At 36.0% G+C, this 144,179-nt stretch overlaps 1 protein-coding gene and 1 pseudogene across 1 annotated transcript; both read left to right on the forward strand.

Annotated features, from left to right (window-relative positions):
• Positions 1-23,534: 23,534 nt before the first annotated feature.
• On the forward strand, positions 23,535-25,126 carry LOC149533076 (uncharacterized). The gene is made up of 3 exons (XM_089805797.1): positions 23,535-23,735; positions 23,823-24,035; positions 25,064-25,126. The coding sequence occupies exons 1-3, from the start codon at positions 23,535-23,537 to the stop codon at positions 25,124-25,126; spliced, it is 477 nt and encodes a 158-aa protein (XP_089661923.1).
• A 2,393-nt stretch (positions 25,127-27,519) lies between these two features.
• LOC149533077 (anthocyanidin 3-O-glucosyltransferase 2-like) lies at positions 27,520-76,428 on the forward strand (annotated as a pseudogene).
• Positions 76,429-144,179: the final 67,751 nt, after the last annotated feature.

A 144,179-nucleotide genomic window follows, 5' to 3' on the forward strand; every position in this document is an offset into this window, starting at 1 on the left:
ATTTAGGCCTATCATGAAGATTCTTTGGCTAAGAACGATGGATGATTCAAATAAAAAAAACATTGTAAAGAATCTAATGAATGCTTATGACAAAGTGGGTTCTAAATCATGCACCAAAGATAGTAATATGGCAAGATGAGTACTTGCATTGACAATAGTAAGTAGCCAAATGAAGAAAGCTCAACTCATGAGAAAGACAAGCAAAACATTAAAAATTGGTAGAGGTACTCTAAGGAGAGCCATGCTAAGGTGTGAGAGATTGGAAGATCCAACAAAAAATGAGTTATGGACATTTAGCGGTAGACTACCGCGAAAGGATAAAGAAATTAGTGAAGCTTTGAAATCATTGATCGAAGATTTTTGGAAAAATAACACACGTGTTTCCCCTAATCAAAGAGATGTTGTAAGGAGGATTGGTAGCCAAAATCGTGAGCCACATGCTAAACATTTTTGGACACAACTCAGACACAATTTTTTGCAAAATTTATTGGTATGTATCCTCAAATTCGAATAAGTCAAAGAATTTTTGAGATGGGTAAACCTTTTTATGTGAAGATAAATCACACACGCACAACTTGTTGTTGTAGGATACATATTGAATTTTCTAACCATTTTGATATTTTTAGGCATATATGCATAATTTTGCATTCTTAGTTTGTTTTGTAGGATTGTGACATAAATGAGCCACCAAGATCTTCAAGGGAATTCATATCCAACATTTTATGTGAAATAAGGGACGGCCAACAATTTTACAAGACATCATGCTTGGATGGTACGTGCTTATTTTGTGGTTCTTTGCAACTTTTATCAACTTGTCAACATATGGATAGTACACACGCAATTGGAAATGAAATAGTAGATTATGGAAAATTTAAGATAGTGACATATGCTCTAAAAGATGGGAAACATGGTAAAAGATGCGATTTAGTCATTGAAAAGATTTCAGTGTATGAGTTCATGAAGATTTTTTACGAAAACATTATTTACGAGTATGCAAGGCATACCCATAGAGCTCGATGGCTGGATTTGCAATTCAAGTTGTGCAAGGATACGTTTCCACTGGATACCATTGTTTCGATTGTAGATTTCATAGAGAACTACACACTACAACCACAAAATGAGGTGCAAGCAAAGTATTATACTTCTCAACAGGTTTCCATATTTGTTCACATAACATTCATGCATTCACCTACAAGTACAGAGGATGACAGGAAGATTTTGAGGGAGTACCATTTTTACATCAGCGATGATCGATCACATTCTACAGAGTTCGTACATGGTTGTTTTCAACTATTTTATGGAGATTTGGCTAATAGGGGCATCACATATCGTCAACACATTATTTGGTCAGACAATTGTGCATCTCAATTCAAGAATGCACGGATGTTCTATTAGTTGAGCAGGATGCACAAGTTGTGTAGAATTCAATATATGTGGAATTTCACAGAGGTTGGTCATGGAAAGGGAGAGCACGATGGTGCAGGCGCATGCATCAAAAGAGCCTTAGCTCGTGAAGAACTAAAGTACAAAGATGGAGCAATATTGACAGATGCAAAATCCATCGTCCAGTGGTGTAATGCTACAATGGGTCCAGGTAAGGAAGGTGAGTCTACGGTTCGTAGATTTTTTTGGTTGATAGATAATACTAACATTGCACCATATCAGGATTGTTGCACACTAACAGGATCCAGTGAGTTGCACTCTTTTAGAAGCTCTGATGTAGGTTCATGGAGTATCCACACACGAAAAATGGCATGCTATTTTCCATCATGTGCAAAGGAAAATTGGTATGACTGTGAGTCAACAGAATGGGTGGACAAATGGGATATACGGGTTTTGGACCCAATTGACACCTATCGTCCCCCACAAGCACTGGAAATGGTACAGATGGAATCGTCTATTGACTTTGACCGCTTGTCTGATCTAGTGCAACCTGGTAATATATATATTTATATATCTTTGTAATTTCAATATGTAACTTTATAACTTTTACGCAAGTATTTTCTGAATTAATGACCGCATTTTGTACATTTGTCACTGCAAGCCATGTTTTTGCTATTATTGCACCTGAAGACAATGAAGAAGGGGCAGATTATTATTTGTGTCGTTGTGTTCAAGCCAAACAAAAATTGGATCACTCAGTTATAGATGGTGAAGGTTTAGAGTACCATGTCGGTGCGGTGGTTGTAACCGGCACATGGCTTAGACGATATTCTATGAAGAACCCTAACTTGTGGTTATTCGAGGATTGGCAAACAGAGAGAAAGATTCTTCATTATTCAAATCTTGTTGTTGCATCAAATGTCCACTTGATAAAATATGGTGGAAAACCACATAATAAGAATCTTTGGAGAGTTCGCGAGTCAGACCATGAGGCAATACTTGAGACATTAAAATGTCGAGCAGATCCAGTTGGCTCATTAGATTGAATACAGAGGGAGGGAGAGAGAGAAAGAGTGATCAACTGGATCCAAATACATTGTTGCAACCTCTTTCCCAAGACTGTCCACATGACTAAGGTGGACCGTATTGTTATGATGTGTAAGTGATGAGATTTAGTTTAAATCATAGATTTTATGTTTTGATTTGTTTAGAATCTAGATTTTATGTTTTGATGTCTCCAATTTTTTTAAAGCTAGAACAATATTTTTCATATTTTCTTATTGTGACGATATTTTTCTTTCATTGCATGTTCTCTTGGATGACACGAGGGAGAGAAGAAAAATAAGTAGATTTCCAAACAGCCAGCCACCCTTCTTCATGTAATTTATTCATTTAAGGTAAAAGTCCCATTTCCTTTGTTTGGCTTTGGTATTTGGTTATTTAAAGTCATTATTCTAGTTGGACCTTCGTATGTTTGAATTTGGGATTGTTTAGTGTCTATTTGTTATGATTATACTAAATTATTAATTCTATGATGTTTCTATTATTTAATTATTTAAAATAAATTAAAACTTTTTGTATAAAATTATTATTTTTTATTTCTATCTATTTTTTATGATTATTTCTATTATTTAAAATAAATTAATTCTATAATATCTCTATGATGAACTATTTATATTTCTAAACTTTACATATTTTACACCATGACCAACAATCAAACTATTATAACAATACAAATACATTTAAATAGTAATGTAAGAATGGTTTAGTTCACATAAAAAATAAGTCTATCTTAGATATTCTAAATACATCACAAAACTTTATCGCTTCAAAAAAATTGGAATTTCTCCCATCTACTTGAGTTCCCATCAATTGTCCATAAAACTGGGAAAGGGAATAGGTGCTATGCTCCCAATCCCAACATCCTCCTATCCACTACTAGGAGATGTGTGTAATGTAGGATTCAGCTCCATCAACTTAGTCATTTTTTTCACTAGTTGATTGGGACTCTCACCATTTGTTGCCAACTATGCTGACAATGCTTAGGGTTACACTTATTAAGTAAGAATATTTCCTAATCTAGGGATTAGAGCATTGAACATATCAGAATGTGATTTATGCTATGGGAGAAGAGGTATGTTGGGCATACTAATTGATTCTAGGGCTAGTGCAATTACATCTCCTTCCACTAGTGTTGTAAATATAATTTCTATAGTTGTTGAAGGTGCACCTCCAATATTTGGTCTATATCTCTTTCAAACATTTATATTATCCTCTCTTTCTTTCCTCTTCTATTCCTTTAGTGCAACCTTCTCCGCAACTCATTTTCCCCTCTCTATAGCATATAAGATCTCATTTCTTGCAATCTTTTCCTCTCTCCCATCTTTCCTATCCCTGATCTTCTCCTTCATGTAAAGTGCATTAGCCTCAAATAACTTCTTAGTCTCTCTTGTTCCTTAGAATTTTGTATCCTTTTCTTTGGTAGCTATAGGAATCTACTGGGTAAACCACTATGTTGTTTTCTGTCTAGTGGCATGTAACGTATAAAATCAACATCTCCATCATAGTCATTTTGGGCCTGGGTATCAAAAAATTGTTAACTATTTATTTCATCATGGTTGCCACCATTTGCAAAGCATTAGATGACGTCCTTGGGGTCAACATGTGGTGGGGATGGAATTAAAAGGGAAACATTTTAATCCCCACAAGTATTTGGTTACCCAAGGTTTGTAACAACCTCCTACAACCAATCTAGTTGTGAATCTTGCATTAGCAAGCTTAATCTAATATCAATGTTTGTTGTATGCTCAAGGTTTTATCTCCTATAATAGTCCACTGGCTGGTTCAGGTTTTCTAGTTGGGTATTTTTAGGTGCAATTGTACCTAGTCCCTTCATATTTTGTCCATAACTCCTCAACAAAGTGTTAATTGGTTCATCTAATAAGCCATTTATTTTTAGGAAGGATTCAATAGTGATTTCCTCCCCCTCGCTTTACAGCTCATCAATATTTGCATAATCTACAGTAGTTGTTTCTTGCAACTCATCTCTTACACTTTCTCAATTTTGCCTCTTCTAGGCTTGTTTCAACTAGCCCTTGCCAATCACTAATTTGTTTTTTTCTCCAAAATTTTCCACAGAACTTCCTAAGCTATTGGGTGATTAAAATACCCTTTTCCTCACTCTAAAATATACTCCAAAACCAACTACACTTGTTTTTTAAAATATCACTCAAAACTGGCTATTTTAGTCTGCCAACTAGGCCTAGTTTGAGGCCATTTACAAAGCAACTCACAATCCCTTGACTTTTGGAACTCCCATGACCCAAAAAAGTCTTAAGACATGACTCAAATGCAAGGATTCTTTTTTTTTTTTTGGTCTCATGATCAACTTTACAATGGTTTTTACAAAACCCTCCTTTCTAGCCCCTTTACCCTAGGGCTTTCTAGAACTCTTACTTTGCAATGTCTCTAGAACCCCAAAATGGTTCAAACACCTTCACTTTGGTTATATTAGATGACTTCAAACATAAAATGCAACTCTTGTTTGGAGAAAACACTAAATCCACCTTGGGAGCAATCACATACCCCTTTTTATGCACTCAAATTTTAGGGAAAACTATGCAAATACTTCTTAAATGGTTTCAACGCTCAACTTTTCAGATGCAAATGGTTATTATAGACTCAAATCAATAAGAAAAATCCCAAACTTGAGGTTTCTCAACACTCAACAATCAAATTTCAAAACTATTACCAGCACTTACTACTAGGACAATTTCTAGTTTTAAGGGTCAAACTCCCAAACCATACAAAGGACCCCCTATTGTTTTTGCATTTTTAAACACTCTTTTTGGAGACCTACAATAACCTCTCTGAATTTTTGGAGATCACACTCCGTTTTCATTTTACGACGCCATCTCGGGTGATGCTGAAACTTGCAATGTCGGCTAGTACAAAGTTGCCAACTGCCAAATCTCTCTCACCTTTCCTCGTGGGATCGAACTGTCTGCTCCGTTAGCTCTGCATGGTCGAGTAATCCCTATCCCCAATCTCTTCCTATCCCCTTTAGTGCTCGAACGTTCTCAGGCACGCCAATCCAGAATGTCCCCAAGGGTCACTAAATGCCATAGGGCTGCGATCTTTGACGGGGCATATCTCAGAGCTCGTGTGAGGTATGGATGTGATTCTAGTTCCTACAAGATCGTGTTGTGAAGACCTACAATAACCTCTCTCACTTTTTGGAGATCACACTCCATTTTTGTTTTACAACGCCATCTCGGGTGATGCTGAAACTTGCAATGTGGGCCAGTACAAAGTTACCAACTGCCAAATCTCTCTCACCTTTTGTCGTGGGATCGAACTGTCTGCTCCGTTAGCTCTGGGTGGCTAGGTAAACCCTATCCCCAACCTCGTCCTATCCCCTTTAGTGCTCGAACATTCTCAGGCACGCCAATCCGGAATGTCCCCAAGGGTCACTAAATGCCATAGGGCTGCGATCTTTGACGGGGCATATCTCGGAGCTCATGCAAGGTATGGATGCAATTCTAGTTCCTACAGGACCGTGCTACGGAGACCTACAATAACCTCTCTCACTTTTTGGAGATCACATTCTGTTTTCATTTTACAACGCCATCTCGGGTGATGCTAAAACTTGTAGTGTTGGCCAGTACAAAGTTTCCAACTGCCAAATCTCTCTAATCTTTCATCGTGGGATCAAACTGTCTACTCCATTAGCTCCAAGTGGCCGGGTAAACCCTATCCCCAACCTTGTCTTGTCCCCTTCAATGCTTGACCATTCTCAGGCACGCCGAACCAGAATGTCCCTAAGGGTCACTAAATGCCACAGGGATGCGATCTTTGACGGGGCATATCTCAGAGCTTGTGCGAGATATGGATGAGATTTCAATTCCTATAGGACTGTGTTGCAGAGACCTACAATAACCTCTCTCTCTTTTTGGAGATTACATTTCATTTTCATTCTACAATGCCATCTCGGGTGATGCTGAAACTTGTAGTGTTGGCCAGTACAAAGTTGCCAACTGCCAAATCTCTCTCATCTTTCGTCGTGGGATCAAACTGTCTGCTCCATTAGCTCCGAGTGACCGGGTAAACCTTATCCCCAACCTCTTCCTATCCCCTTTAGTGCTCAAACATTCTCAGGCACGCTGAACTAGAATGTCCCTAAGGGTCACTAAATGCCACAGGGCTGCAATCTTTGATGGGGCATATCTCAGAGCTCGTGCGAGGTATGGATGCAATTCTAGTTCCTACAGGACCGTGTTATGGAGACCTACAATAACCTCTCTCACTTTTTGGAGATCACACTCCATTTTTGTTTTACAATGCCATCTTGGGTGATGTTGAAACTTGCAGTGTGGGCCAGTACAAAGTTGCCAACTGCCAAATCTCTCTCACCTTTCGTCGTGGGATCGAACTGTCTACTCCGTAAGCTCTGGGTGGCCGAGTAAACCCTATCCCCAACCTCGTCCTATCCCCTTTAGTGCTCGAACATTCTCAGGCACGCCAATCCGAAATGTCCCCAAGGGTCACTGAATGCCATATGGTTGCGATCTTTGACGGGGCATATCTCGGAGCTCGTGCGAGGTATGGATGTGATTCTAGTTCCTACAAGACCATGTTGTGGAGATCTACAATAACCTCTCTCTCTTTTTGGAGATCACATTCTATTTTCATTTTACAACGCCATCTCGGGTGATGCTGAAACTTGTAGTGTTGGCCAGTACAAAGTTGCCAACTGCCAAATCTCTCTCATCTTTCGTCGTGGGATCAAACTGTCTCCTCCATTAGCTCTAGGTGGCTGGGTAAACCCTATCCCCAACCTTTTCTTGTCCCCTTCAATGCTTGAATGTTCTCAAGTATGCCGAACCAGAATGTCCCTAAGGGTCACTAAATGCCACAGGGCTGCGATCTTTGATGGGGCATATCTCAGAGCTCGTGCGAGATATGGATGAGATTCCAATTCCTACAGGACTGTGTTGTAGAGACCTACAATAACCTCTCTCACTTTTTGGAGATCACATTCCATTTTCATTCTACAATGCCATCTCGGGTGATGCTGAAACTTGTAGTGTTGGCCAGTACAAAGTTGCCAACTGCCAAATCTCTCTCATCTTTCGTCGTGGGATCAAACTGTCTACTCCATTAGCTCCAGGTGGCTGAGTAAACCTTATCACCAACCTCTTCCTATCTCCTTCAGTGCTTGAACATTCTCAGGCACGCTGAACCAGAATGTCCCTAAGGGTCACTAAATGCCACAGGGTTGCGATCTTTGACGGGTCATATCTCGGAGCTCGTGCGAGGTATGGATGTGATTCTAGTTCCTACAGGACCGTGTTGTGGAGACCTACAATAACCTCTCTCACTTTTTGGAGATCACACTTCATTTTTGTTTTACAATGCCATCTCGGGTGATGTTGAAACTTGCAGTGTGGGCCAGTACAAAGTTGCCAACTGCCAAATCTCTCTCACCTTTCATCGTGGGATCGAACTGTCTGCTCTGTTAGCTCTGAGTGGCTGATTAAACCCTATCCCCAACCTCATCCTATCCCCTTTAGTGCTCAAACGTTCTCAGGCACGCCAATCCGGAATGTCCCCAAGGGTCACTAAATGCCATAGGGCTGCGATCTTTGATGGGGCATATCTCGGAGCTCGTGCAAGGTATGGATGTGATTCGAGTTCCTACAGGACTGTGTTGCGGAGACCTACAATAACCTCTCTCACTTTTTGGAGATCACATTCTATTTTCATTTTACAACACCATCTCGGGTGATGCTGAAACTTGTAGTGTTGGCCAGTACGAAGTTGCCAACTGCCAAATCTCTCTCATCTTTCGTTGTGGGATCAAACTGTCTGCTCCATTAGCTCCGGGTGGCCAGGTAAACCCTATCCCCAACCTTGTCTTGTCCCCTTCAATGCTTGAACATTCTCAGGCACGCTGAACCAGAATGTCCCTAAGGGTCACTAAATGCCACAGGGTTGCGATCTTTGACGAGGCATATCTCGGAGCTTGTGCGAGATATGGATGAGATTCCAATTCCTATAGGATTGTGTTGTAGAGACCTACAATAACCTCTCTTTCTTTTTGGAGATCACATTCCATTTTCATTCTACAATGCCATCTTGGGTGATGCTAAAACTTGTAGTGTTGGCCAGTACAAATTTGCCAACTGCCAAATCTCTCTCATCTTTCGTCATGGGATCAAACTGTCTGCTCCATTAGCTCCGGGTGGCCGGGTAAACTCTATCCCCAACCTCTTCCTGTCCCCTTCAGTGCTCAAACATTCTCAAGCACGCTGAACCAGAATGTCCCTAAGGGTCACTAAATGCCACAGGGCTGCGATCTTTGACGGGGCATATCTATGGGCTGTCAATATTTTGACTATACTTTAAGTCAACGATTATCAATATGTGAAAAAATGGAACTCGTGGTATTTTGAAGTACTGAGAAGATGGCCTTTCCCTTCCCCAGGAGTTTCAGAAATGGGAGACATTAGGTAAGAGAGTGAAAATGTTACTATCACTTCAACACACATGACGCAATTGGAAATGCAAATTTTGATGGTAATCATTTTGTGATAAATGAGAGACCAGGAATGATCATTGTTACTATCTCTTTAGTAGTGGAATTTTGTTTTCTCTTGAATTTGGTGGTGGGGGATCAGTGGTAAGACTCCTTGGATATTCCTTCTTATGATGTTAGTTACAAGTGTTGCTCTTTGAAAACACTTGTACAATCTTTTTTAAATTATTAGATAAAAACAGAGAATTGTAAGTATTAAACATGATTAGCCTTTAGTTCCTAGAAGATCTTTATTTCCCCATCAATGCATTTAGAAAGCTAAGTTTTAAGAAGATCATAAATAGAAAAAATTAGAGAAGCGATTTAAACATTTATATTGATTGGAAACATGTGAGTCTTGAGTTTCCTCTACCTTTTAAAGAACGTTCCTTAGCTAGCAGACCTAATTCCACATTCCATAAGACTGTCATTGCGCTAAAGATTTAGGAAACCAACTGCTCTAAGATAAAGCTTCCCGGTCAATAATAATCTAGCCTATTGAGGTACATAATACTTCTCAATTAAACTTGTGTTAATTCAGTATTAATTTTGTAATTAACTACAATTTTAGTATCTATGTACAGGAGGTGACCGAGAAAACCATTTGAGGTCCAATTTGAAAATATATTTGTAAGGATCTCGACCAAGGTTCACAACTTTGATGATTAATACATTCATTCAGGCCAGAACCTCACTACAAAAAAATAATATATAAAAAAGGTGGTGAATAACGTCATGTCTAGACCCAAATCAACCAATGAAAGTCAAATTAGCTTAATGTGGAACAACAATATATGCATTGAGTGGGTTGTCATAAAAAAGCTTCATAATAAAATTCATGTCTAGAATTAAAAGACCTTAAAGAACATATATGCTTGTAACACAAATGGCCATTCAAAACTGAATATGATTACAATATGTGAAATAGCATTACAAGAACTTGTAATGCTCTTGTGAACATCGTGTTAATTCTTGTAAGAATCCCTAAGATGCTTTTTATACTCAAAATTTTGTTGAAATTGAATTAATTTTTATCCTATCGGTTGATTGGCTTAGGGTGATATATGCTTCTTGGATGGAATAATGAGTTCGTGATTAACTTTGTATTAAGATTCATAGCATCTTCTAGTTATTTGCAAAGGAAATTTATAAATTACTTGCTAATGTCATATGGCTTGCTTGAGAAAGATGTATGTGTTCTTATTGATGGGTACTAATGACTATCCACATTTAGTTCTTCAATATCCTATTTGACAAGCTTTCCATAGACATTTGTTTTCCATACTCAGTATTTTTGAAAACATATTTGAGTAGGACTATAGTAGATACTACCAGAAACAGCTTCTTTGCAGTTTTGGAGAAATACTAATAAAGCAAAAAAGAACATCTACTAGTTGGTAGACATAATGGCAACTCTCTAGCAATTGAATTTAATTTCATACATGCACATATCTAATTTAATGTCATACACGAACATATCTAATTTAACGTCATACATGAACAAACATATAATATAAAATGATAACCAATAATGTCATATATGAACAAACATATCATATATTAACCAATAATGTCATACATCAAATATAGAATGTCATATGTACATCAAATGTGTATCGAATATGTCTCTCAGATGCCTATATATATACATGGGGAAGGAAACAAGTCTCTATATATATATGTATAAAATATCTCAACTACATCTTTTCCTTCCCACGAGGGGAAGGAAACAAGTCTCTCGACGTCCTCTGCCATCGTGTGGAGGGAGACAGTGGAGATGACAGGGCCCTCCTGACACGCTCACTTGACCTCTTGTTGAGGCTCTTCTCCAGGTCCAACTAATACAAAGAAAGTAGATATGAATCAATATTTATTATATGTTGAAATCAAATATATGTACTCACAAAATCAATTATTTTCTTACCGCCAACAAATAGTCATTCTGTAAGTCCACCTCAAATGCTCGTAAATGATCAGGCGTGACAAGACCCTACAACAATTCAATAAATATAATCACTTATAAATAACATTAGAAATTTTGAGATTAACTATTATAAACAACAACTAAAATGAAGAAAATTCTTTCATACCTCTGTCAGTGGCTGTGAGCTAGCCACAGCTGCGGCCACTCCACTATCAACAGATTGTCGCAGATGAGGAGGTGTGTCTGACATCATGAGCTGCACGTCATACAATACACGTTATATCTAACATGAAACATGGAATAAATATGATCAAATGAATTAAATTAACATGAAACAACTGTACCTGTGTGAAGCTCGTATGATGTCTCTGCTCTGCGTCTGTGGTAAAGGTTGAGGGTCCTGTGGAGAAATGATGCACATGCATATTTTTTTTGGTCAATCCTTAATATGATTACATGATAAATATATGTATTAATTAAAATGATTAAATTGATACATACCTCAGGACTCGTCGAAGGGACAAAAAATGGGCCTGGAGGATCACTACTAGGCCCAGGAACACTTTGACCCTAAATTTTGAACAATGTCAATAAATCCTAATTAATTAATCATTCACTATACGTATGAAATGTGATCAAATTAGTAATTTACCTGTGTATCAATGCCAAATGTCTCATTCAGAAACTGATCGATGACAAGCCCATCATCTGCACCATCTCTGACATGAGTGCCAAATGTGCATAGGGATCCGCATGAAGTGCACATGTGACCATGACATATAGAAGGCTCCCCCTCAACTAATGGGCTCATGGAATGGATGAGGGTCTGTGTCAAAGCATTAATGGTCCCTAGAGTGCTGGCCTCTACATGTTCCTTCACAACTGAAGGAATAATCACATGCTCACGCTGTGGATGGACCACAGGTGCCCTAACTAGATTAGGGTCATGATGTGCTCCGGGCCTCTCAAATGATGACCCCCCACCTCTACCCTGGGAGTCTAACATATCAAAATAATTGGGGATCTCCCCAAGGACAAACTCACAATATAATTTCTTCAAAAAATACATGGGGACCTCGTGATTGTTGCAAGGAGGGGCATCAAAAACCATCCACTATCTATCCCAAAAATTATTTCTAATAGCATCATGTATGCACCAATGGATGGGGAATCGTTTAGTACCCTCTCTAATAGTATTTTGCTCACCGGGTTTTCTAAATAATGCACATATACTACCTTTTGGTATCTCCTTTTTTTTAACATCTTCATATGACAATTTATTTGCATAAAATCTTTTTTGTTCATCCCTCTTAGCCTGCCAAATATCTAACTGACCACTAACTGAGGCTATCTGAGTGTTAATGGATTCGAGGGATGATGCCAATTGAGCCCTCATTGGATTGGTTTGTCCAGATTCTTTCAACCGAGCAATGATTCCTTCTAATTCAGTTTTGCCTCTCTCTATTTCATTTCTTAGATTTTCTTGTGTACCTGGTGGAGGTCTTGCCATTGGTTCAGGTTGTGTAATTTGTTCTTCTTCTTGAGGAGGGTTTTGGCTTTTGGGGTTCTTGAGGGTTTTGATGTTCTTGTGGATTTTCTAGTTGATTATGAACATTTCCTGATAAAAAATCAATTGAAATTCAAATAAATAAACAAATCTAAATGAAATTTGTAAAAACCCTACAAAAGAATATAAAAAACTTACAAAAAAATATGAAAAATATATCAAACAATGCAAAGTTAGGTTTATATCACTTACGGTGTCATCGTGGGTGTGCTTGTGGTCTTGGATTTCATCGACGAGGAGGCATTTTGGCAAATGGTGGTGCAAATGTTGAGTCTTCAACTCGCGTGCGCGTTGCTCGCTGTAGGAGTAGAAGAAAATGGTAATGAAAATTATGGGTTGCGGGTTTGCAGCCCATCATATATACTTTTTATTTTTTTTAAAGCGTGTACGCGCTGTTTAAAATAGGAAAAAAAAATTTCCTTGTCACCTTTTTGGCACCACAACTCGGTGCATATGCCCATCTTACATAAAGAAAGAACATTAAGAAGTCCATGTTTCTTCTAATAACTGATTTCAATTTATTGACCGTCCTTCGATCTTATGTGAATACTATGGGAAAGAGAATGACATTGTTTCTTCTCAAGATATTTGTATCATAATTATGGGATCTAGAAGTGAAACAATCTTCATTTATGTTGATTAGAACTTTTTCTAGGTCCTCTAAATACATACTCTTGAAGAGCCTTCTACAAAGGAGATCTACACAAAAAAAAATCAACTTCCACTAAGTGCACCATGGATACAAACATAAAGGATATATTGGAGGGAACTCTATAGTTTTTTGTGTTGTAGATAAATTATTTACCCAAAATGTGGTATACTACCCTTATAACCAAAAAAATGGGTAGATAGTAACATATCCTAGATAATGGCACCTTTATTGGACCTTCAAGAGTTGTTTGATTTGGTGGCCCTGGCAATTTGATAATAGTTTCTACTAGGTAACGAAGTGTCTATGGGAATATTTGATTCTTGGAACAATCATCCTATAAATAGGCTATAGCAATTGCAAAAGGAATTGAACTGATAAACAATAGAAATTATAGAAGATGAAGAGACATAGCCTGAATTCAAAAAAAGGATTAGAATTTATTACAAAATACATATGTGGATTTAACAACTATAGAAATATTTAAAAAATCTATCAGGTCGTAGATTAGATGCATATCAAATTAATTTAGAAATAAAAAAGTAGAAGGCCCAGCAACAAAGAATGAGAAGAGACTAACAGTAACAAAGAAGATCAATATAAAGGATAAAAGGGGGTAAGAAAGAAGACATACTAGATAGAGGAAAAAAGAACACTTGGAAGACATAAAAGAACATATCTAGTGATATCATTATGTTTGGGATAGCTTTCTCCATCATGCCATGTCACTTGATAAAAGTTATCTTGAACATGCTATGTCCCTGAATATAATCCATTCTAGAAAGGAAACAAGGAATTGAAGAAAGCCAAAATAAGACATCAAGAAACTCAAAAAAACTTAAGAACATTAGATGAGAAGGGAAAAGAGAAACAGAAATAGAGGGAGAAAAAGGATCTAAAATGGAACTAGCCTCAAACTAACTAAGACAAATGGAGAAACGGAATGAAGACTAATAGGAATAGAGAGAAAATAAAGAGGGAGGTTTACCAGTAAGGTTAGAGAAAACAATCCTAGAAAGAAAAAATCAAAATAAAGCTACATACTAGAACCAAGGAATAAAGCCTAAACTATAGAGAAACAACCTAGAGTATCATAAAAAAATCAAAAACAAGGAGCCAAAGCTAACCTAATAATGGAAACAAAAAAATGAATATACTTAATCAGATGACAAGGATTTGAAAAAAGGAGGACATTGAGTAAGTTAAGAAAGGAGCAAAAGAGGCTAAAAGCCAAGACTATTCAATCTTAAAATAGAGGAAACTAAGAGAGGGATAAAAATATCAAAAGAAATGAAAAATAAACCTAAAAAATTAGCCAAAGAAAATATGAAAACAAACTAAATAAATAAATTTGAAAAGAAGATCAGAACTTTTGTTGCACAGATAAATATTAGTGAGGAAACTGAGTCTAATAACTATTATTAGGATTGAGAGGAAAAATATTAAATTCTATCCATACAATAATATCAAACTAAAAGAACTAAAAGGATCTCTTACAAACTGCATTAACTATACAAATAATCCATAGTAAACCCTTGAAAGCTATGAAAACAACTTATTAAAATGGAAATGATTGAATTTTTTATAAGCTTCCCAAGCCTAAAGGACCGATTCCACCTCCAAATCCCCCAGATGTGAACACTGCCACTCCTCTGCTTCTTCCGTCTATAACAATCTCATCCTCACCTTCTCCAAATCTGCCATTAATTCCACTTCATACCATTGGCTGTCCTCCACTAGCCTTTGCAGCTTCACATTCTCAAATATGAGTGCCTCTATTTCTAACCTTTCAATCTCTACACTTTGATCATCAATGGCAATCTTCTTCTTGTATACTGGCAAAATAGAAGGCTATGAGAAGGAAAAGAAATTCGAAAATGCAAAAGCCATGGTTATCATGGTTCAAACATTTGCATGAATATAATCAAATGTCAGTTATGTCTCATTGTTTCCATCAATCTCTTTATTTCTACATGTGCTTGTAAAATCATGGCAACTACCTATCAAAAAAAAATTTAATGCTAGATTGTTTACAATGAAATATGCTCCTATTGTAGAAGCCTCTCGGCTTAATTATTAAATTTTCAATATTCTAGCACTATTAAAGCAATAATTACAAGACTTAGTTTTTTAAACATGAGACAACTCAAAATTGAATAATGATCTATAATTTAGTCATGATAAATCAATCATATCAATACTATTACATTATTTTTATATGCCAAAATTATTATTATGTTATTATGATCATTATTATTTTTCTTAGATTTATATGATTTAAGTCAAAAGACATATTTATTATTTAAATATTTCTTAAAATGACATAAAAATTTCTATTTTCCATCTACAATAAATTATCAAAGTTTTAATTTATTTAGTTTAATGTCAAAATTTACAAAATATAAATTTTACCATTAAATATACAAATTCACAAACTTCACTCACCTCCTACCCCACAATCCACCACACTAATAAAGGGAGGAACTTTGACACTTAGGGAATCCCATACAAATAGAAAAGGATGTGAAGTCTTTTAGAAGAAGGAAACCCCTGTCAAAAATAATTTATTTCAAGATCCAAAAAATATGATCTTGGAGGAGTCCCATTTAAAAGCACAATTGTTTAGTCAAAATTTGATATGGCATAGAGGTTTATAAGACACTGACACTTGGAACCACCTTTAGGGCCCATTTGGCTCATGGATTAGAGCTAGAATTAGAATACAAAATTCTCAAGATTCTCATATCCACTGTTTGGGTCTGTCGAATGGGAATGGGAATTAGAAAAAAGTGGGATCTGGTATCTTTATTTGCCCCCCAAAACAAGGATTCGGTCTTTCACCAAAATAGGTGGAATTGTCCAAATTCCCATTTTAATTCCATTTTTACAAAACTGAGCATTACAAATTATTGCAAAAATAATGTTTTGTTGCATCCGCTCAATCAACTAATATTTGGCTCTCATTTTGCAACACCACATTTTTGGCCTTGCTCATACCAACCTCTACTTGTTCTCTGTAGGTATGGACTTTTCAAAATTGTTTGTTTGTATGCTTCATTTTTTGAGTCATATGTCAAACCCTACTCTGGATGTTCCCATTTATTCTGTACCCACATGGGCCGACATTGCAAATTGAGTACCTTTATATGCAGTTGTTTGGATGGTAGTAATAATGGTGGTTGATTTATATGTAGGTGGATTCAACATTGCTCATGTTGCGGCCTGGTAAATGTTGCTAGGTTAAACTCTTTTTTTTACTACTGCTTTGTTTCTTACTATTTATTAGGGTTTTGTCATTTTCTTATTGTGTTGGCCACGTCATTTTGTTTGGTGGAAAAATTACAATGCCCAGATGAAATTTTCTTTTCAAAATAGCCATCAATTTTACTTTCTTCAAGAAAACTATGCCTTGCCTTTGATTCCTTGCATCGGGAAGAGGCTAACTAGCTGACAATTTGTTCAAAATGGATTGCGGGCAACATACATAATATTTGTAAATCTATGTCCCACCTATATGAATTAGTTAGCTCCCCACAATAGCTTTTTATTGGAAATAATACATTGGTTCTATTGAAATATTAAATTGATAGTATTTTTTATGGAGAGTTTTGGAGTTAGCTTTCCATGTTTGTTTTCTTCATTCTAGGTATGCCATGCTCATAGAAATGGGACTTTGTAACACATAATAATTCTGAACCTAGTAGGGTTAGTTTTGCCTAATGTCCCTCTCTAAATAATCTGACTTTGCACTTCTATTATACTTACACTTTTGAACTTCTATTATACTTACACACTTCTATTATACTTACAATTTTGCAATCCAATTTTTTGGTCAATGTTTCCCTAGATTTGCTTTCAAAAACACTGTTGAACAAGTTTGAAAAGGTATGTTATTTTTTTATGAGAGAAATTGATAGTCATGATGTTTGTTAATTATTTTGTGAAGTCGCGATGTCTGTTAATTAGTTTGTGAGAGAAATTTATAGTCATGGTCTCTGTTATGTTTTTTGGCAATAGAAATGCATACGGTCATGGTTCCACTGTAATATTTTTCAATGTTATGTAAATGCTTCACCTATTACATTGGGCATCCTTGCATTTGTTGGCAATTTTAAAATCTTGAGAACAATTGACTACCTCTAAACTCGTTTTTAGGACCTTTATAGTATCTTCTAACTTTATAGTTAATAGTTTTTAAGAAAGTTGTGTTTGGGTCGATTTTCAAATCTTCAAAGATATTTCTCTAATGAGCAAGTTTTACTATTATAAAACACTTTAGTTTGTGATCTTTGTTGTATTTCCACTTCCCGCCAAAATTCGCATTTTATATTGCCCTTCCCGCCTTCGATATGCCCATATTCAAATACCCGTGGAGATATTAGAATTACCAATGTTTTAAACCTTATAATATATTCTTACGCCCGCGAGTTTCTGGCCGTCAGATCAACTGAGATCAGCGAAGGGCGCTATCTCTCTATGGTGGAATTGCGCAAGGATTATATCAACGACATTGCGCCCTGGCGACACGTCGCGGGGTGGGGTCCAGAATTTCGCTATGTCGCTATCGCGTTTTAACCGGAGAATCTCCATAGCGACATTGCGCCTAGCGGAAATATTCACGGCGGACAGGTCACGTTGCCAAAAAAATGTTGCAGCGGTCGGGTAAAGTTTGGCGGGCCGGAGAAGATAAACAGTGGGAACTTCAAGCAGAATATTGGGCCCCATTATGTACCTCGTCTGCCCAGTTGGCGGAGCCCGGTGCCACGGCAGCGAATCAGAAGGGACCACGCGCGGATAGGGACATGTCATCGGTTGGGCGCTATGGCGCTATGGGAATTTAACCTTGATTTTCCCATAGCGACATGGCGCCTAGTCGACACGTGGTCACCCCTGTGAGGCCAAGTCGCAAGTTTTCTTGGTGGTGTTTTGCTGGGCTAGTAAGGAACCACCACGTGTAACCAGGAAAAAATCTCTGTCAGTACGGTTAGAACAGTCAAGGTTTATGATCTCCACCATCGGATTGGATTGCATCAATGGATGGCGCCATCTCGCTATGGTGAAGATGAGCGGATTTTATGATAGCGATATAGCGCCCATTCGCCACGTGGTCGTTCTGTGGATCAAGTCTCAGGTTCGCCAGTTGGTGTTCATCGAACCAATCAGATGATGCCATGTGTATGTGTCAAAACACAATGTACCACGGGCCCAGTAGTTTTCAGAAGTGATGGCGAGTGAAGTACGACGTCACTCCAATCGTCAGATCTGCAAAGATCTACGGCTGGCGCTATCTTGCCATCGGGAATTGCTCGAACTTTAGCATTAGCGACATAGCGCCCGCGCGCCACGTGTCTTGGCGGGTCTGCATTTCATGTCGCCAGAAGTAGTTAGGGTTGGATGACTAACAAACCAACGGACAGATGCCACGTGTCCACGGGCCCGACTAATCACGAGAAAAGGAAGGTCGTGAGAAGTCAGATCTGTGACCGTCAGATGAGAAAAGATCAATGGTAGGCACCATGTCACCTTAGTGAAGCTGCAAGATTTTTACCATGGCGACATCGCGTCCAATTGATGTGTGTCGGTGGGGTTAGGTCTCACCGGATGCATCACTGAGGAGGCATCGATTCGGATGGTCCCAGTCATAGGAAGGAGGGTCCACGGCGAATCAGGAATAGCCACGTGTGTTGGGTCAGAATGCAGGCATGAGGTGGCACTGGATCTTCAACACGGCTAGCGCAATCAATGCCAGCAGTGTTTCACGGGCCGAGAAAGGTAGCAAGGATGGTAGGCGCTATGGCGCTAACGAAAAACCCGTGGGTTTTCGTTAGCGACATGGCACCTAAACAAAAAGTGAAGGTCGCAGCAGGATCCTCAGGCAGGGCGAGTCCTAGATGGTTATGCTTCATCACGGTTAGTGCAGCTGGAAATTTTTCAGTACACCTTGGAGCCACATCCGCATCAGACAAGAGAAATTCACAGTGGGCGCTATGGCGCTATGAGAAGTTCCCCTCGATTCTCGCATAGCGACATAGCACCTAGGTGCCATGTCAAGTCAGGTTGCCAGGTGGATCATGAGTTCAAAGGTCCCAAGGAAGAATGTGCAGAGTATGGCAAGGTTTCTGATCCTCAAATGAGACTGAATCAATGGTGGGCGTTATGTCGCTATCAAGAAGTTGCACAAAAAATGCCATAATGACATAGTGCCCAAGGGACCCACCACGTTCTTAAGGATAGTGCATTAAACACAGGCCACACGATCAAAGGGAAATCCACGATAGGCGCCATCGCACTATGAGGAAGTTGTGAGCTGTTTACGATGGCGACATAGTGACTGGAGGACACGTGTCCTCGTGGGCCCAGAGAGGAGGCACATAAAGTATTAACGGTTCAGGGGATGGCTGGTAGTTTGTGTTGTGGTTAAGGTTGGAGACTTCACAGTTAAACATGACAGTTTGGGGTTGGCGCGGTTAGTAAATTAAAATCTAACCACTAGGCGCTATGGTGCTAATGGAATTTTAGGGTAAGTCCTCCATAGCGACATAGTGCCCAGTCAAGTAAATGATGGTCAAATGCATTAAGATGATCGTAGGTGGCAAAGTAATGGGGAGTGATTGGCCCGCGTGGCCCAGCTAGTTGTTGGAACTTGGTTGACCCATTTGACCTTGCTGTCTCACGACTCAGAATGATAAAAAATTCATGATTTTTTCCACAATCTGATTCTATGATCAATGCCACCCACTCCAGAATGAATGCTAAAGTAACGAAGGGACTTTCCACTCATTGTCGATCCATCTACCTGGTTAGAGAGATTTTCATGGTGCCATTTCTATCTTCTCGGGGTTCTCTTTCAGAGGAATATCAGATTGTCTTGTACCTGCACCATGCTCAAGTATGATCTTTGATCAGATTTTTAGTATGGGGATTAATGCCAGTGGTTGAGTAGTAAATGTAGAAGCAAAATCCCAGTTATGCAAAAACTATAAAGGAAATTTGGTAATTCTTTTTCTGGTGGTGGACTCTTCCTGATTTTCTCTGCTACTGCTTGCAGACTTGCAGTGTAAAATCCCTTTGCCTCTGAGCCATGTAATACCCTGTATCATCTCTTTCAGTCATCAGTGTGCATGAGCATCATTTTGCCTCCCATTGGTGTATTGTTGAGATTAGTGATCTGCATACTGTATCTATCTTTGGCCTATTGGATAATTTACAAGCGAAATCCCCTTTTCCTGGTGTCTTTCAGTTGGTCCTCTGATCTGTATGTGATTATTGATCGATATAAGTCTGGATGTGTATGACTTTTGTATGTTACCCTAGTTTTGTAGTGTGTATATGGGAAGGAATGAGTCTGAACACTCTGTTTTGGTGCATCATCGCCTTAGATTAGACTAGGTAGATTTGCTTTAATGCTCTCTTTCTCCCTTTCCCTTCTAAGAATAGATAGGTGTGCCCTGACAGTAAGAGGAAGTCGGCCTTCTCCAGAGACTCAACCTCGTAGTTCAAGTCCCACAGCTTGGAGGTTGTTTCCATGTTTCACTAGGTTGTCCTCGCGCATAGGCCTTGGACAAGGGTGCAAACCTAAGTGACAACAATCTTTGAACTTGTGTTGTCTAATAGATGAACCTACCATTCTACCTTACCACTTCTCATTGGAGGATGTTTATGGGCTTTTGGGGCATCCGCCTATTTTGGATTGGGTTTATGTCTTGCAGTTTGGCTCTAGATTTAGGCTTTAGGCTGCATTGTGCTATCTAGTCCTATGTTCTTAGTAAGAATAATAATAAAGAATACCAATTAAGATGACAAATTTCTCTCTAGTGGATTCATAGGTTTGAGCTTTGTCACTTCTTTTATGTATATCTCTATAGAAATGAGTTCAAGTTGTAGTAGGTCATCGCTCACAATAAATGTTACTAAAAATAAACCTAGAATATATTAGATAACCTTGGCAATCGATTTGTATTTAGGACTTGGAATTTTTAACCGATATGAAGGAGCGCATCATTTTTTGAAAGTTTGTGGTGAATTTATATGATCTTAAAGACTGCTAGGTGTTTCTCAAACCAGTAAAACATCATGGTAACATTAATCTCTAAACAAATTAGTTGCTAAACACATTAATGAGAGGACAATCCACAAATTTTATCTTTTTCTGATTTGGCTTCACCGAATGTATGCAACCCAAACAGACGTGTTGAACTCCACCCATTGGGCTTTGCCTGTCGACTCTGAGTAAAAACTTAAAAATTAATAACCATTGTGTCATCTGATTGCTTAGGGAGTGTAGCCTTACAAAAACTGTAATGATTGAATTATGATTTGAATGTATAATGCATCTATATCCACTCCATTACTCAAAATAGGGATAAAATTTTAGGTGGTTCAAAAGATTTGCATAGAATAAGAGAAAAGATAAGACGAGAGAAGGCCAATTCTAGCTAGCAGTAGAAGTGACAAAGGTGCAGTCTTTACCCTGCTAAGAGATGAAACTAAACTCGATCAAACATCTATTTATTTGTAGGCTCAACAGTAAATCTAAAGTTACATTGAGTGTTTCTTCGTGGGGTCTGATTGCCAATTGTTCTCCAGTTAGAAAAATAAGTAACCCTCCAACATTGAATCAGAATATATAAAAGAATGTCGTGTCAAGTTCTCTATTCTTGATTTGAGCAATTGGGGATTAAAATTTTAGGGATTTTGTAAGCAAAAGGAATTAAAAAATTGAAGAGGAATTCCTTGATTTGCTTAAATAGCAGCAGTTATCTGCGGTTAGCGAAGTGAGAGTTGAGGCTTAAGCAAAAAGCATTTTGGTGGTGTTGTACCTCTATTCATTTTGTCATCCGCCTTGTATTGGGATGGTGAATGTGGACATTTAAAGGAAATTTTACTAAAAAGTTGTTGCAGCTGAACTCTGAGTATTGTCTTCTCTGTTCCCCTATGGAAAGAAAGGAAACCCATTATTAGTTGCTTTGGAGATTGTGGTTATGCTCTCTTGTTTGTGTTAAGGTGGTCAGAAGGATCTCTTGCAAGTGGGTTTGTGTGTCATAGTGTAGAAGAGTTTAGAACTTTGTCTATCTACTAGTTCATGGGCAGATACTTCCACACAATTCACCGTAGCCTACAGTAGTAGCTACTTCCTTTCATTGAAAATTCTTCAGCAATAGTTAGAAAAGAAGCAAGACTATATATTGAAGCTGTTGGTAGTGAAGAGAATAGATTGGACGCTTCCTTTGTTATATCTTCCAGCATTCCTTCATTCCTTCAGCACTAGTTAGAAAAGAAGCAAGACTATATATTCAAGTTGTAGGTAGTGAAGAGAATAGATTGTTATCCTTTCCATCATTCCTTTAGCACTAGTTAGAAAAGAAGCAAGACTATATTTAAGCTGTTAGTAGTGAAAAGAATAGATTGCCAAACATGTGTAGTAATTGTTGTTCTTTTTGTTTGAGATGTTATAGATTTTTTTGAGCATTCTAAAAGGAAGATATATCAAGCCATATTGATAGGTATGTCAATTTTTCATTTGATAGATTTTGTTAAATCCTATCTGTGGTTATATTCCTAAATCTAATCCATAGTTGTGTGTGAAATTTTTAATACAAACAGATTTAGATATTAATTTTTCTCATTTATAATCATTATTTGCTGCAGTATATTTTATATGCTTGAAGAATAGTAGATTTATTTCTTGAAAATTTATTAGGTGGAATATATTTTAATCCTAGTTCTATTAAAATGAGGAATTGATATTTGGTTTATAGGAATACATTTTTCATGTGATCATGATTAAGTTTATGTAATGCATATGTTAAAAGATGGTCTCTTTTTGCTATAGAAATATCATAAATATAAGACTCCACTATCCTATAAATATGAATAGTCAGTCCTTACTCATGAGAACACTAGTCTAATAGGAAAGCTACACTTTTCATTATTATTAGTCTAATAGTCCTATAAATATGTTTAAATTTTGTCAACCAAAGATTGGGTGGTTAACTATTTCCACTTTGGTTATGGTACAATTTTCTCCTACCATTAATCATTTCTTAACATAGGATTAGTTGTGTTTTAGTAACTCCACGGATCTAATAAAAATTTTATCTACATTGGTTTTAGGGTGTTGATGGATGTACTCAAAGACAAATGTATTATAGGGCACATTGCTTGGAAGAGACGAGTTATTTGTGCTCTTGTAGTTAGTCTTGCAGCCTTTGCCGCATCAATAGAAGTAGTTGCACAAGAAGGTAGAAGATCAATATGCAATTGCAAAAGAAGTAAGATTCTCTTTTATAAACATATTGTCTATTCAAATGAGACTGATTGTCATGATCAAATTCAAATGAGTAGACGAGCCTTCTTTTGTCTACCAGATATTCTTAGGCAAAAAGGAAGCATCACAAATACCATGCACTTAATGTAGCTAGAAGAACAACTAGTGATGTTTCTCCATACTCTTGGCCATAATCTGAGGAATCGTAAGATTGCTCACAACTTTGGTCACTCAGAAGAGACAATTAGCCAATATTTTCACAAGGTTTTGATGGCAGTGTTGGCACTCCATGAGAATTATCTTTTGCCACCTGGTCCACACACTCCTCTAAAAATTAGCAGGAAAGACCATTTTGATCTGTACTTCAAGGTACATACACTATTGGTACACTTTTGTTTTCTCGACTCTAAATTCTATTATTGCATGTCCTTTTGATTATAAATTTTTCTAATGTAGGATTGTGTGGGAGCAATCGATGGAACTCATATACCAGTCACTATTGATGTCGACATGCAAGCTCCATATCACAACAGAAAAGGAAACTTGTCACAAAATGTTATGGGTGTATCTTCATTCGATTATAAGTTTCAGTACGTCCTTGCTAGATGGGAAGGGTCAGCTACAGATAGTCATGTTCTAGCTTCGACCTTGTCAAGATCCGATCCATTGGTAGTCCCCCCTAGTATGTCAAATATATTTATATATTGATGCATATGACATTTTTTAATAAAATATATTAATATACCTTATTTTATGTAGGAAAATATTATTTAGTGGATGTTGGATATCCCAATGTACCTGGATTTCTAGCACCTTATCGTTGCACACATTTACCACCTAAAAGAGTTCTCAAGGGAAAACCTAATAAACACTCCACAAGAGTTGTTTAACCACTAGCACTCATCGCTCAAGAATACAATAGAGTGCACATTTGGCATTTTGAAGTAGTGCTTTCCTATCCTAAGACATGCAACGTCATATCAAATCAGGACCCAAACCAAAATTGTTTTGGCGTGTTGCATACTACACAACTTCATCACCATAGAAGACGGCATTACTTTTGAAGTTGACATTGAAGAGGAAGATGATCATGAGGGGATAGATGTACAAATACTTGAGACATATGGGATGACTCAACGTGATAGAGATGATTGGGGGAGGTTTTGAGATGAAATAGCAAAACGGATGTGGGATGATTACAGAGCTCCATCTTAGTTGTGAAAGCATAATATTTAGTACTAGTTGTAAACTCCATTTTCTATTCGTACATCTTGTTACAACAATCAAGACAATCTTATTGTATCTCTAAATTTGAAAAATCATTTTGAATCATTCCTTCTTTTGTCACAAATTACATGTGCTAGTAATCAACAAATTGAAAGAGAGATTCTTGTGTTGAGGATTTTGATACTTTCTCATCGAATTAAAACATGATAAATTTGCACTACATTTATCTTTAGAAACTTCTATTTCACTCTCCAAATCAGGTGAGCTAACAGGTGTATGAGAAGTCAAATACATATGAGGTGGGGGAACCACACATATCAATGTTTTTCCATATCTCAGTTCAGTACTCAATACCCTGCTCCTCAAATTAAAAATGGTGTCCCTGTGCTTTCCTTCATCATCGGCCGAAAACCACCCAATCCCTTCACCTCTATTCTTGAACTTTATTAGCTTTCCCAATGAATGCACAGATGCTAGTTAAAGCTTCCTCCAATGAAATGCAGCTACAGAAACAGCAACAACAATCGAGATAATAGTTTTTCTACTCAACCTCCTTGAATGCTTGGAAACCATGAATAAATCCATGCTCCAAAGTTTTATAAATGCGAGTGAATCCTCATTTGAAATCTTTGAAAGAGTTCCCACATGAGACACAAGAGATCAAATAGTTCATATGCATTCTAAGCCTCCTGGTTCTGCTATTCCTCTAAAAAAATCATCAATTTTGGATGCCTTTCATTGCACTCCTCTTTTCTTCAGTTCTGTAACCTGTTGGTATGATTCAATGCTTTCACCTTCTTCATCAGCCTCTAGTTGTTTCTTATGAAACATCTTCTTCCTGGCAACTTCCTTCGTCGCCTATCGCTTCTTCTTTTCTGTCTCAACCGTTTCTTCATTAATTGCTGACCGGGCAGACTTTCTCTTTATCCTTTTGTAAGTGGAGGGGATGTTAGGAGAAGGATCCTCTATCACCACTCTTGCCGAATCTGATGTTCCTGCTCCTTCACTGGGTGTCTATTGGGCTTGATCAGCGTTCTTTAAATTCTTCAAAAGCTTCTGGTTATCTCTTAATCTCTTCTAATGGTTGTTTCTAGAATAGCTAAGATCAATAATCTGTTTCTAAATTTTAAATTGTATAATTATAAGATCTTGTAGGATTACCCTCTTGAGTCTTACAGATCTCAAAGTTAGGAAAGAGGGCATTTTCAATACCCCAACGTTTACCTGTAATTGAATTCTGTAATGATCTGAAAAATGGAGATCATTGGCTCCTAAATGTTGGTTTGAACCAATTTTTGAGGTTATCATTGGTTGACAATGCTTGCACAGGTTCAAAAGTGTTGGATGCCTATTTCAACATTTATGGAAACACCAATAGTTGTAACCAATGTCCACTTTTGTACCCACGGATAAGGAGACAAAGGGACAAAAATTGTAACCCATCCATTGAATGTGGAAGGCAGACTCAGAAAAGATTCAGTTTCATCCATATTCAACTCTTGTGTCACATTCTCAGAGCACTACACCGACCTCCATGATGATGATCCCATTAAAATTTTGGCACACACAAGAAGGTACAACTGTGGTCATGAATTACTTTCCCTCAACAGAGATCCCATCAACAAATATACAAGCAGCACAAAAAACAAAGTAGAACTGCGGTCAGAGGGCTATGAATTACTTTTCCTCAATAGAGATGCCTTTAACAAATGTGCAAACAGCAAAAACCAAAGTGGATCGGAACCCTGACATCTCCCATGTTCTTTATATATTCACCATTACCAATAGAATCGGCCTTTTATTAGAGACTCAAAGTTATTTCTCAATACTCTCAGTTTTCTCCAATCAGATGGAGAATATGTTCTATGCATTTGTTGTTCTTGTTTTCTTAGCTATCGAAATGGGTTTTAAATCAGTAACAGCGGGTAATATAAATTTCTTGTAGTTACATTACTCAAGCTTCAGAATTGCTGATTGAGAAGAAAGAGTTGTAAACATGTCTAGGTCTTATTCATGTTAATTTTCATTTTGAATTTGCTTGTTATTTGCCAGAAATGCATTCAAGGCAGATTTAGTTAAACATGTCATATGCATTCTCCATGTTTCATATTTTCATTCACGTTTATGCTTGCCATTTTCATTCATGTTTCACACGGGATATAGAAATTTGGTGAGCTGCTACTCAAGCATATTTCTCCATTGAGTTTTTTTCTGTTCCATCCACCATCATCCTCAATTTTTTTTATATACTTAAAATGTCCCATAGACAACTTGAAATAGAAAATACGTAGCTGGAAAAATAATTATTATTTTACAATAGTAGTTATACTTGTTGTATCTCCTAATGTTGCTTTGTTGTGCTTTGATGAATTATCAGTAGAGGAAACGATAAGAAATTTACCAGTACCAGAATATAGATTGTGATCTCCAGATGAAAAATTGGTGACAAGCACCATAAGCTAACTATTTTCTGATCTAACTTTATATGTTGCCTCCTTTCGAGTTGTCTATGCACAATTATGTTTTCTGTCTTCAAATGAGTTTTAAAAGATTGTGTTTCAGGTGTAATGACTTTCGAGAGACTATAATACACATGTTTTTAACTTACCTTCTGCAAATCTACTTTGTATGCATTACACAATAGTTGATGTCATATATAGCGCTTCTGATGAGCATGGATAATGATGACATTCAAGTCACTAAAACACCACCTTCTACAAAAAAGGTATTTTGGAAACCATGTCTGGAATGTAAGCTTTGGGACTTGCTACATGAACAAGTCATGCTTGGAAGGAAAGGAGAGGAAGGCTTCAAAAAAGAAGCTTGGACAGCTATTAAAAGAAAGTTCAATGCAGATATGAACATGAGCTTGTCTAAGGACAATTTCAAAAATAAACTAAAAACTTGGAAACAAGGTTACATAATAATGAAGGAGCTGAAAAATACTAGTGGTTTTGCATGGAATGAGTCTACACAATCTATGGATGCTGATGAAATTGTTTGGAATGAGTTGCTTAAGGTAACATGTCCATTTGAATATTTTAATGTTATTTAATGAGTGACTAAGTTATTATTGATAATCAAATGAATAATTCAATATCTTTGACAACATGCAGAGGAAGGAATTTAAAAGTGTGAAAGTGTTTAAAAGGCAATCTTTCCAATACTATAATGACCTTGCCTTGATTGTGAGCAATGATATCACTGAGGGTGCCATTGTCAGCACTACACAAGAAGTAGAAGAAGGACACAATATGGATGAGACAGTAGATCTTAATAATGATTACAACAAAATTCATACACCTATTGGGGTTGTTGCTGATCTGGATGCAGAAGATACAAGTATTCCAATGTCCAATAAGTTTAGTACAGCAACTGAGAAACATACTCATTCAGCATCATCCTTAAGGAGGCCGAAGAGGAAGAAGGCTGGTATGGCTAACTCTATGGACGAGATGTCGCATTCAATTGATAAGCTAAATGAGATCCTCCTCAAGTCCCAAGTTATTGAATTGAGTGAAGAGCGTAAGACAAAAGACTTGGAAAAGGTCTATGCTACACTAAAAGCCACTAGTGAACTTAGTATGGGTACTTTGATTATGGCATTTGACACCTTTGTGGCTGATTCTGATAGAGCCAAAGGGTTCTTTATTATGAATGATGATGAGAGAGTAGAATATGTTCGAATGAAGTTTTTAGGGCTTTAGTTACTATGTTTGACATAGTTATGACAATCATTTTATAGCAGTTGGATGTTACTTAATTTTGGTGGTTCACATCCCATTCGATGGATGTGACCAAGGATTTTCATATTTTTGGCAAAAGTTTATTAGGACCTTTGGATTTTCATATAGAACATATATTTATGTTGACATTGTTAATTAAGTTTTGATGATCTAAATATAATCGTATGGTTTTATTTCATATAGAACATATATTTATGTTGACATTATTAGTTAAGTTTTGATGATCTAAATATAATCATATGGTTTTATATATCCATATGTTGTTGGCGATCATTTTATTCATTTCTATCTGCTTTTAAAAGTCTTATTGTTGGATATCTTTTATTCAAGATCTATTTAGTTATTGTTTGAGATGTGCTGGTTGGAGAGCTGTTGTTGACATGCTGGTCAGATATAACTGTTGTTAACATGCTGGTTGGATATTAACTATTGTTAACATGTTGGTTGGATATTAACTGTTGTTAACATGCATGTTGGATTTTAACTATTGTTGGCATGCTATTTTTGTTGCATAGTAGTTTGTTGACAACACTATTCATTTGATGTTTTTGGTTCAGTATGAGATGTCATAAGTTGTAGGTTTTCTACTAGAATAAACTTTAGATTGATGCTACTCTGTTATGTCATTGTATTAGCTAATGACAACACTACTCATTTGATGTTTTTTGTTTGGTCTGAGATGTCATTATACTTGCAACTAAAATGAGATGTTAGCCTCTATTGAAGAGCATGAATGTTAGCAGCCTGTGTATGTATATAACTCAGTTTGTTCAATTTAAACTATGACATAGTCTACCGACCAAGAAAACATTGGGAAAAAGTTGTAGAAGTTGTATTAAATAAACTTTGTTATTTCTTCTAGCAATTGCCATTGTTTTGATGGATGTTCCATGAATTTGAAGCCACTTCTAGGTTGTTTGAACTTGAAAGAAACTTGCGTTTGCCCTTTTGCTGCATACATGTCACCATGGGAGTGATTTTGCATTTTTGGATTCAAACGTTGTATTTCTATTGCATATGCCTACTCCTTTGTCTTTATTGATGCATGAAAATTTTCTAATCTTACCGATTTATTGATAAAGGATACCTAGCTGTGTATGATGTGCCAATTTATTAATGCTCATGTGGTGCTAGGCCATGTCTAGTAAAAGTATCGCACACAATAAAAAATCCAAGGTGCCAATTTTTTAGTTGCCCTGACAAAAAGAAGGTTATTAATGACATGCTATATATTATATCTTTCAAATCAATGACATGTAATCTCATTGATATACTAATGTTGATTTTGTATTGTAGGGGATTGATGGTTGTGGATATTTTGACTGGGTTGATGTCATCTGTGCAATTGAACATGATGAAGAAACTGACTGCAAAATGCATAAGACATGAGAGGTGTGCAAGGTTGGCATTGCGTCAACCAAAGCTGAAAAACAAGATCGAGGAAATGAGTGCAAAACGTGTAAGGCCCATGAGGCTGAAATTGTCTTTTTATGCAAACTTCTATGTGTAGTTATTGGCTTTATATGTGTAGTTATTGTCTTTGTATGTTTGAACCTTATTATGTGACAATGACCCAATGACCTTGTCTACAGACATTTGGCATATTATTTGTAATGCAATGATAATTTGTAAAATGTGTTTTGTTTTGTATGGAGTTAGTATTTTCATTATGTAGCATGGTTTTAATGATGATAAAAATGAATCTAAAATTCAGTATCTTACATTTAATCACATTTTCAATCAATCGAAAAGATATGTTATAAATATAATTGGTAGATTATTTGTAACATAACGATAATTTATATAATGTATTTTTTTTGTGGAGTTCGTTGTGGGCACTGGCTAAATAGCCAAAAAAATTGCACCAGCCAGTGCCTATGTAAATGTCATGCCATGCCCATCATGACATGCCTATACTATGTTGTCCCATCAAATTTGATAGTATTCACGTGATTCATTATGATTTAATTAATAGTTTAAAAAATTGTTTTACAAAATAGTGTTGAGACAAGCCATATGTAAACAACAATAGGAAACTTAAACTTCTTAAATATCAACATTTAAACTTCTTTTAAAATTTCTCAAATTAATAATAAATTATTAATATATATTTTGTTAAAACTTTATTCATTTTAATAAATTATAGATTTTCTCTTAGAATTCTTAGATTTTAAATGTATTATATTTTGAAAATTAAATTTAGATAATAAAATTATATAAAAAATATTATATTATACTTTATGCATTATAGTAAAAATATTATAAGTATAATTTTTTTAACAAAATTTAGAAAATTATCCAACATTTATATTTAAAATTGTATTGAAATTTTATTATGTGTAATAAATTTATTTGTTTATACATATAAACATAAGTAATGTGAGTTCTTTTGCATTGAATGTGATATTGTTTCTAAAAATTATAAAAATTATGAATAGAATTAACTTAATGAGATTTAATTATAAGTAGTTGAAATTTTTCCCAATATAAAAATAGATAAATAAATTTTGAACAAAACTTAGATTGTTTAAATAGTGAAAATGATAAATAAAAGTTAATATATCTAAATTATTTTTAGAAATTATTTTTACATAGATAAATAATTATTATTATTATTAAATTTGATTGTTTTTTATATGTTTAATCATTTACATGAAAAAATATTTAGATAGTTGAGATTTAGGAAATTGTTCAACATTTATTTTTTAAATGTCTTGGAATTTTATTATATGTATGTCTTTAAAAAAAATTCTATACATATACATAAATCATGTGTTTATATGTACTAAATTTATAAAGTAATATGTGTTCTTTTGAATAGTTTTTTTAATCATGTAATATTGTTTATAAAAATAATGAGTAGAATTAATCTAATAGAATTTAAATGTAAGTTCTCCAATTTTAAAAAAAAAAATTTAAAAAGAAATTAGCTTAAATTATACTTAAATGATTTTTTAATAAAATTCAGATTTTGAAAATAATTTAAATAATTTAAAATGTTAACATATTTAAATTAGTTTTAAAAATTACTATTACATTAATCAATAATCACTATAAATTATTAAATTTGATTATTTATAAAAGCATACAATTATGCTAACTATTGTATGAAAAAATAAAATTATATGCATTAAATATGGATATAAATTTATACATAAAATCTAAAAAATTATAATTTCTACATTTAAATCATTAGAAGTTTGTAATAGTAAGTTAAAATGTTGATATTTAAAAGTAAATTAATTTATGCATGGGTAGGAAGTTCAATATTGTTTAAAAGATGATTAGCAATAAAAATAATCTTTAAACTATTAATTAAATAGCAGCTTGAATCGGTCACATCATAATGTCAAATTTGATGAGATAGCACAATACAAGCATGGCAAGGCATTTACATAGGCACTGGCTGGTGCAAATTTTTGGTTGTTTAGCTGGTGCCTTCATTGTATAGCATGGTTTAAAGAAGATGAATTAATCACATTTTCAATCAAGCTAAAATAATATATTTAAAATACATCTCATTCATGTTAAAAGCAAATTAGTTGTAATCTAATGATAATTTATGTAATGTATTTTTTTTAATGGAGTTAATATTTTGGTTGTGTCACATGGTTTTAATGACAATAAATGAATTAAATCACATTTTTTGAAAATGACATATTAAAAATATATTTCATATGTTAAAAAATTGAATAAAAAAGATAATGCTTATTTTGACTAGTATTCCAATTCCACAATGTGCAACCAAACGGAGGAAATGTGTATTCTGGCTAGTATTCCAATTCCACAATGTGCAACCAAACAAAGGAAATGTGTATTCTGGCTAGTATTCCAATTCCACAATGTGCAACCAAACGAAGGAAATGTGTATTCTCATAAAGAATTCTCGATCAACCAAACGGTCCCAAATTGAATTCTGAAATCATAATCTAGATTCCAAAATCCAAAATCCCAAAATCAGTATTCCAAATGCCAATACTTAATTTATATTCCAGCAACCAAACAGACCCTTAATGATTTTATCAAAGACTTGGTCTCCCTGTTGTGGATGCAGAAGTGGAGCTCAAGTTAAAATGTTGTGCAAATGCTTTGGCACGAATTTGAACTCACTATGACCCTAGCAAGATATTGTTCGGTGAAGAATATAAAACGCACTTCCATTCAGAGACGAGGCTTTTTGAAACATGGGGTTGAAAGGTGTCGAGATGGGAAAGTTTCAATGTCAAGCCCATTTCAATGAAATGCATCATTAATGTGAGACGACTCTTCTTGAGGCAATAGTCGGCTATGACTCAAAGGCAACTTGGAGATTTTCCAAACTCCACACTACACATGGCAATGTAGAAGACAAAAAGGTGTTCTACGAAATGCCTACAAAAGGCCACTGAAGACAAATGTGAGAATATTAGAATGCAAAGGTTTCATGAATTTCAGAGACCTTCAAATAAAGGAAAGAAATCAACTAATTCATTGTGGAACACGCAATGCCGTGGATCCCAATCATGATGCAGAGGCATAAACCCTAGTTTTCCATGTCACATTCCTCGAAATGTGATTACCCGCACCTTCAATCATTAAGACATTGAGTCGTGTGGCTCAGTGTAGCAAAACCAATATGGTCTCCAACCAAACCCGACACACAGAAGCATGGTCAATACATGTAATCAGTTTGATCGAACACTCTGACATAAATTGATATTGATGCCCGTGGCATGAACTTCCTGTGATGCTCGTCACGGAAAGAGGAAGAAAAACATCCGCGAACCCAACGGAGAGGCATCTCGAAAATTCGATGAAATTCACGGGTTTGGCCTTTCGATTTCATACACAGTGTCATAGGGGTGAAATTTGAAGAAAGAAAGCATCAAGTAGTTTCCAATTAGCCAAGAATTGTCACAGAGTGCCAAGTGTGAAGAAGAATAGACTGCGTGCAAATTGCTTGATTAAATGTCTCACGTTCAAATAAGGTGGAGAAAGCAACGAAGTGCATTTAAGTACTAACTCATATCATCAAGTTGCACTAAATATGGATGTACTCAATTTATGGTATGAAATTGAGGCTAATCAATCAAATTTGAAATTTGAAAAGGGAAGGATCAAGTTTATGACTATAGGATGAATCATGTAACTATGAATATCGTTATAGATGAACAAACAATTAGACCTAGTTATAGATGAACAAACAACTAGACCTAGACGTATGATAGCTATACAAAAATAGCTATATAAATGTAATAAATTTAAAGAAAAAAATTATATCTAATATATTTATAGATATGATTGTGTGAACATTTTTTTTACATCAATGTTATAGACCATATTACTTGATCTTTAAACACTCTCATCTTAATAATAAATCATGCATATGATCTAAAGTCTATATATATAGGGTAAGTGCACCAAGTTGTGGTGCCAAAAGGGGGGTATAAGTGGACACCTTTTTCCTGAAATCTGCAAATTTTGAACTTCCACAAGAATTTGAAGATAATTACGTTCGAAATTTTAAGATATGACAAAAACAAAAGTCATAGTCCTTTGAACCTAGTTTCTAAACTACTAATTTTTTTTCAAAATGGTTTAGTTTTAGGTCCTCAAAAAAGGGGGCCACAAAAAGTGGTGTTGTTTATTCCAAAAAAACATAACACAGTACAAAGTGTGGCCCCCTAAAATTTTAACTTTTTTTTAAAAATTCTTTAATCACTCTGGTCAAAAGTTACTTAACACTATGTAGTTTATCCCAGATTTTTCGGGTAATTTTATAATGTGTATTTTTTTTTAAATGAATTTTTTAACTAGACACATCCCAAAAACGTGAAATATCTGTGTGCTCCCCTAGAAATAATTAAAAATTAATCTAAAGTCAAAACTTTTTTTTTTCAAAGTGTGTAGAATAGAGTCTAGTTTCTAAAAAATTAAGTTGTTGCAAAATTCGATGAACGAGCTAAAATCTATAGCCCAATTAGTACATGGTGGTTTTTGACAAAGAATGAACATACATTCAAAAGAAATTATAGATGAAAGGGTTGAAATAGTTCAAATTAAAAATAAATCATATGGTTAGATAGCTAACACAGAGACCTATAATGCTATGTAACTTGATCTTATCGGTACCCAACTACAAGGAACCTTGAAGGGGAGCACACAAGAAAAAATAATTACTTTTGGTATGTTTGCTGGAAAACACGTCTCAGACCTATTTATAAATTCCAAACCCGTGAGTTGGATCTCCAAGGCAAAACCAAGCCTTAGGCTTGGGTTTAATGCAAAGCTTTCAATAGCGTGTGCACCCTATAGCGCACACGTGCTATTTAATTTTTTGTTAAGTATAGTGCGTACGCACTATAGGGCGCACGCACTATCAACACCTAAATTACAAAATAGAACTAGTTGGGGGGGGGGAATACCTATGTGTGTGTGTGTGAGAAAGATAGAAAGAAAGTAGGGGATGGGAGAGGGGAGAGAGTACAAGATGGGAGAGAGGGAGTGAGAAAGAGTAAAGGTGGCAAAGAGAGTATAGGATGGGAGAGAGAGGAAGTGTGAGAGAGTAGGGGTGGTAGAGAGAGTACAGGATGCAAGAGAGAGTAGGGGTGGAAAAGAGAGTACAGGATGTGAGAGAGAGTAGGGGTGGTAAAGAGAGAGTGCAAGATAGGGGAGAGAGATTGATAGTAGGGGATGGGAGAGAGAGAGGAAGTGTGAGAGTAGGGGTGGCAGAGAGAGTATAGGATGCGAGAGAGAGTAGGGGTGGTAGAGAGAGTACAGGATGCGAGAGAGTAGATGTGAGAGAGAGTCGGGGTGGCAAAGAGAGAGTACAGGTTGGGAGAGAGAGATTGAGAGTAAGGGATGGGGGAGAGAGAGAGTAGGCAGTGGGAGACGGAGTGGGAGAGGAAGAGCGAAAGAGAAGAGAATGGGAGTGCATGTGTGTGAAAGAGAGAGAGTATGGAATGGGAGAGGGGGAAGATAGAGTAGCTCGAGAGAGAGTAGGGGATGGAAGAGAGAGTAGGTGATGGGAGAGGGAGTGGGAGAGGGAGAGAGAGGGGGGATAGAAATGTGTGTAAGAGAGAAGGAGAGAGAGAGTAGGGGATAGGAGAGAGTGTGAAAATGTAAGAGAGAGTAGGGGGTAGCAAAGAGAGAGAGAGTAGAGAGGGGGAGAGAGAGAGAGAGTGAGAGTGAAAGTGAGAGTGATTAGGTGGTGGGAGAGGGAGAGCAAGTGAGAGAAAAAGTAGGGGATGGGAGAGGAGAGATGGGGGATGGGTGTGTGTGCCTGAAAGAGAGAGAGTAGGGAATGAGAGAGGGGAGAGAGAGATAGAGAGAGTAGGCAATGGCAAAGGGATGGGAGAGAGAGGGAGAGAGTGAGAGAGAGATAGTAGGCGATGGGAGAGGGAGTGGGACAGAGAGAGAGAGGTGGAATGGAAGTGTGTAAGAGAGATAGAGTAGGGGATGGGAGAGAGCAGGTAGTGGGAGAGGGACTGCGAGAGAGAGAAGGGGGGGAATGGGAATGTGTATTTATTTATAAGAGAGATAGAGTAGGGGATGGGAGAGAGTGTGAGAGTTTGAGAGAGAGTAGGAGGTGGTAGAGAGAGCTAATATGGGATGGGGGTGAGAGAGAGAGAGAGTAGGGAATGGGAGAGAGTGTGACAGAGAGTAGGTGGTGGAAGAAAGAGCTTGTATGGGATGGGAGAGGGAGAGAGAGAGAGAGAGAGAGAGAGAGAGAGAGATTACAAGATGGAAGAGCATGAGAGAGAGTAGGGGATGGGAGAGAGAGAGTGAGAGTAAGGGATGGGGGGGGGAGAGAGAGAGAGAGAGAGAGAGAGAGAGAGAGAGTAGAGAGGAAGAGAGAGAACTTGAGAGAGAGAGATAGTAGGTGGTAGGAGAGGGAGAGGGAGAGGGAGAGAGAGAGGGAGAGGGAGAGGGAGAGAGATAAGGGGGATGGGAGTGTGTGTGATAGATGTAGACAGTAAGGGATGGGAGAGAAGAAGAGTGGGGGGATAATTGTGTGTGTGTGTGTGTGTGTGTGTCTATGAAAGAGAGAGAGTAGGGGATGGGAGAGAGTGTGAGAGTGGGGGGTGGAAGAGAGAGAGAGTACGACGATGGGGGAGAGAAAGTAGGTGGGAGAGGGAAAGAGAGAGGGGGGATGGGAGTTTGTGTGAGAGAGAGATAGAGTAGGGGATGGGAGAGAGTGTGAGAGTGTGAGAGAGTAGGGGATGGGAGAGGAGAGAGAGAGTAGGGGATGGAGGAGAGAAAGTAGGCAGTGGGAGAGGGAGTGGGAGAGGGAGAGAGAGGGGTGGATAGGAGTGTGTGTGTAAGAGAGACAGAGTAGGGGATGGGAGAGAGTGTGAGAGAGTAGGGGATGGGAGAGGAGAGAGAGAGTAGGGGATGTGGGAGAGAAAGTAGGCGGTGGGAGAGGGAGTGGGAGAGGGAGAGAGAGGGGGGATGGGAGTGTGTGTGTAAAAGAGATAGAGTAGGGGATGGGAGAGAGTGTGAGAGTGAGTAGGTGTTGGCAGAGAGAGCTCATATAGGATGGGAGAGAGAGAGAGAGAGTAGAGAGGGAGAGAGAGAACTTGAGAGAGAGAGAGAGATAGTAGGTAGTAGGAGAGGGAGTGCGAGAGGGGGAGGGAGAGAGATAGGGGGATGGGAGTGTGTGTGACAGATGTAGAGAGTAGGGGATGGGAGAGAAGAGAGTGGGGGGATAAGAGTGTGTGTGTCTGTGAAAGAGAGAGAATAGGGGATGGGAGAGAGTGTGAGAGTGTGAGAGAGAGTAGGGGGTGGCAAAGAGAGTACGGCGATGGGGGAGAGAAAGTAGGCGGTGGGAGAGGGAGTAGAGAGGGAGAGAGAGAACTTGAGATAGAGAGAGAGAGAGATAGTAGGCAATAGGAGAGGGAGTGGGAGAGGGAGAGGGAGAGAGATAGGGGGGTGGGAGTGTGTGTGATAGATGTAGAGAGTAAGGGATGGGAGAGAAGAGAGTGGGAGGATAAGAGTGTGTGTGTCTGTGAAAGAGAGTGTGGGGGATGGGAGAGAGTGTGAGAGTGTGAGAGAGAGTATGATGATAGGGGAGAGAAAGTAGGCAGTGGGAGAGGGAGTGGGAGAGGGAGAGAGAGGGGGGGAATGGGAATGTGTGTAAGAGAGACAAAGTAGGGGATGGGAGAGAGTAGGGCATGGGAGAGGAGAGAGAGAGAGTAGGGGATGGGGGAGAGAAAGTAGGCGGTGGGAGAGAGAGTGGGAGAGGGAGAGAGAGAGGGGGAATGGGAGTGTGTGTGTAAGAGAGATAGAGTAGGGGATGGGAGAGAGTGTGAGAGTGAGTAGGTGGTGGCAGAGAGAGCTCGTATAGGGATGGGAGAGAGAGTGTGAGATTAGAGGATGGGAGAGTGTGAGAGAGAGTAGGGGATGGGAGAGAGAGAGAGTGAGAGTAAGGGATGGGAGGGAGAGAGAGTAGAGAGGGAGGGAGAGAGAGAGAGAGAGAGAGAGAGAGAGTAGGCAGTAGGAGAGAGTGTGAGAGTGTGAGAGTAGGGGGTGGCAGAGAGATTACAATGATGGGGAAGAGAAAGTAGGTGGTGGGAGAGGGTAAGAGAGATAGAGTCGGGGATGGGAGAGAGTGTGAGAGTGTGAGAGAGTAGGGGATAAGAGAGGAGAGAGAGAGAGTAGGGGATGGGGGAGAGAAAGTAGGTAGTGGGAGAGGGGGGGATGGGAGTGTGTGTGTGTGTGTAAGAGAGATAGAGTAGGGGATGGGAGAGAGTGTGAGAGTGAGTACTTGGTGGCAGAGAGAGCTCATACAGGGATGGGAGAGAGAGAGTGAGATTAGGGGATAGGAGAGTGTGAGAGAATAGGGGATGGGAGAGAGAGAGAGTAGAGAAGGAGAGAGAGAGAGAGAGAGAGAGAGAGAGTAGGATGTAGGAGAGAATGTGAGAGTGTGAGAGTAGAGGGTGGTAGAGAGAGAGTACGACGATGGGGGAGAGAAAGTAGGTGGTGGGAGAGGGAAAGAGAGAGGGGAGATGAGAGAGAGTGTGAGAGAGTAGGGGATGGGGGAGAGAAAGTAGGCAGTGGGAGAGGGAGAGAGAGAGGGGGGATGGGAGTGTTTGTGTAAGAGAGACAGAGTAGGGGATGGGAGAAAGTGTGAGAGTGAGTAGGTGGTGGCAGAGAGAGCTCGTACATGATGGTAGAGAGAGAGAGAGAGAGAGTAGAGAGGGAGAGAGAGAACTTGAGAGAGAGATAGTAGGTAGTAGGAGAGGGAGTGGGAGAGGGAGAGGGAGAGAGAGAGTAGCAAGAGAGAAAGGGTAGTGATGTGTTTTCACATAATGCGTATGCGCTTTATAGTGCATACGTGCTATAGTGCATATGCACTATGTGAAATCACCTAAAAAGGTCAAAAAGTAACCTTGGGGCCTATTTCATCCATTTTCTACTTTTGATCTGTTATGCACTCTGTTATTCCGACAGAAATCACAAGTTTCAACATAGCAAACACCAAATTCAATCATTGGATACGTGATTTGAAAACTTTTTGAATATTCCTTGTATAGAAAAGGCTAGTGCAATCTATTTTAAATATTGTTTGTTGATATATAGATACAAATTTGATTATAATTTGACATGTTGTTTAATATATAGAGAATTCATTGAAATTTCTATGTTTGAATGAAATGTTATTTCAAAATGGTTAGAAATTTGACAAGTCATTTGATATATGTTGTGTATTCATTCAAATAATTATAATTTTTATATGTATTTGAGTAATTTGTAATTTACACATTTTAAGTAATTCATATGTTTGAATAATTTGACATGTAGAAATCATCATCATGCCAAGGAAGAAACCAAAAACTCAAACGATTGAAGATAGGGAGAGAGACTTGACAATTAAAAGAGATAAAGTGAAATTACTACGTGAGCAAAGAAAATTGCAAAGCAATAATCAAGAATTGACTGTCAAAGAGAATCAAGAACCATCGGTACAAAGAAACAAAGAAGAAGAATTGGAAAGACAAAGAGAACGAATGAGACTATTACACTCAAGAAGACAATTGAATTGTGAAGCTACACCATCTTCCAATGTTGGAGTCATATAGTCCACTACACCATCTTCCAATGTTGAAGTCATATCATCCTCTCATATTTGATGGCCATTTCCCTCTATTTTGTAGTCCTTTTTCACAACACTATTTCTAACATGGTGTTGTTCAAGTTCATGAATGATCACAATATTTGTGACTATACAACAAGTGTGTGTGTTTGATGCAAAGCCCTCCTATATTCCCCTAGGAACCACAACTCAACTCTGGGATTCTCTTGTATTCTTGGAATCTACCCAAGGAATTAGACTCTACTAGGGTTCAAGAGGAGGTCTTTGACTTGGTAACATCTTCCTACAACCATGTCTAAGAGGTTATAACCCAAATCATCAGTTTGTCTTCTAAACACTCACATTGTTCACCATGCACCTAGTGTACCCTGGTGCCTCCAACATACCAAAACTCATCCTTGGCTTCATACCATGACCCCAACACCTTCGATCATCTCAAAACATCCCATCTAACATGTTCCAACTCCTTGCATACTCTCAACAACTCATCTCTTACACTTTCTCGATTTTGCCTCTTCTAGGCTTGTTCCAACTAGCCCTTGCCAGTCACTAATTTGTTGAGATTTGCTATCTAGATTTGATTGTGTGACTAAAATTGGTCACACAATCAAATCGAGATAGCAAATCTCAACATTGATGGATTGTGGAAATCTGATAGCTCTCACTAATTTGTTGTTTTCTCCAAACTTTCCCGCAGAACTTCCTAAACTATTGGGTGATTAAAATACCCTTTTCCTCACTCTAAAATATACTCCAAAACCAACTACACTTGTTTTGTAAAATATCACTCAAAACTGGCTATTTCAGTCTGCCAACAAGGCCTAATTTAAGGCCATTTACAAAGCAACTCACAATCCCTTGACTTTTGGAACTCCCATGACCCAAAACAATCTTAAGAGACAACTCAAATGCAAGGATTCTTCTATTTTTTTAGTCCCATGATCAACTTCACAAACCACTAATAGATGTTTGAACTACCCATAGCTAGGAATCCCTCCTAGAATTGTTGACAAAATTGAAGAGTAGTGAAGTTCTCAAGGAAAAATCCCGAAAATAGTTCCAAAGAGAAAAAAGAAGCTAAGCCCTATGTCTCATATTCTAAAGATAAAATCTCACCTCATGTTTCCCTTGAAGAATTTTCTCTTGATAAAAAAATGTGAAAAGAAAAGCTTCGACTACTAAAAGTAACCTTAACAAAACTAGAAAATTGAAACCCCAAAAGAAGAAAATATATTGGCATTGACCAAGGAGATTTTGACAAGGAAACCCAATAAGAGGAGGATAGAAAAATGATACATGGAAAAAATAAAAAAAAATTAGTCTATCTTAGGAGAAAGGAGGTTGTTGAGGTTTAGAAGTAAGAAAGACACTATGAAGAAAGTTAAAGAAGAGGAAGCAGCTTGTAAAGCAAAGAAAGAGTATACCTTTGTGGATCCTAAAGAAACCATTAGTTCTAAGGAAAAAGATTATGAGAAAGAGGAATAAATTGAGGATTCAAAGGATGAAAATTCTACTCATACTTTAGTAAATCAAAGGAATGTGCAAGAAATGAGGAATTTAGAGTGTAATTCCCTACCCATGTAGGAACTAGGAAGGAAAACCCTATTCAAGAAAGCGAAATGTAGAGTGCTACTATTGAAGGAAATGTCATGGGTTATATTGAGACCCTACACAATAGAACTCTTGCATCAAAATAGGTCATTCCTAATACTATCTCAATAGAATCATTTTATTCTTTTGTCACTTCTATATGTATGGTACAAGATGGTCTAATAATCTAAGAAAACTAAATAAGTACTTGAAAATAAGTAGGAAGGAAGAGGAGAACAAGGATATTTAGGAAGAAGAGGATGAAGAAAGATAGAAAAGATAGCTTAAAGGCATCACCAAACTCTGGGAGGATATCAATAGTTCTAAATGATTTTATGCTTTGTTAGTGTCAACAACACTACTATGGTTTTCTAGACTTGGTTGTTATCTTTCTATTTGTATAACATGCTTAAGAATTCAAAGGACTTCATTCCTACTATTAGGTAGATAGGGTCATGTTCTGGATAGTATGTTGAACCTTTCAATAGCTTTGTACCTTTCTCTACTCTTTGTACTCAAGTTTTTGGTAATTCTTATCATATCACAACTATTCTTCATGGTTCATGCCCATTTTGTGTTTCCCAATCTCATGAAGGAAGATTTTGATCAATGAAGCCTATATAATGGAACATATCTTGATGTTCTTGACCTTATGTGGACTTGAATCTTGGCTTTCCAATAATTTCACATCTCATGGAAATAGATCCATATTATTTGGTTCCTAGCCTATATTTGTTACACATTTTCTTAGCATTTGGAAATTTAATATTTATTATGTTGATGTGTTGGTAACATAATTATATAAATTTAGATAGTTATCCTTAATCAAGAAAGTATTATGAAATTATTAACAAGACTAGATCTCATAATTTCGAGGATAAGAGATTTGAATTTGAAGTTAGAGTTGTATGCCTAACATGTAAAACTGCATGTTACAGGCTCATTGTAACTAAATTTCTAAATCTAGTAGTTTCATCATCCTTGTCTCTCAAAGAAATATCTTAGTATGACAAACTATACTAAGGAAATTTATTTATTAGATATCAGATCTAGGGTTATGGAGATGATGAAGTTAAAAGGCTTGAAAGGTATTTGAATACTTTTATAAAGCTTCAATACAAGATAAGATTAAATAAGTTAAGTTTCAAAACATAACATAAGATTATTAGTACCCTAAAGACTAAGTATAATTTTAAAAAAGATGACAAAATGTAACGTGGAAGAGGTGGGCATATGCACCGAGTTGTGGTGCCAAAAAGGTGACATGGTTTTTTTTTTCCCCTAATTTCTATAGCGTGTGCGTGCTATAGTGCGCACGTGCTATTTGTGTTATCAAAAATTTATATATGATGGGTTGTAGACCCACAACCCATCATTTTTATGTCCATTTTTTGCTATCCCCACAGAGAACAGCGCGTACATGGGTCAAAAACCCAAGTTTTCACCTTCATTTGCAAATATGCCTCCTCGCCAACGAAATCGAAGACAACAAGCACACCCACAACAACGCCGTAAGTGATATTAACTTAAATTTGCATTGTTTAATATGTTTTTCATATTGTTTTGTAAGTTTTTTATATTGTTTTGTAGGGTTTTTACAAATTTCATTTAGATTTATTTATTTATTTGGATTTCAATTGATTTTTTATCAGGAAATGTCCATAATCAACCGAAAAATCCATAAGAGCCTCAAAACCCTCAAAACCAAAATCCTCATCAAGAAGAACAACAAATTCCACAACCTAAACCAATTGCAAGACCTCCGCTAGGCACACAAGAAAATATAATAAATGAAATAGAGAGAGGCAAAATTGAATTAGAAAGACTCATTGCTCGGTTGAAAGAATCTAGACAAACCAATCCAATGAGGGCTAAATTGGCATCATCCCTCGAATCCATTAACACCCAAATAGCCTCAATTAGTGGTTAGTTAGATATTTGGCAGGTTAAGAGGGATGACCAAAAAATATTTTATGCAAATAAATTTTCATATGAAGATGTCAAAAAAAAAGAAATACCAAAAGGTAGTATATGTGCATTATTTAGCAAACCCCATGAGCAAAATACTGTTAGAGAGGGTACTAAACGATTCCCCATCCATTGGTGCATACACGATGCAATTAGAAATAATTTTTGGGATAGATGGTGGATGGTTTTTGATGCCCCTTCTTGCAACAATCACGAGGTCCTCATGTATTTTTTGAAGAAATTATATTGTGAGTTTGTCCTTGGGGAGATCCCTAATTATTTTGATATATTAGACTCCCAGGGTAGAGGTGGGGGGTCATCATTTGAGAGGTCGGGAGCATGTCATGACCCTAATGTAGTTAGGGCACCTATGGTCAAGCCACAACACGAGCATGTGACTATTCCTTCAGTTGTGAAGGAACATGTAGAGGCCAGCACTCTAGGGACCATTAATGCTTTAATGCAGACCCTCATCCATTCCACGAGCCCATTAGTTGAGGGGGGGCCTTCTGTGCATCGTGGTCACATGTTCACTTCATGCGGATCCCTATGCACATTTGGCACTCATGCTGGAGATGGTGCGGATGATGGGCTTGTCACCGATCAGTTCCTGAATGAGATATTTGGCATTGACACATAGGTAAATTACAATTATAATTTACTAATTTGGTCACATTTCATATGTATAGTGAATGATTAATTAATTAGGATCTATTGACATTGTTCAAAATTTAGGGTCAGAGTGTTGCTAGGCCCAGTAGCGATCCTCCAGGCCCACTTTTTGTCCCTTCCACGAGTCCTGAGGTATGTATTGATTTAATCATTTTAATTAATATATATATTTATTATGTAATCATATCAAGGATTGACAAAAAAAATTATGCATGTGCATCAGTTCTCCATAGGACCCTTAACCTTTACCATAAACTCGGAGCATAGACATCATACGAGCTTCACATAGGTACAGTTGTTTCATGTTAATTTAATTCATTTGATTATATTTATTTTATGTTTCATGTTAGATGTAACGTGTATTGTATGACATGCAGCTCATGATGTCAGACACACCTCCTCATCTGCAACAGTCTGTTGATAGTGGAGTGGCCGCAACTGTGGCTAGCTCATAGCCACTGACGGAGGTATGAAAGAATTTTCTTCGTTTTAGTTTTTGTTTATAATAGTTAATCTCAAAATTTCTAATGTTAACCTTTGTTTATATATTACTATAGTTTTATGGTTTTTACACAAGCAGTATGTATGTTAGGCCTACTGATACTCTTTTATTTATGGATTGAAACCTTGTTTTTGTTTTACTAAGTGGTAAGGGGTAGTTTTGTTTAATGGTTATCTGCTGATAGTAGGTCAGTTTGTTGTTAAAGGGTCAGCCCCTAGTTTTGGCTACTTTTAATTCAAAAACTAGGAGTGAAGGCAGAAGTGGCAGTGAAAGAATTAGATAAACAAGAACTAGGAGCGCATATTGAAGTTAGAAGTAGAGAAGAAGTAGGAAAATCAAATAAAGGTGCGAGGACTAAGAGTAGGAGATAACGAAATTAAAAGTAAAGATAGGAATAGAAGATTAGTTGTATTCCAAGTTGATTTCAACTAGGAGTAGGACCTACAAGATGGAAGTTATATGTTTTCTATAAACAATAGTCAAGTTTATAGATATAATTGGTGATTAGATATACTCACCTTGGTCTAGTAGAGTCATAAGTGCAGGAGAATTTTTGTTTTAAATTAATATTATTCATAGGCCAAAGTCAAATGTTGAACTTGATGATAGAACTAGGCATATCCTTAGGATTCAAAGAGACTATAGTTTTTGGAATCAACACCATCAACTCTCCTTCACTATTTCATTGGGATGAATGGAACTAGCATAAAAAAATTCTACATTCTTTCATTCTCGTCCTCCTCCTCCTCTCATACAAAATAAACTTGGATAAGATAACTTACTAGAATTTTGGATTCATGGCCCTTCTCTCTTCTTTTCATACTCTTATAGCTATGCTAGTGGGATAAATCATTGAGTATTTTCTTATTTTTTATTTTTGCTCTTTCTTTTCTCAAGTGACCACTTGAGCTTTTGCTATAGCTTTTTCAACACGATGCTTGAGATTGAGACATTTTATTGAGTGAGGTCTCTTCAACTAGTTGACTTGGAATCTTAGTAAGCTTTAGGATTTTGTTGTTCTTTTATGTATCCTTGCAAATGAATGTAATAGTTAATATTCTTGGTTTGGGAGCTTTTGTCCTTCATCTTGGTGATATGTAATCTCCTTGTAGTTTTCTCAAAATCTTTACCTCTTTCTCTTTTTTTCTTCTACTTTATTGTGTGCATGAGGTGGACACATGCTTCCAATAAAGTGGGGACTACATGTATCATTTGAAAAAGTAAGAACACTTATTTGGTATTAATTTTAGCCCCATTTTAATATACATTACGGGTTCCTACATTGATTTCACACACTCCTAACACTCATTGGGCCTTCAAATTATTATTTAAGTCCTATATTGATTCATTTTCTTTAAAAACTCAAGGTTACCCTTATCTATAAGTGTGCTTCTCTATTTCAACTTCAATCAAATAATTCCTTTCATTTATTGGACCTTATCTTACCATTTATGACATGTATTTTCTCTCTAAACCCAAAAATAAGTTGTTAGATCAAATTTCACATGCACTAAATATCTTGGACCCACAATCAAAACTTGGGTTGGAATTGGTGGGTATAAGATGACTTTGGTGATATTTACTTGGGTACAATATTTTTTTTGGTGATATGTGTATTTATAAGTGACTATATTTATTGAATTGTTGTAGGGTCTCATCACGCCTGATTGTCCATGAGCATTTGAGGTGAACTTATAGAGTGACTATTTGTTGGCAGTAAGAAAATAATTGATTTTGTGTGTACATATATTTGATTTCAACATATAATAAATATTGATTCATATCTACTTTCTTTGTATCAGTTGGAGCTGAAGAAGAGCATCAACAAGAGGTTGAGTGAGCGTGTTAGGAGGGCCCCGTCATCTCCACTGTCTCCCTCCACATGACGACAGAGGATGTCGAGAGACTTGTTTCCTTCCCCTTGTGGGAAGGAAAAGATGTAGTTGATCTAGAAATGTATATATATAGGCATCAGTAGACATATTCGATACACATTTGATGTATATGACATTCTATATTTGATGTATGACATTTATTTGATGTATGACATTATTCGACTTATGACATTATTGGTTAATATATATGCTATGTTTGTTCATATATGACATATGATATGATATGTTTGTTCATGTTTGTTCATGTATGACATTAAATTAGATATGTTCGTGTATGACATTAAATTAGATATGTGCATGTATGAAATTAAATTCAATACCTAATCTATTCAAAAATTTGATAGAATATTGATTAACAATAAACTTTATCATTGTTTAAGCATAAGTTAATCATTTGCAATATGTCATCGTCATATGATTTATGATCTTGTTCATGTTTAAAGTTTTCCTTCTCTATCATTTTTTTATCAAGTTTAATTCAATACCTAATTAGTTTGAATTTTTGATACAATAGTAGAGAAAACATGGATTATTTGCAAAAAAAAATCATTTTAAAAATCATAAATGTAACGTAATCACTGATAGTTTTATGTGTTTTCATACATTAATGATTGTAACATAATCACTAGTTGATTGGAATGTGTTGTTATTATTCTATAGTAACTAGATTAAGGTAAAAATAAAAGTTTAATAAATAGTTGTGATGTATAAGAAAGAGAGAGATCTCACATGAGAGGGGGACAAATCTAAGATGACACATAAGATACTTGTAAGAGGGAGCTATACTTGTTAACGAATTTACAATGCATGTTATGGAAAATCATAGAGAATCTTTAAAAGGAAATAAAAGAGTATGACAAGTGGAAGGAACATGTTGTTTTGTACACTCGTATTCAAATTTGGGTGTTGATTTTCTAATGAAGGATTCAAGCACTACAATTTGGTAGTTTTGGCTCATTTTATCCTTGTATCTCACTCTCTCTTATCCCCCCTCCCCCCACTTCGTATTTCTATTTTTTCCATATCTATGTAGCCATCTATCCCCTTCATCTCCCCCTCACTAATGCAGAGATGTTGAACAAGAAGTGAGGTTTAAGCACTTTCTTGTTCCTAATCTACCAAACTAAACTTGTGGTCTTCCTAATATCTCACTCCTTTAGGATATCATTTTTTGTGGCCTATCTAAAGTGATAGGGTCATTTGTGAACTCCTCCAAGGTGAGTATTTCTCCAATCAAGATCTTGCACCTTTTTGTTTTAGGGACACTAGCCCTATTCCAAGCCAATAACTGTAACTCTTCACCAATGGCTTCACCAACCCCAAGTTTCTATTGGGACACCTTCCTTATGTTGAAATGATTGAGAATCAACTCTTGGTTTAACCCTCTAATTGTCATATAGTACAAAATGTTGACTATCATAGAATTCCTTGTAGGTCTCCTAATCTGATTTTCTGGACTTAAATTCCTCTTAGGTTAAAATATAGCTATTCTAAGGGTAGATTCAAACCCCCTTTGGAAATTTATTTAAGACTCCAAAGCCGAGATTCCCAATTCCATTCCTGTAGCACCTAACCCATGTAAAGTACATAGACCTAATAAGGTCACACTAGGTTTGGTTTTCAAAGTAATTACTAGATAATTGGTGCATGGCCTCAGACTTCTTCTATTCACCAATATCTATCATCTTCAAATTATGATGAAACACAATAATGTTTCCACTTTTTTCTATTATATATTCCCCCTTATGAAAATACTCATAGAACTAATAAACCATTCATCTCCTCCTTGCAACACTTCTCTACTTCATGTTTTTGCTTGACTCATATCTTAACTATAACACTTCTCTCCCTGAGTAGCATTCACCAATAGTTCATTTATCCCCCTTTGACTCATATCTTCTATTTTTACATCACTACCTTTGATATAAGTCCATTCAATATTTTATCTTCATTAACAACTTATCAATGTTTTAAACTAAATTTCCAACGTTGTTAACTAAATTTCCCCTTTTCTTAACATCTTTAAAGTTAGTCAATATTGATTATCCATTGCCACATAGGAATAGGATGAGGTTGAGGATAGGGTTTACCCGGCCACCCAAAGCTAACAAAGCAAACAATTCGATCCCACAATGAAAGGTGAGAGAGATTTGGCAGTTGGCAACTTTGTACTAGCCAACACTACAAGTTTCAGCATCACCCGAGATGGCGTTGTAAAATGAAAATAGAATGTGATCTCCAAAAAGTGAGAGAGATTATTGTAGGTCTCTACAACACGGTCCTATAGGAACTGAAATCACATCCATACCTCACACGAGCTCCAAGATATGTCTCGTCAAAGATCACAACCCTATAGGATTTAGTGACCCTTGGGGACATTTTGGTTCGGCATGCCCGAGAATGTTTGAGCACTGAAGGGGATAGGAAAAGGTTGAGGATAAGGTTTACCCGGCCACCTAGAGCTAACAGAGCAAATAGTTTGATCCCACAACAAAAGGTGAGAGAGATTTGGCAGTTTGCAACTTTGTACTAGCCAACATTGCAAGTTTCAACATCACCCAAGATGGCATTTTAAAATGAAAACAGAATGTGATCTTCAAAAAGTGAGAGAGGTTATTGTAGGCCTTTGCAACATGGTCTTGTAGGAACTAGAATCGCATCCATACCTCACACGAGCTCTGAGATATGCCCCATCAAAGATCACAACCCTATGGGATTTAGTGTCCCTTGGGGACATTCCAGTTCGACATAACCGAGAAGGTTCAAGCACTGAAGGGGATAGGACAAGGTTGAGGATAGGGTTTACCTGGTCACTTAGAGCTAACAGAGCAAATAGTTCGATCCCACGACGAAAGGTGAGAGAGATTTGGCAGTTTGTAACTTTGTAGTAGCTAACACTGCAAGTTTCAGCATCACCCGAGATGGAATTGTAAAATGAAAATGAAATGTGATCTCCAAAAAGAGAGAGAGGTTATTGTAGGCCTCTACAACATAGTCCTGTAGGAACTAGAATTGCATCCATACCTCACACGAGCTCCGAGATATGCCCCGTCAAAGATCGCAGCCCTATGGGATTTAGTGACCCTTGGGGACATTCCAGTTTGGTGTGCCCGAGAATGTTTGAGCACTGTAGGGGACAAGATGAGGTTGAAGATAGGGTTTACCCAACCACTCGGAGCTAACAGAGTAGACAATTTGATCCCACGACGAAAGGTGAGAGAGATTTGGTAGTTTGCAACTTTGTACTAGCCAACACTGCAAGTTTCAGCATCACCCAAGATGGCGTTGTAAAATGAAAATAGAATGTGATATCCAAAAAGTGAGAGAGTTTATTGTAGGCCTCTACAACATGGTCATGTAGGAACTAGAATCGCATCCATACCTCGCACGATCTCTGAGATATGCCCCGTCAAAGATCACAGCCCTATGGGATTTAGTGACCCTTGGGGACATTTCGGTTCAGCATGCCCGAGAACATTTGAGCACTGAAGGGGATAGGATGAGGTTGAGAATAGGGTTTACCTGGCCACCCGAAGCTAACAGAGTAGACAGTTCGATCCCACGATAAAAGGTGAGAGAGATTTGGCAGTTTGCAACTTTGTACTAGCCAACACTAAAAGTTTTAGCATCACCCGAGATGGCATTGTAAAATGAAAATGGAATGTGATCTCCAAAAAGTGAGAGAGGTTATTTTAGGCCTCTGCAACACAATCATGTAGGAACTAGAATTGCATCCATATCTCCCATGAGCTCCGAGATATAACCTGTCAAAGATCATAGCCCTATGGGATTTAGTGACCCTTGAGGACATTCTGGTTCAGCATGCCCGAGAATGTTCGAGCACTGAAGGGGATAGGATGAGGTTGAAGATAGGGTTTACTCAGCCACTTGAAGCTAACGGAGCAAATAGTTTGATCCCACGATGAAAGGTGAGAGAGATTTGGCAATTTGCAACTTTGTACTACCCAACACTGCAAGTTTCAACATCACCCGAGATGGCATTGTAAAATGAAAAAAGAATGTGATCTCCAAAAATTGAGAGAGGTTAATATAGGCCTCTGCAACATGGTCTTGTAGGAACTAGAATCGAATCCATAACTCGCACGAGCTCCAAGATATGCCCCATCAAAGATTGCAGCCCTATGGGATTTAGTGACCCTTAGGGACATTCTGGTTCGGCGTGCTCGAAAACGTTCAAGCACTGAAGGGGACAGGACAGGGTTGAGGATAAGGTTTACCCGGCCACTCGAAGCTAACTAGAGTAGATAGTTCAATCCCACGACCTTTTTTCCACTAAGTTGCAGATTTGAGCAACTTTTACAACTTTCAACAATGCAACTTTGCACAAAAAGTGCAATTTTTACATTTTTCACTCGATTCCAATTCTATGACTTAGAAAAGGTTCGACAACAATAAAACCTCAAAGGAATATAGGAATATAGATATTTTTATGGTTATTTCCTAAAAGTTGCTAAATTGTTGCAAAAGTTGCTAATGCAGCTTTGCAATTTTTGCATTGACAACATTTGGGTGAATTATGCATTTTGGCTTGGAGGGTATGGAAACTGAAATTTGTTGATGGGAACATCCTAGATAGGGTAGAACAAACCTATTAAAGCCTAAAAAAATCTTAGATTTGATTGTTTGTAGGATTTGCCCATCAGGACCTAGAAGGGTCACTTGGCACATTGTTACAAATTTGCTCATTTTGGGTTGTTACTTGGGTCCATCACCCTATCCTCTGCATCAGGATTGATCCTAGGTTAGGGGTGGATAGAAAATACCTATAAAGGTATTAAATAATGTAATAAGGCTATCAAATCGTCTAAAAGATGTAAAAGGCACTAAAAGTGCAATATTTTGTAAAATAAGCCAAAATGGGCATAATCAAGTCATGTAAAGGGTCCAAAGGGAGGTTTCATTTGGTTTTGAGAGTCTAAATGAGTTTAAAACCTCATTCCCACGTGTGGGAGACAAGTTTGGGTAGTCGAAATTGATTGCTCCAAAGGTGGATTTAGTGTTTTCTCTAAACAAGAGTTTCATTTTACATTGGAAGTCATCTAATATAACCAAAGTGAAGGTGTTTGAACCATTTTGGGATTCTAGAGACATTGCAAAGTAAGATTTCTAGAAAGCCCTAGGGTAAAGGGGCTAAAAAGGAGGGCTTTGTAAAAACCATTGTCAAGTTGATCATGAGACCAAAAAAATAAAAGAATCTTGCACTTGAGTCATCTCTTAAGACTGTTTTGGGTCATCAGAGTTCCAAAAGTCAAGGGATTGTGAGTTGCTTTGTAAATGGCCTTAAACTAGGCCTAGTTGGCAAACTGAAATAGCCAATTTTGAGTTTTTATAATAGTTGGTATGTACTAGGTGCATGGTGCATGGTAATCTAGCCTTCCGGTGTTGTCAGTTTTGATTGTTCTAGAAAATCAATTTCAGTTTGGTATTGGAAATAGTTTGGATTTGGAGGACAAATGATGGGAAGGATCTTGAACAAGGTTCTAGCCTCAACTAGTAGAACTCACTCCAGGCTTTCTCCTAGCCTCTTAGGGTATTTCTCCTATACCCTATTCCAAGGGAATCTTCTCTCTATTCCCTTATTACACTAATGCTCACCAATCAACTCAAAACTCTATTTCACCATGGGGTCTCCCTAGTACTCTCATTGCACCATTCTTCACAATTAGCTTCCAAGAGTGCATTCTTGGCTTTATTGAATTCCAAGGCTTGTATTAGGTCTCATTCAATAGTTTTTAGGATCACTAAGTGGATTGGAGTATTGGGTTTCCAATCGACACCCAGGTCATCCGTACAAGGGATTACCAAAAATATGCCTATTTACATGGGTTTCTTGTTTGTATGAACATGAATGTAGAGGGTTTTTCCTTCCACCACTCAAATGGACTCTAAATGACTAATCTTCTGGAATTAATTTCCTTCACTCACCACTCTTGCCTTCCATGAATTTATATTGCACCCAACTGATAGGGAGAGAAGGGATGAATCAATTACTGATTCATGTTTCCAGTCTATCTCTGAGACTTAGGGTGTCCTCCAAGATCACCACATGGATTTATAGGATTTTTTTCAAGAAAAGATCCCCCAATCCTAAACCCTTCTCTACTATCTTGAGAAGTTTTCTCTTCTTGCTACGTGCCAGACTGCCATTCTCAATGAAGATCATTGAAAACCTTCAATCAAACTAGGTCTTCTTGACCAATCTTACCAACCAATTGTAGTATCATGGAAGGAGTCTCACACCCTTGCAATGTACTCCTTTATCATGTCAAAATAGGTTTCTAAAGCCTTCTTTTTTACTAGTTTCACCAAATTGCTCCAAAATAGAGCTACAAGGAATCAAAGGACAACTTTATGTCCTATCTTTTTTGTTGGCCAAATGGATTGGTGGAGCACTATCCTTTCACCCAAAGAATATCCTTTCACTCCTCTTCCAACCTCCTTCAGCAACCTGCAACAAAATCCACAATCTTGCAATGTAAAATGCTTATTTATGCAACTCTTCCCTAACCGGGCTTGCTTTGGCTCGCCTAGGGCAAGAGACTAAAAATTCTTGCCAAAATTTTGAAGGGCCCTACTTTTTCCTACATATAGTACATTGAGTTTACTCACTATCCCCAAAAGGCCATACAATTCCTATGGTGGAATAGTGAGTTATCTCATTTTCTTTACAAAGTGCTATAAATTGGATAGCAAACTACCTTAAAACAAAAGATTTTCATAACTACCGAACGAAATGCTTTCAAGCCAAACTTCCTAAATAAAAATTGTTCTAAATCATGCCATATAACATTATATCAGGTATAGCACACAAAAAAAATGAAGGAAAACCTCAAAGCTGAAAAAAACCAACCTTTTTGCTCTCAAAATGCATGCTACAACACTTGTTTTTTTCAAAATGACAACTTCTTCCTCACTTTAGGGTTTGGGAAGTCATTTATACTTCCCCCTAGGTCTTTTCTTCCCCTCCTAATGTTTTTCATCAGCCTCTTTATGTTTTAAATAAAAAATCTCCAATTTTCAGCAAAGGACAACATTTTTTTCAAAAATTGGAAAATTGCAATAGAGCAACTTTTGCAATTTTTCTTGCTTACATGCCTTTTTACATTTCCAACTTGTCAAATAGGTCACCCCTTAGAAATTTCATGCTAGAGACCCTTTCGTAAGTTAGTTACTCATCACTTAAGCTACACATTACCCCATGGTAAGGTATACCTTGCCTTTTAGGCCATTTTGCACTCTACCTAGGACATTTTGACTTCCTACACCCCAACTACCACACTTAGGAAGAAGTCAATAGTAGGAAGAAGAAGTTCTCAACTAATAGCCCCTTTTTTAACATGGTTACTAAGAGAAAGTAAAAACCTAATGTGGAAGGTAAGAATTATTGTTTGGGTAGGAAGAATAATAAAGAAATAAGAGAATTGGAAAGTAAAGTTGATATAGTAAATGGGAGATAGTTCACCATCTAGGAGAGTTGTAACAAAAGTTATAAAGGAATATCATATCATAGAATATTAGAGGATTGAATGCTCCTCATAAGAAGGATATTTTGTGGAATGTGGTTTGGTAGCATAAATATGATGTGATTTTGGTGCAAGAAACTAAGATGACTAGAGATAAAGGGGAAATGCTTTCTTTCTTCAAAATGGAAATTGTTGGTTTGTACGTGATATTTTCCTTTATAATATGTCATGTATGTTCAAGGAAAGGTGAAGTAACCTTTGTTTGAATTTGGAAGTGGTTGGAGAAGGCACTTTGAGAAATCCCTAGTTTTGAAGGGTAATTAGGCCTATTTTGTTGAATCCATAGTGTTGGATCACATAGTTGGTCCAAATGAACTACAAATTAGATTGATATATTTTGTCATACTCCAATAGTAGTATTTGTAACTATAATTTACTTGTATGGGGTTTGGGAGAAATTGGTGAAAATAAGGAATTACTTGATTCATAGCGATACTAAGATCAAGCCTAGATAATGTCCAAGTAAGGGGTTTTGAATAAACCTATTAAAGATATGCATTTAGAGTATTGGAACAACCTAATTGAGATATTTGAAGACCTTAAAAAGATTTGGGACAAGCCAATAAATTTGGTAACCCAATTTGAACATTTGGAGGGACCCTTGTGGAGAAGGGTAGGTATTTAGTTTAATGGTTTGAATCTATTCTTGAAACAAGTCATTTGCTGAATGTTTATTACTTCTTGGGGATGTAGTTTGACTCCTCAAATCATTGGTATCAAATCTAGTAGATCTATTGGTATCAAATCTAGTAGATCCCATCCCCTCCCTCTCTCTCTTCCTACTCTCTCTCCCCTCTCCCATCCTTTACAATCTCTCACTCTCCCTCTCTCACCCTGTCTCCTCTCCCATCCCCGACTCTTTAGATCTCTCATACACACTCTTATCCCCCCTATATCTCTCCCTCTTCCTCTCCTACCACCTACTTTCTCTCCCCCATCCCCTACTCTCTCTCTCCTCTCCCATCCCCTACTTTGTCTCTCTTACACACATTCTCATTCCCCCTATCTCTCTCCCTCTCCCTCTCCCTCTCCCTCTCCCTCTCCCTCTCCCTCTCCCACTTCCTCTCCTGCTGCATATTATCTCTCTCTCCCATCTTGTACGAGCTCTCTCTACCACCACCTACTCACTCTCACACTCTCTCCCATTCCCTACTCTATCTCTCTTACACACACTCCCATCCCCCCCCTCTCTCTCCCTCTCCCACTCCCTCTCCCACCACCTACTTTCTCTCCCCCACCCCTTGCTCTCTCTCTCTCTCCTCTCCCATCCCCTACTCTCCCACACTCACACTTTCTTCCATCCCCTACTCCGTCTCTCTCTCACACACACTCCCATCCCCCCTCTCTCTCTCTCCCTCTCTCACCACGTACTTTCTCTCCCCCATCCCCTACTCTCTCACACTCACACTCTCTTCCATCCCCTACTCTATCTCTCTCACACACACACTCTCATCCCCCCTCTCTCTCTCTCTCTCACTGCCTACTTTCTCTCCCCCATCCCCTACTCTCTCTCTCCTCTCCCATCCCCTACTCTCTCACACTCACACTCTCTCCCATCTGCTACTCTGTCTCTCTCACACACACTCCCATCCCCCCTCTCTCTTTCCCTCTCCCACCGCCTACTTTCTCTTCCCCATCTTCATACTCTCTCTCTGCCACCCCCTACTCTCACACTCTCTCCCATCCCCTACTCTCTCTATTTCATAGATACACACACTCTTATCCCCCCACTCTCTCCCTCTCCCTCTCCCACTCCCTCTCCTACTGCCTACTATCTCTCTCTCTCTCCCATCCCTTACTCTCACTCTCTCTCCCATCCCTTACTATGTCTCTCTTACACACACACTCCCATCCCCCCTCTCTCTTTCCCTCTCCCACCGCCTACTTTCTCTCCCCCATTGCCGTACTCTCTCTTTGTCAACCTCTACTCTCAAACTCTCACACTCTCTCCCATCCCCTACTCTCTCTCTTTCATAGATACACACACTCTTATCCTCCCACTCTTCTTCTCTCCAATCCCCTACTCTCTACATCTTTCACACACACTCCCATTCCCCCCCTCTCTCCCTCTCCCTCTCCCTCTCCCACTCCCTCTCCCACCTCCTACTTTCTCTCCCCCATCCCCTACTCTCTCTCTCTCTCCTCTCCCATCCTCTACTCTCTCACACTCTCACACTCTCTCCCATCCCCTACTATGTCTCTCTTACACACACACACTCCCATTCCCCCTCTCTCTTTCCCTCTCCCATAGCCTACTTTCTCTCCTCCATTGTCATACTCTCTCTCTGCCACCCCCTACTCTCACACTCTCACACTCTCTCCCATCCCCTACTCTCTCTCTTTCAAAGATACATAGACTCTTACCCCCCACTCTTCTTCTCTCCCATCCCCTACTCTCTACATTTTTCACACACACTCCCATCCCCCTATCTCTCTCCCTCTCCCTCTCCCACTCCCTCTCCTACCACCTACTATCTCTCTCTCTCTCAAGTTCTATTTCTTCCTCTTTACTCTCTCTCTCTCTCCCATCCCTTACTACCACTTTATCTCTCCCATCCCCTACTCTCTCTCACACTCTCCCATCCCGTAATCTCACTCTCTCTCTCTCTCTCCCATCCTGTACGAGCTCTCTTTGCCACCACCTACTCTCTCTCACACTCTCACACTCTCTCCCATCCCCTACTCTATCTCTCTTACATGCACACTCCCATCCTCCCTCTCTCTCTCCTCTCCCATTCCCTACTCTCTAGATTTGTCACACACTCCCATCCCCGCTCTCTCTCCCTCTCCCACTCCCTCTTGCATCACCTACTATCTCTCTCTCTGTCTCTCTCTCTCTCTCGTACTCTCTCTCCCTCTCTACTTTCTCTCTCCCATCCCCTACTCTCACTCTCTCTTCCATCCCCTAATCCCTCTCACACTCTCTCCCATCCCCTACTCTCTCTCTCTCTCTCTCTTGCCCCCATCCCGTACGAGCTCTCTCTGCCACCTCCTACTTTATCTCAAACTCTCACACTCTCTCCCATCCCTTACTCTATCTCACTTATAAATAAATACACATTCCCATTCCCCCCCCTCTCTCTCTCGCAGTCCTTGTCCCACTACCTACTCTCTCCCATCCCCTACTCTATCTCTCTTACACGCTTCCATTCCACCTCTCTCTCTCTCCCACTCCCTCTCCCACCACCTACTATCTCTCTCTATCACACTCTCTCCCCCTCTCTCCCATCCCTCTTCCATTGCCTACTCTCTCTATCTCTCTCTCCCTTCTCTCATTCTCTACTCTCTCTCTCTTTCACACACACACACACACCCATCCCCCCTCTCTCCTCTTCCATCCCCTACTTTTTCTCTCACTTGCTCTCCCTCTCCCACTCCCTCTCCCATTGCCTACTCTCTCTCTCTCTCTCTCTCTCTCTCTCTCTCTCTCTCTCTCTCTCTCTCTCTCTCTCTCTCTCTCTCTCTCTCCCTCCCTCCCTCTCTCTCCCTCTCCTCCTCTCTACTCTCTCTTACATTTTTACACTCTCTCCTATCCCCTACTCTCTCTCTCTCTTTCTCTCTTACACACATTTCTATCCCCCATTTCTCTCCCTCTCCCACTCCCTCTCCCATAGCCTACTCTCTCTTCCATCCCCTACTCTCTCTTGAGCTACTTTGTCTTCCCCCTCTCCCATTCAATACTCTCTCTCTCTTTCACACACATGCACTCCCATCCTCCTCTCTCTCACTCTTCCTCTCCCACTCCATCTCCCATCGCCTACTCTTTATCTCCCCCATCTCCTACTCTTAATCTCTCTCTCCGAACCTATACTCTCTCTCACACTTCCTCTCTCTCCCATCTCCTACTTTCAATCTCTTTCCCCCATCCCGCACTCTCTTTTCCACCCCTACTCTCTCTCACACTTCCTCTCTCTCACATCTTATACTCTCTCTCCCATCCTATACTCTCTTTGCCACCCCTACTCTTTCTCACTTTCTCTCTCCTCTCTCCCATCCCCTACTTTCTCTTTATCTCTCTCACACACACACATGGCCATTCCTTTATCCCCCTTGGTTCTCTTATGCAATTTAGGTCTTAATAGTGCATGTGCACTATAGTGCGTGCACCCTATAGCGCACATGCGCTACTGAGAAATCATGTTTTAGATAGCGTGTGTGCGCTATAGGGCACACACGCTATAGGGCACACGTGCTATTGAAAGCTTATTTAAACCCAAGCCTAAGGCTTGGTTTTTCCTTGGAGATCCAACCCAAAGGTTTGGAGTTTATGAATAGGTCTGAGACGTGTTTTCCAAAAAACATACCAAAAATGATTATTTTTTCTTATGTGCTCCCCTTCAAGATTCCTCGTGGTTGGGTATCGATAAGATCAGGTTACATAGAATTATAGGTCTCTGTGTTAGCTATCTAACCATATAATTTATTTCTAATTTGAACTATTTCAAACCTTTCATCTATAATTTCTTTTGAATGTATGTTCATTTTTTGTCAAAAACCACCATGGACTAATTGGGCTATAGATTTTAGCTTGTTCATCAAATTTTGCAACAACTAAGTTTTTTAGAAACTAGACTCCATTCTACACACTTTGAAAAAAAAAGTTTTGATTTTAGATTAGTTTTCAATTATTTCTAGGGGGAGCACATAGATATTTCACATTTTTGGGATGTGTCTAGTTAAAAAATTCATTAAAAAAAAAATACACATTATAAAATTACCTGAAAAATCTGGGATAAACTACACAATGTTAAGTAACTTTTGATGAGAGCGATTAAAGAATTTCAAAAAAAAAGTTAAAATTTTAGGGGGCCCACACTTTGTGCTGTGTTATGTTTTTTTGGAATAAACAGTACCACTTTTTGTGGCCCCCTTTTTTGAGGACCTAAAACTAAACTATTTTGAAAAAAATTAATAGTTTAGAAATTAGATTCAAAGGACTACGACTTTTGTTTTTGTCATATCTTAAAATTTTGAGCGTAACTATCTTCAAATTCTTGTTGAAGTTCAAAATTTGCATATTTCAGGAAAAAGGTGTCCACTTATACCCCCCTTTTGGCACCACAACTTGGTGCACTTACCCAGGGGGAAGATTTCAAGATGGAATTTTTAGGTCAATTCAAAATGAGCAAATTTGTAACAATGTGCTAAGTGACCCTTCAAGGTCCTCATGGGAAAATCCCACAAACAGTCAACTCTAGGATGTTTTTAGGGTTTAATAGGTTTGTTCTAGCCTATCTAGCATGTTCCCATCAACACCTTTCAGTTTCCATACCCTGCAAGCCAAAATGCATAATTCACCCAAATGTTATCAATGCATTTTCACAAGTCTGTGACAACAGCAAGACAAAATGATGGATAACTTTTTATTTTTTCAAATGACTACTTGAACAAATGACCTTTCTAGATACCCTTTATCCATTTCTAAAACATGTGTAAGACTTAGATGCAACTCCTTTAGAAAATATATGAGATTCTACACACTGCCCCTATTTTCATTAATGAAGCAATAGTGCATTTACAAAGAAACATATAGAAATACTCAATGTATGGACTTAAAACTTTGCATAGGCTCCTAAAATGACTTCAATTAGACAAATCCACTCTCAATTTCAGTCTATGGGTTCCCTAACCCCAAAAGCCCCAATTCACCTTCTCAAAACCCTTATTCTTAGGGCATCACCAGTCTCACACATGCCAAGCCTTCTTGGACTAATTTGAAATTCAGACATCTATGTTTTATCACCATAAACATGAATCAACTCACAAACAATGCCCTCCTTAAGAAAAATCTCTTCCTAGTTGACTGTCCCCTCCAAATAACCCTTGTTTTCACAACTTTATTTGATTTGGTGGCCACCAATCTCAAGTTAGATCTTCATTTCATGGTTAGAAATATTTGTAGAAGTTAGATAAATGGCATTCCATGAAGAAAGAGGGATAATATCATGGAACGATCATGATTAGATGCAAAAAATTGTCAAAATGCTTAGAAATAAGACTGCTACAGCCAACAGTATAGAAATTTGATGAACAAAACTTCAAGTTTGAATGCTAAACTGAGTAAAGAATCTCAAAACATGTCTGCTAAGATTTTACCAATCATTCCAACACGTGTAAGCACTCACCAAGCAAAGAGATCTTCAAATTACTCTTGAAACCAAGCACTTTCCTTCTATTTTTCTGAGATAGTCCGTACAATATGTGTTTACAGTCCATACAAAACAAATATTTATAGACTTGGGAGATAGAAACTAACCCCCTTAACCAACTCCAACCGGTTTCACTTCCTATTCCTTCATAAAATTTAAACTATGGAGTTTCCCTCCAAAATGCCCATGTAGCCATTACATTCAAGATTTAAAATTTTTAACTATTAAACTATGTTTTTAAAGACCTTTTTGAATCTTTTAACTTATCAAATGACATGCTAAGGTTATGATAACCTATAGGACCCTATTAAAGGACTCTCCTACCCTATGAAATCCCTAGATCCTATTCAATGGCTCAATTACAACTTTTCCAACATTGAAATCCATCAAGACATCATACAACATTATGACTTTTTTATGCTTGCAAATGCCATGATTGGTTGAAGGATTGCCCAATTAACTCTAGGAGATTCTCCATGACCTCTGTGATGACTTGGACCTCCAATGTGCCTCTGATAAGCATATGATGCTCCTGCATCATAGCCTAAGCTTCTCTTGAAACTTGTTTTATAGTTCTTAATTTCAAAATAGATACGACTTTTTCATTATAACATGTAGGCACAAATCTCATAATTTTACTCATGTTCATCATCATCGCTTAATGGTGTAGGGGCACCAAGGTCATTCTATGAAGATAAATTCATTGAAGACACCAAGGACTAAGGATCCAATGGACTTCTAATATAGGGAAACTCTACCCTGCAAGTGGACTCCACTTCACAAGCCCAACCCTCAAACTTAGGTTACTCAAACAACTTGGATCAACACTTAGGAACTCCCTGCCACCAATAGGCCTACAAAGGAAAATACTTCTTAAATGGTTTCAACACTCGACTTTTCAGATGGAAATGTTTATTATAGACTCAAACCAACAAGAAAAATCTCAAACTTGAGGTTTCTCAACACTCAACAATCAAATTTCAAAACTATTACCAACACTTCCTACTAGGACAATTTCTAGTTTTAACGATCAAAATCCCAAACCATAAAATGGACCCCCTACTATTTTTTCATTTTTAAACACTCTTCAACATCCCCTAAGATATTCCAAAAGATTAACAAACAACTCAACTCTAGCATCAAGTTATGCCCACTTTGTGTCACAGTTCTAAATGGCCAGTTTAGGTTGGGTTACAAGGAAAACATAAACAAATGGGTTCATAGACTTTGTTCAACCCATTGGATCTCTGCTATATATCAAACTTGTGCTTCTACACCCTTCACTTGGGTTAGATTAATCAGTTTAGGAGCTTGATCCTTCTTTTTTCTTCAAATATAGACCAGACATAAGATTATGTTCAGTCTAGGGCTTGCTAGTAAAAATAGATGCCATGCTCCTACAGCCCTGAATCTCTTCCATCTCAAAGAACCCTCTCCTAACTTGTATTCCACAAAGCAACATTGAAATCCCATGGTGGGTTTGCAAGTTAGGATTCCATCTTGCTGAAACTCTCAAATTTGGAGTAAATATAACCTACCTACACTAAAACTGATATAATGTTTTTTGTATACAAGATAGAAACCTCAAAACAATTGAAATGGAATCTTGACTCAACCCTCTATCCAACAATATAAGACTTGTACCACCACCAATCAGTACAGGAGATACATAATTGAAAAAATAGTAAAAAAGGCATAAAATCTAAGTTTTTTATTGACCAATGCTATCCACCATCCATATAATGACCTTTTCCATGTGTGGGGATCTTAAGTACATGCCTTTGAATAGTTATAACTTCCATTTGGATGGTTGGAACCCCATACAACCTCATGTTCAGTTTGACAACTATTATTTACAAAATTGCTCTTAGCAACTTTTTGCATTTTACAATTTTTTGCACTTTTTTGCAATTTTTTGCACTTTTTTAGGTTGGTTTAGTGGTTTTGAGTCTATAATAATCATTTGGAATGATTAGGATTCATTTAGGTTGGTGGTTAGTTGAAATTCCAAAAAGTGCAAAAATTGCAAAGTTGCATTAGCAACTTTTAGGAAATAACCATAAAATTGTCTATATTCCTATATTCCTTTGAGGTTTTACTATTACCAAAACTTTTCTAAGTTATAGAATTGGAATCAAGTGAAAAATGTAAAAATTGCACTTTTTGCGCAAAGTTGCATTGTTGAAAGTTGTAAAAGTTGCTCAAATTTGCAAATTAGTGAAAAAAGGGTTGTGGGATTGAGCTATCTACTCTGTTAGCTCTGAGTGGTCAAGAAACCCTATCCCCAACCTCATCCTATACCCTTCAGTGCTCAAACATTCTCGGGCACGCCGAACCAGAATGTCCCTAAGGGTCACTAAATGCCATAGGGCTGCAATCTTTGACGGGGCATATCTCGGAGCTCATGTGAGGTATGGATGCAGTTCTAGTTCCTATAGGACGGTGTTGTAAAGACCTACAATAACCTTTCTCACTTTTTGGATATCACACTCTATTTTCATTTTACGACGCCATCTCGGGTGATGCTAAAACTTGCAATATTGGCCAATACAAAGTTGTCAACTGCCAAATCTCTCTCACCTTTCATCATGGGATCGAACTGTCTGCTCTATTAGCTCTGGTTGGCTGGTTAAACCCTATCCCTAACCTCATCCTATCCCCTTTAGTGCTCGAACATTCTCGGGCACACCAAACCAGAATGTCCCTAAGGGTCACTAAATGCCATAGGGCTGTGATCTTTGACAAGGCATATCTCTAAGCTCATGTGAGGTATGGACATGATTCTAATTCCTAAAGGACCATGTTGCAAAGACCTACAATAACCTCTCTCACTTTTTTGAGATCACAGTCTGTTTTCATTTTACGATGCCATCTCAGGTGATGTTGAAACTTGCAGTATTGGCTGGTACAAAGTTGCCAACTGCCAAATCTCTCTCACCTTTCATTGTGGGATTGAACTGTCTGCTCTATTAGCTCTGGGTGGCTGGGTAAACCCTATCCCTAACCTCATCCTATCCCCTTTAATGCTCGAACGTTCTTGAGCATGCTGAACCAAAATGTCCCTAAGGGTCACTAAATGCCATAGGGTTGCAATCTTTGATGGGGCATATCTCGAAGCTCGTGTGAGGTATGGATGCAATTATAGTTCTTACAGGACTATGTTGTGGAGACCTACAATAACCTCCCACACTTTTTGGAGATCACACTCTATTTTTATTTTACAACGCCATCTCGGGTGATGCTAAAACTTGCAATATTGGCCAGTACAAAGTTGCCAACTGCCAAATCTCTCTCACCTTTCATCGTGGGATCAAACTGTCTACTCCATTGGCTCTGGGTGGCTGAGTAAACCTTATCTGCAACCTTGTCCTGTCCCCTTCAGTGCTTGAACATTCTCAAGCATGCCGAACTAGAATGTCCCTAAGGGTCACTAAATGCCATAGGGCTACGATCTTTGATGGGGTATATCTTAGAGCTCATGTGAGGTATGGATGTGATTCTAGTTCCTAAAGGACCATGTTGCAGACACCTACAATAACCTCTCTCACTTTTTGGAGATCGCACTCTGTTTTCATTTTACGATGCCATCTCGGGTGATGTTGAAACTTGCAGTATAGGCGAGTACAAAGTTGCCAACTACCAAATCTCTCTCACCTTTTATCATGGGATCGAACTATCTACTCCATTAGCTCTAGGTGGCCAAACCCTATCCTCAACCTTGTCCTATCCCCTTCAGGGCTCGAACGTTCTCAGGCACGCCGAACTAGAATGTCCCTAAGGGTCACTAAATGCCATAGGGTTTCGATCTTTGATAGGGCATATCTCGGAGCTCATGCAAGGTATGGATGCAATTCTAGTTCCTACAGGACCATGTTGTAGAGACCTACAATAACCTCTCTCACTTTTTAGAGATCACACTCCATTTTTATTTTACAATGCCATCTCGAGTGATGCTAAAACTTGCAGTATTGGCTAGTACAAAGTTGCCAACTATCAAATCTCTCTCACCTTTCATCATGGGATCAAACTGTCTACTCCATTAGCTCTGGGTGGCTGGATAAACCCTATGCCTAACCTCATCCTATCCCCTTCAACGCTCAAACATTCTCCACTACACTAATTACAAACACTTTTGAGTTGTTTAGGAGTCTTTAAGACCTTCAAAATTGACTTGTAACTTTTTATGCCAACTTCAAAAACAAGAAATTTTATTACATTAAATATAGGCATTATCTTTCAGCAAAAATTTATTAGCATTCTTATTTAGCCCCATCCAAAGTTTCGAGAAAGGTTTAGGAATAATTTGTGCTGAAATGTAAACTTAATTTAAATAGTAACCTTATGCAAATTCAAGGTTGACATTTTCCATGAACAAATCATTGCTCAATCAACCTTGTCCTCTCCAATTTGGAGTTCTCCCTTGTCTACCAAATTAGTCTACAAAAAAACTCAAAAAAGCCTAATCATTCTCAAATTGATTATGTTTGAGAAGGGTACATTGCACTCACCTTCAAGGTGTGAATCTCTTTGTAATGATAACATTGCTCTCACAAAAGCCATAATATTGAAACCCAATGAATGCATGAAAATACCACATTGTAGGTCATGTGTCTAATGGCTTCTTGTTTACTCATTTTTTTAATATTCATTACACATCCAAATTGTCACCAACTCTGTAACTCTCTATCCTCCACTAAAAACATCAAATTGCTAGAGGCAATTCATTGTTTTGTGTTGTTTGTCATGACTAGGGATGATAAGAGTATGAGTAGATATAAAATATTTTCTACAAAATATAAATATGTTCCTATGTGACAATGGATAATCAATATTGGCTAACTTTAAAGATGTTAAAAAAAGGGGGAAATTTAGTTAAAAACATTGGAAATTTAGTTTAAAACATTGATAAATTGTTAATGAAGATAAAATATTGAATGAACTTATATCAAAGGTAGTGATGTAAAAATAGAAGATATGAGTCAAAGGGGGAGAAATGAACTACTGGTGAATGCTACTTAGGGAGAGAAGTGTTATAGTTAAGATATGAGTCAAGCAGAGACATGGAGTAGAGAAGTGTTGCAAGGAGATGAAGGGTTTATTAGTTCTATGAGTATTTTCATAAGGGGGAATATATAATAGAAAAAGGTGGAAACATTATTGTGCTTTATCATAATTTGAAGATGATAAATATTGGTGAGTAGAGGAGGTTTGAGGCCATGCACCAATTCATGCACCAATTATCTAGTAATTACTTTGAAAACCAAACCTAGTGTGACCTTATTAGGCCTATGTACTTTACATGGGTTAGGTGCTACAGGAATGGAATTGGGAATCTAGGCTTTGGAGTCTTAAATAAATTTCAAAAGGGTGTCTGAATCTACCCATAGAATACTTAGATTTTAAGCTAAGAGGAATTTAAGTCCAGAAAATTAGAGTAGGAGACCTACAAGGAATTCTATGATAGTCAACATTTTGTACTATATGACAATAAGAGGGTTAAACCAAGAGTTGATTCTCAATCAGTTCAACATAAGGAAGGTGTCCCAATAGAAACTTGGGGTTGGTGAAGCCATTGGTGAAGAGTTACAGTTATTGGCTTCGAATAGGGCTAGTATCCCTAAAACAAAAAGGTGCAAGATCTTGATTGGAGAAGTACTCACCTTGGAGGAGTTCACAAATGAACCTATCACTTTGGATAGGCCACAAAAATGATATCCTAAAGGAGTAAGATATTAGGAAGGCCACAAGTTTAGTTTGGTAGATTAGGAAGAAGAAAGTGCTTAAACCTCACTTCTTGCTCAACATCTCTACATTAGTGAGGAGGAGATGAAGAGGATAGATGGCTACATAGATATGGAAAAAATAGAAATATAAAGAGGGGGGAGGGGAATAATAGAGAGTGAGATACAAGATAGAGTGAGATGCAAGGATAACATGAGCCAAAACTACCAAATTGCAGTGCTTGAATCCTTCATTAGAAAATCAACACCCAAATTTGAATACAAGTCTACAAAACAACATGTTCCCTCCACTTGTCATACTCTTTTATTTCCTTTTAAAGATGCTCTATGATTTTCCATAACATGCATTGTAAATTCGTTAACAAGTATAGCTCCCTCTTACAAGTATCTTATGTGTCATCTTAGATTTGTCCCCCTCTCATGTGAGATATCTCTCTTTCTTATACATCACAACTATTTATTAAACTTTTATTTTTACCTTAATCTAGTTACTATACAATAATAACAACACATACCAATCAACTTGTGATTATGTTACAATCATTAATGTATGAAAACACATAAAACTATAGGTGATTATGTTACATTTATGATTTGTAAAATGACTTTTTTTTGCAAATAATCCATCTTTTCTCTACTATCTCTGACATTTTTTAATTGATGATAAAGAATGGTGGTTATGTATTGAAGCTTAACAAGCTAATTGTGTTTTTTCTTCTTGTCTATATTCTTTTTGTAACAATGATTTTTTCTTCTACACAAACTTTGTCACCACTCGTGATCAAATTTTTATCTTATTTTTAACATAAATGTTTAGAGAACTTTTGATCTAATTTTGTTGGATAGAGTAATTTCAAACTACTAATTTCTTTCATGGAGTTCCTAATAAATCTCAAGGTTCTCATTTAGGTGACCAATTACCAGGAGGTACGCGAATATTGCCTAATAAAGTTTATTGCGAGGAGGTCCTAATCGATCTTGATTGATAAAGTTTATTGCCAATCAATATTGTATCAAAAATTCAAACTAATTAGGTATTGAATTAAACTTGATAAACAAATGATAGAGAAGGAAAACTTTAAATGTGAACAAGATCATAAATCATATGACGATGACATATTGTAAATGATTAACTTATGCTTAAACAGTGATGAAGTTTATTGTTAATCAATATATTTTATCAAAATTTTGAATAGATTAGGTATTGAATTTAATGTCATACATAAACATATCTAATTTAATGGCATACATGCACATATCTAATTTAATGTCATGCATGAACATATCTAATTTAATGTCATACATGAACAAACATATAATATAAAATGATAACCAATAATGTCATGTACATTGACAAACACATAATATATTATGATAACCAATAATGTCATATATGAACAAACATATCATATATTAACCAATAATGTCATAAGTCGAATAATTTCATACATCAAATATAGAATGTCATATACATCAAATGTGTATTGAATATGTCCACTGATGCCTATATATATGCATGTGTAGATCAACTATATCTTTTCCTTCCCATGAGGGGAAGGAAACAAGTCTCTCGACTTTCTCTACCATCGTGTAGAGGGAGATGGTGGAGATGATGGGGTCCTCCTGACATGCTCACTTGACCTCTTGTTGAGGCTCTTCTCCAACTCTAACTAATACAAAGAAAGTAGATATGAATCAATATTTATTATACATTGAAATCAAATATATGTACACACAAAATCAATTATTTTCTTACCGCCATCAAATAGTCACTCTGTAAGTCCACCTCGAATGCTTGTGGATGATCAGGCGTGACGAGACCCTACAACAATTCAAAAAATATAATCACTTATAAATAACATTAGAAATTTTGAGACTAACTATTATAAACAACAACTAAAATGAAGAAAATTCTTTCATACCTCCATCAATGGCTATGAGCTAGCCACAACTGTGGCCACTCCACTATCAACAAACTGTCACAGATGAGGAGGTGTGACTAACATCATGAGCTGCATGTCATACAATACACATTACATCTAACATGAAACATGAAATAAATATAATCAAATGAATTAAATTAACATGAAACAATTGTACCTATGTGAAGCTTGTATGATGTCTATGCTCTGAGTCCGTAGTAAAGGTTGAGGGTCCTGTGGAGAACTAATGCACATGCATAATTTTTTTTGTCAATCCTTAATATGATTACGTAATAAATATATGTATTAATTAAAATTATTAAATCAATACATTCCTCTGGACTCATGGAAGGGACAAAAAATGGACCTAGAGGATCGCTGCTAGGCCCAGCAACACTCTGACCCTAAATTTTGAACAATGTCAATAGATGCTAATTAATTAATCATTCACTATACATATGAAATGTGATCAAATTAGTAAATTATAATTGTAATTTACTTGTGTGTCAATGCCAAATGTGTCGTTCAAGAACTGATCGTTGACAAGCCCATCATCCGCACCATCTCCAGCATGAGTGCCAAATGTGCATAGGGATCCACATGAAGTGCACATGCGACCATGATGCATAGAAGGCTCCCCCTCAACTAATGGGCTCGTGGAATGGATGAGGGTCTGCGTCAAAGCATTAATGGTCTCTAGAGCGCTGGCCTCTACATGTTCCTTCACAACTAAAGGAATAGTCACATGCTCGCGTTGTGGCTTGACCACAGGTGCCCTAACTACATTAGGGTCACGACGTGCTCCTGACCTCTCAAATGATGACCCCCCACCTCTACCTTGGGAGTCTAATATATTAAAATAATTAGGGATCTCCCCAAGGACAAGCTCATAATATAATTTCTTCAAAAAATACATGGGGACCTCATGATTGTTGCAAGGAGGGGCATCAAAAACCATCCACCATCTATCCCAAAAATTATTTCTAATAGCATCGTGTATGCACCAATGGATGGGGAATCGTTTAGTACCCTCTCTAACAGTATTTTTCTCACCGAGTTTTCTAAATAATGCACATATACTACCTTTTGGTATTTCTTTTTTTTTAACATCTTCATATGACAATTTATTTGCATAAAATATTTTTTGTTCATCCCTCTTAACCCGCCAAATATCTAACTGACCACTAACTAAGGCTATCTGGGTGTTAATGGATTCAAGGGATGATGCCAATTGAGCCCTCATTAGATTGGTTTGTCCGGATTCTTTCAACTGAGCAATGAGTCTTCCTAATTCAGTTTTGCCTCTCTCTATTTCATTTATTACATTTTCTTGTGTGCCTGGTAGAGGTCTTGCAATTGGTTCGGGTTGTGGAATTTGTTGTTCTTCTTGAGGAGGGTTTTGGTTTTGAGGTTCTTTTGGATTTGCCAGTTGATTATGGACATTTCCTGATAAAAAATCAATTGAAATCCAAATAAATAAACAAATCTAAATGAATTTTTTAAAAACCCTAAAAAACAATATAAAAAACCTACAAAATAATATGAAAAACATATCAAACAATGGAAATTTAAGTTTATATCACTTATGGCATTGTCACGGGTGTGCTTGTGGTCTTGGATTTCATCGGTGAGGAGGCATTTTGACAAAGGATGGTGAAAATGTTAATTTTTAACTCGCGTACGCGCTGCTCTTTGTAGCAATAGCAAAAAATGCTGATGAGAATGATGGATTGCGAGTGTGCAGCCCATCATATATACATTTTTGGTTTTGCTAATAGTGTGCACGCACTATAGCACGTACGCGCTATAGTGTGTGCACGCTATAGCACGTGCGTGCTATTGAAAATAGGGAAGAAAAAAAAACTTGTCACCTTTTTGGCACCACAACTCGGTGCATATGCCCTATATATATATATATATATATATATATATATATATGCAAATTATATCATTATAATTAGCTGATAGGCTTTCCTTCTAGAGTTGCCTCCAACCAAAAATTGTCTCACACCACAAAATAGTTGATAGAAAATAATTTATCGATATTGATTTCAAACACAGTGACAACTCATATACTGACACATGTTTTCGGCAATTTAATTTGAATGATAATGAGGAATCAAGTTGACATTTTTTCCCTATTTCCAGGGTTTAAATATAAGAAGCAAAACTAGATCTGTACACCATCAAACATGCCCATCTCAAAATCTCACTGCCACAACTAGTTTGACAGAATTGCCCAGTGTGAATGCGAAGAAATTGTTAAAGAAAGGATCGATATTGAAAGATATGTTACAGGCGGACTTGCAAAGGTATCGTGATACTTTGCACAAGTGTGCTTGTGGTAGAGATTTGAGATGAGGAAAGAAATTCCACACTCACATTGTCCACAAGGGATTCAAACGAGATGCTTCTATAGGAAACCATCTCATTAGCATGTATGCTAAATGTGGCAGGCTAGAAGACGCATGCCACATGTTTGACAAAATGCCTGAATGAAATGTCATTACATGGAATGCAATGATAGATGGATATTCTACTGGTGGACAATTTGGGAAGGTTGTGAAGCTCTTTTTTGAAATGCAATAGGAGTGGCTCAAGCCAAATGGATCTACTTTTGTGAGCCTTCTAAGAGCACGTGTCAATAGTCTAGATGTGGAACAAGTGCATGCCCTTGTTATCAAAACAAGGGTTTCATTAGATGTGACTATGACAAACGTTCTTGTGGATATTTATAGTAAATTTGGGGACCTGCTTCAGGCTTTCCAAGTGTTTGATGCCATGCCTCAAAGATATGTGGTCTCTTGGAATTCCATATAATGATAGGATATATCCAAAATGATCATGGAGACAAAGCTTTGGATATTTTGTATGAAATGTGCAAGATAGATGTGAATTCTAGATTGTTCAAGAAAGTATTAGGATTGATTGAATCTCTGGATATTTTAGAGATAGACTTCGAAAGATATGGTGAGATTCTGCAAGACTACACCCACATTAAAGAGTTCAGACAAGGAAAGTGATTCCATGCTCTAATAGTACACAGAAGATTCAGACATGATACTTTTATAGGAAACAATCTCATTAGCATGTATGTGAAATATGGCAGCTTGGTTGATGCACGCCATGTGTTTGACAAAATGCCTAAAAAAAATGTTGCCACTTGGAATGCCATGATATTTGGATATTCTACTTGTGGGCAGTTTGGGGAGGCTATAGAGTTTTTTTTGTGAAGTGTAATAGGAACGGGTCAAACCAAACATATCTATAATAATTATCTAACAAGAGTGTCGGAAAAGCCATTTGTCATGTCTTTCAAAACTTTTCTTCAAAAGTTGAGTTATGAATTCTCTCCATTTTTAAAAATATTTCTCCATCTTTTTGACGATACCTCACTTTTTAAAGTGATTGGAGAAAAAAACCCAATGTCTCTTATGATTTGATTCATATACCTCGTTCCAAAGCTATTATTTTGAAATACATATGTTTACGCACTATCTAGCTAGCATTGGATCCCACTTACCTTTTCTACTCTTTTTCTACTCTGCTCAGGAAAATATTATCATTCATTCACCATTGTATTTCTTAATGTCTTCTATTACAAAATAATGACATTTATAGTGTTGCAAGTGCAAATATGGGGAAATAACAACTATCATGGTAGTCACCACCGTAAAATATTGCTTACAATAGAAATTGCCTTGCAGTTTCCTTGCAAAAGATGAGTCAAATTTTAGGTTTTGATTAGTAAAGGTGGAAAATAAATAGGCATCATCTGAAATTGCTTTTGGCCTTCCTTGCCCTACGTATTTTCTAACTCTGGATTCAAATGATTTGCAACATCTCAAGATCTAGTCGATGGGTTTAAAGTCACAGACGTGAAAATGCCTTATGAGTCTAACTTTCTATTCCATCAGCACTGTCTACATAGCAACATATTTGCACCTTGATTTGACTAATTGTTTGGTTTTAACAAGTAACTTCAAAATCACAATACAGCTATGATGTATTTTATTTATTTATTTAATTAGTCGATAGGCTTTCCTTGTGAGGTTACTTGTAACCAGAAATTGTCTCACACCTATAAACAACTATACCAAAATGGTTTCCAAATCAAGGTTTTCAGATACTCCACGTTGGGTCATATTGAGCCTTAAATGCAAACGCAATAAATTTTAAGGATTCTATCAATGAAACTCCATTTTTATGCACATTTATAAATGTCAAGATTTGGTTCCCATTACACCTTTGTGGATGACAATACACAAAAAAGCCTTTCACACACTCCAAACCATTGTTGTTTTGGTTTCATGCCCAAAAATGGTATTTCAAATCAGTTTCTAGAATTTTCTCTTTTTGGAGTTCACTCCAATTGGGATTTGTCTCACATTGGCCAGAATTTGCCCCAATTTGTCTCAAACCCATAGATAAAATACCAGAAAACAGTTTGAGGTTGTATATTTGATTTTGTGAGCATATATTTCTACAATCATAAAAGGCATATTTGATTTTGTGATCATATATTTCTACAATCATGAAAGGCACTTGAATAAAAATGCAATCTTAAGGAAAGGACTATCAAAATCTAATTTCTCTCAACAACTCTCATAATGAGAAAATCTTAGAGAAATCTTATTTATAGATATGGGAGTATGATAAGATCGTGCCCATTGATAGCTTGTCCAACACACCATTTAACATAACTCACCCACTACATTGTCCACTCTGTCTACACTCAGCTGTCCAGCCAGTCTGAGTGCTATGAATATCAAGCTTCTCCATGAGCAACTAGTTAAGTGTATGTGCTTTTCCCACCACAAAAACTTTGCAAAGCTGACAGCCCATTCCTTTCAAGAAATTGGTAGTTTCATCCATAGATAGAAATCAACATATGGTATATAGCAATAAATGTCCAACAAGTTCTCTTCTTGCTTCTTATTTCTGGCTTCCATTGATCCACCTTCCAAACTACCCTATCTTGTGTAAAGTAATGGGCTTCACATAAATGGAAGATTCAATGAGATAATTTTATCGGTGATCTTTTTCTAATTTTAGGATTGAGTGAGGGATTTTCTCATAGAGGAAAGTATATAGATCATAAGAAGAAATTGGGAATTGCTATGAAAAAGATGAGATCTCATCACTATTTTTTTTGAATACTTGAAATATGATTTATATTGCTTTTCCCTATAGAGTTGCCTGTGCAACCTCTCCAAACTATCTTTTAGTGTTGAAGTATCAATTATGTATGTTGTTTCATCTAGTTTGATATTTTGAATTAGCCATGACTACAACTTTGTGAACCCATTTACAATTGCATTAAAATGAGGAGCCCTTCCATCAAATTGAAATTCTATTTAAGTGCTTACATGAAACCTTCAATGCCATGTTTAGAGGATATTGCAATGTGTAGAAGTATAAATTAGACATGCATATCTCCTTGTAAAGTAAACTAGTCTCTACAGCTTCTGCTTGTAGTTTTAATTTTTCCACAGGTTTGTCATTTTTCTTGTGGTTTTTTTGTACAAGTCTATGACTTTGTATAATAGTTTTCAAATTAAGTCAAGATATATAAAAATGGGAAAAGTCTTGACAAGTGCAACAAACAATGTCCTACAACTCACACCTCACATCCCTAACACTTTAGGCTTTACATTTATAGCGATACTATTGTCAAGTAACAACAACAACATTTTTCAAGCAGCGAAGGCTACACATCTTCATGGTTCCTCACATTTCATGGGTCATAGTAAGCCCTTCATCCAGATTGGATATTTGTTACAATCTTTCTACTTTTTTCTCATGATGCAAATATAGCTTTTTTTTTTACTTGGACTTTCGATGTAGACATTTTGTTTGGATCTAAACAAACCTCAGAAAGTGTAGACTTGAAATTTTGTAAGCACATCAATCTTTACATTTTAATGGCAGTTTGATCATTTCGATGTTTTTATTTGATGATTTTAAAATATGTTCATTGTTACAAAATAGTTAACTTATAAAAAATAATTGCTAAAAATATATTTAGGTTAGAAATATTTATATTAAACATTTTTTCAATTTTGTTAATTTTACAAATTTAGCATAAAATGTTTATTTATATGAGTTGGTTGTATATTCAATTATATTGAAGATATGAAGAGATAAGGATACCGACTATAAATTTTTAACCCCATCCCTATATTTATTGTATTGTACTCTCATAGATACTTTTTCAAATTATTATATTGATCCATTTGCTTAATTAATACATAATATATAAACCAGAGATTGTAATTTTGATTACATTGCCTCCGGTTCTCTTCAGTAATACCATATGAACTCAACCATGTGAGACGTAGAGCACATCAATTGTTATTATCTTTGATTCAAATTTCTTATGAGATCCACTCCTAGTAGATTGTCATTATTGGTCAAAAAGAAACTGAATATAGTTTAACACACATTGTGTCACATGAATACAAATTCACATTATATATGAAGGTAGAACCTTCTACTTGTGAGTTCTATAAAGCTTTTTGCATGAATTATTCTAGATTTCATGTTCTTAAATTGTAGGACTACCAATTAATGTGCATTACATGTGGTTGTCACCTAATTGTCTTGTGTAACACATGGTTCCTTATTGCAATTGATCTTCCATGAATCACAATAGGTTTGAGGAATGAAACTAATATCAAGGAGTTTATTCTATTCGAATTTCCTAGTTTTTGTTATCAGGCTATAGAAAATGACACAATAGGGAAGATAATTTTGTGATACTAGTAAGTTAGTTTGATTGCCAACTAGGTGTATCAAGAAGTTATGTGGAACACAATTTCAAGTCACATATTTCTCTTCCCAAGATTCTCTATACAAATATTTTAATTTATGGTCTCTTGGTTCAAGTTCTCTTACAAGTTGATAGACTCACTCAATGTTAGTGCAATTTAAATGTTACATCTGAAAGAGAACACCAAGACTGATTAGGAGCTCATCCATTTCCATATTCACTTGTGTTGTTCCTTACTTTATGGTATATGTATGCTACCTTGTTTTATAAGGCAGCAACATGAAGTCTAAAATGTTCATTAGTGTATGTATTGCATGTACTATCTTATTTTATTTATTTAACATCTTTATATCTTACTTTTGAACTAACATCTTCTAATTCTGTAGCCAGTAGATGGGCAACTTCCTGTTCTTCATCTATTGAATATGAAATGTCTTCTTCACCATTATGGTTTGCAATAGAGGCAAATGGGGCCAATATGGCTGATAGGTTCCACTCGTAACCAGTAACTCCACAATTCCATAAATATTATGCTATATATGGAGTAATTTTAGCTTAGAAAAGGGTTCTATCAATTGATGGTAGTTAGCTATATTTCTAATTAGCAATTGTTTCTAGCAAGGATATAATATGAATTAGGAAGGAAGAGGACTTGAGTTTGAATTTCTTATATTACTTTCTTGTCAAAGGTTAAACATCTTCTCCATAAAGTGTTTTCACTCGATCTGCTTTAAAAGTGGCGAGTATACATACATGTGATGTTCAAGATTTTGAGATCATCAAATCAGAGGAAGTTTGGCAAGAAATCAATGCACAACAACTCAACTATTATAGCTATTACACTTATCTAAGGGAGATTGAGTGTGCATTTCAAGATTATCTTAATTGTCCATAGAACATGCTTTGCTTGTGTTGTCTTCCATTGGTGTTTATCAATGGGTCCTTTTATATAACTTTTAACAAAATAGAGGCATTTGATACTTTTCCTATTATTGTAATGAATGAAACTAACATTTGTTCGTTCTCTATTATATGAAATGTTGATTTAGATTTAACTTGTAAAATCTAGTTCTATTTTGAATACAAATGTCTTACATGTATCTGTGACACTTATTCTTCTTCATTTACCCCTATATATTTGAGATTTTTCAACGAGACACCAATGGAAGGCTTGGTATGAAAGCTAGTAGAGATTCTGTCCAGCCTCTGCTGCTGTTGCTTGCTTCATGTTACATTTTCCCGACCTCGTCTCCGAGACTGAGATTTCATTAAAGGACGCCGATTCTAAAGTGGAGATTCCGGGGCTTCCGCTGATTTCAGCCAGGGATCTGCCCACTACTCTCCATAACCGGTCAAATTCTGCGTGTTATTGGCTTGTCCATCATGGCTCCCGCTTCAGGGAAGCATCGGGGATTCTCATTAACACATTTGCTGAACTGGAGGAGGAAGCCATGGAAACCCTTCGAGCGGCAGGAAACCCTCGTATTTATCCAATAGGCCCCTTGATGTCGTCATCAGATTCTGATGCTCAGGACGAGTCAAGGTGCCTTCAATGGTTAGATCAGCAGCCTCCATCTTCTGTTCTGTTCGTGGCATTCGGAAGCAGAGCCATTTTGTCAAGGGAGTAAATTGCAGATCTCACAATTGGACTCGAAGGCAGCGGCCACCGCTTCCTGTGGATTGTGCGTCGGTACAAGTCTGGGGATTCTAATTCTTCTCTGGAAACTGAGATTTCTCAGCTTTTGCCGGAGGGTTTTGAGAGTCGAACCAGAGACCGTGGGCTGGTTGTTCTGAATTGGGCTCCTCAGGTAGCTGTTCTTTCTCACCCATCTACTGGTGGATTTCTTTCACATTGCGGGTGGAATTCTACACTGGAGAATGTTTGTCATGGAGTTCCCATGATCGCCTGGCCTCGGGCTGCCGATCAGAGAATGAACAGGGTCATATTGGTGAAACAGATTGAGGTAGGCATAGATTTGAGGATGGAAAGCGATGGATTTGTGAGAAGAGGAGAGGTGGAAAGGGCGGTGAGGGAATTGATGGAAGGAAAGGAGGGAAGAAAGGCGAGGGAGAAAATGAAAAAGATGAAAGAGGAGGCGAAGATTGCTGGAATGGAAGGAGGGAGTACAGTGAAGGCCACAGCAAATGCAGTGACAGATTTATCACAGAAGCCAAGCTAATTGAGTCCTTAGTTCGTGGCATTATGTGAACCCAACTTTATGTTCGGCAATGTCGTCGTCTTCTTTTGTTTTATTTAGCTTTTGGCCGTCCACTCTGCCATGTTATTTAGCTTTCTGAAACTCGATAAATGAGAGCCTGTATGAATTTGTCTTCTCTAAAGATTACATTAGATTATGATTTTCAAACTTGATTGCTCGACCCAAAGACCCTATAATATCTAGAAACGAGACGACATGGAAATCAATGCGCAGATTATTATCACATCTCAAGCAGAGACATATGGAGCACTTTGTTCTCTACAAAAGCTCGCAAGTTAATTAGACAATTGGGTAAAATTTTCTATAATAAGTCATAATTTATTCTACTCTCTCAATGCTTAGTGTAAGAATCAGTCTATGTGCTTCATATTATTTAAGTTTTTTTAAGTTTATATAATTTGCATGTTGAAAGAGTGTAAGGGTTATGTTGAAAGTGTAAGGGTTATATATATAAGTCTAATTTAATTTATTTTAAAAAAAAAAATTTAAGTTAATAGACTTATATATGAGAACTTTGTTTCTAGATTTTACAATTTTGTACCTATAAATTGTCGGTCCTTGTCATACTTTCATATTTTCTAACTCTTAACTTATTTTAGCTTTTTTCCATAATTGATCTTTGCCTTTTATTGCCCAATTTCTAATTCTTGAATATATCGTCTATATTTCTAATTTAGTAGAAAATTTTATTTTATAACTCCCAATTTAATGGATTTTCTTTTTACTTTCTTTATAAAAATAAATTGTTTCATTCAAAATGGAACAAAGAGATTGTCATTTAGTGTGGAAAAACAGAAAATTTTGGAAAAAAGGAATCTCCAGTAGCTTTCATACCAAGCCTTCCATTCACAAATTAGGGGAGTTCTCTAAATATTTCTTAAGAATGTTTTTTTTTTTTTTTCAATCACCTACATTGAGCATGATTGCAAAAAGACTCTCATGGCTGGAGGTGCAAAAGTATGCATATGATTCATGCAACATGAACAATTTGATTGGGAAGTTTAGAGGAGGAATATGAAAATTGCACTGACTGGGGTAGGGTCAAGTTATTTCATATGTGGAACTCAGTGGTGGATTCAAACTCTCACATTTTCTTCAGCTTACTGCTATTATTAATAAAGCCTTGATTTTCCCTATGTTAATACTATTATTAATAAAGCTAATTTTTTAAGTTATATTTATCGGTTTGCCAATCTGATGGGACTCTAGAATACTAAAGGTTTTTTAAATATTTTTAGCTTTCCTTATATTGGATTTGATAAATGAATAAATAAGCTTGTTGTCAACTTTCCTATTCTAATGATTGCTGACATGTGTATTACATTATTTTCTTTATATAAACACATTAATTTGTGGAGATTTTTCTATCATTCTATATTTGTGAGTAAGCACATTATTATGTTTTAATAGAGGGGAGCGCTACTTATATTTACAATTATCAAGTGTTTTTCAAAGCTGAAGTAGCAATTGAATCTTTTAGTTTCCTTTTACAATTAATAGAAATCACTTCCAATGGTTGGGCATACAACACCATTCATTATCACTTTTTGTGTTTACCTATTTTTCTAGATAAATCTTACAATTCATTCTTGTAAGAATTTGCCTAAGGAAAAAATTCACCCAAGAACTAAGAACTCAAACACAAGCACACAGTAGACCAAAAAGAGAGAGTATAATCAGAATAACAATGTATTCAATAACTTGTTCCTCATAGAGTACACTAGGAGTGCCTGAATATAAAGGCCTCAGGAGAGCTTCTAGAATGCATAGAAGTTAGCATCATGATGTGTCATACAACCAAGCACATGTCCACTAGATATGGGTTATCCTCCATTAAGCACGAAAGTAAGTGCAGTGATGAGAGGATAAGCCTACAAGGGTGGGACACACAAAACAGTGTTGTAGACACCATGTGCTCAAATAGAGTTGCGTACTCCTGTGTTGTCAACATGACAACTCAAAAGGTGTGCAAACTCCTAAGTGTCTCACAAATAAAAATAATAAAATAATGCAAAATAATTAAATAATGCATTAACCTAAGTAAACTTAAGTAAGTGTAATAAGTAAATACTTATTTACGCCAAGAATTCTTTTTTTCACCATTATGTAGTGCCTGCCCCTAGTTTACATTTTTCGAGCTACATTTATGTTATGATTGCCAAACTCTTTTAGGCCAATTTATGTTTGATGAGTAGTATTATTATTTTAGAGATTATCAGATGATGTTTACACTCAGTTATTATATGATGAGATTACTTGGTACTCTATATTTCATGCATGTATGATGATTATTCAATGGTTTTAGTTATCGATGATGATTAGTTGGATGGCTTATTATTTCATGTGCCTCTTATGGATACTTACCCCATACTGCATGTGTATGGTGTGTGTGTTGTTTTATTTATGTATGGTGTTTCTGATATGGTTAAGGAAGGGAGTCGTAGTCACCTGCTAGTCGGGATCTACACGATGCACCACTTCCTGCCATTGCCTGTTTAGCTTAGAATATTGTGTTTGTACATGCGTGGATTTTATGCAGGTTGCAGGTGCCGGGTATCGACTTCCCTGAATTGTCAGGATGAGCGTACCCTATCGCACTATCTCAATGGTAAGAGAGGGGAGATAAACTCTTAAGTCCAAATCCTAAACCCTCTAGCCAATTGTCCTAATTGATAATTAGGACAAGTATCTGAGTTAGTACCCTCCGAATGCATCAAATGATGTAATTTTGTTATTATAACCCTTCTGTTTGATTTGGTATGTATTTTTCTATGATGGGTTTTCGTATGTTGCTTTATGAGTCCTTGGTGTATTTTCTATTAATTAAGTCTAATTAAAAAAAGACTAATTAATGATTTAATTTAATAAGGAATTATTATTATATCTTTATATTTAATTAATTAATTAATTAATTAAATAAAAGAATTAAAATTGGAAATTAAAGTTTAAGATATATTTAGAACAAGATAATATTTATTTAATTTAATAATAATATATTTGGAGTTCATTTTTAAATAAATGCTAAATATTATTGTTATTTAAATTAATTAAATATGTTATCAATTAAGTTCTAAAATAAATTAAAAAGTTGAAAGATATAAATTTATTAAGAATTCTAGATCGCATGATCTAATCATGAGTTAAATATAAGAATTAAATTAAAAGATTAAATTATAAAAATTAATAATGTTATTTTAATTTCTTAAAAGTGCACATAAGATTTAAAGTAATAAATTAATTAAGAATTGAAGTCAAGTGAAATTTTAAATAAAGTTATTTAATCATTCAACTTATTGTGCATGAAAGTTGAATGCAAAAGAATTAGAAAAGATAATAAAAGTTAATTTGAGTTAACTGAGTTGTGCAAAGAGTCTTCTCGGGTAAACGCACAATTAGTGCCCCGAATTGAGGAGAATTTGCTTATCACAACTTTGGGGGTTCATTTTTTTGATATACGAATTTGGACGAGAATTTTTGGGGAGGAAGACAATTTTTGGAAGCAAATTTCAGAAGGCTGATACGAAGAAAGTCTTGAAGGGGAAGGTTATTGAGAGGAGCGAATTCGCATACAGTTTTCTGGAGGTTGCATAATAGCATCAGGATCAGGTAGGGTCTTGTGTTTTTTTATCCATTAAATATGCAATTATCCCTTCCTGTCTTCTTCGTGTCTGGGGTTTGTAGATCTGAATTCTCTGTGATAAAAGTTTTAAGCTTTCAAATCTTGTGAAGTTATTAATTATTCGTCAATAATTTTTGTATCCATGGAGACTGGATGAATTAATTAGAACCATTGTTTTCTTGATTTAGAAATTAAGATCTAATTTAATAAGGGTTTTGTTTTAATGAATTGAAAAGTTCTGGATAAAAAAATATAGGAAAATTAAAAAAAAAAAAAAAAATATATATATATATATATATATATATATATATATATATATATATATATATATATATATATATATATATATATATATATATATATATATATATATATATTTATTTATATATTACATATTTACCCCTTTGGAAGAAATTGTTTTTATTAAAAAAAAAAAAAAAAAATTAATTAATTAAACAAAATTAATTTTTAAAATAAAAACTAATTTTATTTGTATTAGAATAAATTTAATTTAAAAAATATATATATATTTAAATTTAATAAAGTGGGGGGGAGGGAATTACCCCGTACCCGCCCCCACTGTCGGCGCAGGCCGACAGTACCTGCGTCGCAGGTACTGCGACGGCAAGTACAGAGTACCTGCCGCCGCAGGCCCTGCGACCGCAGGCCTGCGGCCAAAGCCGACGGGCTATAAACGTTGGGAATTCAGTTTTTAAAAAAAAAAATTTTAATTATTAAAAAAATGAATTTTATTTAATTAAAAATTTTAAATAATAAAAATTATAATATATTTAATTTTTATAATATATTAATTTTTTTTAATATTTAATAAATAAATATTAATTGCATTGTTATAGTTGTAAATTGTAATTTATTAATAATTTTGTTTAAATATTAATAAATTAACAATTATTGGTTGGATTAAAATAATTAATTAGATCTAATAAATATTAATTAATTTAATTAAAATTAGTTTAATTAAGTTAATTAATAAGGAATGTTATTTGACTAAATTATAAAATTGGATACTGATTTAATGTAAATTATTATAGAACTGGGTTATTCGAAAAAGGGTAGTTGTGAAAACTTTGTTACTTGAATTCGACATTGAACTAAAACACAAACCTTACCTTAACTTAAATAATATACTTTCAGATCCAATCTCTGAGACTTTGATGTTGTCTTTGTACTTTGAATGTTTTGGGGTTGGTTTAGCGTTGACCAGTTCAGGTTGTTACCAGAGGCTCGGGGTTTGTGAATGTGATGTCTTGATGATTTGGTCTCGATCTTTCTTAACCTGACCATGGTAATGTGATGAAGTGCTCTATGACATGATTGTGTTTACTGTTTTTGATTGCTTTCCAGTTTCCTGGTGTGAAGCTGAGATGTATGTATTTGAGAATACCTAACTTAACCATTTCTGAGTCTCGATCAGTTATACTTGTATTACTTTCTGGTTGCTCATTAGAGAACCATTGGATTTTGTGACTTATCATTGATGCCTTCAGTTGCTAATAGAGAACTGTCGTGATTACTTGATTACTATTTGATGTTATCTGTTGCTCATGAAGAACTGATATATTTTGTGGATTATCTTTTTATGATATTTTCAGTTGCTCGCATAGGACTGAGATGGTTTATTATGATTCTTTGATTTATGAGTTCATGAGCTAGGGTAGGTTATCTATGTGTAGAGTCGGGAAGTGGCTTGCAATGGGGGTCGGAGCCCTAAGTGGCTGCCTTGAGAAACCCATTGTAAGTCATTTTTAATAAGTGAAAACATTTACACTAAATGAGAGAAAATGAACCTAACAAGATAATTGTATGTTCTCTCCCATGCCATGAGTGCTAGTACAGACTAGGATGGGGTAGAGAGGACGCTTGGTTACGACCTTGCATACCATAGTATGCCTCGTCAGTACGAGAGGATACTAGTGGCCGCAGGATCAGTAGGGACCCGGGATTCCTAAGGGATTGCTCGGGTAACTTCTACATGACTTTTGCGATGACACTTTCCCGCTTGCATATTAGGTTTCCTACGTGTCTTGTGGTACCTCTGGGATTTAGATGTCGGTCATTTTAGGAACCCTTGAGTTAGCATACTTATAGGATTTCCTGGACTTAGAGAGTATTTATGATTATAGGTTTTGTTATCCTATTTGGGACTTGAGACTATCTCCTCAGCACAGTGGGAGTGGACCATTTAGGTTCCACGCGGTCGGGTGGTAGTGCTTTTACTCTTACCAATGAGATCCGTTCCGTGGTCACCGTGGCTAGAGATTTCGTGATTGGCATTTACCTTCACTATGTTCTTGGATTAGTATGATGGATGGTTAGATTTTATGATAGATGTTTTATCATTATGGATGTATGGATGTATCATGTATGGTGAATAGTTTCATATATTTTTACTGTACTTTGTATCATGGATTTGAGGATGTTGTATCTTGATCTTTACGTATGTATATTCTTTTAAGCCTTTCATACCCTGTGACATGTACAGTGGATGAATGAGCATTCCGAATTAATTTGCCAAGGAGCATTCGGAACAAATGTATATTATGGACATTGGAGTTTCTGATTATTCTGTTATATGTATGTGTTAGTTGTTAGACTTAGAATTAATTAAATTTAAACGTGACTCAACGTCTTGGGATCTTTAAGAAATGTAACTTGCAATGTATGTTTGTCGATGATTACATGTTATTGCTTCCGCTACTACTTGTTTGATGTGTATGTCATACTTTCTTACTTTTAAAAAAAAAAATGTTTAGCAAACTTAGTGAAACTTTAGGTTAATTCTTTTGGATCCCTTGGCGGGGCGTTACATCTGGTATCAGAGCCTAAGTTTCTACATTGGGAGCTCTGGGTATATTGGAACGCCACTAGTGTTAACTAGTTGAATAAAAATGCAAACCTTAAACTAAGACTTGAAGCTAGTTGAACTGAAACTGTATATAAACTATTAGTTACCTATTTTATTCATACTTCAACACTCAAAACTTCAAAACTGAAATTATACTTAAACTGAAATTATAGGTAAACTAAAAATTGAAAATATCTTGTTTGCAAAATATGTGTCTTTTATCTATGTATTTCAGTAGTATGTTTCATGGTTATTTTAGCATCTTGTGTCTTGGATATTATTGTAGGATGGTATCTGGGACGAGATCTTCCGTTAGGGGCCGTAGCCTTGGCCGTGGCAGAGGTCGTGGACGAGGCAGAGATGTTAGTGTTCATGAGTCTATCCATGAGAGCCCCATTCAGGAAGAGAATAGGGAAGAGCATGTCAGTGAGCATCAGGAAGAGAACCACGATGAGGGACATGCCGACTCTGAGGAGGTTGATCTGAGGCAAATGATGCGGACCCTTATTGATCGCTTACCTCCTGTTCTTGAGCAGGATAGAGCACACCAGGATGGACATGAGCATAGACGCAGATCTAGGAGTCCTCAGAAGGACCGACATAGATTCATAGTATCTTCTCAGATGAAGGATCTTCAGAGGTCCAAGATCAAACCCTTTAATGGGCAAGGTTCTGGGTATGTAGCTGAGCAGTGGATTATTGCCCTTGACAGGATTTTTGCTATGCAGGACTTTGACAGTAATGTCAAAGCGAGGTTTGCCATTACCAATCTAGAGTTATTTGGAGCCACTTGGTGGACTATTGAGGAGAAGAAGTTGGGCATTGACATGGGTAGTGTCACTTGGGAGATTTTCTTGGAGAGTTTTCATGAGCGATTCCTACCAGAGGAATGGAAGCAGCATAGGGCAGATGAGTTCCATAACCTGAGACAGTTCACTATGACCGTTGTAGAGTATGAGCGCAAGTTCTATGAGCTCATGCCTTTTTCAGGATTCAGTGACAACCCAGCACAGTTGGCACAACATTTCATTCGAGGCTTGAACAACCGTTTTATTGGGGGTGTTAAGGTATTTGAACCTAAGACCCTCAAGGATGCGGTACATCGAGCTATCCTGGTAGAGCAGAGTGTTAACTTTGGGCAAGGAGGATTTGTGGGAGCGCCTACTATAGCAGGACCTAAGGGCAACCACAATTCCGGTGGAATCAGGAAGCCTCCCTTCCCTAGGAGGAATCAGTATTCTCAGCCGCATTCTCATCAGCATTCTCAGCAGCAGCCTCAGCAGCATAAGGGATTTTACCCTCAGGCACAGAGTGGTGGCGGTGGATCCAACCCTAGGATCAATCGCAATGCTCAACGTAATAGGCAGAATCAGCAATCTCGGCCTGCACAGAGCAACCAGTCTTTTGCTAGCAGGGGTAGCCACCAGCGATCGAATGCACCACCTATAGGGAGAGGATCTGGCAGAGGCACGGGATGTTATTCATGTGGACAGATTGGTCATATTGCAGCATACTGCCCACAACGAACATCTCAGTATTCAGGACCCAGGCCAGCAGCATCTGAGCCTACAGTCGGTAATACAGGTGGATCTCATAGAGTATTTGCAGCGGTGGATCACCGTCAGGCAGACCATCAGGGGACAGTAGTTGAGACTACAGGAGCTATCCGAGGTACACCTCTCTCTGTATTATTTGATTCAGGTGCTACAGATTCTTTCATTTCTCCATCTCTAGTTGATAAGTGTAAGCTGGAGTCGGTTAAGCAAGACCATGGTTGGCAAGTGGAACTAGCCTCAGGTGCTAAAGTTTCCACAGATTCGGTAGTTCACAAGTGTGGACTTAGCATAGGAGGGTTTGAGACTTCAGTCGATTTTTGAGTTATTCCTCTTGGCTCCTACGATGTGGTCTTAGGTATGGATTGGCTTGGCTCTCATAGGGCTAGTATTGACTGCAGAAAGAAGACCATTTTGTGTCAGGATGACCAAGGGAAGGATGTGGAGATTGTGGGGATACCGAGGCCTATATCCCTACGGATGATCTCTGCTATGCAACTTAAGCGAGGCTTTCGTAAGGGGTGTCAGGTATTTGCCGTTTCGGTAAATGAGCTTGATGAGGAAGAATCTACGAGGAAGACCCTAGATCACCCTATTTTACAGGAGTATGTTGATGTCTTTCCGAGCGAGATTCCAGGCATGCCTCTGAAGAGAGACATTGATTTTAGCATTGAGCTCACTCCAGGAGCGGAACCTATCTCTAGAGCTCCTTACCGTATGACCACTCAGGAGCTAAGTGAGTTGCGTTTGCAGTTAGAGGAACTTTTGGCCAAGGGTAGTATTCGACCTAGTGTATCACCATGGGGAGCTCCAGTGCTCTTTGTGAAGAAGAAGGATGGTTCTTTGCGCCTTTGCATCGATTACAGACAACTGAATAAGGTGACAATAAAGAACAGGTATCCTTTACCAAGGATTGATGATTTATTTGATCAGATCAAGGGAGCTACAGTGTTCTCTAAGATTGATCTTAAGTCAGGATACCATCAACTTCGCATCAAGGAGGCTGATATTCATAAGACCGCCTTCCGAACTCGCTACGGGCATTATGAGTTCACAGTGGTACCCTTTGGGCTGACAAACGCTCCATCAGTTTTCATGTGCTTAATGAATGGGGTGTTCCGTTCCTATCTTGATAGATTTGTTCTTGTGTTCCTCGATGATATTCTGATATATTCTAAGTCCCAAAAGGAACATGAGGAACATTTGAGTTTAGTTTTGTAGTGCTTGAGAGATAATCAACTTTATGCCAATGCGGCAAAGTGTGATTTCTTTCAATCAGAGATACAGTATTTGGGACACGTTATTTCAGGCGAAGGTATCTCTGTAGACCCTGCGAAGATCCAGGCAATAGTAGATTGGCCTGCACCCACTACTGTGTCGGAGATTCGTAGTTTCATGGGTCTAGCTGGGTATTACCGCAGATTTGTTCAAAACTTCTCCAGAATAGCACACCCTATTACCTCCCTTCAGAGGAAAGGAAAGAAGTTTCTTTGGACAGAAAAGTGTGTAGAAGCATTTCAGAAACTCAAAGAGCTTCTAACCAGTGCACCGATCTTAGCTGTACCTGATCCAGAAGGTGAGTTCATGGTGTGTACAGATGCTTCCCTCGAGGGTATTGGAGCAGTTCTAATGCAAAATGGTCGAGTGATTGCATATGAGTCACGCAAACTCAAGGATCATGAGTTGAATTATCCTACACATGACCTTGAGTTAGCAGCAGTAGTTCATGCCTTAGTGAGATGGAGACATTTCTTGTTGGGACACAGATTTGAACTACATAGCGATCATCGTAGTCTTCAGTACATATTCACGCAGCCTAATCTGAATGCTAGGCAAAGGCGTTGGATGGAGTTTTTGTGCGAGTATGACTTTGAGGTGAAGTATATCCAGGGGAAGGAGAATGTCGTAGATGATGCTTTGAGTCGCAGGAAACATGTGATATCATCTATGACCCTTAGTGTCGATTTGAGATGTCAGATACTTCAGGCACTCCCCACTGATTCATGGTATCTGGAGGTGTGCAGTGAGATCAATTCAGGGAGATCCTTGGAGGGAAAGTTTTCAGGCTATGTCCTAGAGTCAGATGGCCTTTTGAGACTTTCAGGAAGGATCTATGTGCCGCTACTGGATGAGCTTCGCATATTGATCCTATCAGAGGCCCATCGTGCACCTTACTCGGCACATCCAGGTGTCAAGAAGATGCATGCAGATTTGCGACGTTTATTCTATTGGTCCGGGATGAAGCGCGACATTGCTGATTTTGTGGCTAGATGTCTTGAGTGTCAGAGAGTCAAGGCAGAACACCAGCATCCGGCAGGACTTTTGCAACCGAATCTCATTCCTTCATGGAAGTGGGACATCATCTCTATGGATTTCATAGTAGGATTACCTATGACTCTTCGTCGTCATGATGCTATCATGGTCACCGTTGATCGGTTGACCAAGGTGGCACATTTTGCACCAATCAGGTCTTCCTACACTGCAGCTTCAGTAGCTAATGTCTTCATGCGTGACATTGTGAGACTACATGGTATTCCCCGAAAGATCATTTCGGATAGGGATCATGTTTTCACGTCCGCATTTTGGACATCACTACAGCATGATCTTGGAGCACAGTTGAACTTCAGTTCAGCATATCACCCAGAGACAGATGGGCAGACAGAGAGAGTGAATCAGGTTCTCGAGGATATGTTGAGGATGTACGTGATGGATAGGCAGACCCATTGGGAGGACTATCTCTACCTAGTGGAGTTTGCTTACAACAACGGGTATCACAGTTCTATTGGCATGGCACCTTTCCAAGCCTTATATGGACGCCCTTGTCGTACACCTTTGAGTTGGGATAGCCTTGAGGATCGCATCCTGTTGGGCCCAGAGATGCTTCGTGACATGGAGCAACAGGTGGTGCGTATCCGAGAGCACTTGACAACGGCACAGGATAGGCAGAAGAAGTATGCCGATGCTCATAGGTCAGATAAGCAGTTTGCTGTGGGTGAGAAGGTTTTCTTGAGAGTGCGTCCGCGGAAGAGTCCGATCCATTATGGAAAGGGCTCGAAGCTAGCACCTCGCTTTGTGGGACCATTCGATATTCTTGAGAGGATTGGTCCAGTTGCCTATCGTCTTGCTTTACCGCCCAGCCTTGCTCGCATTCACGATGTTTTCCATGTTTCAGTACTTAGACAGTATATTCCTGATGTTGTACATATTCTTGATTGGAATGCATTACAGGTAGAGGACGGGCAACTGGCTTTGGAGCCAAGTCGTATTCTGGAGCAGCGGGAGTTGACCCTCAGGGGTCGAACCATAGAGCAGGTAAGGGTCCAATGGGACCCTACTGATGACTCTTCAGCGACATGGGAGGATGCATCTAGATTACGAGATTTATATCCCTATTTGTTTATAGGCTTCCAGGAGTAAGCCTAAGTCTAGGGGGGGTGGATGTAGTGCCTGCCCCTAGTTTACATTTTTCGAGCTACATTTATGTTATGATTGCCAAACTCTTTTAGGCCAATTTATGTTTGATGAGTAGTATTATTATTTTAGAGATTATCAGATGATGTTTACACTCAGTTATTATATGATGAGATTACTTGGTACTCTATATTTCATGCATGTATGATGATTATTCAATGGTTTTAGTTATCGATGATGATTAGTTGGATGGCTTATTATTTCATGTGCCTCTTATGGATACTTACCCCATACTGCATGTGTATGGTGTGCGTGCTGTTTTATTTATGTATGGTGTTTCTGATATGGTTAAGGAAGGGAGTCGTAGTCACCTGCTAGTCGGGATCTACACGATGCACCACTTCCTGCCATTGCCTGTTTAGCTTAGAATATTGTGTTTGTACATGCGTGGATTTTATGCAGGTTGCAGGTACCGGGTATCGACTTCCCTGAATTGTCAGGATGAGCGTACCCTATCGCACTATCTCAATGGTAAGAGAGGGGAGATAAACTCTTAAGTCCAAATCCTAAACCCTCTAGCCAATTGTCCTAATTGATAATTAGGACAAGTATCTGAGTTAGTACCCTCCGAATGCATCAAATGATGTAATTTTGTGATTATAACCCTTCTGTTTGATTTGGTATGTATTTTTCTATGATGGGTTTTCGTATGTTGCTTTATGAGTCCTTGGTGTATTTTCTATTAATTAAGTCTAATTAAAAAAAGACTAATTAATGATTTAATTTAATAAGGAATTATTATGATATCTTTATATTTAATTAATTAATTAATTAATTAAATAAAAGAATTAAAATTGCAAATTAAAGTTTAAGATATATTTAGAACAAGATAATATTTATTTAATTTAATAATAATATATTTGGAGTTCATTTTTAAATAAATGCTAAATATTATTGTTATTTAAATTAATTAAATATGTTATCAATTAAGTTCTAAAATAAATTAAAAAGTTGAAAGATATAAATTTATTAAGAATTCTAGATCGCATGATCTAATCATGAGTTAAATATAAGAATTAAATTAAAAGATTAAATTATAAAAATTAATAATGTTATTTTAATTTCTTAAAAGTGCACATAAGATTTAAAGTAATAAATTAATTAAGAATTGAAGTCAAGTGAAATTTTAAATAAAGTTATTTAATCATTCAACTTATTGTGCATGAAAGTTGAATGCAAAAGAATTAGAAAAGATAATAAAAGTTAATTTGAGTTAACTGAGTTGTGCAAAGAGTCTTCTCGGGTAAACGCACAATTAGTGCCCCGAATTGAGGAGAATTTTCTTATCACAACTTTGGGGGTTCATTTTTTTGATATACGAATTTGGACGAGAATTTTTGGGGAGGAAGACAATTTTTGGAAGCAAATTTCAGAAGGCTGATACAAAGAAAGTCTTGAAGGGGAAGGTTATTGAGAGGAGCGAATTCGCATACAGTTTTCTGGAGGTTGCATAATAGCATCAGGATCAGGTAGGGTCTTGTGTTTTTTTATCCATTAAATATGCAATTATCCCTTCCTGTCTTCTTCGTGTCTGGGGTTTGTAGATCTGAATTCTCTGTGATAAAAGTTTTAAGCTTTCAAATCTTGTGAAGTTATTAATTATTCGTCAATAATTTTTGTATCCATGGAGACTGGATGAATTAATTAGAACCATTGTTTTCTTGATTTAGAAATTAAGATCTAATTTAATAAGGGTTTTGTTTTAATGAATTGAAAAGTTCTGGATAAAAAAATATAGGAAAATAAATATATATATATATATATATATATATATATATATATAAATATATAAATATATATATATATTTATATATTACATATTTACCCCTTTGGAAGAAATTGTTTTTATTAAAAAAAAAAAAAAAAAAAAAAAAATTAATTAAACAAAATTAATTTTTAAAATAAAAACTAATTTTATTTGTATTAGAATAAATTTAATTTAAAAAATATATATATATTTAAATTTAATAAAGTGGGGGGGAGGGAATTACCCCGTACTCGCCCCCACTATCAGCGCAGGCCGACAGTACCTGCGTCGCAGGTACTGCGACGGCAGGTACAGAGTACCTGCCGCCGCAGGCCCTGCGACCGCAGGCCTGCGGCCAAAGCCGACGGGCTATAAACGTTGGGAATTCGATTTTTTAAAATTTTTTTTTTAATTATTAAAAAAATGAATTTTATTTAATTAAAAATTTTAAATAATAAAAATTATAATATATTTAATTTTTATAATATATTAATTTTTTTAAATATTTAATAAATAAATATTAATTGCATTGTTATAGTTGTAAATTGTAATTTATTAATAATTTTGTTTAAATATTAATAAATTAACAATTATTGGTTGGATTAAAATAATTAATTAGATCTAATAAATATTAATTAATTTAATTAAAATTAGTTTAATTAAGTTAATTAATAAGGAATGTTATTTGACTAAATTATAAAATTGGATACTGATTTAATGTAAATTATTATAGAACTGGGTTATTCGAAAAAGGGTAGTTGTGAAAACTTTGTTACTTGAATTCGACATTGAACTAAAACACAAACCTTACCTTAACTTAAATAATATACTTTCAGATCCAATCTCTGAGACTTTGATGTTGTCTTTGTACTTTGAATGTTTTGGGGTTGGTTTAGCGTTGACCAGTTCAGGTTATTACCAGAGGCTCGGGGTTTGTGAATGTGATGTCTTGATGATTTGGTCTCGATCTTTCTTAACCTGACCATGGTAATGTGATGAAGTGCTCTATGACATGATTGTGTTTACTGTTTGTGATTGCTTTCCAGTTTCCTGGTGTGAAGCTGAGATGTATGTATTTGAGAATACCTAACTTAACCATTTCTGAGTCTCGATCAGTTATACTTGTATTACTTTCTGGTTGCTCATTAGAGAACCATTGGATTTTGTGACTTATCATTGATACCTTCAGTTGCTAATAGAGAACTGTCGTGATTACTTGATTACTATTTGATGTTATCTGTTGCTCATGAAGAACTAATATATTTTGTGGATTATCTTTTTATGATATTTTCAGTTGCTCGCATAGGACTGAGATGGTTTATTATGATTCTTTGATTTATGAGTTCATGAGCTAGGGTAGGTTATCTATGTGTAGAGTCGGGAAGTGGCTTGCAATGGGGGTCGGAGCCCTAAGTGGCTGCCTTGAGAAACCCATTGTAAGTCGTTTTTAATAAGTGAAAACATTTACACTAAATGAGAGAAAATGAACCTAACAAGATAATTGTATGTTCTCTCCCATGCCATGAGTGCTAGTACAGACTAGGATGGGGTAGAGAGGACGCTTGGTTACGACCTTGCATACCATAGTATGCCTCGTCAGTACGAGAGGATACTAGTGGCCGCAGGATCAGTAGGGACCCGGGATTCCTAAGGGATTGCTCGGGTAACTTCTACATGACTTTTGCGATGACAATTTCCCGCTTGCATATTAGGTTTCCTACGTGTCTTGTGGTACCTCTGGGATTTAGATGTCGGTCATTTTAGGAACCCTTGAGTTAGCATACTTATAGGATTTCCTGGACTTAGAGAGTATTTATGATTATAGGTTTTGTTATCCTATTTGGGACTTGAGACTATCTCCTCAGCACGGTGGGAGTGGACCATTTAGGTTCCACGCGGTCGGGTGGTAGTGCTTTTACTCTTACCAATGAGATCCGTTCCGTGGTCACCGTGGCTGGAGATTTCGTGATTGGCATTTACCTTCACTATGTTCTTGGATTAGTATGATGGATGGTTAGATTTTATGATAGATGTTTTATCATTATGGATGTATGGATGTATCATGTATGGTGAATAGTTTCATATATTTTTACTGTACTTTGTATCATGGATTTGAGGATGTTGTATCTTGATCTTTACGTATGTATATTCTTTTAAGCCTTTCATACCCTGTGACATGTACAGTGGATGAATGAGCATTCCGAATTAATTTGCCAAGGAGCATTCGGAACAAATGTATATTATGGACATTGGAGTTTCTGATTATTCTGTTATATGTATGTGTTAGTTGTTAGACTTAGAATTAATTAAATTTAAACGTGACTCAACGTCTTGGGATCTTTAAGAAATGTAACTTGCAATGTATGTTTGTCGATGATTACATGTTATTGCTTCCGCTACTACTTGTTTGATGTGTATGTCATACTTTCTTACTTTAAAAAAAAAAAATGTTTAGCAAACTTAGTGAAACTTTAGGTTAATTCTTTTGGATCCCTTGGCGGGGCGTTACACATTATTCGCTTTTGAATTCAAGCTATTTCTTCTAATGTTTCTATTAAACATCTTGTTTTATGTAATTATTTATACTAATTATTTTGCTGATTTTTTTGGAATTTTGATTTGTTTCATGTCATTGAGATTTGTTTGACATAACTAACAAGCAATATGTAGTTGTTTCTATTTGATTTTTCAGAAAAAAAATAAAATAAAAAAATTCAATTGGTCTTTTATTGTTTTTTAATAGATAAAACTCCCTAAGGCCTAGTTCTATATATATTAAAGTGGAAAGGATTTTGTGAGTTAATGAAATGACATTGCAGAGATTTTTATAATGGATCTCAGTCTGGCTCTGGATTTAGATTCCCTTGTATTGCTTGACATTTGAGTTCTCCTTAAACATGTAATTTAAATTTAGACCAGGATCAAGTTGTTAGATTTGAGACAAAATAATAGGCGGTATAAAATTAATTACTTACTTTCTATATCAACTATATCAAATATTTCAATATTACTATATTAAACCTATTATATCATATAACTTTCTATAAGTAGAATTAAATTTATTTAGCTTTTTGAAAGAAACCACAAATTCTTTTTTAGTCCCTTTTACAATTGCTAGGGAGAAGTTAGAGAGGGATTATTGAGAAGATTATTTAGACTTTGAAAGCTCATCAAAGTGATGTGTTGGCTTGATATATATATTCAAGGTTGATATTGTTAATAACTCCCACAAGCCTACTTGGTCCTCTCTCATGAACTTATCTATCCTGTCAAAACTTGGAGGATATCTTACATGAAGAAAGAACATTAAGAACATGCTATGTCCCTGAATATAATCCATTCTAGAAAGGAAATAAGAAACTAAAGAAAACCAAAATGAGACATCAAGAAACTCAATGAAACTTAAGAACATTAGACGAGAAGGGAAAAGAGAAAGAGAAACAGAGGGAGAAAAAGGATTTGAAAATGGAACTAGCCTCAAACTGACTAAGACAAATGGAGAAAAAAAATTGAACTAACAAGAATAGAGAGAAAATAAAGAGAGAAGTTTAGTAGTAAGGTTAGAAAAAAGAATTCTAGAAAGAAAAAATCAAAATAAAGCTACATACTAGAACCATGAAATAAAGCCTAAACTAGAGAGAAACAACATAAGAAAATCATAAAATATCAGAAGAGCTAACCTAATAATGGAAACAAAAAAATGAATATACTTAATCAAATGACAAGGATTTGAAAAAAGGAAGACATGGAATAAGCTAAGAAAGGAGCAAAGAGGCTAAAAGCCAAGACTATTCAATCTTAAAATAGAGGAAACTAAGAGAGGGAGAAAAAGATCAAAAGAAAGGGGAAAAAAAATTCTAAAAAATTGGCCAAAGAAAATAGGCAAACAAACTGAATAAAGAAATTTGAAAAGAAAATAAGATCTTTTGTTACATAGATAGGTATTAATGAGGAAACTAAGTCTAATAACTATAATTAGGATTGAGAGGGAAAATATTAAATTATATTCATACAATAATATCAACCTAAAAGGACTAAAAGGATCTCTTAAAAACTGCATTAACTATACGAATAATCCATAGTAAACCATTAAAAACTATGAAAAAAAATTATTAAAATGGAAAATAGGTAGATGGTAACATATCCTGGACAATGGCACCCATTACAGGACCTTCAAGACTTGTTTTCTTTGGTGGCCCTCATAATTTGATAATGGTTTCCACTAGGTAATGAAGTTTCCAGGGGCATATTGATTCTTGGAACAATCATCCTATAAATAGGCTATAACAATTGTAGAAGGAAAAGGAATCGAACCGATAAACAACAAAAATTATAGAAGATGAAGAGACATAGACCGAATTTGAAAAAAGAATTAAAATTTATTACAAAATACATACATAGATTTAGAAACTATAGAAATCTTTAAAAAATCTATCAGTTCATAGATTAGATGCATATACAATTAATTTAGAAATAAAAAAGTAGAAGGCCTAACAACAAAGAAAGAGAAGAGAGTAATAGTAACAAAGAAGATGAATAGAAAGGATAAAAGTGGGCAAGAAAGAAGAAATACTAGACAGAAGAAAAAAGAACATGCAGAAGACATAAAAGAACATATCTAGTGATATTATTATGTTTGGGATAGCTTTTTGCATCATGCCATGTCCCTTGATAAAAGTTATCTTGAACATGCTATGTCCCTGAATATAATCCATTTTGGAAAGGAAATAAGAAACCGAAGAAAACCAAAATGAGACATCAAGAAACTCAACAAAACTTAAGAACATTAGACAAGAAGGGAAAAGAGAAAGAGAAACAGAGGGAGAAAAAGGATTTGAAAATGGAACTAGTCTCAAACTGACTAAGACAAATGGAGAAAAAAAATTGAACTGACAAGAATAGAGAGAAAATAAAGAGGGAAATTTACTAGAGTAAGGTTAGAAAAAGGAATCCTAGAAAGAAAAAATCAAAATAAAGCTACATACTAGAACCACGGAATAAAGCCTAAACTAGAGAGAAACAACATAAGAAAATCATAAAATATCAAAAGAGCTAACCTAATAATGGAAACAAAAAAATGAATATACTTAATCAAATGACAAGGATTTGAAAAAAGGAAGACATGGAATAAGCTAAGAAAGGAGCACAGAGGCTAGAAGCCAAGATTATTCAATCTTAAAATAGAGGAAACTAAGAGAGGGAGAAAATGATCAAAAGAAAGGAAAAAAAAAATCTAAAAAATTGGCCAAAGAAAATAGGGAAACAAACTAAATAAAGAAATTTGAAAAGAAAATAAGATCTTTTGTTACATAGATAGATATTACTAAGGAAACTAAGTCTAATAACTATAATTAGGATTGAGAGGAAAAATATTCAATTATATTCATACAATAATATCAACCTAAAAGGACTAAAAGGATCTCTTACAAACTGCATTAACTATATGAATAATCCATAGTAAACCATTAAAAACTATGAAAAAAACTTATTAAAATGGAAATGATTGAATTTATTTTACAGATTGACCCAACTAGGATAAACTTTCATTTTTGGGGAATAAATCCAAACAATATTCACTTAATAATAGATTGATTGTACTTAATTTGTTATTTTACCAAATTTTGATTTGGTATTTTTTGAAACTTTTTATGACTTTTCTTGAGTTTAAGAACTAAAGTTATATTTAGCTTTGAATCTTGATAATATTGAAAAGAGATCTAGTAACTTAACTGAAAGATAATCTCATTTATTGATTATTTCGGTAATTGAAGTATTCATCTTAGTTATATTTAGGGAGTGATTACTAAGTCCATTAACCATCTTATATTTAATCTATTGTTATTTGTAAACCCATAATATGTTAATATTTGAAGTAAACGAATCAATTAAAGAAATACATCTTTAATAATACCACTTGATATTAATAAAATCTGAAATTAAATAGAAAGATAATAGATGGGATTACAAGATTAGCAGACATGAATAAGTAAGATAATCTAAACTCAATAATTTGTATAATTGAAATTTGAAAGAAGAGTATACTAGAATTAAATTCCATAGGGTCCATATCTCCTAAAAAATATCTCCTAAAAAAAATCTCCTAATCTAATCAATTTAAAGATAATTAAAGCCTCTAGCCTAGATTGAGGAAAAGTCACATGTAGAGACCAAGACAGGGACTGGCAAGTCTTTTTAATGCTCTGATAGAATTATAATATGAATTCAAAATGGTATGACTACTATTTCAAATGTTCAATTTATTGTTTTATTAAATAAGGTACTCAATATGAAAAGATAAATAAGCCAGCCATTAAAACATCGAAAGACTATATATATATATATATATATATAATAAAGATATCAAACCAAAATATATATAGATTATGATTAAATTTTGTTTGCAAATATGGTCTAAAGTTTTTAAGTATTATAGTAATAAGGTATTCTAGATTATTAATTAAATAATATTGATTTAATTATTAAGGCATTTATTATCTCTATTTCACTTAAGCTAAACTTTAGGCATAGAATAATTAATTAATTTATTAATTATTATCATGCAACCTAGGTTATACCTTTTAAGGTTTTGATCTCCTTTATAAGGACAATCTCTCTTTGTCTACATTAATTCACTTTTTCTTGTAGCAATTTATCTTTTTGCTCATCAAGAATGTCTCCATAGCCTTTTCTCCTCTCTTTCTATGGCAAGTGTTTGCATGCAGGTGATTCTTGGGAGCTATGAAGTTGAGCTTTCATCAACTTCAACATGGTATCAGAGCTCCAGATCTTCATGCTCCTATTCTATTCTTGAGATATTTGGCTTTCATTTCCATATATGTGGTTTTCAGAGGATTTTATATTGGATTTTGGGAGGACCTATTTTTCGAAGAACTTTGAGCCCAAATAGACATCACCATTGAGCTCAAAGTGTTTGAAAACCCCTAGTTCCATATAAAATAGGTCCAGTTTTGATGTTGTTGAAATTTGAGTTTTTTTTGCACCCTAGCTTAATTGACTAGGGCACACAAATTGAGGTGGAGATATTTTTTATTTTTTGTCAAAAAATTTATTGCAAATTTCTCTTTTGCAAAAATGCCCGCCGACTTTTTTGTGTCAGGCAGTGAGATTTTTATTAGAAACAACCCTGGTGTGATTTTGTATGAGGAGGCATTTTTTTGGTGCCTTTTGTACATGTGGTACCTATGTGGAAAAAGTTAACCTTCTCGCATCCTTCTTTTTGAGATCCACTCAAGAAAAAATAAATTGTTTTGACACACAGGCTTGTACTAGCTATGCTTTGAAGTTGGGGCCATAGGAGTTTGTTTATTGATATGTGGCCTAGATCATGCAATTTTGATTGGGTGACCTACCTTTTCTTAGGCTTTCACACAATGGCACACCTCCTCCTAGAGGTTTTTATTTTGTGCCTCGACAATGCGTCAAGCCCCATGTTTTTCCCTTTTGATTGATCATACATCCAATGATCATGCACACTATCAGTCTTATCTAATTTCTCAAGCATTGTTCCCTCTAAAGTCTCTAACTTTTGCACTGAACATGCCTTAATTAGTGAGCCCTTGATGTTATTTGGCATGCCTTCAATGAACTACTTCACCTTACATTTTATAGGACTCGTCATGATTTATGCCCTTTTAGAGCCATGATTTCAATTGGTGAGCACATTTTGTTTTGGCATATGTGATTTAGGGGTGTAGGCATTCATTTTTCTTTGGATGTGCATTTTTTTGTGATTGTTGAGCACTTTTAATGTGCTTTAGAACCCCACACATGTGCCACACCAATGCTATTGACATTATGGTCAAGTTTTTTTATTAGTGACTCACACTTAGTCAAATGGTTAGCAACTATTGAGCTTATCTTATAGTTTACAATGTTAACCAATTAATTCAAGTTCTATTGAGTTCTACAATTGCTACCAAGTTCTAGAATCAATGTTTAGTTCACACTAGGTAGTATCTATTGCATTGATAAGTACTAGTGCAAACTGAGCTTAATAGTATTAACCAAGTTGCACAGTGTCAATCGTAGTCTCCAGTGTTTATCGAGTTTGTAGTATTAGTGATGTGAATCCAATGTTGACCGAGCCAGAAAGTGTCAACCAAGTGATTCATTTTATACTGAGCTTTTAGTATTAGTGTTGATCGAGTTATGCAGTATCAACCAAGTGATTTAGTTTATATGTCGAGTTTCACAGTATTCACCAAGTCACTAGTGTTGATCGAGTTCAGACTACTTGGAAGTGCATAGTATGAACTGAGCTTCTACGTATACCGAGTGCATGACAATGCCAAGTGTTGACAATAGTTGTCGATTATCAAAACCTCACTGAGTTTGTCTTCAGAACCCAAGTGCCAATAGTTGAGCCAACTTTGTGTATTTTGGTGATACTTGTATAGTAGTCGACTTTGATGAATTGTAATTTGGATTGATATATGAAATGTATTGTATCACATCCAAAAAAAACAAAAAAATGTATGTCAGATATAATAAGTGTAAGAGTGCAAATTGAGAAAGCTACAACCAGTATAAGGAGTAGAAAAGATTTATCTATCACAACAAGCTGATTATTATACTTCAAAAGAATCTCAACTAGCAAATTAGAGTTGCAAGTTAGAAATCAACCACTGGTTCATCCTAACAGGTGGAATAGTTAAATCCTTTCACAAGGTAGACTTAATAGTCTTTTGAAAATCTCTTTACCAAGTGTGTGCTTCATTGTATGTTTTGTAAATCCTTTAACAAGGTGGACCTAGCAGTCCTTATTGCTCCTAACAAGGTAGACCGTCAGAATTGATCAATTATAAGCCTTAACTAGGCAACATTGTACTACAGTACTAAAGCTTGTGGTTATCATCCCCACCCAGTTTTAATTTCTATTTGGAAGGTTTCTAGGTCACCATATCTTGTGTCAAAGTGTTATGAGTGTTTTAATGCTTTCAATTTTTCATGCATGCAATTAGAGCAAAATATATATGAAGGATTGATTGGTGAAATAAGATTAAGATTTTCTGGTTCCTGATTCACCCCTCTCCTCTTAGTAACCTAGTGTGTCCTATATTTCCAATAATTGGTATCAAAGTATTGTGGTTCTCAAAGAAGAATTTTAACAGCTTGAGCAAATATTAGAGGCAATGGAGGTATTCAGGCTAGATAAGGCTATTGACAATGAAAATTTGGATTTGGAATTGCCTATTGGGTAACTTAAGAGAGCAAAGGAGCAACTCTCTTAATCCTTAAAAAGAAGAAAAGATCTTGTAGTAGAAATGAATGACAAACTCTACACTCAAGAAAGAATTGAAGATATCTATCTAGAAAGAAATTCAAATGAAGCTAATGAGGCAATCAAAGACTTATTGAAAAAGAATTGCAATCTTCAAGAAGAAGTTAGAAAACTAAAAAGAGAACAAGAAATTCAGCTAGTAAGATTATGTGAAGTCATGGAAGAAAAAGACAAAGCCAAAGAAGAAATAGAAGGAAAGAATAATGAAATTCAGCATCTATCCCTTCAACAGGAAGACTTCATTGATCAACTTACTAATTCAAATGAAGGAATCATAAATATAAGATTAGAGAGTGAAAGATTGCAAAATTATCTAAACATTTAAAAGAAAACCAATGAGAGGATGATGAAATCTCAAGCAAACATGAATCAGTTGAATAAGAAAACTCAATATAGATAGAAAGGTAAAGTAGGAATATGATACATAGAAGAAGTTGAATCATCCAAGCAAGGAGCTCAAAAGAATCAAAGGCCTACTTGTAATCACTCTGTTAAGTTAGGTCATACATCAAACAAATGTTAGAGTAATGGTAAAGAAAAATTCAATAGAAAATGTTACAATTGCAATAAACGTGATCATAGAGCTAGTGAATGCAAAGAGAAACCTAAATTTGAAGGTAAATGTCACAAATGCAAGAAGCATGGACACAAATATTTTGAATGCAAAACCAAGATATTGAACCTAGTAGAACAAATTGTGAAAGCTATATTTGATTAGGACTACAACACATGGTGTAGATGCCACTACTATGGAGAATTTGGGCACATTGGAGAAAATTGTGTGAAACATCACATGAGGACAAGAGACACCAGTAGAAGATGTTTTATTTGTATAGAAGTTGGACACCTTGCCAAGAACTATATGAACACTAGAAGGATAAAAGATAAAAATAAAATCAAAGCTGACAATATCAGAAAGTAGATGGAGTGAGAATGGATTCCAAAATCTTTTGAAAATGCAAGTCTAAGCCATGAAGCACATGTCACTCAAGAATTGGGTGACTCAAATATTTCAACTTGATCTCCCATAGGAATGACTAGAACTAAGACTCTAAAGTAGACATCTTACATCAATTTCAGCCAGCTAGAAGGAAAGATCCATATCAACATTTAAAGATGCAAAAGGATCACCGAGTTATTGCAGCAAAATATAGACCTTACTGAGCTAGGTTGGGTTGCAAGACCCTACCGAGCAAGCTCAGGATACCCTAAAACATTTTGTGGACATCAAGCTATTAATAACAATACGCATTAAGATTGAAACTGAGTGGAAGAAAGTCTGTGACTGAATAAGTGATCGTACCAAGCATTTATAATCATTGAAAAGTGAAAATATGTTAAAAGGAATGAAATTGAATTCATTTATCATCATGAATTTTCAAAGAGCTATTTGCAAAAGGTGATTTCTGCACTTCCAAAGTGATATGTGTGTTTGTTGTTGAATATTTTTGTGTTTTCATAATTCCTACCAAGCATGGCATTTTCTAGCAGAAAAAATAGGAAAGGATCTAAGATGTTGGTTTGAAGAGTCAATTGGAAGGCTCTAGACTTCAAGTTGACTCCGACAATTGCAGAAGCACTTGATCCAACTAGAGCTCAGTTACAGATTCCACCAAAGGTATTACTTGCTAATGATATTCATTCACATTTTTATTGTTTGATACAAGATATTGGAACCCTAGAGATGGATGAGACTCTAGAAAAGTTGTTTGAATGGTGTGTTGAAACTTGAGCATCAACATTTGGAGACCAAGGGTTTAACACACATTTTGCATATGCTCGAGACTTTTAGATAAAATGGATAAGGTTTATCCTTGGCCATGTACACAACAGGAAGCTATGGTTGGAGCAGCCTATTCAAATAACAAAAAAAATGATTCATCAAATCACAAGGCTCCCAATGCTAAACAAAGAAAAGACTACCAAAACCCTAAGTCAAGTAGAATAGGAAAGAAAAACTCTTGCCGAGTGGGATCGAAGAGGTATGAAGATCAGAAGTGTGACTGACAGGGAGCTGAATTTTTGAAGTCATGTGATAGCTCATAAGATATATAGCTCCAATCGTCTCAACAACATGTCATGTGAGGTAGTTGATCTAGCTCTCAAAGTGGTAAAGAACAACATGTCCTTTGACCTTGCTAAGCTAATTTTGAATCAATTCAACAAGGACATGGAGAGCATCAGGACTTCAAAGAAACTCTTGACTTCTTTTTTTTTCTTTGTGCAAAAGCTTTTCCCCTCAAAAGTGGTGTGGTCTCTACAACACACGCCCCATTCCTTACTAGGAATGGGGACCCCATACCTTTTTTCAACTCCCAGACTCATAGTTCAGGAGTCAGGAGAAGAAAAAACTCGATCAAATAAGTTAGAATTTTAAAGTCAAAAAATCAAAAAAAAAATTTGCACGTGCGCACTCATCGAGGCATGCACACTTTTGCAAAAGCAAGAAAAAAAGGGAAGGGAGGTTATAAAACCCCCCTTCGCCCCCTTTTTTTACCTCATTGTTTTGAAGAAGTAGAGCTGAGGAGGGAAAGGTATGAAAACCTTCCCCCCTCCACCCCCATGTAGCCATAGCACTCATGCGCACGCATGACTAGAAGAGGAAGCGTGCAGCGCAGTGCTGCACGCACCCTTTTGGAGGTGTGCGCACTATCACAGTGACCTTCTGGGCTTCGCATGGCGTGGCACTATGTGCACCAATTGGGTGCACAGCATGGCTGCTGTTGCGCCCCTCTAGGACGTATGCGCGGCTGTCGCTGCGCTGCCACGCCCTTTGGGCTGCTACTGCTGCGCTTAAACCCCTATTTTTTTATTTTTTTTAAATTTAGTTTTTTCTTATAAAGTCAAAAAACCAAAAAAAAAAAACCACAAAAAATTAAATAAGTTCTAAGAGATCATTTTTTTTTTTTTTAAATGTTTTATATATATCCAATAATTAATCATTCTTTCTCTCTTTGTGACGTGCAAGTAATATAATCAAATGGCATCCACATACAGATCAACAACAAAACCAGTTGTGTAAAAGTTCTAAGGAGTAACCCTGAAGTCACGATTACACGATGAACACTCTGAGATCAAAGACACAGAACTTGGACACACAGACTTGGGAGAGTTTTTGAGGGTTTGTAACAACCCAACTGAAAGATCTTCTTTGAGATCCACCTTAATCCAGTCTAGATTGGTAAATGCAGCATCACATCCTGGGACCATTCAGTCAGCTAAATTGATTATGACCTTATCTTGACATTTTTCTCCTGAGGAAAGGGTGGTAAAGAGCATCACTGGGGAAGTGGTCTTAGATCTACGACCTGATAATATCGAGAGGGTTTTTCACTTCCCTAGAGCTGATCAGTTTATCAGGCTTTCATATGAAGCAACTGAGAGGTGGCATAAGGATCATTACCAGGAGGCCATTGACATCATATATTCATCATACTTCATTGAAATCCATCTCAAGGAAAGACAATCAGTAAAGTAGATATGACTTGAGGATACATGAAGGATGACATTGGATATTCAATCATTCTCCTAAGCAGAGTTATGGGATTGCTTGCAACAGGTCATCTTGCTCTATTCATGGTTAACTTCATTGAGACCATCAAACACACAAAGATGCCACTGGATTGGGCCACCACACTTAGTGAGAACTTGTGTGATCAGTTGCAGACAGTAAAGGAAAAGAATAAGTTCTATATGACTTCTTATGTCATATATCTACTTGCAACAAGAGCCATCAACTATCTCGGGTTGTACAAGAAGGGCAATATGCAGAATCCTAATGCATGGTTGTATATAGTTTATCCTCAGCTAGTTAAGAAGAAGCTCTTGCCACAAAGCAAAGAGTACATGATTGTTAATGATGCCTTCATCTTTGCCATCATTCGATTCATCAAAGGGGACTATGGGAAGAGATTCTTTGATGATGCCAAGGCACAGATCACTGCTCTTGGTGCATATTTCATCTAGTTTCGAACATTCACACACATTCAAGTTGGTGGTGCATTCATCCATCCAAAGAAGCTCCCAAGATACCCAAGTGACAAGTTAGTTCTAATGGAAATTTCTTGGCAGATTGAGTTAGCTTATGAGAGGATCAAGAAACAACGAAGGCCTTGTTGGGATTGGCATTTTGTAATAAGAGCATACCAGGTAAAGAGAAACTAGGATATCCTGACTTTCGAATGGGAATACAAAAATTATCCTCTCGAAGAATATAACTCTCCTCGGCCATTCTTTGACAATGTTGGTAAAGTAGAAAATCTAGCACGAAAAGAGTTCTACCATGAAGATGCCATTGAAGATCATTGGATGAATGCCACAAATGATTATTATGTTCATATCAGGGACTATTGTAGAATGACTTTGTATTTAGCGAAGAAGGCTCTCCATTTGACCATCCCAGATGAGATAAGGTTACAAGATTCACAGGAGCTATTGGATCCCCTATTCAATATAGATAAAGTTGGCAAAAGGCCCATCCTAAATACAAAAATTGATAGAGAGGAAGGAGATGATATTAATCATCAAGCAAGACATGTCATTAGAATGACAAAGAGTTGGATCAAGAAACCCTTTCCACTTGATCCAATTTTGGACATAATGATATTCCATGCACATGCTCACCTAGAAAGGGTAAAGGGGAGGAAAGTCATAGTTCCTATCTTTGCATTCCAGTCTCCTATCAAGACAAAAATAGTCTACCAGCTTGATCATCCAGTGGGATACTACCATCCTTTAGAGAAGAAGGAAAAGAGGAAGAGAGCCTCTCCTCAGAGGATCCAGACAAAGCATGTTGAAGAACAGGCCCCTTCACAGCAACATGAATCTACTCCCCAGGACCCCCAAGACCCTGGAATTTCTCATCTCCAGGTTGATTTTCCATTGCCTCCTATTTTGTCAAGCCAACAAGAAGAGGGAGAGATTCCAGAGACATCCATTCATCCAATGCATGAAGAGCCTGCTTCTCCTATGGTTCCACAGAAGAAAAAGAGGGTCAAGGTTAGAATGAACAAGAGGCAAAGAGTTCGTAAAATATTAGTGCCTAATCCATCTATTCCTAAAACCATTCTCGAGGGAGAATCAGATGAAGATGAAACAGAGTTAGATGGGGAGGAAGAGCAAGTGCCTCTACAAGGGTGAACCTGACTGGCGAAAGCCACATAATTGGAAAGAAAGAAGAATGTCACAAATACCCCACCACCCACCCAAGCTGAAATGGTAGAACTCTCTTCTTCAGAAGATGAAGTACAATGATGGGTGAATGAGAAAAGGGAGCTAGGTGATGATATTCTCTCCATTCCAAATTTTGATTTCATGCTAGTGCATACAAAATTGGTTGGAGATAAGATTCGAGATACTCCTACAGGTGAATTTCAAAGCAAGATTGGACGTAGATGCCACCTGAGACACAAGGTCCTCATCCAATGCCCCCATCTTCACCTCAGGTTATGATGGTAGATAAGGTTTCAGTGACACTTCCACCTTTGAGTTTAGAAGAACATGTTCAAAATGAATTTTCATTACAAGGAGAACCAGAACCAAGGGTTATTGATGAGCCCTCAAAAGAGGCACAGGTAGTAGAATGTATACAATAGCCTCCCTAGGAAGTTGAGGATCAAACTATGAGATCTACAAAAACTGAGACTACAGAAGAATAACCCTCACAATAGGAGACTCTGAGTAAGAGCGACAAAGGGAAGGAGGTAGTTGAACACATCCCTTCATCATCTAGAGCCAAGGTTATAAAAAGACATATCATGAGATGGTTCCGAAAGGAAATAATGAGGAGTGCTAAGCATCAATTCCTTGCTTCAGAGGATGATATTTGTGAGATTGCAGAGATTTTGAACAAGCTTGACTATCCATTATAGGATGCAACACCACTTGCATTCATTACTACTACTCGAAACTAGGACTTATTTGCACAGATGGCTCACCCTCCGAAAGGTACAAATGAAGAATTTGTTAGCCTTCAGGACTATGAACTGAAGGATATCATGTTAGGAAAGCCTACACGTGATACTTCTCGACAAATGATGACTATGGGAGTCAAGGAGGTTCTTAACCATATGGAACATGATGAGATTGAAATCAGAGCACTTCGAAGGCAAGTTGAGATCTTGAAAGGATATTTAGCTGAAGTTACTGATCCTCTTGATTCTGAACACCCTGAGGAGACTTTGACTACCATTCTTAAAGAAGGGGAAGGTGTACAAATCAGTCCATTTTTGAGAGCTTGTTAGGATTGGTGAGATAACCTTGAGGATAGGGGTGTCACTATAATTATAGGAAGTCTGAAGTTATTACATGCTACACAAGAGGATGTTGATAAGATCGTGGCAATTTTGAGGCAAGACTTCAGTATTATGGATGAGGTATAGGTTTGGAGCAAGGATTTGCAAATTCTACAAGCCATAAAAGGACAAAGGTACCACATTTTGATTGATGTATATACTAGAGAAGAGCTAGACATGATAGATGATTGGATAGAAAAGATTGCAGAGGGAAATAAAGTGATGGAAATATTGCATGATGAGATACATAGGCTCAAGGACCAAGCCTGAGAGTGAATTTTGGAAGCAGAAAAGTTGTACAATGATGCATGCTTGGTTATTTTTGAAGATGAAGAACGAGAGAAGCTTTTACCAGTTGAGGTAGTTGTGGAAAACTTCAGAAAGACTTTAGAGGAAGCATCCAATGATGAAGACATCAGACAAGCCTTTAGGACAGAAGAAGCATTGTTGGAGTTGGATACCAAACTCGAAGATTTTGCATAAACTCAAATTGAGGTGGACAACTACAGACAGAAGGTCAAAGATAAGTATGAGGCTTTGGATCTTCCCGATGCTGCTAAAATTACTGAGATCATAGAGAAATTCAAGGGAAAACATCCAAACATATCTTTAGGATAGAGATGAGCAAAACCTAGATGCTAGAATTTCAATTTTGACACTTAGTAAAATTTTGAGATTTTGACCAAGTCGAGGTCCACAGCTCTGCATGTCTACAGCTCTGCAAGTCCACAACTCCACAAGTTTGCAGCTCTGTAGGTCTGTAGCTCTGCAGATCTACTGCTCTGCAATTCAGAGGTGCACCGACAGTTGACTGCCAGTTCCAAAAATAGCACTTTCCATGCATTGGAAATGCATTTTGATGGCAAGTTAACTCCAACACAAATCAAGTGAAGGGCCAACTTCTATTTTTGGTGTCTCCATGTACTTGTACTTCGATTGATGGCTTCCTCCTACTTTCTCTCTCATGCTTTCATTGTTTTTGACATGTAAAGGGCTCATGCATCCAATTAATGAATAAAATATGGATGGAGTCCCTCTAAGCACCAGTTAGATTGTCAGTTTGTATATATTTAGTTTGTTTAAATGTTTTAAAAGCATTTTAATGCATCAAGATATCTCTCACTCTCAACACAAATTGAGGAGAAGATTTCTTATAAATACCCCATTGTAAAATGTAAAAAGGGCTGCTGTTATTATGCAATAAAATTATGCTTTTGGTGCTAGCATTCAAAGTGTAGTTATTCTTGCTTGAATGTGTCATTGTTTTGTGGATTTTATTCATGAGATTTTGATTGAGCCAAAGGTTTATTACATTGTTTCTAGTTGTGCGATCTTTTAGTTCTAGTGTTTGCTACAGATATATGAATTTTGTTGACATAACAAGCTTGAGAAGAAATCACCCAATTGTGTCTACATATCTTTTTGTCTCACATGAGCGCACTTTCTGTGGCCTTGCAATTTGATGAAGAGTGAAACATCATTTTATTTGTTAAAGATTGTCATCGACGATTGCATTAGTGGATTCTAGGAAGCGTTGCTCCTGTTTTCATTGGTTTCCCATCAATTTCTTCAAAGGTTTAACTCGCAGCGTGTTGTGTTCTGTAGCTTATGTCCATTTAGGAATTTCAATTTCAAGTTATTTGATTTCATGTTATTTGCTTTCAGTTTCATTATTTTCTTTTCTAACCCCCTATTAGAATAAGACCTCATAGTAGCTGCATTGTTAGAGTTGCATTCATTGAAAAATAGAAAATACAAAAATATTGTTCTTTTGGTGTGATAATTTTGAGATAGTGAACAGATTTTACTTGATTCCAAGGTAAAAGAGTTTTTGGAACCAGCAAAGGCCTCCTTGTGAACATTCACATTTATCTTCTACTGAGCGAATTTTGGTACGTCACAAGACAAACAGTAAACCTTGGAGTGAATCCTTAAAAAGATTTGATTTTCAAGAGAGAAATTACACTATGGATTCCTGTTGTTGACCTCATGCAAAATGAATGCCCAAAAAAAAGGTTCAGTCATATGGAGAAAATATGTACCAATACTATATCAGATTAATGGATATATAATAGAGATGGATGAGAACTTTTCCAATATCATGGATAATTACTTTGATTCATTCAAAGAAAAGATGAATAGAAGATATATAATTCTAAAGAAACTTGTAGAAGATTTCAAGGATGATGTTTTTTTGATGGTAGACTATGACAAAGTGTACATTCAAGAAGTCAAGCCTAGAGTGGTGTGGGTTAAGCCTCTAATCTATTAGCTTAACATTGATCACACCAAGGATATCATTGAGGTACTTTTGAATGAACCTATGGATCCCAAGGCCACATATTTTGGCACTTTTGATGAAGCCAAAGCTAGAATAGAACTTGAAATTAAGCTTCCTCAAGAAGTTAGTAAAGGAAAGAAGAGGATAGAAAAACTAAGGCAAGCAAGTTCTACTCTCCTACTAATAAAAGGAAAAGGAGATGATATGGAAGAAGATGATGTAGAAGATGTAGCAAAAGAAACAAAATTTGAAGAAGAAGAGCCAATAAAAAAAAAGGGTAAGGTTATCATAACCAAACCCACCAAGTCATCTACTATTGTATTCACAAGAAGAGCATCCAAATCAAGAAAGAAATTGAAATTAGGTGAGGAAGATGCTGAGGAAATTATTTTGAAAAGACCTCCACCTACATTTCAAGAAAAATTAAAGGAAATCGATGCAGGAGCTGGTATGACAAACTTCAATCTCTCAGATATGAGACTAGGAATACAGATGAGAAGAAGCAAGTTGAAGACATGATAATTTCAAAACTAGGTAAATGAAAATACTCACTTGATCAACTTGCTCAAGAAATTCCCAATGAGCTTATGCAAGTAATCAAGCCAAGATGGGAAAATGCTAAGAAAATTGCAAAATTTATATTTGAATAGACTTTGAGGCAGATCATGCCGAGTCTTAGTGATAAAGAAGTGAAAGAATCCATGAAAATAAATTAAGAAAAACTCACTCTGAAATTCAACACATGCATGATATTGGTTAATGACATTGAACATGTGGTGAAGACAACTACAACTACATGGAAGAATATTTAAAAACTTCACCAATAGAGTGATTTTGTTGTTCATGTTAGTGACATAGATGATGAAGATGAAAAGAAAGAAAATGACAATAATGATGAAGAAGATATAGAAATAGATGATGTAAATCTAGATGATGAGGAGCAAGAACAAGAAGCTACGGAGGAGAATCTCCCTGAGATTCAGAGTATTGAGGAAATCAACCTAGAGAAGATTACAGTAGTAGTTATGGCCTCATTTTCTCACTCTTTGAGCAAAGCTTTAATGCCATGAAGCTCAGAGAAAATTTATGCCAAGTTAGTTGTGGCAACTACTACAACACCATGCACCCAACCAATCTCTGCACCTATTCAGTTGAGTATTATATTGACTGAAGTGATCAACACTTCATCTACTGAGCAACTAGTGCTTCCATCATTAGACTTGGCTACACAACAACTAGGTATTTCTATTGTTAGTACAATATCCACTTTATTTGCTAGCCCTTCTATTTCTATTGTTGTTACAATTCCAAGTATACAAATAGTAAGTACAAAGATAGTTGAGAGTAAGCCTCAACTGAGTACTAAAATTTCAAGCAAAGAAAAAGGTAAAGAAGATGACATTGATCTTGATGAGGATATAGTGATCCCAAATTGGGATATCTCTACTCTAAATCCTGATCAAATGAACATCATAGGTGAACTATTGCAAAAGAAATCTAAGTAGCAGAATCTTAGAAAAGAGAAAAGAAGAGAAAACCAAGTACTTGAAGATGTGAAGAACATACTTATAGATGCACTAAGTACTGAGGTTGATAGTTCACAACCTATTTTTGTTTAGTTAGTATAAGTTGTCTAGAAATTCAATGAAGATTTGAATGGACAAGAAAAGTTGTTACAAAGAGCAAAGCAAAAATTTGAAAACAAAGTATTGGAGCAAGTTGCATAGAAAATTGCAATTAATCAAGTAGAATTGACTACTATTCTTAGTTCATTAGAAACCTCTACAAATAATGTTACTTCATTATTCAGAAAGTTATGTGATACATTTATCTTCACTCAAGAAATCAAAGATAAATTATCTAAGATAGATGAAGACTTGAAGGAAAGTGCACACCAGTTGTCACTTGACTTGAGCTACAGTTATGATCACTACTCAAAGATTAGGCTTTTGACTAATATACAAGAAGAATTAGTAAGGGAAAAAGCTAGGATCAAGGCCACACTTTTAGAAATCCAAGGCATGATTCTCCCAAACATGTATGCATTGCAAAAACACATTGCACATGCCAAAACTCTCATCCATGATAATAGCTTCTCCATAGTTGATCATATGATGGAGTTATCAATAGAAATATAGACTGCATTGCATGCTAGCAAGGTGTTATAGGAAATATGGGACAAGATAATGGAATTGATTTTGAAGGTACATTCTGACTTCTTGTCACATTTTGGCATTACCATGTAGCATACACCTTTGGCATTTATGTCAAAAAGGGGGAGAAGATGTAATATAAGATGTGATATATAAAGGGGGAGAAGATGTGATATAAAGGGAAGAAAATAAAGATATGAGATATATGTATATAGTGAGTTAAGTATAATATGTGATATATGTATGGGCGAGCAACATAATATTATACAAATACATGTACAGTTAATCAAAAAAATCTCTTACAAAAGCAATTTTGAAAAATCTCAAAAACAGAGTATGTTACCAAGTTGAAGACACGCGATGGAGATAAAAGAATGTTTTGAACTTGAAATTTTGAGAATTCAATTTTGATTGATAAGTGTTTTTGTCACTAATTCCAAAGGGGGAGATTGTTGACATTATGGTCAAGTTTTTTTATTAGTGACTCACACTTAGTCAAATGCTTAGCAACTACCAAGCTTATCTTGCAGTTTACAATGTTAATTGAGTAATTTAGGTTCTACTGAGTTCTACAGTTGCTACCAAGTTCCAAAGTTAGTATTTAGTTCAAACCAAGCAGTATCTATCGAGTTGATAAGTAATAGTACAAACTGAGCTTAATAGTATTAACTGAGTTGCATAGTGTCAACTATGGCCTCTAATGTTTACTGACTTTGAAGTATCAGTGATGTGAATCTAGTGTTGACAGAGCTAGAAAGTGTCAACCAAGTAATTTAATTTATATCGAGCTCGTAGTATAGTGTTGACTAAGCCCTGTAGTGTCAACCAAGTGATTTAGTTTATATGCCAAGTTTTAAAATATTCATTGAGTCACTAGTGCTAACTGAGTTCAAAATACTAGGAAGTGATTAGTATGAACCGAGCTTCTATGTCTACCGAGTGCATGATGATGATGAGTGTTGACAATGGTTGTTGAGTGTCAAAACCTCACTGAGTTTGTCTTTAGAACCTAAGTGCTAGCAGTTGAGCCAACTTTGTGTATTTTGGTGATATTTGTGTAGTAGCCGACTTTGAAGAATTGTAATTTGGATTGATATATATATATAAATGAAATTTATTGTATCACATCCCCCCAAAAAAAATGTATGTAAGATATAATAAGAGTAGAAGTGTGAATTGAGAAAGCTACAAGTAGTATAAGGAGTAGGAAACATTTATCTATCACAGTAAGGTGATCATTACACTTCAAAGGAATCTCGACTAGAAAATTAGAGTTGCAGATCAAAGATCAGCCACTAGTTCATCCGAACAGGTGGAACAGGTAAATCCTTTCACAAGGTAGAGTTAACAGTTGTTTGCAAATCTCTTTACCAAGTGCATACTTCATTTTATGTTTTGTAAATCCTTTAACAAGGTGGACCTAGTAGTCCTTATTGCTCCTAATAGGGAAGACCATCAAAAGTGATCAATTGTAAGCCTTAACTAGCAAACTTTATAATGCAGTACCAAAACTTGTTGGTATCATCCCCACCCCAGTTTTACTTTCTATTTGGAAGGTTTCTGGGTCACCATATCTTGTGTCAAAGTTTTATGAATATTTTAATGCTTTTAGTTTTTCATGTATGCAATTAGATTAGAATTTATATGAATCATTGATTGGTGAAATAAGATTAAGTTTTATTTGTTCCTAATTCACCCCTCCCCTCTCAGTAACCTAGCCTATCCTATATTTCCAACAAATACTTGTGGTTTTAGAGTCTTCATAGACGGTTTAGTGGATTTGGCATATGGACCCATATTTGGAGGGCATGTTGAGTTTGAGTCCACGTGGCATGATTGCTTGCACAATTGTTTTGGTGGTCTTCAGCATTTTCTTAAAGTGGTTTGACATGCATACATTGGCAATTTTTCTATTGCTTGATATTACTCTTTCTAGCAATTTTTGAAACTATTTGTGTGCATAGTGATTCTTTTTTTCCCATTAATAAATGTTTTTGAAAAGTTCCATTCGTTGTTTCTAATATTCACTAGTGGTTTGTTTCTAGTGTTCTAAAAAGAAATTTGTCAATTTTTCTCAGCAAAGGGGTCATTTTTCAAGCTTTTTTTTTCCTTGATGGCCATTTGATCATCAAATTCATACTTGTCACTTGCTAATGTTAGCATTGCACCAACATTCTTGTTCACCCTTCTAGCTTTGTTTGGACCTACCTTCATATTTTTTCTCATATCTTGTTCATATGGACTTAGTTTTTACAAATGAGATACTATTGAAAAGCTAGTTTCGATCCCATCATAGTGGTATAGGTATTTTTTAGTTTTGATTCCTTTTTATGGCATTTTCTATTTTCAAAGTCAAGGGTTCAATTTCACACTCTAGGAGACATATTTTGAGCATCCAATCTCCAATTTGGGAATTCTTTATATCCTTGGAAAGGTCTTTAAAGACCTTGCTAGTGATGCTAGTTGTTTTTCCAGGTTCATCCCCAAGCACATTCTATTCAATATTTTGATTTTTTTATTTTGGTGGATATCTTGGTTGTTTCAGGTCTGGGGACCAATTTTATTGCTTCAAATGATTTTTCATGGGTTGTACTATCTATTGTATCAGTCTTTTATCTCTTCTAGTCTATTTAGACATCATTTGTATGCATTCTTTAAAATGCACTAAGATAAAGTGACATATTGCATATCTGTATTTTGTTTCAATTGGTTTGTCTGATTTTTCCTTCTAATTCGAGTAGTGTCATCTGAGGACACTCATGTAAATTATTGTATTCTTGGGATTCATCATATTTTGTGCCTTATTGTATGTGCACTACTCTAATTAAAGTATCATGAGTGGTTGATGTTTTGCCATTGTTTGTCATCTTACTTTGTCCAGTGAGCTTCCCCTCTGTGACATTAGCCTCATGATGTGTCTAAGATTGATGACCTCAGTATATAATTTGTACTCTTTTGTGCATCTTGAATATGGTTCCTTGACATGTAGTTCTTTTCACCCACTTTTTTAGTTGTTTGTCACCTCACTCTTGTCTACATTAGGGGGGTTCTTCTATTGTTTCTTATGCTTCCTTAGTTTGATGGAGTATTCAATATTTGTTCATATGTACTAGGTGGATGCAGTGGCTAGGTATCTATGCATATCAATGAGATTATTTGTTCAATCTAATAAATTTCTTCTTTCATGGCTTGACTCTAGTCTTTACTCTCTAATTCATCCTTCACCAATTTAGGTTCATGTATGCTTAACAAACATTTTGCATTCCTTAATCTATTCCTTGTTATTGGTCCAACCTCTTTCTCTCCAATGATTTGTTCAATAGAATCATGTCTTCTCACATATTTTGATAATGTAGGTTGTGTTCTTCTTTCTTGAGTTATAGGTTGTTTATGAAGTTCAATCTCAGGTTCACTTTGTACTTCTATGTTAGATAGCTTGGTATTCCTTTCATGTAAATTGATCACGACATTAAAATGTACCTCAAATTTTGATTGTAACTCAACTCCTAAATGAAACTTGAAATTGATTATATGTGACTCGATAGTCACTAATTCTTGTTGATTAGTATCTATAGTATCATCAACATTAGCAAACATGCCTTCATAGTAGTACATAAAGGTTTTCTAATTCTCATGTTCCCTCTTTTGTTCATCTTCTTGTATTTCTATATATTCATCAAATTTTACATTTGCACTTTCCACAGCTTTGTTAGTGTTAGTATTTAAACACTTATAAGCTTTACTTCTTGTGGAATAACATAATAATATACCTTCTTCACTTTTTGCATCAAGTTTACCATTTCATAGGAATAACAATTTCTTCCAAATACCTTAAAATATTTGACATTGGGTGAGTATCCATTCCATAATTCATAAGGTGTGAAATTTGTACCTTTCTTGACTTGTACTCAATTCAAGGTATAGAAAGTTGTACTGACAACTTCTTTCTAGTACTTTAAAGCAACATTCTTATTCATAATCAGTATTCTAGCACAATCCATCATAGATCTATTCCTCCTTTCAGCTATCACATTTTGTGGAGGGGTCCTAGGTGCAAAAGTTTGTCTTTTGATTCCCTATCATTGCAAAAGTTATTGAGTTTGAGCTGGAATCATCAATCCTCCTCCATTAGGGTTGGCTTGCTTGGTAAAGGTAATTGCTTTGTCAAAGACCTTTTCTAATGTGTTGATGTTTGCTATAGGTAGCCTTTGTAAAAGGATAGCTCAATGAGATGGTCAATGGCATTAAGATAAATCTAAATTTCCGCTTCACCTAGTATAGTATAGGGTGTTTCCAATTTGCAATAAGACATGTGAAAGTGATGATTAAAATGTGAAATGGTTTTTGTTGCATCTATTCTAATTGATATGAACAGATGATATATCACAACCAAGTTGATGAATGTTTTAAATTTCTCAAGGAGCAACTTTTCAAAAGCAACCCAATTCTAGATACATCCTAGTGGCAAATTCACATACCAATTAAAGGCAACTTCTCCCAATGAGTATGGGAATAAATGTAGAACTACATTCTCCTATTGAACTTGTTTTCAATTGCATATTTCTTTAAAGACTTTGATATGGTCCTCAATTGTTTATGTTTCTTCGTAGATGAACCTTGGGTAGAATTTCTTAGGATTCTTGGGAAGGTCATTAAGTGCACCTTGGAAATTAATTTTTGAATCTACTACATTTGCAAAAAAGGCCATCAATGGAGGATTTGGTGGAACGATTGGTGGATGTTGGTTTGGAGGTGGAACTAGAGATGATGAAATTTTGAATGGAAGTGGTAGAATTTTTGGTAGTCCTTTATCACTATGTGTCTTACAAAAATGACTAGGTTCTAAGAACTTGGGTTCACTATCTGAAGAACTTAAAGCTCATTGAAATGGAGATGGTGGATCAGGATGTTCTAGTTTGCACCAATTTTGAAAAAAGCACACCTCTGCAGAAGTGTGGTCTCTCAAAATAGTGTGCCTAGACACCTTCTGACAATTTTGGATGGAAAATTTTCTCACCTTCCAAAAACTATAGAATTTCAAAATAGTGAGTATTTTTTCTTTTCTAAATGGTTTGTGGCCTTCCTTCTAGTGCCACTTTTGTTGAGTTGTCATTTTTCACGATGCTGAATGACAGGAATTCTTTTGAACTCCTCTCTTGAAAAAGCTAATTGAGGATCAACTCCAAGGTTCTGGGAGATCTTCTGACCTACTAGAATCCGCTCAATTGAAGATAAATGTTTATGTTGATGAGAACCCCTTTTCTGGTTCAAACGATTTCAAATAAGATGTTTGATCTATTGTTTGAAAAGTAACCACAAAAGAGATATATTTTTGGTTTTTTTCATTTTAAGATGAATGCAATCTATCGATACAACTATATGAATTCCTATTTTAACCAAGTGTTAGCAAAGAAAATTAAAAAGATAAGGTAATGAGATATTAAAGAAAATAACTTGAAAGAGAAATTCCTAATAGATATAAACCACATTAAAAACACATCTACAAGTTAAATTGTCGAAAAGATTGGGTAGGAAACCAATGAAAATAGGAGCAGTGCTTCCTTAATTCCATTGATGCAATTGTCGATGGGATCTCAATAATAACCAACAAATGTTTCACTTCTCATCGAATTGCAAGGTCACGAAAAGTGCACTCATGTGAGACAAGAAGCTATGCAAGAACAATAGGTGATCTTTTCTCCAACTCAACACCTCAACAAAATTTGTTAACACAAGGCAAACAATATAACTAGAACATCACACAATCATAACAACACAATAAAACTATTGGCTCCATTATTATTCATGAACATGCATTCAAAAAAATAACACACGCCGACAAGAATAACTACACTCAGAATGAGAGCACCAATAGCATATATTATTGCATCAAAATAATGGGTTGGAGTACATATTACATCCATCTATTTATAAGAAACCCTCTCCTCCATTTGTGTTAGGAGAGAGAGTTCTTAAAATGCAACTCATGCTAAAAAACTAATACAACAAATCTAATTATATACAAACTGTAGACACCTAAATCTGATTACATCATTAGGTAATCATATTGAGTCATCTCCTAGAATATTATTGATTAAATATTTATTATTTAATTAATTAATCACCATCCCCTAGTTAATTAATTTAATTAATTGTAGCCCAATTGATAAAATCAAATGATAACCCAAAATTGAATTATCAATTAAATCCCTATTCCTCTATTAAATTAAATAAATCCTCAAACCTATTTAATTTAATCCCATAGCCCCCACTTTATTAAATAAATTATTTAATAAATTATCCAAACCCTTAAAAATATCCCTAAAACCAAACTTTACTCCAAATCCAACCCATCCACCCATACTAACCTCACTTAGCCACCTAACTAACTCATCCCATCAAAGTTAAGCCACTTGCCCCCTAACCCCATTCCCAAGATAAGTCTAATCCCCCTCCTAAACATGTGCACAACTTTAAGCAAGGATTAAGACTTTCTAACCCAAGCCAAAGTCAAAAAGTCTTCCTTATCCTCTTCTATCCCTATCCAAGAACATTAATGGCTCTTAGATGCTATTAATGTCTCTTACATCCCTCTTTATGCCTCTTACATCCCTCTTATACACTCATCCTCCCTCATTACTCCCTTTGACCAACCATTATCCCATCCCTTCATACTATCCTCCTTGTGACAAGTGTCACTCCTCTATTGGCTCTAAATAAGCACAATCCATGTGCTTCCCTTTCAAAGAATCTTAGCCCTCCCTCACCATTCTTCTATCCTTGCATCTTGACCCTCCATTTCACTACCCCTTAGCGTCTAAATAAAGCCCTTCCCTATCACAATCCATCATCCACTTTTATGCAACTTATAATGCTCCACTAACCACTCCATCATAGCCATCTTACACCATCATAATGTTGAAATCCATCCATACCCCCATTGTCAAAACCCTCATCCATATACACACTTGGTAAAAACCCACCTATTGGAAGCTTGAGCAGACTATGACCATACATCTCTTTTCCATCAAGGACATAGCTTCATCATCATAGGTTATGCCCAAGGAGCTTACCATTCTTGGTTTTTTTTCCTTTTGGTGATAACCTTGTCCTATCATAACTATTAATCTTTTTAACATTATGAATTCTTTTAATAGTATTAGTATTCAATACTACACTACTAAATCAGGTGATACACAAACTAACTCTCTAAATGGTGCTAAGTAGGTCTCCACCCTTGTTTATATCAATTAATGGGTGCATGAGCCTATACATGGCATAAAATAATAAAAGAATGAGAAGATAACAAGAATATAGTTGCAAGATGATCTAGGAGTCTCAAGAAGCTCTAAAAATGGAAGCTTGCCCTTCTCTAGGCATTTCTTGGAGTTGAACTACTGTCAAAATGTGTTTCTAGTGCATGGAATGCTCTAAATTAGGAATTGATAGTTAACTATTGGCACACTACTTCTTCAAAACTATCGGCATATGTTTGTGAAAAGCACACCTATGCACCTTGATGACAGGTTCCAAAAATCCAAAATTTTCTTAAGTGTCAAAAATGCATTTGCAACATCTGGGTTTTCTTCCCCTTTAGACCAAAATGATGTCTGGATGTTTGCTCTTGACTTTCTCTATGATTTCCAATACTAAGGTAGCCTCTGGAAAATCCAAAGCTCCATATTTATCCTTTATAGCCTATCAATAGTTACTTATTCAATCCAAGTAGCCGCAAAATCCTCAAGTTTAGTGTCTAGCTCCAACAATACCTCTTCAGTCTTGAATGTTTTCCTAATATCTTCATCTAACGAAGCATCTTCAAAGGCTCCTTGAAATTTTTGGACCACTACTTATGTCACAGTGAGCTTGGATTTTGACTCATCTTCAAAAATCTCAAGGTAAGCAATGTTGTAGTACCTTTCTGCTTCCAAAATTTGCTCTTGAGCTTGATCTCTTATATTCTGGATATCTATATGTAGTCCTTCCATCACTTTATTATTGGCAGATATATCATAGATCTTATGAAATTATGTATATTCTTTGAGCTTTTCATACCTTGTGACTTGTACAGTGGATGATTATACTTTCTGGTTATGCCAAGTGGCAACTTATGTAATTGTATATTTATTCAAATGGATTCGTACTTGTGTTTATTCCATGATGTGGATTTTGGTTATATACTGGATTTAGTATTTAATTAAACTTATATGTGATTTAACATCATGGAACCCTAAGAGATGTAATCTATTTTATTGTATGTTTTTATGTGTATGTTATTGCTTCTATTGTGTTATCTGTTGTTGTTTATAATTATTATCTTTCAATAGAAAAAATGTTTGATAAACTTAATGAAACTTTAGGTTATTTTCTTCTGGGTTCCCTGGCAAGGCATTACATCTAGTATCAGAGCTTGAGTTTCAAAATTGAGAGCTCTGGCTATATTGGAATGCCACTAGTTGATAACTAGTTAACTAAAAACAAAATTAGAACTGTTATATGTATCTATTACAAACTTGTACACTCAAACTAGTTAACTGTTCAAAATAGAACTTAAATAGTGTTATGTATCTTTTGCAACTTGAACACTTGAAAACTTCAAACTTGATTTCTTGAAATGTAGAAAAAAGTGAAGCTTTTATACTTATTGAGTTGGATTTTAGACATACTTTCTTATGTGTGTGTGTTTTAAGGTGATATGCCTTTGTTGACTTTGCAAGCATTATGTTGTTCTTTCTTGGGTGCTTCCAATGGAGTCTTATCCTCCTACAAGGGGAAAGGGCTCAATGGGACCTCCATAGTGAGTGTTTTAGTTTTATCTTTCTTGTATGTTTCTAGGGGTAAGCCTAAATCGACGGGGAGTGGATGTAATGCCTACCCCTACTTGACTTTTCTAATTGTGTTGTCAAATATTTTTAGGCCTATTTTACATTTATGTTTATGATTATCAACACTTGGTTATCAGATTTGATTAAATGTTATTTTATGTGTTCAAGGTTACTTTGATGATGATATATGTATGTTCATTTAGTGATTTTAGCTATCTCATGATAATAGTAGATGGATGATTTATATGTAGTTTTATGGATACTTACTCCATACTTGCATGTGTATGGTGTATGTGTATGTTTTACTTTATGATTGATGTTCCTGAGTGGTTGAGGGAGGGAGTCATAGTCACCTACTAGTTATAATCTACATGATGTACCACTCCATATCATTAATTTTTTAGTTTAGAATATATGAGTATGTACATGCATGGATTTTATGCAGATTGAAGGTACCCGATATCAACTTCCTTGAATTGCCAAGATGAGCATACCCTATCACAATATCTCAATGGTATAAGTGGGGAGATAATTCTTTAGTCCAAACCCTAACCTTAGCCAATTGTCCTATAAAGTAGGACAAGTATCTGAGTTTACCTGTAAAAAATTTTCAAGTGATATGAATTCATGATTTTGACCCTAGGGTTTGAATTTGCGCTTGGTCTTGCTGTTGAGTTTTTGTATCTTGTAGGTCTGTGATGATTTTCAACTATAATTATATCATAATTAAAAGATAATTTAATGGAAATTTTATAAAGAAAACTTTAATATTTAATTATATTTAATTAATTGAGAAATTAATTAAATTAAGAAATTATAATTAAAGATTTTGTTGAAGTTCTAGTTTTTGCATTTTATATTTATTTAATTTAATAATAATTTATTTAGGAGTTTTATTTTAATAATAAACTAAACATTATTAGTTACATTAATAAATATTATATTAAAAGTGCCTCATGATTTAATAAGAGAGAGAAAGCATCAATTCCATAAAGTTTATTTTACTTAAATTGCATAAAGCTTGCGCATGAAATTAAAATAATAAAATAATAAAGAAAAGGGGTTTTTCACATGATTGCACAATCAAAGCCCTAAATTTGGGGAAATTATTAGGAAATGAGAGTTCATTTCTCCAGACCTAGGTTTGGAGGAGTCAATTTCCAAGAACAAGGTTTTCAAATGGAAGGAAATTCTTGTGTATTTTGTGTGTTCATTGTTTTAGCATCAAATCTAGGTAGGATCTTGTGAGTTTGTGTAGTAGTTGTTTGTTCTTGATTTCTCTGTCTTCTCCAAGTCTGCAAACCTATTTTCAAATTTGAATTAAATTTGAAGCCCTTATATGTCATTTTACCATTCTTCATTTGAGAAACCTTTGCATATGAGTTGAATCTGAAACCCTTGTTCGTGATATTATTATTCTTCATTTTGAGATCATATGTATGTAAATTGAAGATTTGAAAACGTCATGTTGAAATTATTGCTCTTCATTTTTGAAAACATTTGTGAATGAATTTAGTATCTAGAAACCTTATTTGATTTAAAATTGGATGATTTGTAAAGGATTTATTAAAATTGGGATGTGGGTTTTGAAAGGAAAATCAATTTTATTTTATAGACTTTGACTATTTGATCCGGGTTTCTATATTAGGTTTATATTAGGAAACTTATCAAAAAAAAAAACATATATATAAATATAATTATCCTAGTAATTTCTATCATAATTATAAATTTATGCATAATAATAAGTGAAAATCATAACCTTAAATATTCGGGGGGGGAGGGGTGGCGCGAGGCTTGGAATTTGAATGTTTTAATGAAATGATTTATTTTTTAAATACAAAACAAAATTTAATATTTTGGAGGGAGGCGGGCCACCACACCCCACCTCCCCTCCTCTTCTTTTCTCTCCTCATTGGTGGCCATTAAATGGGTTGCATGTGGCATTCTTGTTGTCGCGGCAGCAGGTACTATTGATGCAGCACCCTACTAATGTGCTAGTAGGGTTGCGCACAACATGCTGCTAGTCGATAGGCTATAAGCATTTTCTTTAAAGGGTAAATTTGTTGTTATGTTGTTTTAATATGTTATTATTATTATTATTAAATTATTTAATAAGTGAAATTTATGTTAATTGAAATTTTTTTTTTTAATATATTAAATTTTATTAGCTAAATTAATATTTAATGTTACAAGTATTATGATTGTTAATAGATTGGTAATTATTTTATTAATAATTTAAAATAAGTTATTTTATTAATAGATGATTATAATCATTAATAATTGAATGATAATTTGTTGAATTTTAATAATATTTGATCAAATTTTTTAATTGATTTATTAATAAAATGTATGTGTACAAGTTTAATGTGAATTGTAAATTGGGAAAAAATGGTTATCTTTAGTAAACCTGGGTTGTGCTTGATGATTTGATTTTATATGGAAATGATTTATATTGCTAGGGAAATTTTCTTAGTCGAAAACCTTAGTAATTAACATACTTTAAAAAGACGAGAACTATAATGTGTGTCTTTACTAAACTCTTATGTTTTCACAATGAATTGAATTATGAAATAATGTTTAAATAACTTTATATGAATTGTTGAATCATCCGAGATTCTAGTGAACTCAGAAACCTTAGTGAAGTTGGCAACTAGAGAAATGGAAACTGAAACCCTGATTGAGATCGAAAACATTATCAACTGTAATATTTGGAAATGAAAATGAAACCTTGAAAATCTATAGTGAAAATTAAACTTGTGTGTTTTTCAAAAACCTATTGAGTTATGAATGTTACATTTTTTTTACCTTATGTGATGTTTGCCTTTTTGATGTTAGGTTTGGGTTGACTTAGTTCTTTGATCAAATCAAGATGTTTACGAGAGGCTTGGGGGGTTTTTTTTCTGTGATGAGGTTATGTATCCGATATTTTATACCTGACCATTGTGATGTAGTCACATGTCTTCTCTAAGGAGTTTGATCTATTGGTTGTTATTTCTTCCCAAATTCTCTTGTGTAGAACTAAAGTGAATGGTGTGACTTTTCTGGTGTAACTTTTGAGTCTTCGATCAGTTATCCTAGATTGCTTCCCAGTTGCTTGTATAGGACTAAGGTGATTATGTGACTTATTCTTGGTGATGTCATGGGTTAGTATATGTGTACTTGATTTTGGATCAATCCCTTTAGGATGATTATTTTGGTGAAATTTGTGATTACAATCAGTCATATTTTAATGCTTCCGGTTGCTTGTTTAAGAACTAATGTGTATTTTATGATCTTATGAGATCTTCTTCTTTAGTTGAGCTTAAGGTAGGTTAACTATATGTCATGTTGGGAAGTGGCTTGCAATGGAGGCCAGAGCCCTAAGTGGTTGCCTAGGTAACCCATTGTAGGTTGTTTTAATAAGTGATAACATTTCATTAAATGGTTTAAAATGAATTAATAAGATATCGGTGCCAAATAAAGTCACTAGGGGGCCGGAGTCCTGTGAGACTACCAGGGTAGCCTTAGAGTTGACTCATTAGTATGACTTGTATGTATAAAAGGATATTGATGCCACATAGAGACACTAGGGGGTCAAATTCTTGCGAGGCTTCTAGGGTAACCTTAGAGTTGGCTTATGCGATGACACTTGCCCACTTACATAGTAGATTTCCTACGTGTCTGTGTTGCCTCTGGGATTAGTTGATACTTGTGTCTTGGTGCCCTTTGAGATAGTTTTCTTTCGTATGTTTCCTTGATCTAGATGTTGTTTATGTCTTGTATTTTGGTTTCCATATGGGACTTGAGTTTATCTCCTTAGAATGGTGGGAGTGGATCATTTAGGCTCCACGAGGTCAGGTGGTAGAGCATTTTTCTTATACCATTGAGTTTTGACTATTGGATGTTGTTGTTGGATGTACCTATGTAGTTGTTCCTTTCTATTTGATCTTATATTTATGTTGGATGGTTTTATTTTGTTGTACTATATTTTTTTATCATAGATCTTATGAAATGATGTATTATATTCATGATGTATATTCTTTGATCTTTTCATACCATGTAACCTATATAGTGGATGATTATGCTTTTTGGTTATGCCAAGTGGCAGCTTATGTAATTGTATATTTATTTATATGGATTCATACTTGTGTTTATTCCATGATGTGGATTTTGGTTAGTTAGATTTAGTATTTAATTAATCTTATATGTGATTCAACATCACAGAATCCTAAGAGATGTAATATGTTTTATGGTATGTGTTTATGTGTATGTAATTGCTTTCACTATATTATTTGTTGTTGTTTATAATTATTATCTTTCAAAAAAAATTGTTTCACAAACTTAGTGAAACTTTAGGTTATTTTCTTCTGGGTTCCCTAATAGGGTGTTACAACTCAACCTCCCTCTCATGTTGATGTACCATTTCTGACCTCATTGGGGATTGAGTAGGGAAGGTTGGCACCATAACTAATGTGCATTTTCCTTTGATTTTTCATGCCATATCTTGTAGGGAGATAACCTGAGGAACTAGATCTATTCTAAGTGGTTTCATTATTCATTCCTTTGTGAATTGGACTATGTGTCTAGCCTGATGATTAATGACAGCATTCTCATCCCTTACAATCTTTGCATTCATTATGGGCCTATCATAAATCTTTTCCCTATTGTATAGAGGCTCCAAGATATCATATGTATGCTTCTCGAAAACCTTAAGCATGATCTTTATTTTGAGCACATTCCCTACCACATATAGAGTCATCCTACAATAATCCCTTATTTGGATATCATAGTCATCTACTGCATTCAACCAATAGTCCTCTAGTGCATCCTCATGTAAAAAATGCTTCCTTGCTAGATGTTATATCATCCCTATGTTGTCAAAGTAAGGGTGATGGGAGTTCTACTCTTCCAAGGGATATTGATCCTGCTTAGAATTAAAGGTCATTATATCCTACTTTTTCTTAACCTCAAAAGTACTGATCAGATAGGCCATACCCATGTCTTTTTGTGATGTTCTTCTTACTCTATCATATCCAAACATGAATTAGCTGGCACTCTCCAACAAAATGAGCCTATCTGATGGATATCTCAGGGGATTTTTAAAATTTTCCAAGGTGTTGGCTACCCATAGGTAGGTGAGTGTTTTGAACTAGATGTAATATGCTTCGATCTCTGTAATCCTGGCCACTACTTCTACTGACATCCTTTTAGCATAATCACCTTCAATAAATCTAATGATTACAAATATGAAGTCATCATTCACCACCTTGTATTTTATACTCTTCTTTGGGAGTATCTTCTTCACCAGTTGAAGGTACACCACATAAGGCTAGGCATTAGCATCATGCATCCTACCCTTTTTGTAAATTCTTGGATAGTCTATGGTCCTTACTACCAATAAGTACACCATGTATGATGTCAAATAAAATCTTGGATCAGTTCTCACAACTACAAGTTGCTCATGCAGATTATCACTGAGCATAGTAGCCCATTCTATCAACAACTTTGGCATCCTGATGGTTTCTATAAAGTGGACCATCTAGGTTTGAAGGTGCCCTAGTGCTGATAGTCCCATGACCCTACTCAAGAGAACGATGGCATATCCAATTTCATCTTTCATATAACCTTAGGTCATGTCTAATTTTCCTACTCTGTGACCCACTGGTGTCCTATCAGTTAGGAAGGATGATTGAATTATCTCTTTAGCTTCCTCTTCATTCTCTCGATACCATCTTTATTCTTAGTCATAGGTTATCTTCAAATATTGATCATTTCTAGGAAGATGGAAGACCTTCTTGATAATTTGAGGTCTGAGGTCTAGGACTATGTCCCCTATGACACCTTGATGAACTTCTCTTCGGTCACGTAGTTCTCTACAAGAGTCATTATAAGTTCTGAGGACTAAATGGATGTAGGATGTGATGTTGTGTTAACAAGTCCTAATCTGATAAGAGTTAACACCATCACAGATCTATCTTTTGGTTTGTTGCTGATGGTAAGGAACATTTTCTTATCTATATGACCAAGCTTTGTATCTCTAATCTCTACATGCCCATCTTGAAACTGGGATTTCCTTGGTGCACCTTCGTACTTGATTATAACAGGTTTTGGAGCTATCTTTTTTTCCATTGAAGAGGATGATGATGCCATCTTATCTACACAAGAAAGGAGACTTTGGTTTAGAAACCCAAAGTTTGACCTAAAATAAAACCTAATTGACCCTAAACAGATTTAAAAACCAACAAAAGTCAACCCAAAATAGTCAAAACCCAGTCAATTGCCCCAAAATGCCCTACTATGTTATTTAGCACACTTAGCAGACCCTTATAGGTTCACTAGTATGCTAAAATGGCCCCTATTTGGCCATTTGTGCATAGTTTCACACCTTGGTAAGTTACCCACATGCACAGTACAAGTGAAAATTTGGGCAGAAGCAACTTAGGTTTAATGCTTAACTTAGTCTTGGGTGGAACAAAGGTGTGCAAATGTGCACCTTGAGGAGGTGTGCATCTGCACACCTTTGTGTGCCTTAGGTGTTTTAGTTAAGGTTTTGTTTAAAAAAAAGGTGCACACATGCACACCTTGCAGAGGTGTGCATGTGTGCACCTTCTTGGTGACTTAGGTCGAAGTCCAGAGTTTTAGGTTTTAGGTTTTAGGTTTGATAGAAGGTGTGCATATGCACACCTTGAGGAGGTGTACATGTGTGCACCTTCTTAGTGTTTAACTAACCTTATTTTTGTTTGTGTTGGTTGCAAGAGTGGAAAAGCTAGGAATGTGCATGTTAAGAGGTGTGAAGATGCGGAGAAGTAGAGAGAATAGAGAATAATGAAATAAAGGAGGGGGGGTCTAGGGTCTTATAGACCCTAGGTCCCAATGCACACCTTCACACACCCTCATAGCTGTGCACCCTCTGGAGGTGTACACATGCACAAGTGCATGTGTACATGTATGCATCTCCGAAAGGAGATGAGTTCACACTTGTGCACTGAATGCTTCTCTTCGTTAGAAACTTCATTTTTTTAAACATCAACCTCTTTAGACTTTCCAATCAGAGACTAGGGATTGACCCTAGACTACTATGGGAGTCCAAATATGACCTAGGCCTTGAACTAGGTGTTTGGGAGACAACAATTTACTAGGGGTCCCCATTTCTAGGAGAAATGGGGTATGCATTGTAAGACCACAATACTTATGTTTGAATTGTTTAGTAGTTGTGGCTCCAACTACTGCAACATATCTAGTGGTGATAGTTGCCTATGCATAATCTCCAAGTCCTTCTAGATGCAACTTCATTAAACTTTTCCTTGTTTAACTTGGGCACCTCCTTTCCGTACATCTTTATCTTTAGCTTCAAGTACCTTTAAACTTTTTTGTTCATAAGTGCCAAATGCTCTGATACCAATTGTTAGAATACTTTAGAATAAATGGGAGGGGGGTGAATCAATTATCCAAGGTCCAAATGTAGAAATAAAACTTTTCAATACTTAACAAATACATTTTCATGCATTAATCATCGATATCTCAAACCATAGTATATTAATGTTCTAGGTCAAATGAACTTTTTAGAAATGTAAACATGAAATACCACAAAATCATTCACACAATTTGACAAAAGGATTTTATGTGGAAAACCAATTTGGGAAAAACTAGTAGTAGCATGCTACCAATTTTCACTCTTCTGAAGTGAGCTCTGTGAGGAGCCAATGTTGTTAAAGGTTACAATGCACACTATTAAATGTGACCTTGATTAAAGGATTTCAATCACCCTATTAGGAGTGAACCTTGTTAGAGTACTTTAGAACATTCTATTAGAATGTCACCTTATTAAAGGATTTACTCATGACTGTTAATTCAAACTTAATCCAAAGGATTTATCTAGACTGATACATTTGTTAGAAAGTAACAATAGGAGTTGTATCTAGAGAGCAAGGAGAGAGAGAGGGGGAGAGAGATTAGGAGGTGTATCTAGAGAGCAAGGGGAGAGAGTGAGAGTGAGAGAGAGTTTAGGAGGTGTATCTAGAGAGCATAGAGGGAGAGAGAGATTAGGAGGTATATCTAGAGAGCAAGATGAGAGAGATAAGAGGGTGTATCTAGAGATTACAGAGAGGGATTAGGGGGCATATCTAGAGACTAGAGAAAAAGAGAGATTAGAGGGTGTATTTAGATAGGGGGAGATATTACTAAGTGTAGTTAGAGAGTAGGGAGAGAGAGAGAGAGAGAGGGAGGGAGGGAGAGAGAGATAGAGAGAGAGGATGGGAGAGGTAGGGATTACATTATTAAAAATATTAATAACTTTTATCACAATAGCACTAATCATGGGCACTATAATAGAACTAACCCACATAAAAATTTAACCTAAAAATTACCCTAACACTAAGATAAATTGTAATAATAGCACTAACATCAACTATAATATGATAAATAACATATAAAAAACCTTAACTACAATAATAACACAAATCCTAACTCTAACTCTAATTCTAACTCTAACTCTAACTCTAACTCTAACTCTAACCCTAAACCTAACCCTAACCCTAACCTTAACTCTAACTCTAACTCTAATTCTACCCTTGACCTTAACCTTAACTCTTTATAACCCTAACTCTATACCTAATTCTAACCCTAACCCTAAGCCTTACTATAACCCTAATCCTAATTGTTATTCTAACTCTAATGCTAATTCTAACCCTAAACCTAACCCTAATTTTAACCCATATTCAAAATTTAACCCTAACTCTAACTCCAACTCTATCTCTAACCCTAACCCTACCCCTAATTCTAACCCTAACACTAACTCTAACTCTAACCCTAACTATAACTATAACTCTAATTGTAACCCTAACCCTAACACTAACCCTAACCCCAAACCTAACCCTAACCCTAACCCTACCCCTCATCCTAACCCTAACACTATTATAATGCTAATCCTAACCCTAACACTATATGTAACTCTAACCCTAACACTAATTCTAATCCTAACCCCAACCCTAATTCTAACCTTAAATCTAACCCTAACTACAACTCTATCTCCAATTTTAATTGTAACTCTAACTTGATCCCTAACTCTAACTCTAATTCTAACCCTAACACTAACCCTAACCCTAACCCTAGCCTCAATTCTACCCCTAATTCTAACACTAACACTAATGCTAACACTAACATTAATTATAACCCTAACCCTAATGCCAACCCTAACTCTAACTGTAACCCTTGTGCTAACCCTAACCCTAATTTTGACCCTAACTCTATCTCTAACCCTTCTTCCAACTCTAATTCTAACTCTAACTCTAGCTCAACCCCTAACTCTAAATCTAACCCTAACCCTAACCCTAATTCTAACCCTAGCTTTATTTGTAACTTTAATTCTAGCCCTAACACTAATTCTTACCCTTACCCTAACCCTAACTCTAACTCAATCTCTAACCCTAATTCTAACCCTAACCCTAATCCTAACTCTAACTCTAGTTGTAGCTCTAATTCTACCCCTAACCCTAACCTATATATCCCTAACTCTAATCCTAATTCTAACCCTAATCCCAATTCTAGCTCTAACCCTAACCTAATTTTAACCCTAAGTTTAACTCTAATCCTAACTCTTACTCTAACAATAACTCTAATTCTCACCCTAACCCTAACCCTAACACTAATTCTAACCCTAACTCTAACTCTAACTCTAATGCTCATTCTAATCCTAACCCTAATTCTAACCCTAAATCTATCTCTATCTCTTACCCTAACTCTAACTTTATCTATTATTCTAACCCTATTCCTAATTCTAACCCTAACTATACCTCTAACTCTAACTCTAATTGTACCCCTAAGCCTGACTCTAACTCTAAATCTACCCCTAATCCTAACCTTAACAATATATAAAACTCTAACTCCAACCCTAACCCTAATTAAATCCTAATCCCAAGCCTAACTATAACCCTATCCCCAAATCCAACTAGGTAACTCTAACCCTAACCCTAACTCCAACTCTATCTCTAACTTTAACTCTAACTTGAACTGGGACTCTAACTCTAATTCTAACCCTAACCCTAATCTTGTCCCCAATTCTAACCTTAAATCTAACTCTAACTCTAACTCTTATACTAACACTAACACTATCACTACCTCTGATTTTAACTCTAACTCTAATTGTAACCCTTACCCTAATGCTAACCCTAATGCTAACCATAACCCTAACCCTAAATCTAACCCTAATCTAACCCTAACCTTATTTCTAACCCTAAATATAACCCTAACCCTAAATCTAACTCTAACTCTAACCCTAAATGTTTTTATAACCCTAACCCTAACTGTATTTGTAACCCTAATTCTAACCCTCACCCTAATTCTTACCCTTACCCTAACCCTCACTCTAACCCTAATTCTAAACCTAACCCTAATCCTAATTCTAACTCTAATTCTAAACCTAACCCTAACTCTAACCCTAACCCTAAGTATAGCCCTCACCTTGACTCTAGCTCTAATTGTAACCTTAACCCTGACAATAACCCTAAAGTTAATCCTAACTCTAATTCAAACCCTATCCCTCACCCTAATTTTAATCCTAACTCTAACTCTAACCCTAACCCTAACCTTTACACTATCCCTAACCATAATTCTAACCTTAATCTTGACCTTAACTCTAACTCTAACCCTAATCCTAACACTAACACTAACCTTAACCATAAACATAACTCTACCCCTTACTCTAACCCTAAATCTAACTCTACCATAATTGGACTCTAACCATAACCCTAACTCTAACTTTAATCCTATCTCAAACCTTAACCCTAACCATAACTCTAACCTTAACCTTGACTCAAACCCTAACCCTAACCCTAACCCTAACCCTATCCCCATTATAACCCTAACCATAACCATAACGATAACTCTAACCCTAACTTTAACCATGAGTATTACTCTAACCCTAACCTTGACCATAAACATAACTCTACTCTTAACTCTAACCCTAATTCTAACTCTACCATAATTGGACTCTAACCCTAACTATAAGCATAACTCTAACCCTAACCTTAACCATGAGCATAACTCTAACTCTAGATCTGACTCTACCATAATTAGACTCTAACCCTAACCCTAACCTTAATTTTAATCCTGACTCAAACCCTAACCCTAACTCTGACCTTAACCTTGATTCAAACTCTAACCCTAACCCTAATCCTAGCCTTACTATAACCCTAACCCTAATCATAACCATAATCATAACTCTAACCCTAACGTTAACTATGACCATAACTCTAACCCTAACCTTAACCATAAACATAACTCTAATATGAACCTTAACCATAACTCTAACAATAACCATAACCATAACTCTATCCATAACCTTAACCATAGCTCAAACCCTAACCCTAACTTCAACCCTAACCCTAATGCTAACCCTAACCCTAATTCTATCCCTAAGGTTAACATTAAATTTAATGTTAACTTTGTCCCTAACCATATATCTACCTATGACTATAACATTTTACATTACAATATCCCAAAAATAAAATATTTTTTAAAATCTAAATTAAACTTCTTATATTAAATTTAAAAAAATATTTGACTCAAACCCTAACCCTAACCCTAACCTTAACCATGAGCATTACTCTAACCCTAACCTTAACCATAAACATAACTCTACCCCTAACTCTAACCCTAATTCTAACTCTACCATAATTGGACTCTAATCCTATCCCTAACCCTAACTATAAGCATAACTCTAATCCTAGCCTTAACCATGAGCATAACTCTAACTCTAGATTTGACTCTACCATAATTGGACACTAAACCTAACCCTAGCCTTAATTTTGATCCTGACTTAAACCCTAACCCTAACTCTAACCTTAACCTTGATTCAAACCTTAACCCTAACCCTAACCCTAGCCTTACTATAACCCTAACCCTAATCATAACCATAACTCTAACCCTAGCCTTACTATAACCCTAACCCTAATCATAACCATAACTCTAACCCTAACCTTAACCATGACCATAACTCTAACCCTAACCTTAACCATAAACATAACTCTAATCGAAACCTTAACCATAACTCTAACGATAACCATAACCATAATTCTATCCTTGACCTTAACCATAGCTCAAACCCTAAACCTAACTCCAACCCTAACCCTAATGCTAACCTTAACCCTAGTTCTATCCCTAAGGTTAACATTAACTCTAATGGTAACTTTGTCCCTAACCATATATCTACGTATGACTATAACATTTTACATTACAATATCTCAAATTTTTTTTTTTATAATCTAAATTAAATTCCTTATATTAAATTTAAAAATATATTTGACTCAAACCCTAACCCTAACCCTATCCCCACTATAACCCTAACCATAATCATAATGATAACTCTAACCCTAACCTTAACCATGAGCATTACTCTAACCCTAACCTTAACCATAAACATAACTCTACCCCTAACTCTAACCCTAATTCTAACTCTACCATAATTGGACTCTAACCCTATCCCTAACCCTAACTATAAGCATAACTCTAACCCTAGCCTTAACCATGAGCATAACTCTACTTTTGGATCTAACTCTACCATAATTGGACTCTAACCCTAACCCTAACCTTAATTTTGATCCTAACTCAAACCCTAACCCTAACTCTAACCTTAACCTTGACTCAAACCTTAACCCTAACCCTAACCTTAGAGTTACTATAACCCTAACACTAACCCTAATCATAACCATAACCATAACTCTAACCCTAACCTTAACCATGACCATAACTCTAACCCTAACATTAACCATAAACATAACTCTAATCAGGACCTTAACCATAACCCTAACAATAACCATAACCATAACTCTATCCCTAACCTTAACCATAGCTCAAACCCTAACCCTAACTCCAATTATGGTAGAGTCAAATCTAGAGTTAGAGTTATGCTCATGGTTAAGGCTAGGGTTAGAGTTGTGCTTATAGTTAGGGTTAGGGATAGGATTAGAGTCCAATTATGGTAGAGTTAGAATTAGGGTTAGAGTTAGGGTTAGAGTTATGTTTATGGTTAAGGTTAGGGTTAGAGTAATGCTCATGGTTAAGGTTAGGGTTAGAGTTATCATTATGGTTATAATTAGGGTTATAGTGGGGATAGGGTTAGGGTTAGGATTAGGGTTTGAGTCAAATATTTTTTAAAACTTAATATAAGGAGTTTAATTTAGATTTTAAAAAATATTTTATTTTTGGGATACTGTAATGTAAAATGTTACAGTCATAGGTAGATATATGGTTAGGGACAAAGTTACCATTACATTTAATGTTAACCTTAGGGATAGAATTAGGGTTAGGGTTAGCATTAATGTTAGGGTTGAAGTTAGGGTTAGGGTTTAAGCTATGGTTAAGGTTAGGGATAGAGTTATGGTTATGGTTATTGTTAGAGTTATGGTTAAGGTTCATATCAGAGTTATTTTTATGGTTAAATTTAGGGTTAGAGTTATGGTCATAGTTAACGTTAGGGTTAGAGTTATGGTCATAGTTAACGTTAGGGTTAGAGTTATGATTATGGTTATGATTAGGGTTAGGGTTATAGTAAGGCTAGGATTAGGGTTAGGGTTAGAGTTTGAATCAAGCTTAAGGTTAGAGTTAGGGTTAGGGTTTGAGTCAGGATTAAAATTAAGGTTAGGGTTAGGGTTAGAGTCTAATTATGGTAAAGTCAGATCTAGAGTTAGAGTTATGCTCATGGTTAAGGTTAGGGTTAGAGTTATGCTTATAGTTATGGTTAGAGTCCAATTATGGTAGAGTTAGAATTATGGTTAGAGTTAAGAGTAGAGTTATGTTTATGGTCAAGGTTAGGGTTAGAGTAATACTCATGGTTAAAGTTAGGGTTAGAGTTATCATTATGGTTATGGTTAGGGTTATAATGGGGATAGGGTTAGGGTTAGGGTTAGGGTTAGGGTTTGATTCAAGGTTAAGGTTAGAGTTATGGTTAGGGTTAAGGTTTGAGATAGGATTAAAGTTAGAGTTAGGGTTATGGTTAGAGTCCAATTATGGTAGAGTTAGATTTAGGATTAGAGTAAGGGGTAGAGTTATGTTTATGGTTAAGGTTAGTGTTAGTGTTAGGGTTAGGGTTAGGGTTAGAGTTAGAGTTATGATTAAAATTAGGGTGAGGGATAGGGTTTGAATTAGAGTTAGGGTTAGCTTTAGGGTTATTGTTAGGGTTAAGGTTACAATTAGAGCTAGAGTCAAGGTGAGGGCTATACTTAGGGTTAGGGTTAGAGTTAGGGTTAGGTTTAGAATTAGAGTTAGAATTAGGATTAGGGTTAGGGTTAGAATTAGGGTTATAGATATAGTTAGGATTAGAGTTAGAGTTAGGGTTAGGGTAAGGGTAATAATTAGGGCGAGGGTTAGAATTAGGGTTACAAATACAGTTAGGGTTAGGGTTATAAAAACATTTAGGGTTAGAGTTAGAGTTAGAGTTAGGGTTAGGGTTATATTTAGGGTTAGAAATAAGGTTAGGGTTAGATTAGGGTTAGAGTTAGGGTTAGGGATAGTGTTAGGGTTATGGTTAGCATTAGGGTTAGCAGTAGGGTTAGGGTTACAATTAGAGTTAGAGTCAAAATCAGAGGTAGTGATAGTGTTAGTGTTAGTATAAGAGTTAGAGTTAGAGTTAGATTTAAGGTTAGAATTGGGGACAAGATTAGGGTTAGGGTTAGAATTAGAGTTAGAGTCCCAGTTCAAGTTAGAGTTAAAGTTAGAGATAGACTTGGAGTTAGGGTTAGGGTTAGAGTTACCTAGTTGGATTTAGAGTTGGAGTTAGGGTTAGGGTTAGAGTTACCTAGTTGGATTTAGGGTTAGGGTTATAGTTAGGCTTGGGATTAGGATTTAATTAGGGTTAGAGTTGGAGTTGGAGTTATAAATATTGTTAAGGTTAGGATTAGGGGTAGATTTAGAGTTAGAGTCAGGGTTAGGGGTACAATTAGAGTTAGAGTTAGAGGTATAGTTAGGGTTAGAATTGGGAATAGCGTTAGAATTAGAGATAAAGTTAGAGTTAGGGTAAGAGATAGAGATAGATTTAGGGTAAGAATTAGGGTTAGGATTAGAATGAGCATTAGAGTTAGAGTTAGAGTTAGGGTTAGAATTAGTGTTAGGGTTAGGGTTAGGGTTAGGGTGAGAATTAGAGTTATTATTAGAGTTAGAGTTAGGATTAGAGTTATAGTTAGGGTTAAAATTAGGTTAGGGTTAGGGCTAGAATTGGGATTAGGGTTAGAATTAGGATTAGAGTTAGGGATATATAGGTTAGGGATAGGGGTAGAATTAGAGATACAGTTAGAGTAAGAGTTAGGATTAGGGTTAGGGTTAGAATTAGGGTTAGAGATTGAGTTAGAGTTAGGGTTAGGGTAAGGGTAAGAATTAGTGTTAGGGCTAGAATTAAAGTTACAAATAAAGCTAGGGTTAGAATTAGGGTTAGGGTTAGGGTTAGATTTAGAGTTAGGGTTTGAGCTAGAGTTAGAGTTACAATTAGAGTTAGAAGAAGGGTTAGAGATAGAGTTAGGGTTAGAATTAGGGTTAGGGTTAGCACAAGGGTTACAGTTAGAGTTAGGATTGGCATTAGGGTTAGGGTTATAATTAATTTTAGTGTTAGCATTAGTGTTAGTGTTAGAATTAGGGCTAGAATTGAGGCTAGGGTTAGGGTTAGGGTTAGGATTAGAATTAGAGTTAGAGTTAGGGATCAAGTTAGAGTTACAATTAAAATTAGAGATAGAGTTGGAGTTAGGGTTAGATTTAGGGTTAGAGTTAGGGTTAGATTTAAGGTTAGAATTAGGGTTGGGGTTAGGATTATAATTAGTGTTAGGGTTAGAGTTACATATAGTATTAGGGTTAGGATTAACATTATATATAGTGTTAGGGTTAGGATGAGGGGTAGGGTTAGGGTTAGGGTTAGGTTTGGGGTTAGGGTTAGTGTTAGGGTTAGGGTTATAATTAGAGTTATAGTTATAGTTAGGGTTAGAGTTAGAGTTAGTGTTAGGGTTAGAATTAGGGGTAGGGTTAGGGTTAGAGATAGAGTTAGAGTTAGAGTTAGGGTTGGAGTTTGAATATGGGTTAAAATTAGGATTAGGTTTAGGGTTAGAATTAGCGTTAGAGTTAGAATAACAGTTAGGATTAGGGTTATAGTAAGGCTTAGGGTTAGGGTTAGAATTAGGTATAGAGTTAGGGTTATAAAGAGTTAAGGTTAAGGTAAAGGGTAGAATTAGAGTTAGAGTTAGAGTTAGGGTTAGGGTTAGGGTTAGGGTTAGGGTTAGGGTTAGAGTTAGAGTCAGAGTTAGAGTTAGAGTTAGAATTAGAGTTAGAGTTAGGATTTGTGTTATTATTGTACTTAAGGTTATTTCTAGGTTATTAATCATATTATAGTTGATGTTAGTGCTATTATTATAGTTTTTCTTAGTGTTAGGGTAATTGTCAGGTTGAATTTTTATGTGGGTTAGTTCTATTATAGTGCCCATGATTAGTGCTATTGTGATACAAGTTATTAATCTTTTTAATAATGTAATCCCTACCTCTCCCATCCTCTCTCTCTCTCTATCTCTCTCTCCCTCCCTCTCTCTCTCCCTACTCTCTAACTACACCTAGTAATATCTCCCCTATCTATATACACCCTCTAATCTCTCTTTGTCTCTAGTCTCTAGATACGCCCCCTAATCCCTCTCTGTAATCTCTAGATACACCCTCTTATCTCTCTCATCTTGCTCTCTAGATATACCTCCTAATCTCTCTCTCCCTCTATGCTCTCTAGATACACCTCCTAATCTCTCTCTCACTCTCACTCTCTCCCCATGCTCTCTAGATACACCTCCTAATCTCTCTCTCACTCTCACTCTCTCCCCATGCTCTCTAGATACACCTCCTAATCTCTCTCCCCCTCTCTCTCTCTGTGCTCTCTAGATACAACTCCTAATCTCTCTCTCTCTCTCTCTCTCTCTCTCTCTCTCTCTCTCTCTCTCTCTATCTCTCTCTCTCTCTCTCTCTCTCTCTCTCTCTCTCTCTCTCGATACACCCCCTAATCTCTTTGTCTCTCTCTATCTCTCTAGATACACCCCCTAATCTCTCTCTCTAGATAAACCCCCTAATCTCTCTCTCTAGATACGCCATCATATGACTCTCTCTCTCTCTCTCTCTCTCTCTCTCTCTCTCTCTCTATATATATATATATATATATATATATATATATATATATATATATATATATATATATATATATATATATATATATATATATATATATATATATATATATATATATATTTCCACTTATAAAAAATATAATATTAGTTCTAGTTTCTAGTAGATATAGGGTTAGGTTAAGGTATATAATTTACTAAATGCTTAGTACAGTCATATATAGAGTAAGAGTTAGAGTTATGATCCAAGGTTTACAATTTCATTTATATGACACTCAATGTTATGTTTAAGGTTAGTAAGTGGTTAAATGTTACACTAAAATAACGGACATGGTTAAGGGAAGTATGAGATTTAGGTGTAGTGTTGGAGTATTTGGAGTACAACTATGGTCAAATTTAGGATATATGTTATACAAATGACTCAAATAGTGCAAACCTTTAAATTCATGAAAGGGAAATTATAAGTCCCAACACAACTATTTAGATGATGTAAAAAGTGTGAAATAATATATAAGAATCAATTTTATGGAAATTATTTCTCCATGATAATGTGAGAACATTATATATTGTTGAATTTTTAATAATGCTAATGCAATTTTTATTACAATGATCAAGAATTGAAATCAATAAGTATACTTATCATTAAGGACTTCTATTTAGACTTATGATTTTCTTTCTTAATTAACATATTTAGTAGCCACATCCATTAAAGAAATATTTTGTACAATAATTAAAAAAAAAATTCTCGTTCTCTTCTTCATGAAAGTTACATAGAACGATGGGGAAACAAAAATGCCAATACAACTAATTATAAGTAAAATTCTAAAATAGGAGACAAAAATGAACCATATACAAAAAATAAAAAATTTTGTAATGGCGTAAATACATGTCACATTCTTCAATGATTAGGATTCTTTTGTGACCTTTGTTTGAACAGTGATCATGAAAGACATCTTTCATCATTGAGGGAAATCCATCCACTTTTGTAGATGTGTCACATATGAATTTTTATGCATCTTTCATATGCATTACTTCTATTTCCCCAACATAGTCAATTGGAAATATTGCATTCTCCACAACTTTAATTATAGTTGTGCACATCTCTTTAATTATTTGTAGGCATTTGTCAAACTCAATCTCAAAGAAATCATTTGAGGTTATTGAAGTAGTTGGACTAGTATCAAATAATGTTTGATTCTTTGTTCGAGGCATCCATAACTCAAATAGTAACTTGCAGACTTATAAACAAGCATCAACATATAGAAATTATCAAAATTAAAAAGTATTCATAATTAACACAAATTCTTTCAAATGAATAATTTTTAAAATAACATAAATAAAAATCAAAACTATTTCAAATGAAATAGTTAGATTGTAATGCTTGAAATATGGTGGCATTGTCTTCCACTTTTCAAACATTACAAACATAAACATTAATAAAAAAATTTATATACTGTGAAAAATATTTAAATAAGACACATAATTAATCTAATTAAATAATGATAAAATATAAACTAAGTATATGATTTTTTTATTTTAAATTAATCATTAAATTTTAATAAAATATAAATTTTATTAATAAGGTGACCTTACCATCCACATTAATGATAAAAATTAATTATGAAACATGAAAAACATAAATATTTTGAAACATGCAAATATAAAACTATTATGAAACATACAAATCTAAAACATAAAAACCAAAAGCATTTTGAAATATAAAAATCTAAAACTAATATGAAACATGCACATTAAAAATGTGCAAATGAAATGTATTATCAAATATCTAAATCAAATAGATTTTGATTCAATTTGAATTCTAAATCTAAATCAACCATGCAAGGCTAAACTATAACTAATTTTGAAATTAAATCTACATTTAAATCTAAATACATAACTAAATCTAAATCTAAATGCACAACTAAATTAAAAATAGAAATCTCACATGCAAAAAATTACTCCAAAACTTTAATCTACTCCTCTTCAAAAACTCTAATCCACTCCAATAATCTCCACCTCTTCCTCCTTGTAAAAATACAAAATGAATATGAAATGTGGAACATTTGTTTTATAACCTATGAGAGACTCCTTATATCCCCCAATAGATGTCTTTGGACATTCCATGAATTTGTTTCAAATTCCCCCACTCCCCCACAAAAAAAAAAATATAAATGTGCATGCAAAAATAAATTTAACAAAAAGAAAATATTTTATTTTTAAAAATTTAATGAAATTATTTCAGCCCTTTTTTTTGGCCTTATTTTTTCGGGTCCTATTTTTGGCCCCTTTTGTCATGCCCTATTATTTCAGCATCCATTTGGCTTCATATGATTTTGGCCAGATATTATTTGGAGAATTTTTCTATATTTTACAATCTAATAATGATAAAATATATACTACATAAATGATTCATGTACTTTAAATGAATCATTAACTTTAATGAAATTTAAATTGTATTGATATGGTGACACTGTCATCCACATAAATGATAAAATTATACTTTGAAACATGCAAATGTAAAACTATTATAAAACATTCAAATCTAAAACATGCAAACTAAAACTATTTTGAAATATGAAAATCTAAAACTAATATGAAACATGCAAATCTAAAACTAATTTGAAACATGCACTTTTAAAATATGCAAATGAAAAGTATTATAAAATATATAGCTCAAAATATTTTGAATGCAAATCTAAATCTAAATCAAACATGCAAGACTAAACTATTAAATGTAATCATAAACAATTTTGAATATAATTCTAAAAATCTAAACGGAACTAATTGAAATTGAAATCTAAATCAAAGTATAATATTATAACTAATTTTGAATTTGAATCTATGTTTACATCTAAATCTAAATAGAAAATAGAAATCTCACCAGCAAAAAAATTACTCCAAAACTTCAATCTATTCCTGTTCAAAAACTTCAATATAATCCTCCAATAATCTCCACCTCTTCCTTCCTGCAAAAATGTAAAATGAAAATGAAATGAGGACCCTTTGTTTTATGGCTTGTGAGAGACTCCTCATCTCTCCCAACAAATGTCTCTTCACATTCCATGAATTTATTTCAAATTTCCCCACTCCCCACAAAAAAAAAGCATGAATTTGCATGCAATATTATATTTAACAAAAAAAAATCATATTGAAATTGTTTTGCCCCTATTTTTTCGGGGCATATTTTTTGGGCCCTATTTTTTCGGGTTTTATTTTTTCGGGCCCTATTTTTTCGGGCCTATTACTTTGGCCTCCATTTGGCATCCTATTATTTCGACCAGCTATTATTTCGAGAGTATTTTTCATTTTATGATTTAATAATTTAATATTTAATTTAGAAGTTTGTAACTCCTGTCTTTTCTTTTTTATTGGCAAGGAATATTGGCATATTCCTGTGTTGGGCACTTGTGCTGCTATTGTACAGAATGCCTCTTGGCGTAACAAGTTTGCTTCAACAATATTACATGTATAGAGCCTAGTTTCTTTACTTAGCATGCAAGAAAAATAATATTTTCTTTCTTTCTTTAGCCATCAATTCTATGCAACCTCATAAACTTAGAAATATCCTATTAAATAATAAAAAACAAAGTTTTCTCTAAATATCCATGTAGATTTTCTTTAAATAAAATCCACTCCACCTTCCAACCTAAACAACAAAAAATTGACAATATCAATGAGAAATCTCATCCATATAGATTAACTATATAGGGAGAGTTGTCATCCTGATTTATAGGTTTCGATTGTAACTATCTTCAAGTGAACTTGGCTTTATGTCATGATTTGTACTGTAGTGCCTCTCCCATTTGACTTTTGTAAGTCGTCTTGATGGATGCAACCTTACTGATCTTTTGTTGTGATGGATCATGATTGTGACCCTGAGTGGTCTACACCGTTGAGGTGTTTGGATTTAAGTTTCTATATCAGTTGCTTTGATTATGCTTTTGACTAATCTTTGAGATTATGATGTGATTTTTGGTTCACTAAGGTTTGTGCCAGTGGTTACCAGGATCAATGTGGTATCATGAGGTTGTTCCGTGATTACCCTGAGATGTGTGCAAAGATTGCACTATGTTCTTTTGCAATGCTACACTGGACTGGGTTCCTGTAGCAATGGTTAGTCATGTTTATGACTGTGTTCGCTTATGTGTTTTTAGTGCCTTATTAAATGCATTAACGATTGGAAATGGATTATTCTTATTGGATTCTTTGGTTATGTGCTACAGACATTTACCTTGTTTTATTTCTGAGTAGAGAGATATTTGTTACTCATGTTATGTTTTCATTTCAGATGACCTGAGGGTCAAATGTTACTCTTTGATTCCAATATCATAGATATTAGACTACTGTGATGTTCAATTAATCATATTGCATGATGATGCCATTTTGAGATGACAGTGTGTTTTATGATGTTATCTAGTTATCTGGTATTTGGACATATCTCTTATTATGTTATGTGATGGATTTAATGCTATGGTTATTTACTTCATTCCTGCGTTGTTATTCTTTATGCGAACGTGAGTGATGTAAATAGATTATTTTAATCTGATTAAATAAATGGTTAAATTAGGTGATTTAGCACATTATTGCTTCGGCTATGTTATTATATACAATTGCACTTGATCGTATTGTTTAGTGTGCAGGATTTATATCCCTGGCAGTGGCACATGTAGTTAGTGATTCTGCCATTCATATTTTACCAATGTCGTCCTTGTATGGTCGATGTATCCTTAATTAAATGTTTAAATTAAACCTTTCGGTGATTATTAAATCCGAACTCATTTGCATTATGTGATTAGACCAGTAAGCGTGTCTGTGCATTTAGAGGTTCGCATTGTCGCAAAAATTTATTAAGGAGATTTATGTGTTTTTTGATTTTTGGGCCTTTTAATTGTTTTATTTTAATTTCTGGCAGCTTTTCCATAGATGAATTCCTATTTATACGAATAGCCTATTTTCTTTTGGGTTGATTTAGGGTTTAACTGGATTGGCTGGTTAAATGCCCTAATCGATTATTCACCCAAAAAGTGAATAAGTATCCAAAAAGGAATTTAATTCCTCACTTCTCACTTTTGAATTGGAAAGTTGGAGAGTAAAACCCAAAATCCTCTTCATGAGGATTTACTATTTTGTTCATTGTGGGAGCTACGGGTGTGGGATCGTCGCGAGGTTGGGCTTGTTGGATCCAGCTTGGGGAAACCTTGGATTGCTGCGATTTTCAGCTACTTCTGCGAGATATTTATTTTATGGTTCAGATTCCCGTTTTCCCCTTTTAGCTGTGAGGTAGGGCTGTCCCGTTTTATTGTTTTTGCTCCATTTCAGCTTCTGTTTTTGGTAGCTGTTTGTTTGGAGGCTGAGAACTAGTGTTCCCCTCCGTTTCTGTATGTTAGTTCTACCCGGTTGGGCGGGTATGAATATTTCCCTATTTTTTGGGATGAGGGTTTGGGATTTTACGCCGTTATGCTGGCCGTTTTTGCATACGGTGTCTGATTCCATTTATTTTTGGATTTTTGGAGTTTTTGAACCCAAAGGCAAAATGGGTTTTAATTTTGAAGTTTTTTCAAAATTTGGAATTTTTACCTCGTTTTGTGTGCTAACTTGTTTTCTCGGGTTTTCTTGGCACAATGTGGGTCGTGTACTTGGATGATCCATTTGGATATCAGTCAGACCACTTTTGCACTTTTATGTTGCATTGGGATGCATGTTGCATCTGTACTCCCAACGTTGTGTTCAGTTGAGTGATTTTCCACTTGTTATGGTTTTGTTGGACCTTTGCTTTTGTTTTGTGAATGTTAGGATTCATGTAGAATCCATACTCTCGAATTGAGGCCGGTTGAGTGAGTTCACGATCTTTGGTTTTGTTACATCATTGAGATTCGTGTAGAATCCATACTCTCGGATTGAGGCCGGTTGAGTGATTTCATGATGTATGATTTTATTGGCTTTGGGATTCGTGTAGAATCCATCCTTCCCATGTTGCTTTCAGTTGGGTGTTTTCTTTGCATTGTGTTCTCATTCCTATCCTTGTGTTATGATCTTCATGATGGTGGTGCGCCACACACAAGTACATACGCATACATTTGTTGGGTGACTTGCGAGGCCAGATCTTCCGTGAATTTTTTGGAAGTTATGATCATTGGGGTTGGGATGGGAGTATGCATGCCCACGGGCACTTGTCGTAGGATGAGAAGGGTAGGGTAGGGTAGCATATGGAGGGGGCTTCTATCCTGTAACCTGGTGACTACTTCCCGGTTGGCAGAGGAAGTTTTATATAAGTGATAATTAAATTAAAACTTTGGGTGGTAATAAATACAAGATAATTAAAATGTGTGGGTTGTGCGCCTTTCGTCGTGAAGAGTAGCTACCCTAGGTTGTGCGCCTTCTGTTGAGAAGAGTAGCTGCCTATACTAGCTTGGGCTTGTCGATGCCAAGCGACTCTCCACGATGTCAGTCCCTACATAGTAGTCTTTTGAGTGTCTGACCAGGACCTTTACTCCTTGCATTGTCTTAGGTTCTTAGTTCAGCCATCATACTGTCTGGCGTGAGTGTTAGCCTTGGATGTTGTGCTTTATGTGTGTTTGTGGTTGGATCATTATCTCCATCAGCACGGTGGGTGTGGACCTATGGGTGCCACATGGTTGGGAGGTGTAGCTACCTACACCACTACTAGGGATCGGTGTATAGAGATGATCTTTTTCCTAGTGCGACCGTTGTTGGATGCCTTAACTTGGTACTTTGGGTTCTGGAGTATGCTTTCTTGTGATTTATGCTTTCTTTGGGATGCTTGTATATCATGTTTAGATGATGTTATTTTATTTGATGCATTCCCTTATTATGATGTTTAGCATATGATTAGATGATGTGATTTTCTTTAGTAGTATATCTATTTCTTACTGTTGTTTAGCATGTGATAGGTGATGTTACCTACTGTAGGATTATCTTATGCGTTATCACTAGCATGTTAGATTTCCTTATGCTTATATCATTGCACGTTTTTAGTAGTGATATCTCTATTACGACAGTACCAACGATCTGGTCGGTGGCTTGGGATGTTACGTGCGAGGGATGACTAGGATCCACGATGGTCTTATGATGTTATTGACGGTTGGGAGGAACCGCGTACTTATTTTGGTTGTTTTGTTCCTGAAATGTATTTCTGTACATTGCGATGTTGCTTTTGTTCAGCTCTCTGCGAGGTTTATTTCAGTATGTCCTTTGCTGCTGTAGTTTTGTCGGATAGATGTTCTCCATTCTGTGTTGTTCTTGCGCTCGAGTGTTCATTCCTCGAGCCTTTTTGGATCTCGTACTCCGTGGTGTGGAGGTTCTTTGCGCTAATTTTGGTCCTTTTTTCTTTTGGGAGTGTTTTCGTGTTTCTATGGGTGATATTTTTTCAGCATGGTGTGACACTTTAAAAAGTATTGCATGCCCATGCAAACTATGTCATACGACACTGTAAAGAATCGCACGCCTTTTGGAAAATGTCGTACGACACTGGAAGAGTGTCGCACGCCTTCTTGAGAAAGGTCGTACGATGATAAAAAGTGTCGCATGCCTTCTTGAGAAATGTCGCACGACACTGGAAGAGTGTCGCATGCCTTAAGGAGAAGTATCGCCCTCCCATAGTAAAAAGTGTCACATGCCTTCTTGAGAAATGTCGCACGACACTAGAAGAGTGTCGCACACCTTAAGGAGAAGTATCGCCCTCCCATAGTAAAAAGTGTCGCACGATTTTTGTGAAAAACCTGCGCATGCCATCAGCGGGCAGTTTTCTTCGTGATTTGATCTTTTTGAGAGTGGTTTTGGATACCCTTTTGGGCGTTCTTCGAGCCTATGCTGTTGCATTTTGAATTATGTCGATTTCTCTTGAAATCGAGTTTTCGTGTTTCTATTTTAGTCTCTTGGGGTTTAAAATATATCATTAAAGTATAAGCTAACGTATATTTAATTTCTTATACTTAAGATATATTTTAATATATGTGACAAATCGTTTGAGATAGGTTTCAGACCTCTCGGAGATAAGTTATGGATTCTAGGAAATTTCAAGGCTTCAGAAATCCAGACTTGGCCAATTTTCAGGGCTTCAGGATTTTAGGCTTAGCCAAATTTTGGGATTCTACATTTTACCCCAGCTTGGTGTTTTGTTGATGAGTAGTCATTTCTTGTGCCCTTATCTTGTCGTGGTGGTTGTTGGCTTTTGTTTGGGTGTGTCAGTTAGGTAGTGGCGTTCGAAGATTTGTTGGTTACCGGGATTGTGTTGAAGTCTTTCGTTGTGATCTTTGTGATCCCTGTATGATGTTGTCTTGTGCATTCATACTTGTAATATATATATATATATATGTTGGATTGGTTTGAATCCTTGTTTCCAAGGATCTTTGGGCGGGGCATTACATGTACCTTGACCATAAAGATTCATTCTGTCAACTCAAATAACAACTTAATCTAACTTATGTCATGTGAATGGATTCATTTCTTACATTTCTAACCTTCCTTTATGCCTTTGTCTTAACTTTAATAGTTTGTTTCATTTCTTTAAGGAGTACTACATTTTTTATTCTATTTTCCCTTCTTGAAGCTT

This window comes from Cupressus sempervirens, chromosome 10, assembly GCF_028749045.1.
Source record: "Cupressus sempervirens isolate cs-2001-9-10 chromosome 10, ASM2874904v1, whole genome shotgun sequence".
Classification (NCBI taxonomy): Eukaryota; Viridiplantae; Streptophyta; class Pinopsida; order Cupressales; family Cupressaceae; genus Cupressus; species Cupressus sempervirens.

What these genes read in the sequence shown, in the direction of transcription:
- LOC149533076 (XM_089805797.1), top strand. Translation starts at nt 23,535, where the DNA reads ATGTTTCTCCATACTCTTGGCCATAATCTGAGGAATCGTAAGATTGCT. An exon ending in ATTTTGATCTGTACTTCAAG is followed by an intron (nt 23,736 to 23,822) that starts GTACATACACTA and finishes TTTCTAATGTAG; the next exon opens with GATTGTGTGGGAGCAATCGA. An exon ending in TGTCAAGATCCGATCCATTG is followed by an intron (nt 24,036 to 25,063) that starts GTAGTCCCCCCT and finishes ATGAATGCACAG; the next exon opens with ATGCTAGTTAAAGCTTCCTC.